This window comes from Bufo gargarizans, chromosome 2, assembly GCF_014858855.1.
Source record: "Bufo gargarizans isolate SCDJY-AF-19 chromosome 2, ASM1485885v1, whole genome shotgun sequence".
In the NCBI taxonomy this organism is placed as follows: Eukaryota; Metazoa; Chordata; class Amphibia; order Anura; family Bufonidae; genus Bufo; species Bufo gargarizans.
Window position 1 is genome coordinate 29,777,542 of NC_058081.1, and position 132,750 is coordinate 29,910,291.

Below are 132,750 nucleotides of genomic sequence, written 5' to 3' on the forward strand. Positions count from 1 at the left end.
AGCTATGGTGCCATAAATGGCAATATTACTTGTTCATTTTTTCAGGCACATGCACATGAATGTTTGCATTTTAGCACACAATACAGTGTGCAAAACAGAACGGTATTGTGCACTGCACTATATCAAATAGTTTCTCATTAAGCAGCTCATTGTAAGGGCTCATTCACATGAACGTATTTTATTTCCGTGTCCGTTCTGTTTTTATTGCCGACCATATGCGGAATAATGACTTAAGGAGGTAAGATCTTTCCAGACCCCTATACCACTGTTATCCCCTATCCCAATAAAACACATAGTCCGTAATTCTTGGTGGAAAAGGCCATAGCAGCCGTTTATTAAACAGCACTAATAATCAAACATCATTTACAAACCATACATTAATAAATATCAATCAATAAATACAAAACATATCAATACAATGCACTAACATTTTACTTCTGCGGAAGGATCCTAGAAGGCAACCCTAGCAAGCTGCGATCTTCACTCCACCCATCTTTCCTTTACCCTCGGCCGCACTCGCCGACCCAAGGGCACCAAATCCTCCAAAACCATATATTCCTCTACCCCTGTAGGCCTTTTTAGCCCAACAGGAGCCCCCAGCTTTCAGCTTACCGAACCACATGGATGCATGCTCCAACGTGTCATGCACCTACTAAACATAGTATTGCCTTCCAGGACCCCCCGTTAACCTGCCCCTGCTATGACAAATTGAAAACAAGACAACCTAAAACAAGGGCGGGAGGGTGGGCAACTCTCCAAAAGGAATAATGACCTCCGGTGCCGCCCCTCCCCCTCAACCCTGCATATAAACGGCCCGCGAAAATGACACGACACCCCCTACTCCTCCCCCCGGCCCAACTCCACCCCATCCATAAAATTAACCCTATCCTGGTCTGTTACTTACCCCTCAGTCAACTGTCACTGCGCTACGCCTGCGCCTCGCTCCGTTGTCCTGATGACTTAAGGAGGTAAGATCTTTCCAGACCCCTATACCACTGTTATCCCCTATCCCAATAAAACACATAGTCCGTAATTCTTGGTGGAAAAGGCCATAGCAGCCGTTTATTAAACAGCACTAATAATCAAACATCATTTACAAACCATACATTAATAAATATCAATCAATAAATACAAAACATATCAATACAATGCACTAACATTTTACTTCTGCGGAAGGATCCTAGAAGGCAACCCTAGCAAGCTGCGATCTTCACTCTACCCATCTTTCCTTTACCCTCGGCCGCACTCGCCGACCCAAGGGCACCAAATCCTCCAAAACCATATATTCCTCTACCCCTGTAGGCCTTTTTAGCCCAACAGGAGCCCCCAGCTTTCAGCTTACCGAACCACATGGATGCATGCTCCAACGTGTCATGCACCTACTAAACATAGTATTGCCTTCCAGGACCCCCCGTTAACCTGCCATCGACGCACATAGGAGACACCTCACCTATGGACGTCCCGCCACACCCGGTACGCTGACTCCAAACCATCCTGAAGCCCCAGTGCCCACAAATCCATGCCGATCTCATTAAGATGCACCCCATCCGACCTAAGGAATTGAGGCGAAGCCACCTCCAACTCCCTGTGCCGAACCACAAAAGCACCCTGCCGCCGAACGAAGCGCCCCACCTCCTTATTCAATTTTGCCCGAGCCTTGTTGATCCGGTCCACCGACCGCGCAAAACGCCACGCACTCCTCGCTACCACCTCCGACCACACCACCAACAAATCCGGGAACTCCTCCATCAAACGCAGCAGGTCCAATTTGATGTCCCTAATGACATCCCTCGAGCGGCGAACACCTAAGTCATTCCCACCCACATGCAACACAACAATGTCCGGGCACCTGTCCAAGGAGGCAAAAGCATGAAATTCAGGCAACACGCGCCCCCACAACATACCCCGCAAACCTATCCACCGGACCAGCAACTCGCCCGGCTGGAAACCCAACTGCCGACCGCTCCTCCGCACATCAGCTCTCAACGCACCCCAGTAAACATAGGAATGACCGAAAATCCACGCCAAACAAGAACGCGAACCTGTAAACAAACAAAAGAAACAAACAGTGACCCACCAAGCTAATAACGATTCACCGACACACAAATCTCCCCCCCAACACACCAACATCACAACATATGCGGGCGAATATAAGAACGAAAACACGCAGACTCCCACCGGCCAATACGCATAATGACATCTTCACCCAAACCCCATCTGGCGGCCTCCGTTGCTGCGCCAATACGAAAAGAATGTGACGCAAACTCACTCGCCACATAACCCGCCGCTGTCAAACACTTCCGGAAGACCGCCACAAACTGATAACGCGACAATGCCGAGCCATCCGCATGCACCAGCAACACATCCCCCCCACTCGGCCGAAGCAACAGAAAATCCTCCAAACAACGCACAGGACACACCACAGAACCCGGCAGAGGCCGCAACACAATGCACACACCCCTACCCAACTGGTCCGTTTTGGACTTTCGCAAAACACACCGCAAACCCCCATCATAAACACTCACATCCTCCCGTAACAAGCCACCCCGCCGCACACGACTAGCAGCCACCAGCTCCGAAACCCGAAATGCCCCAAAGAAGGCCAAGGAAAAAGCTGCTCTAAACAAACACACCTCATACCAAGACTTACCCACGCTCCCCGCCCGATCCCACAACAACTGCAAAATCCGAAAAGAAACCGGACGACGAGAATCCTTCCTCACTACACTGCGACGATACCCCTTCAACGCCTGCCGCACCAAAAAACTCCGGGATACATCCGCCAAACCCCTCATGCGCAACCAAAAAGCTACCGCCGCCACCCTCTTAGCCGCCACTGAAAAAGATAGACCATCGCTAAACGACCTTCCCACAAAATAAACCAGCAACGAGTGAAAATCCTCCACCCCTCTGCAACCCCCCACCTGCTCCATCAAACGTTCCCACTGCGACCACACCAAAGAATAAGCCGACCACGTACTGCTACTCACGGACCGCTGCACCAGGTCTAACGAGACCCCAAGGCCACGCTCCAGAGCCACTGAGGACACCGCAGACCCGCCACCTCCGCGCCCGGAACCAAGCTGCGAAAACGATCCCACTGGAAACGAGAAAGAGCATCAGCGATGGAATTATCAACCCCCGGTACATGCACAGCTACAAAACATGCATTCAACTTCAGACCGTTCAAAACCAAATGACGAAGTAATCGCACCACCGGGGGCGAATTTGCCGACTGACGATTCACCGCCTGCACCACCCCCAAATTGTCACAACAAAAACGCACCCGCTTATTCCTCAACAAATCCCCCCACAACTCGGTAGCCAAAACAATAGGGAACAACTCCAACAAAGCCAAGTTCCCAAGGAAACCAGCAACCCTCCATTCCTCCGGCCAAGCACCCGCACTCCACTGCCCCTGACAAAAAGCCCCATAACCGCACGAACCAGACGCGTCCGTAAACAACTCCAAGTCCACATTAAGAACGGGCGACTCCATCCACACCGAACGGCCGTTAAACTCACTCAAGAAACTCTCCCATACCTCCAAATCAGCACGCACCTCCGCCGACAACCGCACAAAATGAAACGGGGCCTTCACCCCCGCGGTGGCCATAGACAAGCGCCTACAAAAAACGCGACCCATAGGCAAAATCCTACAGACAAAATTCAACTTACCCAATACGGACTGCACCCGTCTAAGCTGCGCCTTCCTGGCATTCCGCAACCAACCCACTTCACAACGTAAGTCCTCCACCTTATCCAAAGGCAAACGACACTCCATAGCCACGCTGTCAATCTCAATACCCAAGAACTTCACCAATGTAGCCGGACCCTCCGTTTTCTCACGTGCCAACGGCACCCCAAAACTCGCAGCCACTCGCTCCATGGTATGCAACAAAACCGAACACACCCTGGACCCCGCCGGCCCCAAAAACAAAAAATCATCAAGGTAATGGAGCACAGAACTCCACCCCGCCTCCTGCCGCACCACCCATTCCAAAAAGGAACTAAACGTTTCAAACAACGAACACGAGATCGCACAACCCATAGGCAAACAACAATCCACAAAATACCGCCCCTCCCATTTAAAACCCAGCCAACGAAAACTATCCGGGTGAATAGGTAGCAAGCGAAACGCCGCCTCGATATCAGTCTTTGCTAACAATGCACCCTGCCCAAAACGACGCACCCACCGAACCGCCTCATCAAATGACCTATAAGACACAGAGCACAACTCATCGTCAATCCCATCATTCACAGAACACCCCGCCGGGTAAGACAAATTATGAATAAGCCGAAATTTGCCCGGCTCCTTCTTCGGGACCAACCCCAAAGGCGAAACCCACAAATCCGGCAACGGACAATCAAGAAAAGGACCGACAACCCTCCCGGCTGACACCTCCTTCGCAATTTTTTCTGAAACCACCTCCGGCCGTTGCAATGCCGAGGACAGATTACGCACCGCAACCCCCACTCCCACTGCCGAACACGGAATCCTAAAGCCATCCCGAAACCCCACCAACAATAAAGCAGCCGCCTCCCTATTTGGATACGTCTCTAGAAAGGGCCCCATCACGTTCACCCTCACCGGGGTCACCCCTCTTCTGCACAGCCTCAAATCCCTTCCCCCTACCACGCTTGAAACACCGCGCAAAACTGTGGGCACCGCCACAACCGGAGCACTCATGCTTAAACCGACATTCCGACAGGTACTTGCAGTGACCCTCATTAAACTGCCAACAACAACCTCTCTTGACCCCTCCCGCTGTCTCTGACGCCGAGGAACCCCCGGCTGCCCCACGAAAGGGCTGGCTCACCCCTCTCGGCGCCGTCATCAAACGCATCCACAGACCAATGTCCTTATGGTCCCACCGAATGCTAGGCCTGACCGCCTTCCTCTGACGAAACTGCTCATCATACCTGAGCCACGCCACACCCCCATACGTCCGATACGCCTCCCCTATAGCGTCCATGTAGCAAAAAAGAGCCGAACAACACTCCGGCGCCTTTTCACCCACCACACTAGCCAGAATAGCAAAGGCTTGTAACCAATTCAAAAAGGTACGTGGAATCAGCCTATATCTCCGCTTCTCCTCCTCCTCCTTCTTACTCTCATCCGGTTTCACCCTATCCAATTGAAACTTGTCCAACGGAAGCAACGAAAATAACTCCACGTACTCGCCCTTCCAAATCTTCTCCCTGACCTCAGCCTTCAAGTGAGCCCCCAACGGCCCCTCAAAGCACACATAAACTTCACCCTTAGCAGCATCCGCCAGCCTGACATCCTCCCCCGCACCCTGACTACCTCCACTCCCGACGACCGCCGCCGCCGTCGTCCCACCCCCGACTGCAGGAGAGCCCCCCACACCAGCCGCATCTAAACGCTCGCCGTCCACAACCACAGGCGCAGCAGCCCACACCGCAGCCGGAGACGACACAGCCCCAGATTTCCAACGAGACAACAAAGTCCACATACCCGCCAATAGCTCCTGCGCTAACCCGTCCTCACCAGTCTGCACCCCCCCCACCCCCACTCCAGAATCTCGCCCAGACGTCCTCTCACCTGGCTGTCCCTGGGGCGTACTCCCAGCAGCCGCCGACCGCACCGTAGCACCTCTCCGCGACGAGTCCACCGACAATCCAGACGTAGAGGGACATGCGCCAACTGCATCATCCGTCGGACCCTCGGTCTCCCAAGCCTCCTGGCTGACTTCTCCGTCCTCCAGCGCCCGATCCTCCACTAAACCCCCGCCATAATCCACATGGCGTGGCTGCGACACGATCACCTCCCCGCAGGCAGGCCCACCGCCCGGCGGCCGCAGACTCTGGTCGTCCTCCCCTTCAACATCACTAAATCCAGGCTCCACGGATGTCCCACCATGAGCCGCAAACGCACGCCCCTCAGAAACACTGTCCAACCGCTGCACTGAGGCTGAAGCAAGGCCCAGGCCCCCAGCCAGCGCGTTCCTCCGTACATTGCTGCCTGGCACACCAGATGCACCAGCAGGTGGCGACAATCCCGAACCAACACTCCGCTGCTGCGCAGTAGACCCAGGCCTCCGGCCAGCAGACCGAGACCGTGACGCTGCCGGCAACCTTCTGGATGATTCCACCGCCGCTGGGCCCATGCGAGCCGAACGCACAGCCGCAACATCCACACTACCCACAGCCACACCACCGCTACCTGCCAGCACCAGCCGCGATGCCTCCCGCCGCGACCGGATAGAAGAAATCGCCGCCCGGCCCTCACCTGGGGTAAGTGAAGCCGCATCCTCCCGCCTGTCCCTCACACCACCGCCAGACACCAGGGCACCGCTCCTACGCCGGGCCGCACACGCCGGGCCCCGACCATCAGCCCCGCCGACTCCGCTCACTGGCACCCTCACCGGCGACCGCGACCTACCACCGCTGCGCAAATCGCATGCGACCGCACTACGCTGCGAAAGAATCCTCCCGCTGCGGCGGCCGGCTGAAGCGCTTGCCGCCGCCGGAGCCAGCGGAGGGTTCCTAGCAGGGCTCCTAAGCCGACGCCGCGCTCGAGGGGTCACCTCCGGGCTCAAACGCTCCGGAGGTACCGACCGCCGGGCCCTAACTCTCCCACCCGCAACTGCCGGGGACACAGCAGGTGCCCCCCCAGCCGCTTCTAAACTACTGACCAGCCACTCGGAACCGTGCCGCTCCGCCGCTGCCCGCACCGCCACCAGCAAGTCCTCTAAAGACGCCATGCCCGCCATACCCAAAACGCTCGCCTGCACGCAACTCTCCAAAAGGAATAATGACCTCCGGTGCCGCCCCTCCCCCTCTACCCTGCATATAAACGGCCCGCGAAAATGACACGACACCCCCTACTCCTCCCCCCGGCCCAACTCCACCCCTTCCATAAAATTAACCCTATCCTGGTCTGTTACTTACCCCTCAGTCAACTGTCACTGCGCTACGCCTGCGCCTCGCTCCGTTGTCCTGATTCCCTCCGTGTGCATTCCATTTCCGTATAACTGTGCTTCCATTCCGCAAATAAATAGAACATGTCCTATTATTGTCCACATTACGGACAAGGATAGTGCTGATCTATTAGGAGCCTGCTGTTCCGTTTCGCAAAATATAGAATGCACACGGACGTCATCCGTATTTTTTGTGGATCTGTTTTTTGTGGACCGCAAAAAAAATTGCATTAGCATATTCGAACTTTTTTTATTTCTATCTACAGACCTTGAGAGGGCTTATTATTTTTATTCAGGGTGAGATGTAGTTGGTATCATTTGGGTAACATGCAACTTTTTGTTCATTTATTTATTCATTTTTGGGGAGAGGTAAGGTGAACAAAAATTAATTCTAGAACTGTTTTTTATTTTTATGTTGTTCTCTGTGCAGTATAAATCCATGCTAAGGGTCTGTCCACATATGTGTGGGAGGCTCCCTTAGGGGTCTCTGTTGTAGATTCCATCAAAACTAGTGGACATTTATGCAGGATTTATTTTTTCCTCCTAAAAGAGTGGGCTGTTTTAGGTCTTAAGGACATACTGGGGATATATATCTAAACTGGTGTAAAGGAAAACTGCCAATAGCAACCAATCAGATTCCATCTTTCATTTTCCAAAGGAGCTCTGAAAGATAAAATGTGGAATCTGATTGGTTTCTAAAAGCAACTTAAAGTGGTTATCCCATGAATAATGTAAAAAACAAAAATCATACACTATATAGTACATAGCAGTACCTTTACCTAATAAAGCTAGAACCAGCCCTGTATCTCACATGGATACAGATATCGCCCCATACATTGCTCTGCTAGATTTATATCAAGCTAAGCTGGCAGCTCAAGGGGAGTGTCTTTTCCACTGCAGCTAAGGGGGCGTGTCCGTGATCTTCCTATCACAGCTCAGGAGGCAGTTGAAAGATGAAACTGAGCATGTGCGGCTGTGATGGAACACACCTGCCGCTGGGCTGTCTAATGGCGCCGCCCACTCACGCTCTGGCCAATAAATAGGAGTCAGGGGCTGTACAGGGTGTTCCACTAATGGAGTGCGCACCCTGTCAGCTCCATTTGCACAAGAGGACAGAATCGTTGATGCGGGTCTGGAACCCTGCAGCTCAGGGAGGACTCACCACCATCTGCTACGGACTTCCACACTGCTGCCTTCCTCTTGGAGGATTCACCACCACCTGCTACGGCTCCCCCACTGCTGGTTCCCTCTCGGAGGACTCCTAAACCGCAAGTACATGCCTGCTAACAGGCTCCGCTGGTTATGTGGAAGTTAATCTGAAGAATTGCTGCCACACGGTGGTGAGAGTTGATATTGCAGTTATATATATTCCTGAGGAATTGCTATAAAAATACCTCCTGACCTTCGCAACTAAGAGGAGATCTTCCTCCCCATTAATTAATCTGTTTATGTGTATTGCGGTACATGATTTTGGTAACCCCAACCTCTCCGCCTAAGACTGATAGAGCCGCCTGGGGTTCAAATTGAGCAGCCGCAAAACACACAGCCAGCACTTAGGCAGTGTGGTAAATAGTTGATGTCCATTGACTCTGCAGTTGAGATCCTAACTAATCAACTTGGTGCGTTACAGCAGCCATCTCAGTGAGCAGGACAAAGAAATAAGTGGCGCTATACAGATACATTTTATTGAATAACTTAGTGGCTATATAACATTTTTAATTACATGCAATTACGAAAGTAATCAGATCCAGGTGCTGTTTTGAAAACTGTAGAATATTTTTTGTGGGACATCCCCTTTAAGCAAGTTATCCTTTACGCCAATGTTTTTAAGAACCAATAACCTGTTATATTCAATGTCAGCAGATGTAGATATAATAGTTTTTTCCATAAGCACCATTACGGAAATACAAGTTATTTATTGATTAACCATTTGCTCAAAGATTTTAAATATCCAGACAGTCAGCATTACCTCTGCAAAGACGTTTCTGAACAGCCTTGAAGGAAGTGTAAATGTACGTTAATTGTGCAGTTGCTAAAGCGGGGATCTCACTGTCAGGAGAATGCAGGGATGTGATTTTTATTTTTTTACCTTTTACATCTCTGAATGTGTGCAATAATGTGATAAATTATAAGTAAGTCCAGGAGTCTGCACAAACGGCCACAATGCCAAGCTGCAGCCAAAAACCAGTCTACAAATAAATTAACTTGTTACATTAAAAAAACTTTTTCAAAAGAAAAAGTGTTTTTTTTGACCCCTTAAGGACTGAGCGATTTTTTTAATTTTTACCTTTTCCGTTCTCATAGTCGTATGAGAGCTTGTTTATTTTTCTTATTTTTTTATTTTTTTTTGCAGGACCAGTTGTACCATGTAGTGGGAATCTGGAAAAAAAATTCCAAAGGGGGTGGTGTGATGGACCACCTGGCACCCCGACTGGGTACCGCTGTCAGAAAACAGCTTCCCCTCCGCTGGAACCCGAATTCCAGTGTCCTCAGCCCAAACCTGCCAAATAATTGGACAGAGCCAACATGAGGACACTAAACTCCTCAATCATCAGGCAACACCAATGTTGAAGAATAAATTGACTTTATTGAAGTTCAACTCAGTATATATACAGTTCAAGAAGTCTAACAACATAACTCAATCAAACATGAACAGCAAGAAAACAGACCCCCCCCCCCCTCCCCCAGTGTCTTAAAGAAAGAATAGGGAGAGAGAAGACACATGTGATGGGATTATCTCCTGAGTGTATTATAGGGTGAATTACTCCTCTACACCGGAGTCGGCTACCTCTAGAGTCAGCTATCTTAATCCCATCACTAACACAATAGAACAAAGGGACAAATAAAGTCTCAATGCAGAGTTAACCCCTTTTGTGTTGCGGGATTCACACCCTGCACCTTTAATGGGCAATAGGAAAGATGTGGCATATAACTCCACACATAAATCAGGGTTAATAGTTCCTTGTAACCCCAAGAGGTCTGGGGGGGTCTCCATAGTTCTGGCTCCATAGTCCGTAGGATAGAGGCTAGCCCCCAGGATTCTCCAGCAGCCCCAGTGACGGTTCAGTCCATCACATTTCTCCCCTCCCAACAGTAGACTAACCAGGTACCATACCCCCAACTGGTCTGGACCTGTGTTAGTCAGACAAGATAGATCCAAAATCTCTTCCAACTAGTCTGCTTGACTCTGCTGCAAGAGAGTGATGCCACCCACCTCATCTCCTGGGTAAACATACTGCCACTGGGGAGAGAAGTCGGCTACTTCTTCTCCCTGGGTCTCCATCTGCCGCTGGGGAGAGAGGTCGGCTACCTCTCCTCCCTGGAAGGCCCTCTGCCGCTGGGGAGAGAGGTCAGCGACCTATTTGCCCTGGGTCTCCATCTGCCGCTGGGGAGAGAGGTCGTCTACCTCTTCTCCAGGGCCGGTGCAAGGATTTATGTCAACACAAGCGAATCTACATTTTGGCACCCCCCCCCCCCCCCATCATTTCACATTTCTGCCCCTCATGATTCATATCCATTTCTTGCCCCCCCATCATTTCACATTTCTGCCCCTCATGATTCATATCCATTTATTGCCCCCCCCATCATTTCGCATTTCTGCCCCTCATGATTCATGTCCATTTTTTGCCCCCATGTGCCAATATCATAGTGCCATCCTCTCTCCCTGCCCCCTAATGTGCCAGTATCAAGTGCCTCCCCCCTCCATGTGCCAGTATCATGGCGCCAATAACCCACCTCCCCCCTCCCCCGTGGCAGTAAAGTAACAGTCCGGTATTTAAAAAAATAAATACAATTTTTATACTTACCTCCATGTCAGCCTCTTCCTCTTCCTGTGTTCCCAGCAGCCTCTAGTGTTGAAGATTTGGTGCTCGTGTTCTTATTTACCCTGTCTTTCAGAAAATTTTATGATGGGATTTGAACCCATGACCCTCTGTATCAGAGGCAAAGCACTTACCCACACAGCTATGAGAGCTGTATAAACAGTTACAAAAAAAATATATAAGACTTCTACTGTAGATAACTTTGATACCTAGTGTACAACCATACACATGACAGTTGCCACAACACACCCAGCTCTGCTACACCCATACACAGTGGGCTGAAGCAGCTGTCATGTCTATGTACACTAGGTATCAAAGTTATCTACAGTAGAAGTCTTATTTTTTATTTTTATTTTTTAAGTAACTGGCTATACAGCTCTCATAGCTGTGTGGGTAAATGCCTTGGCTCTGATGTGAAAGGTCACAAGTTTGAATCCCAGGAGAAACTTTTCTGAAAGACATGCTAAATGAGATTTAAATACACCAGGGTCTCATAGCTCAGAGTGTGTGTTGCTGCGACAGCCTGCTCTGTGACTGAGAGAGGGCGGGGGGCGACCAGGCTGCTTGGCAAATGTAAGTTAGCAAGTTAATTGTTTTCCGCCCTGTTCTCTGCGGCCTCAAGCAGCCGCTTGGGCTGCCTTATGATAGAGCCAGCCCTGCTCTTCCTGGAACACCCTCTGCTGCTGGGGAGAGAGGTTGGCTACCTCTTCTCCCTGGGTCTCCATCTGCCGCTGGGGAGAGAGGTCGTCTACCTCTTCCCCCTGGAACGTCCTCTGCCGCTGGGGAGAGAGGTCAGCTATCCTCTCTCCCAGGAACTCCATTTGCCATTGGTGAGAGCAGTCGGCTACCTCTTCTCCCTGGAACTCACCAGGCTTCTGGGCAGAGAGGCCGTCTGCCTCCTCATCCTGGAACCCCAGGGCTGTACCAGGTGCTGGGCAGAGGCTTGTGGCACCCTGCCCTGTGGTCAGCGCCTCACCTGGGGACTCAACGAGCTTTACAACTTCCACAAAGAAGTCAATTAAATCCACACTCTCTGAGCATATGTCTTCCACTGGGTCTGAGACACTCTGCTGGATGGGTTCTAGCAGCTCCTTGTATGCCTTTCCCAGTAGCCATTCTTGTTTTACCACATACTCCAAATCAGCTCTCAGCACTGGGAAAAAATGCTATTCCATCATAGTTTTATGGGTTTTGTGTTTACAGCATTCCCTATGAGATAAAACTGACCTGGTCTCTTCATTCTCCGAGTCAGACGATTACAGCGATACCACATTTATATAGTTTTATGGGTTTTGTTTTTACGGCGTTCCCTATGAGATTAAAACTGACCTGTTCTCTTCATTCTCTGGATCATGAAAATTGCAGTGATACCAGATCTGTATGGTTTTTCTTGCCTTTTAATATATAAAAAAATTTTTATAAAAACTTTCCATCACTGTATTTTTTTGCATTTATGTCTATGAAGCTGTATGGGGGCTAATTTTTTGAGGGGTGATCTGTCCTTTATATTGATATCATGTTGGAGTGTGTATGACTGGTTTAGCACTGTTTATTCCATTTTTAGTAGCAGCAATTGATGGCCCACATCATAATTGTGTCATTAAATTACAGCATGTTGCAGTATGGAAAACTACAACTCCCAGCAGGTCCTGAAGGTTTGCATCTGACAGGTGATGCTAGGAGTTGTAATTTCCAGAGGGGAAGGCAGTAAAATGTGAAAATAATTGTATTTTTTTTAAACAGTAAATACCTTTATGGGAGTAATCTGGTCTTGGGGACTAGCCTGCCTGAGAAACTTTTCTTAGCCTGTGACATCCACCTTCTCTGTCTTCCTCACAGGCAGCTTCTGGTTGATGGGGCACCTGCAGCATCGTCGGCCGCACTACTTGGGGTTTCCTAAAGTGCATATTTGTCGTGACGCCAGTTGCAGTGAAGCAACAAGGGCACAGGACCCCTTTTAGTGATATGGTAGTTGTTGGTACCCAGGTGTAGGAATGCCAGAGTGGTGTAGGGTAGCCTAAATGTCCCTTAATGGTGTTACACGTGTCACGGTGCTCCAACTGGATACTCTGGACCCCAGGCCTTCCGAAAGCAGAAAAAAGGGTAGTTGAATTAGGGGATGAAGAATAAACTTGAGTTCAGACCTTGCGTTGAAGTTGAGAATAGCCTTACTTGAATAAACGTTCATCAGAAACAGTCTTAAAACTTTGTCTTGGTTCCAGCAGGCTTTGGCATTAACTGTGGCAGGCAAACTCCTCTCTGCTGCATCTGCTGCTCTCTGGCTCTGCTGTGCTGACAGGCTGGCTATAGAACTCAGCTTCTGCTGTATGCTGCAACTTAACTTTGTAGTCTGGTCTGTCTCAACGACTTCAGGACTGCCCTAGTTCTGCTCTAGGCTATCCCATGCATCACTGCGTCCTGCTGCTGAATTATCAATGTGGACAGATCTGAGTCTCTTGACATGTTCCGTTGACTGGGGGTTGAGCCATCTGACCAGAAGGTCTAGCTCTTCAGCAGCTTAAATGACAAAGTCACCAATTGCCATTCTGAAGGCACATTTTCAGGCCTGTAGTTCTCAGACTCATCGCCAATCCTTGGGAGGCCAGTTTTACTAAGGCGGACCATATTCTTTGCAATCTCTGACATGTCTGTTTTTTCTGATTTTGGACAGGAAATTGCTCTCTGAGTGGTGCTGATATGGGACTAGCATAGGCATTCCACCAAAGAGTTGGTTTAAGTCCATAGGTCTAGACACACATGGAATTGGAGCTGTGAGGCAGCCAGGGGTTTGGTGACTTGTTTGCATATTGATTTACACCCGGGCTATTTGTATTATGTGTGTAGGTACGGGGCTATGGTGCACTGTGGTGTGTGATGAAGGGTCAGGATTAGAGATGAACAAATTAATTTGTCTCATTGGCAAGGGTTCTTCACCCTTGAGGGGCTGTCCCCCTAGGTGAAGAAGTGCTTAGTGCAGCGGCGCAGGCATGAGATTGTCAGGGCCAGGTGAGATGACCGGCCTGGTCAATCAACAGGCAGGTGGGACAGCCCCTCAAAGGTGAAGAACTATTGTTAATGAAGGTAGTCTGTATCTTGTAATCTCTGCTTCTGTATGTGCCCTTATAAGCTGCTCACAGAGCATCATATATATTTTTAAGATCATGAGATGATCTTTTAACCCCTTTCCGACCGCCCTTCGTAAATTTGTTCCAGGAGTAGGGTCATAGAAACATAGAATGTGTCGGCAGATAAGAACCATTTGGCCAATCTAGTCTGCCCAATAAAAACCAAGCATTCCCATACCAGGAGTCGAACCCGGGCCACCTGGGTGAAAACCAGGAATCCTAACGGCTTGACCATATGGGAAACATAGGTCTTTAAAGATAGCGCCCGCTTATGAGCACAGTGGACGCCATAGGCGCAGGGTAGCTGGTGTTTTAAACAGCAGACACATAGGGCTAATGTAAGCAATTAATAATAACGTCAATCACACACATTTAACTCCTCAGATGCCGTGGTCTGGGACCATTTGGGAGCTCCCGGACGTTCTAAAATTTCTAATCACTGCCCTTTTCCCCAAAATTAAAATAAATGTAAATAAATTAAAATAAATTCAAGAAATAAACATCAAAGGCATCACTGCGTGCAAAAATATCTGTACCATTAAAATCTAAAAATATTTATCCCATATGATGAATGGCGTTAATGGGAAAAAACACATCAAAATTAGTGATGAGCGGCAGGAGCAATATTCGAATTCGCGATATTTCGCGAATATTTTGTAGAATATTCGTCATATATTCGCGAATTCGAGAACTCGAGATTATATTCTTGATTGCGAAAATCTGTAATCGGTAATATTCGCGTAATGCGTGCTAAATACAGGCATGGGTCACTTATGCTACATTTTTCAAGCTGGTATAAGTTTCCTGAGACTGGAGAAAATGGCAGAACATTAGAATAGCTTTATATGCAGATGGAGTGCTCCAATAGGGGTTGGCAACTTTTATATTGGTTGCTAGAGATGTTGTTGAGCTGTGACAAAGCCTTTTCATTGGCCCACAAGCTAGAAGAAGGGAAGGATGATCACCTGATGTGTACTGTGTAAAAAAAAAAAAAAAAAAAAATATTAGATTTTACGAATATTTAGCGCTATATTCTAAATATTCGCAAATTCTCAAAGTGCCGATATTCGCAATTAAAATTTACTATTTGAATATTCACGCTCAACACTAATCAAAATCACAATTTTTTTTGTCACTCCACTTCCCCAAAAATGTAATAAAAAGTTATCAAAAAGTCATACACCCTTCCAAATTGTATGAATAAAACTACAGATCGTCCTTCAAAAAAATGACCCCTCACACAGCTACATACACGCAAAAAAAAAAAAAGTTATGGGGCTCTTACTATGGCGATGGAAAGAAAAATATATTTTCCAAAGTTTTTATTTTTTTTTCAGTATTGAAACCCAGAGAATGAAGGTAACAGGTCAGTTTTACCACATATAAACTCTAAAACCTATAAAGCATTTTTTTTTTTTTTTTAGAATTCCACTCCATTTGAAATTTCCAGCTTCCCACTACATTGTACTGTATGTAACATTAAATGGAAAGCACTATAGAAGAGGAAGAAGGGAGGGCTTGATGATATCTAAAAAGGCAACAGGGAGATCGCAGGGCCAAACTGCACAGTCAAGTCACATTATTATGACCACCTCCTACTTTCGTCATCGGCAGCGCGTAGCTCGTGAAGGAAGCCCCGTGTGGTGAGCTGGCTCGGTGGGTGTATAAAGTGTGTGATAGGCTGTTTGCACACATATACCACGTTGCTGCCATGGGTAAAAAGGACAAGTTATCACAGTTGCAAACAGGGACAATTATTGGCTTTTGGGTCGACGGTGTCAAGATTTCTGAAACTGCGCAGTTTGTGAACTGTTCTCGTGCTGCTCAGGTGAAAGTGTATTGTGAGTGGTCAAATGACACCATTGTGAATAAGCAATATGGAAACTACAAAGGACCACGTGCCATTGATGTGAGAGGTGAATGTCAACTACGTAGGTGCCTGAGAGCAGATCGACAAACTTCAGTGGAGCAGCTCACCTCCAAACTGAACCAGGAACAGACGGATGCACCGGCAGAAAAGGATTCAATTTTAATGGAAGTGTCAGAATTAGACCTCTGCTGATTGGCTTATCTGCTGATTGGTTGTCTTATCTAGCGAGTCAAGTTTTCTGCTTCATCGAACGTTGGCGTGTCAGGCAAGAAACATCAGAGAGAAAACACCCTGCAACCATGGCTAGAAGAAGACAAGTTGGTGGTGGCAACAGTATGGTTTAGGCCTAAGGAATGTTTTAGTTTTTGAGTATGATTTGTTGTAGAAATATTAATATTAGAAATCCGCTCTCATCAGATTTTGTATAAGGACAGGCAAATCTCTCAACCGCAGTCAGACACAGGTGTTACCATCTTGAGTTCTTCTGAGCAACTGCCCCTCCTCTACAGTCTGCTCACCTTTTATTTAGTCATAGTAACAATAGAAAAGGGGCTGGCCAGTCACCCGACCACTTACTTCATGTAACAAGGATACAGGAAGTGATGACACAGGAAGATGAGAAAGTTCAGGTACATGTCAAAGGACAGGGGATTGCATCAACATGGCTGAACAGTGCAATGCACACACCTCATCCCTGTATAAGGAAGTATGAGTCATGTCACTTGTCTGATCAGCCAGGTGGCCGCCTATCCCCCATCACTTGTAGATGTCCAAAAAATAAAAAAATGGAGACAGCACGTCCAAAAAGGTGAGGTTTAATTCCAGATGCAACGTTTCGGCTTGAGCCGAAACGTTGCATCTGGAATTAAACCTCACCTTTTTGGACGTGCTGTCTCCATTTTTTTATTTTTTGGACATCTACAAGTTGATAATATTGGGGGGCCTTTTACCACCTCCCTTGGAGATGAGCACCCGCAGCATTTTTTCTTAGGAGTGCTGTCCACCCGTGTTTTTTCTATCCCCCATCACTGTCAGCATGGACCCCATTCAATACTGCTCCAAGTGACCAGTATCTAGTGAAGATCATTCTACTGGTTCTTATAGGTTTGAGATCTGCGAGACATTGCTACGGCTATTGTCAGTATACGGTACGAGTATACCGACAAGGCAGATATGCATGTCTTAAAAGCAGATATGTATCCAGAAAGGGATAGCGAAGCCGCAGCAGAGGTATAATATGTATCTCTCGTTATGCAGACTTCACTTCTCTAATGTGTATAGACATTTGAAGGGAAGAAGCCCAGTACATTGCACTTAGTGCTCACAAACCGGCAAACGCCCCCCTACACACTGAGAACACGTCTCCAAGCCCATGAGAAGGTTTTCACACTGACGGTTTTACCACTGGTCCCAATTCAACCCAAGTACCCTCTGCTAGAGAGTTCTTCGGTAAATCCGACACACACATCCTAAGATAAAATGTCTGACTAATAAAATTTCCACAACAGAATCCATCCTTGCAGATCATGTACACCCATACATGCCGATTGTCTTCCTTGGGAAGGATGAGATCTTCCAGCATGACAATGCAACATGTCACACAGCTAGAAATGTCTGGATGTAGTAGAGTTAACACTCATGATTTATGAGACGTGTTATCTAACCTAAATGACACGGCCGTTGCGGAAACATGTGCGGGTGCGTTGCGGGAACACCCGCGATTTTTCCGCGCGAGTGCAAAACATTGTCATGCGTTTTGCACTCGCGTGATAAAAATTGCGCATGTTTGGTAGCCCAGACCTGAACTTCTTCACAGAAGTTCAGGCTTGGCATCGTTATTCTGTAGATTGTATTATTTTCCCTTATAACATGGTTATAAGGGAAAATAATAGCATTCTGAATACAGAATGCATAGTAAAATAGCGCTGGAGGGGTTAAAAAAAATAAAAATAAAATTTAACTCACCTTAGTGCACTTGCTCGCGTAGCCGGCATCTCCTTCTGTCTTCATCTTAGCTTTGTGTAGCAACAAGGACCTTTGGTGACGTCACAGTCATCACATGATCCATCACCATGGTAAAAGATCATGTGATGGATCATGTGATGACTGTGATGTCACCAAAGGTCCTTGTTGCTACACAGAGCTAAGATGAAGACAGAAGGAGATGCCGGCTACGCGAACAAGTGGACTAAGGTGAGTTAAATTATTTTTATTTATTTTTTAACCCCTCCAGCACTATTTTACTATGCATTCTGTATTCTGTATGCCCTCAGCCTGAGACTAAGCCAGCCGTCCCTCATTCAGTTCTGTGCCCAGCCGCGCCCCAACTGTAGTCCTCCTAGTGACGCCCAGCTCATTAGTATTCACTGCCCCGGGGCGGCTTTTTTTTTTCTCCCGACGCGGCGAAATCCCGCGCATGCCCAGTACTATCTTCCTGGCATCAGCCTCAGCTTGTCGCTCCGTGCCTGCGCCGGATAAGGTCCCCGGCACCCTCCAGCTCCAGTAGAAGATAGTACTGGGCATGTGCGGGATTTCACCGCGTCGGGAGAAAAAAAAAGCCGCCCAGTGCAGTGACTACTAATGAGCTGGGCGGCACTAGAAGACGGCAGTTGGGGCGCGGCTGGGCACAGAACTGAATGAGGGACGGCCCTTGGGCACAAAGTAAGGTTATGTGCATATTGATAAATACACTTTTTATAAGTAACGGAAAGGCAGCGAGGGGTGATCATGGTATAGTTTGATTAAGCATATTTAGACCAATAGAAGAATATATGTCACTTTATATGCTCTAACGGCCTGTCAGTGTCCCTGGGGAGGAGGGCGGGCGCACTGCCCACCAATGTTTTTAATACTGGGAGGGGCACACTGCCCCCCAATGTAAACATTGTAGAAGGCACCTGACCTCTGACAGGGAGCTGCCATACGCACAATTTACCCCTCGGGTGCCACAGATGGAAGCGCCCTGTCAGAGGTGCGTCCCCATCACCTCGGGTTTAGACTATACCATCGGATCAGAGTTTTATCCAATCCGATGGTATATTCTAACTTCAAGCCCTGGCTGCACAGGATCTGAAGGGAGCGCGCACGCAATGCCTGCTTGTACGTCCTCCGTCTTCTCTGAGGAAACAGGGAGACGGAGGACACATAGCAACAGGATTTTCAGCGCAGGTATTAATAGCCAGGAGAGGGAACAAAAATGCAGAAATTGAGAGTTATTGAATGCACAGTTCAAAGTTTAAACAGGGGCACCGAGGTGACATTAATCAGCCACATCCGATGCTACAAAAATATATATATTTTTTTACAGTTATCCTTTAAGAAATTTGAGTTAAGAGCTTGAGTGCTAACCCTGCTACATCTGTAGGTTAGAAGAGCAAGACCAAATAGTAGTCCCATAAAAAAAGAAAACCAAAAATAAAAAATATATATTTACTGTCATTTTCTAATAGTACATTCTATCCAAAGCTTTCAATTTTAGAGATTTCTATTGAGTGAATGAAAATCTTGAAGTCTTAGACATGAAACAGGGCACACATAATGCACACAGCAATACTTTCCCCATATCTGACAGTCCCCTGTGAGTGCAAATTCTGCTCATTAAATTGCACATGGGTTTACACCTAATGTGATCAGTGCAGGGTAACGTCTTCTGTCACCACACATTTGGTGTCCTTTTGTCACCACCGTTTAGCCCTGGGCTCTGACGGACCAAATATCTCACCCTGGACGTGCAGTCTAATCAACTGTCCATCTTGATTTCATCCATTCTCCTCTGAAGTCTCCACAACCAATTTCACAGGCTTCAAAATTAAAAAACAGCTGCTTATTTTCCTGGTTTTACAAGATTAAAATACGTATGACCTATTACAGTGCATACTAGGGGGGTGGGGTAGGGGTGGGGTTCCCTCCTGGGTGGGGTAGGGGTGGGGTTCCCTCCCGGGTGGGGTAGGGGTGGGGTTCCCTCCTGGGTGGGGTTGCCTCCTTGGTGGGGTTGCCTCCCGGGTGGGGTTGCCTCCCTCCACCCTATCATAGCACAGGCACAGCAATGGAGAGCATGTAGTGCTTGGCTCGCCTGCTCCCTTTTGTGAGCTTGCAGCCCACCTCCTAAGCCATAGATTGTAATGGAGCCTCACCCGCTGACCGGTTGGTGTAGTGATGTAGTGTATCAGTGTCAGGCCTCCTGCACACGACCGTTTTCTCCCCCCTTTTACAGGCCGCTTTTTGCGTTCCGTATAGGGTACCATTCATTTCAATGGTTCCGCAAAAAAAAACGGAATGTACTCTGTATGCATTCCGTTTCCGTATTTCCGTTTTGTTTAAAGATAGAACATGTCCTATTATTGCCCGCAAATCACGTTCCGTGGCTCCATTCAAGTCAATAAGTCCGCAAAAAAACGGAACACATACGGAAATGCATCCGTATCCGTTCCGTTTTTGCGGAACCATCTACTGAAAATGTTATGCCCAGCCCAATTTTTTCTATGTAATTACTGTATACTGTATATGCCATACGGAAAAACAGAACGGAAACGGAAACACAACGGAAACAAAAAAAACGGAACAACGGATCCGTGAAAAACGGACCGCAAAACACTGAAATAGGCATACGGCCGTGTGAAAGAGGCCTTACACTAGGTACTATAGGATAGGGTAACCTGATATAGGCCCCTGATCTGCTCCTCTGCAAGAGCTCAGATGTATTCTTAGGGCTCATGCACACAACGTTCAGTATACTGGCCGTTTTTTTAGTTCAGTATGCGGTACATATACTGAACCATTCATTTCAATGGTTCAGCAAAAAAAAACTGAAGTGTCTCCGTGTGCATTCCATTTCAGCATTTCCGTACCGTGAAAAGATATTGTCCTATTCTTGTCCGCAAATCACGGTGCTTGGCTCCATTCAAGTCAATAGGTCCGCAAAAAAACGGAACACATACAGAAATGCATCCGTATATCTTCCGTATCCGTTCCATTTTTGCGGAACCATCTAATGAAAATGTTATGCCCAGCCGAATTTTTTCTATGTAATTACTGTATACTGTATATGGCATACGGAAAAACGGAAAGGAAACAGGAACACAACGGAAACAAAAAAACGGAACAACGGATCCTTAAAAAAACTGACCGCAAAACACTGAAAAGGCCATACGGTCGTGTGCATGAGCCCTTAGGGGTGTATCTGTCACACACTGTTGTCTACTGCCTCTAATGACGATTGGCTGAATTGTGATTTCAGCTCTGGATGACAATTCAGGATCAGTATAATAAGTAATGCAAATGTATATATAAAGTTACTCAATGTTGACTAAATTGTCAACTGTGCCCTAAGGTGACATGCCCAGAATCTCAATGTGTCATGCATGCTTGGATGATAACGCTGGGAGGGTATGGGTTGTCGGAGCATTTTGTGATGCCGGGCAGCCTGCCAGATCTAATATTAGGACATCACTAATAGGCCTTCTGCACTACTACAGTTTAGTGTACTGTCAACACAGTTGGGAGCCTGCCTTTTCTTAGGGGGCTCTGTGAGTTAAAAGGAATCTGTCAGCAGGAAAATGACTGATAAAACCAGGCACCATGCCTTGTAGTTCTGGCTCCGCTAATATGAAACATTTCACTTAGCGATCTGTTGCTTTATTTTGGAGAAAAATAATCCATGTGTAAAGGAGCAGTTAAGTGCACCGAGGGCGGGCCCATCTCACTCTGTGCAGTCATGCTGCTCCCTCTCCTTCCAGATTGACAGAACCATGTGAAATGGCTATGTGGGAACCTGGTCCTGTCTGTCAAGATGGAGAGGGAGGGGCTGCCAGAGGAAGCAGGAGGAGCAAGGGTGGTTTGGGTCCGCCCTCAGTGCACTTAACGGCTTATCTCCATATGGATTAAAGATACTTTTTCTCCAGAATGAAGCAATCAATCACTAAGTGAAGGGTTTCATTACATGCAGTTGTGCCTTGTGCCTGATTTATCAGTGAATTTACTACCCTTTAAAGGGGTTGTCCCATGAAAAATATTCTACAGTTTTCAAACCAGCACCTGAATCTGAATACTTTTGTAAGTGGATGTAATAAAAAATTTAGCATAGCCACTCAGTTATTCAATAAAATGTACCGGTATAGCACCACCTGCTGCTTGTTCTTTTCCTTATTTCTTTGTCCTGCTCACTGAGATGGCCGCACATGCTCAGTTCCATCCTTCAACTGCCTCCTGAGCTGTGATAGGGAGAGCTGAGACACGCCCCCTAAGCTGTGATAGGGAGAGCTGAGACACGCCCCCTTAGCTAGAGCAGAAAAGACACTCCCCTTGAGCTGTGAGCTTGGTATAAATCTTGCAGAGCAATGAATGGGGGAGATCTCTGGATCCATGTGAGGTACAGGGCTGGTTCTAGCTTTGTTAGAAAGAGGTTGTCAAGTCCTATCAATGGCTGATTTTCACTGTTTACATTAGTGATGGGATAACCCCCTGTAAGGCTACTTTCACACTCGCGTTTGGTGCGGATCCGTCATGGATCTGCACAAACCCTTCCGTTCAGATAATACAACCGCGTGCATCCATTGAGAACGGATCCGTTTGTTTTATCTGTAACATAGCCAAAATGAATCTGTCTTGAACCCCATTGAAAGTCAATGGGGGACGGATACGTTTTCTATTGTGCCGTATTCTGCAAGCGGAATGGAGGTGGAACGGAGGCAAACTGATACATCCTTATCCATTCAGAATGCATTAGGGCAAAACTGATCCGTTTTGGACCGCTTGTGAGAGCCCTGAACGGATATCACAAACGGAAACCAAAACGCCAGTGTGAAAGTAGCCTAAGCTGACCGTACACATTTGAAATATGTTGGGTGCACCTGCCAATTTTGGTGGGACCAGCCGACCGTCTAATGTGGAAGATGCCTCCCAACTTTCCTCTCTCCCATTCACAACACAGCCAAGTGTGCATATGTATGGCGGGATTGGGAGAGACCAAAAGTTCTCTCATGTGTATGGCAGCTGGGTTTTGGACAGGTGTAGGGGTATATACCCCTGCTCATAGCTGCCGGGGTGGGGGGCAACAATCCACTCTACCTTGACACAGAAGAGCACAAAGTAGGGTCAAGAAAAGCCTCCATTAGCCACTGCTCCGTTTCTTTTAAGCTATCACCCTACATTTCTAGCGTATAACTTCAGCTTCTTCGCTTTCGCGCCCGACAAGCCGACCACATATGATTATACTAAAATGCATCCTCATAAGTAACGGTGGTATCTGCCAATCAGTGTCGGATGACTTGTTCCCTTTTCTCCAGAATCTCCAGGAGCCTTTGATTTTTCTTTTTGCATCGAACTCTCCATCCATTAAACATATAATTATGATCAGATCCAGCCGATCCCGGGGGTACGTACACTCTTAGCGTTATCAGATACGAGCTGTGTCAGTAACCGTGTTATGTGGCGTCTAAACATTGCCAGAAATAGCCGTGTTCCTGGCCGTTAGCAGTGACATGGCGGCTGGGCGCGCACAATGGGGGACAGCAGGAGCATCGCTCCGCAGATCAGATGTCAGCAGTTCCCAGCAGTGGAGAGGAGCAGACAGCCGATCAGTGCTAACGTAGTTACATGGGGGGGGATCCAATGACTAGTAGAAGGTGAAGGGTTTAATTATAGAGGACAGAGAGGTGATTGCACAGGTATGGCGGTATTTCTCCAAGTGTGTGCGTGCAGAAAAGCCTTGTGCCCCATAGACCATTTTTAACGTTATTTTATTTATTATTTCTTGTGGCTTTATCTCATTTGGGGCATACAGTATGAGCTCCCTCCAATGCAGAGATGACACCTAGGACTTCATGTTGCTGGTCACAGCTGCAATTACAGGGACGGGGGCAGCGGACTTGACAAAACATCTTCTTTATTGCAGGTTTCACATTAAAAAACCACACAAAACCACACATCATCGATGACGCATTTCAACCATACAACAGTCTTAATTATAAATCTACTGTATGGCTGAAACGCGTCAAGGCTGCTCCGATGATGTGCGTTTTTTAATGTGACTACTGCAATAAAGATAATAATTGGGGTCATTTATCAAACTGGTGTGAAGTAGAATTGGCTTAGTTGCCCATAGCAGTCAATCAGATTCCTCCTTTCATTTTGGACAGCTCCTTTGGAAAATAAAAGGTGGAATCTGGTTGCTATGGGTAACTAAGCCAGTTCTACTTTACACGAGTTTAATAAATGAGCCCAAATGTTTTATCAAGTTGTTTTAGACTTGGACCGGCTGAGGATCCTTGATGGAACCTACTGATTTACTCCACGTTTGGGTGCTGGATTTTCCCTGTCTTCATTTCCGGTACTTAAGGACACAGGGCATACAGGTACGTCCTGTGTATTCCTGCTGAAATCATTCAGCAGGCACTCGGGGACAATGCCGAGGGAGGTCCTGTGACCCCCCCCCCCCCCTTCCCGTATCGGCGAATGCAGCAAAACTGCGGTTTGCTGCGTTTCCGGGTTATTCAGGTCTTTGGTGACCCGGAATAGGATGGTGATCAGTAGTGTGATAATACACCACCAATCACCATCCTGCGATCCTGAGAGCTGATGGTAACATCACTTGCTATTGGCTGCAGGACGGGCGGGGGCGGTTGACCTATCAGACACCATCTGATTATTCAGGTTGTTTCCGACGTCTCTATACATGAGCTCTGCTACATCGGCCCACCAACTCTGCTACATTGCCCCACCAACTCTGCTACATCGGATATCTAGCTCTGCTACAATGGCCGTCAAGCTCTGCTACATAAGCCCTCCAGCTGTACTACATCGGCCCTTCAATTCTGCTATACCAGTCATCTGGCTCTGCTACACCTGTAAGATAAGCCCTGCTATATCCGAGTCTACAGTCTGGTTACTCTAGCAGTGCCAACAGCTCTACTACGCCAGCGGCGATTAACCTCCCTGCTCCACTACTCCAGCGCTGCCTATCCATGCTACTACCGGATAAACAGAGTTTTATAGAAAGTATTTCTTGCTTTGCTGGTAGGTTTATCACAATTGCTCGCCAATTAGATGAAGAGGAAATGAAAATTAGATCCTACAATATTATCGGGCAGATTATGCAGGAGCAGATGCTGGAGGAATGATGTTATATTACTCAATTAATAGCTGATGATTCAATGAATTATCGCACCCTCTAGAGCTAGATCATTCATAATTGGAGAAACAAAACCACAATAATTAGCTGAACTCACACAATCAAAATCTAACGACAGCCAAGATTATAATACAGCTAAATATAGAGATCCCACGGGAAGTGGTAATTTCAGTAGTAAATTCAGTGAAAAAACACAGCTTGGCATATGTAACAGAGACAAGATGTTCTCCTGTCCACCTCTCTGCGCCTGTCCATCAAAGGACATTACTTGCTGTTTCAGCAACCACATAATCCCATCTGTTAACTGTCTTAAGTTTGGTGGTCACAAGCAATACCATATTTTTCAGGACTATAAGACACAGCGAACCATAAGATGCACCTAGGACACAGAGGAGGAAAAAAAAAAAAATATATCAGATCAGACCTTCAGCAGACCTCCAAGCTCCATCAGATCTCAGATCCACCTGAGTTTATTCTGAGACCTCAGATCAGACCCCTATTCCTCCTCAGATCAGACCCCCAAGCTCAATCAGACCTCAGATCAGACCGATAGCAGACCTCTGTATCAGACACCATTCCTCCTCAGACCTAAGATCAGACACCTATCAAACCCCCAAGCTCCATCAGACCCCCAACCTCCATTAGACCTCAGATCAGACCCTCATAAAACCTCTGTATCAGACCCCCATTCTTCCTCAGATCAGACCTGTAAACTCCATCAGACCTCAAATCAGAACCCTGTTAGATCTCTGTCTCAGACCCCTATTCCTCCTCATATCAAACCTTGAAACTCTATCACACCTCAGATCAGATCCCCAAGCTCCATCAGACCTCAGATCACATCTCTGTATCAGACCCCCACTTCTCCTCAGCAGGGCCGGTTCTAGGTGAAATGGGGCCCTGGGACGAAAAAAAATAAGGCCCCTCCCCCATGACACTTGATGACTTTTACAGAAGAAACTGTATATTGTGGGGCACGGTGTATGCTATATGTGTATAACATAAACATATTTCATATGAAAACTTACAATTACTTGGCTTGGCCCTTGGGGATCTCGAACACCACTTCAACACTTGGCCGGGGGCTTGGCGGAGCTGATGTTGTGCTTTATCCTAATGAGAAAGATTTCATAATAAGGATTTGGAGAATGGGCAGAGGGATAGCAGAGCAGGGAGAGGCTGGTGCTGCTACTAGGGGGTCATACCATGGGGGAGTAATAAAGCCCATCATAATGCCCCCTCCAATAGAAATAATTCTCCTTATAATGTAACAGTGCAAAAAATACCCCTTGTAATGCCCCCAGTTGAGCTAATGTCCCCATAGTGCCCCCATAATGTGCCAGTATAAAATACCCCTATATAGTGACCCCTGTAAATGCCCCCAGAGTGCTCCTCTCCCTCCTCCCTCCTAGTCCCCCCCATAATGTAGCAGTATAAAATGCCCTATATATAGTGCCCTAGCAGATGCCCTCACTGTCCCCCATAATTTGTAAGTATAAAATACACCTTCTCAGTGCCCTTGTAGATTACCCCATAGTACTCCTCTCCCACCTTCCCCATAGTACCCACCATAATGTGTCCCAGTATAAAATGCCCCAATACAGAGCCCCCATATAAAATAACCGTTCTTTGTGGCCTCAGTAGATGACCCTATAGTGCCCACCAATAATGTGCCAGTAAGAAGTGCCCACCAATAATGTGCCAGTAAGAAGTGCCCCAATTATGCCAGTAATAAGTGCCCCCATAGATGTCCCCCAATAATGTGCCAGTAAAATGTGCCCTCATAGATGCCTCCCAATCATGTGCCAGTAATAAGAGCCCCCCCACCATCATGTCAGTAACAAGAGCCCCCCCATATCATGTGCCAGTAGCCAGAGGACCCCCCCATCATGTGCCAGTAGCCAGAGCCCCCCCATATCATGTGCCAGTAGCCAGAGCCCCCTATATCATGTGCCAGTAGCCAGAGACCCCCCTATATCATGTGCCAGTAGCCAGAGCCCCCTATATCATGTGCCAGTAGCCAGAGCCCCCCATATCATGTGCTAGCACCCTTATATCATGTGCCAGTAGCCAGAGCCCCCCTATATCATGTGCCAGTAGCCAGAGCCCCCTATATCATGTGCCAGTAGCCAGAGCCCCCCTATATCATGTGCCAGTAGCCTGAGCCCCCCATCAACATGTGCCAGTAGCCATAGGCCCCCCCATCATGTGCCAGTAGCCATAGGGCCCCTCCTATAATGTGCCAGTAGCCATAGGGCCCCCCTATAATGTACCAGTAGCCATAGGGCCCCCCATCATGTCCCAGTAGCCATAGGCCCCCCCGATCATGTGCCAGTAGCCAGAGCCCCCCATCATGTGCCAGTAGCCACCAGTATTGTACACACACAAAAAAAAAACTCTTATACTTACCTCCTTGGCAGCGATGCGATGCAGGCCTCTTCCGGCCTGTGTCCCGCGCTGTACGGTTCAGGGCTCAGGCGGCACAATGACGTCATCGCGCCGCCTGCGCCGGCCTCTGATAGGCTGCAGGCCTAGTGCCTGCAGCCTATCAGAGGAAGGGACACACCTCTCCCTCCCCTGCCCTGCTGCACAGCCATCTGTATCGCTGTCCTGAGGACGGCGATACAGATGACTGGAGATGAACGCTTCCACAATGGAAGTGCTCATCTCCATGTGACACTGACTGTCCTGCCGATAGTTAGTTGCGGGCCGGCGTGGGGGGCCCTTAAGGACTCGGGGGCCCGGGGGCAATTGCCCCCCTTGCCTCTATGGAAGCGCCGACCCTGCTCCTCAGACCTCACATCAGACTCCCCCAAGCTCCATTAGACAAAAAAATAATATATAAATGAACTTACCTTTCCTGCTCTGGACTGCGCACTTGCATTCATTGCTCCCTAGTCTTCTTCCGGGCCCGTGCTGCACTGTGACGTCATGTCACACAGTGTCAGGTCATAGTGCATGCCTACATGCCCTACGTCCTGACAATGTACGCAGTCAGGATACAGTGCAGTGTGGGACTTGGAAGAAGACCAGCCAGTGGTGAGTACAGCCGTGTTTCCTGTTTCGCAGCTCTGGGCGCCTCCTGCATACTAATGACCACTTCCATAATGGAAACAGTGATTAGCATTAGCACTTTAAGATGCACTGCCATTTTATCTTATTGGAAAATATATGGTAATTCATCATATAGGGACCTGAAAGAAAAGAGGGCATGGTGCTCCTACCTGGATATCCAGAACCCCAAGCGTTGTAGTCTGGAGCAGTGCAAATAGGGTGGTGGAAGAAGTGGGTGAAGAAAGGAATTGAGTCCAGACTTGTATTGAAGTAATTAAACGCAGCTTTACTTGGCAAACTTTCATCAAGGAACAATCTTCCAACTTTTATCTTGGTTACCAGCAGGGCTTAAAGGACTTCTGTCACCCCACTAAAGTCTTTTTTTTTTTTTGGGCTAGTTAAATTCCTTATACTGCGATATATGAAAATATAATGGTGTAAGGGCTCTTTCACACCTGCGTTATTGTCTTCCGGCATAGAGTTCCGTCGTCGGGGCTCTATGCCGGAAGAATCCTCATCAGGATTATCCCAATGCATTCTGAATGGAGTGAAATCCGTTCAGGATGCATCAGGATGTCTTCAGTTCAGGACCGGAACGTTTTTTGGCCGGAGAAAATACCACAGCATGCTGCGCTTTTTGCTCCGGCCAAAAATCCTGAAGACTTGCCGCAAGGCCGGATCCGGAATGAATGCCCATTGAAAGGCATTAATCTGGATCCGGCCTTAAGCTAAATGTTGTTTCGGCGCATTGCCGGATCTGACGTTTAGCTTTTTTAGAGTGGTTACCATGGCTGCCGGGACTGCTAAAGTCCTGGCAGCCATGGTAAAGTGTAGTGGGGAGCGGGGGAGCAGCATACTTACCGTCCGTGCGGGTCCCGGGGCGCTCCAGAGTGACGTCAGGGCGCCCCACGCGCATGGATGACCTGATCGCATGGCATGTCATCCATGCGCATGGGGCGCTCTGACGTCATTCTGGAGCGCCCCGGGAGCCGCACGGACTGTAAGTATACCGCTCCCCGCTCCTACTACGGCAACCAGGACTTTAATAGCGTCCTGGCTGCCATAGTAACACTGAAAGCATTTTGAAGACGGATCCGTCTTCAAATGCTTTCAGTTCACTTGCGTTTTTCCGGATCCGGCGTGTAGTTCCGGCAAGTGGAGTACACGCCGGATCCGACAACGCAAGTGTGAAAGAGGCCTTACTTACTTTCCTTCAGCAGTTTCTTATAAAAAACTAACTTTTATAATATGTAAATTAGGTCTCTACCAGCAAGTAGGGCGTCTACTTGCTGGTAGCCGCCGCAAAAAACCGCCCCCTCGTCGTGTTGATTGACAGGGCCAGCCGCGATCTCCTCCTCCGCCAATGACGTCTTCTCTTTCGGTGATGTCATCGGCGCAGGCGCACTGAGGGAGTTCTGAGGAGGCGAGCCTCCTCATCTCAGAGCGCCTGCGCCGAATGAACACAGGCGCGCGATTTTTGAAATGCTGACAGGGCCGGTCGGAGGAGGAGATCGCGGCTGGCCCTGTCAATCAACACGAGGAGGGGGCGGTTTTTTGCAGCGGCTACCAGAAAGTAGACGCCCTACTTGCTGGTATAGACCTAATTTACATATTATAAAAGTTTGTTTTTATAAGAAACTGCTGAAGGAAAGTAAGCAACACCATTATATTTTCATATATCACAGTATAAGGAATTTAACTAGCCCCCAAAAAAATATGACTTTAGTGGGGTGACAGAAGCCCTTTAGGTTCTGGCAGGCGCACACTCTCAGCTCTGCTACATCTGAACTCTTTCGGCTCTACTATGTTAGCTAACTTAGATAGGTACTTTTCCTTCTGCTTCTGCTGCAACTTCTTTCTTTCTATCTGACTCTATCTTTCTCTTTGTCTTGTCTTGTCCAGGGAAACTTTCCTCCTGGCTTCAGAAGCTTGTAGCTGAGGGCTCTGGGCCCAGCAGAGCAGACAGTGCTCTGCTGGCCGACACACAGTCTACCCCTTACAGGGGCTGCACTCAACACAACCTGTCCCCAAGGAGGGGAAGGCTAGACTGCCTTCACTAGCACTGATCTGAACTGCTCCCTCTCTAGAGAGGGGCTAGAATGGAAGAAGGGCTCCACTCTAGGTAACTCAGCTCTGCCAGAAGTGCCGCCATCTGCTGGTGAACCAGGCAGATTACATGTTAAACCATTGCAGAATTATAAATATATTTACACACTGTGCAGGACATAGCATTATTTGCATGAGATGACACAGGATCAACCATTACAGGAATAGTGATGAGCGGCAGGGGCAATATTCAAATTCTCGAAGTTTCGCAAATATATTCGCCATATATATGCTAATTCGAGATTATATTCTTGATTGCGGAAATCGGCAATGTATTATTTGCGTAATGTGTGTGAAATACCAGCGTGGGTCACTTATGCTACATTTTTCAGGCTGGTATAAGTTTCCTGAGACTGGAGAAAATGGTTGGCACTGCAGAATAGCTTTATATGCAGATAGAGTGCTCCAATATATTTGCGCTTGTGAATTTTTGGCAATTAATGATGCGCATATTTGTTCGCAAAACGAGCAACTTGTGACATCACAGCACTATGTCTGTAGCATGTATGTATGGACAGCAGTACCTATTACACTGCCTAACACCCTGCCCTGGAACCTATAGATCAATCTAACCTACACTGACTATCTCCCCCTGACTATCTGTAATATATATATATATAAGGTAACTGTCTAATGTAATACCACAAAGCACAGAGCACAGCAATGACACTGATGCTGTCTCTTTCATAACTGCAATAAACTTTAGAAAATAGCTGCTGGGGAGGTTCTTATATAGTGAAGGGGTAGGCAACTTTCCTATTGGTTGCTAGGGATGTTGCTAAGCTGTGACAAAGCCTTCTCATTGGCCCACAAGCTAGAAGGGAGGGATGATCACCTGATGTGTACAGTGTTAAAAAAAAAAAAAGAATATTCGTCTTTACAAATATATAGCACTATATTCAAAATATTCGCGAATTCTCGAAGTGCCGATATTCGCGATAAAAATTTGGATTTACGAATATTCGCGCTCAACAATATACAGGATGTGAGGGTCCAAAAAGAGGTGGTAATGCCATTTGGGGGCGCTACACATAGCCTAAGCTTTGCCCCATTGAAAGGCTAATCTTCTGTGTTGTCCATATAGAGGTCCTCTCCATAAGATGGCCGCTGATGGGACCAGACACATCACGCAGTCTCCTCCATTCTAATGCACTTCACCTGTACCGTACAGAGGGCAGGTGCAGTGTATTTGAATGTGTTGATAAGATGAGTGATGGAGGAGACATCACTTGGAGGTAATTTTCCTGGTCACATGACCCTGAATCTTTTGCCTGGTCACATGACCCTCAAGCCATTTTATGGACAGGGCATCAGTCCAGACAGCACAAAAGACTTTGCACCTCATAAAATACAGAAAAATGGGCTCATGCACATGACCGTATTTATTTTGTGGTTCGCAAAAAATGCGGATGACGTCCGTGTGCATTCCGTATTTTGCAGAACGGAACAGCCGGCCCCTAATACAACAGCCCCTATTCTTGTCCGTTATACGGATAATAATAGGACATGTTCTATTTTTTTTTAGGAACAGACATGCAGACATATGGAAATGGAATGCACACGGAGTAACTTCGGTTTTTTTAAATGAATGGTTCCGCATGCGGTACGCAAAAAAAAAACTGAACAGAAACGGAAAGAAAATACCTTCGTGTTCATGAGCCCAAAGGCACAGAATTTCAGCAAAGGCTATATTAGAAAGAGCCATATAATCATCTCACAAACACATTGGTCAACAGTAACCAGAAAGTAACCAGAAAGTACCCTTTAATGACCTTTCCTGAGGATAGGGCATCAATACCAGGAGCTTGGAAAACCCCTTTAACACTGATACTGATCGTTCCATAAAATATTCAGCTACTCCCTCTGGATCTTCTGTAGACTATGTATGGTATTAAGTTGGCTTGGCTCACACCTGAGCAATCTGTAGCTCTTTATTACTTGTCTGTTTTTGTAATTATTGTCAAGGGCTTGGTTAGCTACCACTGAGAGCAGTATCTGACTGTATCGTTGAAAATTAATTGAATCATGCAGCATTTTAAATGAAACATCTGTGCATAACGTGATCTATTATCTGTGTAGGCCATCTTCTGGCATTTCTCCCAGATGTAAGTGGACCAGGTCCAGGAGAGATTCCATAAGGGTGGCTGAAGGGGACGAAGATTGGCTAATCCCCAAGGATCAAGAAATAGACTTTGAGGGATAAGTAGCTCTGGGTTTCTGGGTTCCTGCCAAAGTTCCTCCAAGACAAAACACATGGCCTATGTGGAGATGGTCTGCTCTTCTTCAGCCCGGTATTCCTAATGAAACTTATCCTCTTCTGCTTCATACAGAGCTTTTTGACTTGTATACAATGAAAAATACACAGCGCAGTCAATCTCGCAAAAGGTGGGTTCTCCAAATATATCTCTTCAGTCAAAATAGGACGCAGGGTCTGCATGAATGTAGAATGTAGACTTTACTGGCCACAGTAGAAACAGTAAATTAAACATCCTCATAAATTTAACAGAACAAACAAAAGTTAGATCCAGGAAAGTCCTTTATATGGAAATAGGAAACTGCTCCGAAGATTTATTAATGTACACCCCCCCTTCTCCCTCAACTAAAAGTTCAGAGGGTCTACATTAACTAATCTTTTACTTATTTACCTATTTGTAGAGGTCTGTCCACCATACAGTAACCGTGCTTTTCAGCGTCTGGAGTTTGTGGACATTTGCCCCTATTGCTGCTATGCAAATCCATCAACTTTACGAGGAGCAATGGAGCCAAAACTCAGCTGCGGGGACCAGGCAAGTATGAACCCCATTACGGGTCAGCCACTTATTGTGGTTTGTTTAACTCTTGGGTAACCCCTTTAATGCACAGCCAGTTAATATTGAGAGACTTACAGAGAGAAGCTATTAATTTTCCATTGCTGTCATAAGGGACTATGAACAGTCATACACAGCGAAGTTTTGACCGTCTGGTATCTCTCTCAGACATTTTTTTACGTCTGGAAACTGGTTAGTCACAATACAAGTCTATGGCAGCCGTGAACTGCAACATTGTTTCAGTTAGGCCGGATGTACATTAGCACTATTTTTTTCCGTTGTTCTGCTCCATTAGAGGCTGTCCTGAACGGAGTTCTACACACTCCATTGACTACAATGGAGTCCGTTCAGTTTCCATTTGGAATACTTTATTTTACAGGATGAAAAAGTCTGCATTCTGGACTTTTTTATCCAGTCTTTTAAATGGAATCTGCAACGGAGGACTCGAGCAGCACTTCCAACACGCATGTGAACTCGCCCTTAGGCTCTGCTTTTCCAGGTTCACCCCTCCCACTAGAAGGCTGTAAATCAGTTAGAAAGCCTCTAGTTGTCTGCAGATAGGGAACAGTGTTCAGTAGGATGGACTCTGCCAGACTACACAAGTAACCAGAAGAAGATGTTGAGATGGGAATACTCTGCCATAGACCCTGGTGTGACGAATCCCCAGTACTCAGGAAGAGTATGTCCGCCTCTGTATTCTTCCTTACTCAGGAGATATTGCAAACCTCTGGTCTTTTGCTCCCAGTTTTCCCCGTCACTGGTCGAGACTCAGTGTAGGTGAAATAAAGTCTGCTTTATTGAGCAACTGCACAAACTTATATACAGAAAGTGATCAGATGAAACTGTAATCCCATCACATCCTCCTTCCCCTCCCCAGACATTCTGTCCACCACAGGGGTCCACCTGCTAAAATAGCTCCAGACAGCCCTAGCAGGAGCCTGGCCAAAATGTCATTGTGCTGAGCTCTTTCAGAGTACAATGGGAGATAATGAAGGCTGGATGCTGACAGTCTTTTGATAACAAGTTACACAGTATAACATAATTACACATATCCAACACCAATACACATTTAACTCAAACTGATGACCATGTCGTCACATAGCTCCCACAAGTAAAAGGATGGCAGACCCGGTGACACCCTCTACGGGACCACTTGGGGATGTCCATGTTAGTCACCCTTTCAGTTCTGTTTGGCGAGATAGTCCATCAGCATTCGCATTGTGTTTCCCATTCCGGAATTTAGATTGTGCCCCGGACACCCGGTTCAACCAAACAAGGGGGATCTCCAAAATCCTAGGTCGTTAGTTGCTAGGAAGGAGGCTGGCTCTCAGGCTTTTCCAGCATCCCCAGTGACGGTTCAGTCCGTCACATTTCTCCCCTCCTAACAGTAGACTAACCAGGTACCAGACCCCCAACTGGTCTGGACCTGTGCTAGTCAGACAAGATAAATCTAATACCTCTTCCAACTGTTCCGCTTGACTCTGCTGTAGGAGAGTGATGTCACCACATCATCTCCTGGGTAAACACACTGCCGCTGGGGAGAGAGGTCGGCTACCTCTTCTCCCTGGGTCTCCATCTGCCGCTGAGGGGAGAGGTCGCTACCTCTTCTCCCTGGAACACCCTCTCCTGCTGGGGAGATTGTATTGGCCGCCTTCTGTCAATTTGGACCCACCTACAACATGGGGCCACTTTTAGTTTTTTTTCCAGGACCATTTTAAGTTTCCAGTCCGCCCATTATTGCAAGACTCTCCTTTCCAGAGAAGTTACATTTAGAGGTCTAGGGGTCACTGAGCCCTTCTTTTCTACAAAACAAGTAGGGGTCAAACATCTACATAGCTCTTCAGTTGCAGATGATACAGCATAGTGGGGTGACCCAGTACAAGTAGGGGACCTCGTGTACCAGGTTGGGGGTGTCATGGTGTATAAACCCGCACTAGAAGCAGGTTCTTCTTGTATCTGATGCGGTATTACTTGGGCGTTGAATAGCACTATTATGTGTTCAATATATGGTACTTTTAATGTGTTGTATTTGAAGTTTGAAATGTTGTTTTCTGTGAGCAATTTACTTTACTACGCTATACTGGTTTCCAGTACTAGAGAATTTACATATTTATGCACTTTGCAGTTTAAGACAGAAGTTTCCTTTCAGGCATAGAAACATTTGCAGACCACCCTGCAGCTGATGAGTACCCCCACAGTGATCATTGGCCCCCCAGCTGCCCTAGTGCCACTGTACATAGATACTAGCCTAGGGAATGGCGAGGGCAGACCAAAACTGCTTGCTGTTAACTCCTTCATGCCCAGGCTGACCGTATCCGGTATATGCTATCCACAGATATTTTCCATTTCTTCCATGTCTTGTTCCTGTGACCTAATAATGCACTGGAAACCCAATTATAATGACTAATGACTGAAAGCCTGATAAGAATCCACGGTTAATTAAGATAAGATTAAAATAGAAGAGGATGGAATCGGAGCAAGTTAATTCTGAGCTAATTGCTTCTTTTCTCCAAAATTGCAGATGTAGCAGAGCTGAGTTTCTTAAGGGCCCTTTACACAGGCCAAGAATCCCAAAGATATTCGCTAACGAGTATTCATAATAATGCTCGTTAGCGATTATCTGGTGGTGTAAATATACCTCCGATTATCAGATCGGTGGGGGTGCCGGGTGTCAGACCAGACACAGTGCATGAAATACAATACATAATAGTTTCATAGCAATATTCTTAAAGGGGTTGTCTGGGCTTTTACTGCTGATGACCTATCCTCAGGAAAGGTCACCAATATCCGATCGCAATGCGGACACATATGAACATAGGACCAACACAGATGTCTTCAGCAAGAGCGCATGTAACAGGTCAGTCAATTTCATAGCTACAAATCCGCTGACAGATGCCCTTTAAGTAATTAGATTTTTTGTGAAAAAGGGCTTATGCTCTGATAGTTAGGACTAGCGGATGCAGTGTAGAGGCAAAGTACACAGTTCTTGAATCAAACAGCGGTATTTATTCACACATGAGCTCCACTGTCAGAGGGAGGTAAAGCCACCACACCTGGCAGTGCTGGCTGGTTTTTATGCCTGGCAAAATCTGGCCTGGAACATGGGGAGTAGTCACCCACCCAGCACTTTGACTACTCCCATAAGAGCCTTCCCGGATCAGCTATGACAGCCATGCTAACTCTCAAGGTGTCAATTAGCAATAGCTCCAGGAACCTCGGTGACACATACATTCCATCCACAATGATTCCAGGTACCTTCTTACATACCTTCCCCCTTTGTTCAACTTTGAGGGGGTGAACACCTGCCATACAGTATACTCGGGACAGGGCATCCGCGTTTCCCTGCAATTGGCCTGCCCTGTGCAGGGCCGGCCTTAGGTGTTCAGGCGCCCTGTGCGAGCTAACCTTGTATAACAAACATATTTCACATGAAAACTTAGTTACTTGGCTTGGCCCTTGGGGATCTCGGACGCCACTTCCACACTTTGGCCGGGGGCTCGGCGGAGCTGATGAGGTGTTTTATCCTAATGAGAAAGATTTCATAATAAGTATTTGGAGAAGGGGCAGAGGGATAGCAGAGCAGGGAGAGGCTGGTGCTGCTACTAGGGGGGTCATACCATGGGGGAGTAATAAAGCCCACCATAATGCCCCCCCCCCCCCCAGTAGTAATAATTCTCCTTATAATGTGACAGTGCAAAAAATACCCCCTTGTAATGCCCCCATTTGAGCTAATGTCCTCATAGTGCCCCCATAATGTGCCAGTATAAAATACCCCTATATAGTGCCCCTAGTAAATGACCCCATAGTGCTCCACACCCTCCTTTCTCCTAGTGCCCCCCATAATGTACCAGTATAAAATGCTCCAGTAGATGCCCTCAGTGTCCCCCATAATTTGCAAGTATAAAATACCCCTTCTTAGTGCCCCCCGTAGATGACCCCATAGTACTCCTCTCCCCCCTTCCCCATAGTACCCACCATGTGTCCCAGTATAAAATTGTACTGTACAGAGAGCCCATATAAAATACCCCTTCTTTGTGGCCTCAGTAGATGCCCCTATAGTGCCCCCAATCATGTGCCAGTATTAACAGCCCCCCCCTGTGCCAGTAATAATAGCCCCCTATGCCAGTAATAGCAGCCCCCCTGTGCCAGTAATAGCAGCCCCCAGTAATAACAGCCCCCCTGTGCCAGTAATAACAGCCCCCAGTAATAACAGCCCCTCTGTGCCAGAAATAACAGCCCCCAGTAATAAGAGCCCCTCTGTGCCAGTAATAACAGCCCCCAGTAATAACAGCCCCTCTGTGCCAGTAATAACAGCCCCCAGTAATAACAGCCCCTCTGTGCCAGTAATAACAGCCCCCAGTAATAAGAGCCCCTCTGTGCCAGTAATAGCCCCTAGTAATAAGAGCCCCTCTGTGTCAGTAATAACAGCCCCCAGTAATAACAGCCCCCAGTAATAACAGCCCCTCTGTGCCAGTAATAACAGCCCCCAGTAATAAGAGCCCCTCTGTGCCAGTAATAACAGCCCCCAGTAATAAGAGCCCCTCTGTGTCAGTAATAACAGCCCCCAGTAATAACAGCCCCTCTGTGCCAGTAATAACAGCCCCCAGTAATAACAGCCCCTCTGTGCCAGTAATAACAGCCCCCCTTTGCCAGTAATAACAGCCCCCCCTTTGCCAGTAATAACAGCCCCCCCTTTGCCAGTAATAACAGCCCCCCTTTGCCAGTAATAACAGCCCTCCCTTTGCCAGTAATAACAAACAGCCCCCCCTTTGCCAGTAATAACAGCCCCCGCCAGTAAAAGTATTGTACATAATAAAAATAATTAAAAAAAACACATACTTACCTCCATGTCAGTGATGCGATGCAGGCCTCTTCTGGCCTGTGTCCCACGCTGTATGGCTCAGGTGGCGCGATGACGTCATCGCGCCGCCTGCGCCGGCCTATGATAGGCTGCAGGCACTAGGCCGGCAGCCTATCAGAGGAAGGGAAAGGGACACGCCTCTCCCTCCCCTACCGCAGCACAGGCAGGCATCTGTATCGCTGTCCTGAGGACGGCGATACAGATGACTGGAGATGAGCGCTTCCACAATGGAAGCGCTCATCTCCCTGTGCCGAGCCGCCGCCGCCATTACACTGCGAGCTGTCGGCCGCCCGGCGCCCCTGTTGCTATGGCGCCCTGTGCGGCCGCACAGCCCGCACACCCCAAAGGCTGGCCCTGGCCCTGTGTTCCATGGAGAACTTAAAGTTCTGTAAGGACAGGAACCACCTAGTGACTCGGGCATTTCTCTCCTTGGCCTGGCTCATCCACTTGAGAGGGGAGTGGTCGGTCACCAGGCGGAACTTTCTCCCCAACAAATAGTAGCGGAGAGGCTGCAGTGCCCACTTGATAACCAGGCTCTCTCTCTCCACTATACTATACCTGGTTTCGGCTGAGGTGATCTTGCGGCTTAGGGTACTTTCACACTAGCGTTTTTCTTTTCCGGCATAGACTTCCGTCACAGGGGCTCTATACCGGAAAAGAACTGATCAGTTTTATCCCCATGCATTCTGAATGGAGAGTGATCCGTTCAGGATGCATCAGGATGTCTTCAGTTCAGTCGTTTTGACTGATCAGGCAAAAGAGAAAACCGCAGCATGCTACGGTTTTATCTCCGGCGAAAAAAACTGAAGACTTGCCTGAACGCCGGATCCGGCATTTTTTCCCATAGGGATGTATTAGTGCCGGATCCGGCGTTCAGAATACCAGAATGCCGGATCCGGCGTTCCGTTATGCGCATGCGCAGACTGAAAAAAAGGTGAAAAAAATAAATGCCGGATCCATTTTGCCGGATGACACCGGAACGACTGATCCGGCATTTCAATGCATTTTTTCGACTGATCAGGCATTTATGACTGATCAGGATCCTGATCAGTCTTACTAATGCCATCAGTTAGCATACATTTTGCCTGATCCGGCAGGCAGTTCCGGCGACGGAACTGCTTGCCGAATCTCTCTGCCGCAAGTGTGAAAGTAGCCTTAAAAAGACAACGGCATGCTCCTACCCGTGGACTTCCTGAGAGAGTACAGCACCGAGGCCTACTTCGAAGGCACCTGTCTGTACCACGAACTCTCTATTGAAGTCAGGCGTCACCAAAACCGGTGACCCGCACAGGGCCGACTTCAAAGTGGAAAAAGCCTCTTCCGCCCGCTCATCCCAGAAAACCATCACTGATTTTCGTCCCTTCAAGAGCTCTGTCAAGGGCGTGGCTATTGTGGCAAAGTGGGGAACAAATCTCATGTAATAGCCTATCATTCCTAGGAACGACTTTACTTATTTAGTGGTGACAGGTTGGGGCCAGTTTTTTATCGCCTCTATTTTGTTTATTTGGGGTTTGATCACTCCACGCCCCATGACATACCCCAGGTATTTTGTCTCCTCTAACCCTATTGCGCATTTTCTTGGGTTAGTGGTAAGTCCAGCTTTTCTACCACAGCCTGCACTTTGGGCAGGTGACTTTCCCAGTCTGTACTGTGGATGACAATATCATCCAGGTAACCTGAAGCCTACCGATGATGTGGTCGCAGCACAATGTCCATTAGCCTTTGAAAAGTGGCGGGGGCGCAATGCAGACCAAAGGGTAACACCTTATACTGGTACAGCCCCTCCGGTGTGATGAAGCCCATTTTCTCTTTGGCAGCCTCCGTTAAGGATACCTGCCAGTATCCTTTCGTGAGGTCCAAAACAGAAAAATACCGGGCTTGTCCTAACCTCTCAATTAGCTCCTCTACCCGGGGCATGGGATACGTGTCGAACTTAGATACCTCGTTTAATTTTCAAAAATCGTTACAAAACCGCAACGTCCCATTTGGCTTGGGTATCAGTACTATAGGGCTGGCCCACTCACTTCCAAACTCCTCGATGACGTCTAGTTGCAGCATTAGTTGTACTTCCTTAGAGATGGCCTGTCGCCGGTACCCAGTATGGTTTCAACCAGATTTTGGCCTGAGGCTCAGTGACAATGTCATGCTGGATTATGGATTATAGAAGTGCGTCCAGGAAGGTCTGAGTCTGTTCAGAGGAGAGGTTGTCAGCAATCTTCACTGTGGCAACCGCTTCCCTTACATCAGACTTAGGGGCCGGAACCTCTCCCCCTAGAAAAATTGGCCACAGGCTATCGTCAGTACTGGTCTACCTATCCTTCCACGGTTTGAGTAAATTCACATAGTACACCTGCTCCGGCTTCCACTGCCCTGGCTGGTGTACCTTGTAGTTTACTTCTCCAACCTTTTCGAGTACCTCGTAGGGTCCCTGCCACCTAGCCAGTAACTTACTGTCCACTGTCGGTACCAGAACCAAAACCTGATCTCCCGGGTTAAAGATCCGGACCCGAGCCTGCCGATTATACACCCAACTTTGAGCTCACTCCTTTAGCTGTTCCTTTACCATATGTTTCTGCATCTGGGTGACGTATTCAACAACACTTTTATATGGTGTGGGTTGTTGCTCCCACGCCTCTTTGGCTATGTCCAAAAGACCACGTGTCTGCCATATAGTAGTTCAAAGGGCGAGAACCCAGTAGAGGCCTGGGGCATTTCTCCACTGTGAACATAAGATAGAGCAGAAGAAGGTCCTAGTCCTTTCCATCCTTAGCTACTACTCGTTTTAACATAGTTTTTAACATTTGATTAAACCTTTCTACTAGACCGTCAGTTTACGGGTGATAGACGGATGTCTGTATCTGTTTGATATTCAGCAACTTACAGAGCTCCCGCATGACCTTGGACATAAAAGGAGTCCCCTGGTCAGTCAGAACCTCTTTGGGTATCCCCACTCGGGAAAACATCGCCATTAACTCTTTTGCTATGAGTTTGTCCGATGTTTGTTGCAGTGGCACCGCCTCCAGGTACCGAGTGGCGTAGTCCAGGACGACCAAGATGTGTTGGTGCCGCCTGGCGGACTTCGGTACTGGACCATAGCGATTCTCTGAAATTGTACCTCAATAATCGGGAGGGGTACTAAGGGAATGCGGAACAGGTGCTGGGGGCTAGTGGTTTGGCAGGTCGGGCAAGAGTCACAAAAGTCATCCACTTCTCTAAAGACACTGGGCCAGTAAAACCGTTGTAGTATCCGGTCTGTGTCTTCTGCAGTCCCAGATGACCCCCAAGAACATGTTGGTGGGCTAACTCTAACACGAGTTTTCGATAGGCCCCGGGCTCCATCAACTGTTCAACAGGTTCACCCCGCAGCTGGTTTATAGCATATTCTGGTGGACCACAAATGGGGAAACATCAACTCAACTTTATTTTTTATTTAGTTATGCTTTATTCTCACACAACTATATTTGATTCCCTGCGGGGGATCTTTTTAATGTGCTATATATTGGGGTAGCTACCAGATTCCACCTTTAATTTTTTACAGCTTCTTTGGAGGTGGGCAGTGAAGTGTCAGGATGCGAGCGGCAGGGGATTGTGGGGTGAGTATTCCCTGTTTGTTATTTTACACCATCCAGAGACAAAGCCCTCGTAACCCCTTTACTGCCCTAGATCACCAGGGATGCCAACACTAACACCTGTACTGCAATAGACCACAAGGCATACAGACACTAAAGGGATAGGTCATTAAAGGGGTTATCCGTGGCTGGAAATGCCCCCCCCCCCATATGCCAGGCCCCTCACACACAATATCCTTACCTTGCTCCCCGCTCCCTGCTCCACACCTGGTCCCCGCACGGCCGCCATTACTTCTCTCTGTGTTCGGGGGGAAGAGCCAATGGCAGGCGGTGATGGGGATGAGCCACCCTAGCATCGCGGGTGACGATAGGGAGGCCCATCCCCTTCACCACCTGCATTGGCTGCTGCTCCCCCCCCAACAACTGATGTTTTCATCCGCACACCAGGGAGAAGCAGCAGCGGCGGTGCTGGGACCAGGAGCGGTGCAGGGAGCGGGGAGTCAGGTAAGTAAAATCAGTGTGAGGGGCCCGGGCGTATGGCTGGGGCATTTCCAGCCTCAGATAACCCCTTTAATATCTGCTGTATTCTTGGTGTCAGACCCCCACCAATCAGCTGTTTGGGGGGCATTGGGTGCTAGCAGTGTACGTAGCAGAGGCCCACACGCGGTGTAGGTTCTCAATGATATGTATGTCCATGTTGATGACTACAGGCTTTTAATTACATCTGAGGATGGATGTCTCTCGGCAGTCTCTTTCTCTCCCCTTGGCAATGTCTAACCGTTTCTTTCTAGTTCAATAATAAAATGAATGAGACATTGGGTCAATACATTTTAATTCCTTAAATTAAGAAAAATGCAGAATTGCAGAAGGAGTATAAAGATATACTGTACACGGATCCTCTTCGTATTCTCCTCCTTTATGTCCCATTTATTCCTTCTGTCTGGCTTTGGTCAGCACAAGTCACTACGATTGTAATATTTCTTCAGGTGACAGAAAATCCGCTCCGTGATAGTCTTCTTCGATGGATTCGTCCCAACAGGAATTTGCAGAGTGTCGCTCCACTACGGTCCTGCAGATCATTTCTCCTTTATCTCGCCATATTCATTTTTATTCTATTTATACATATATTTAAAGAGGAGCTGCCGTCTCTCCTGACGCTTCTCCCTTCTAGTAAATACTTGTATTCTACATAATATAATAATAACGGAACAGCTTTTCTTAGAGCTCTGGGAAGAGCTGTTTCTCTCTTATTCCTCCTAGAAATTTATGAATAAAATGATAAATAACTGGGTGTTACCATTCCACTTGTCAAAGAGGTATATATCTACATAGACAGACACTGGATGCACTGATTAGACAGTGTCTGACTATGTACGGACACCCCCCTCCAGGGACCACCCCACGCGAACTTGAAATACCCAGGAAAGTCAGACTGATCAGGGACATGCCCCGAACTGGTAACACCAAGCAATAACAGAGGAGACACTGGAAGCACTGACTGGTTTCAAACTGTGCAGAGAATTCCCCCACCCCAACTATCCAACTGGTAACACCCAGGAATAATAAGAAATACAACTGGACTGTGTGAGACTAGTCAGGGACACGCCCTCAACTGGTAACACCCAGTATTAACAGAGAAGAAACTGGATGCGCTGATTGGACCATGTCAGACTGGGCAGAGACACGCCCCCAACTGGTAACACCCAGTATTAACACATGAGATTCTGGCAGCACTGATTGAATAGTGTCAGACTGTGTAGGGACACCCTCACCCCCCCCCCCCCCCCCCCCAACTGTTAACACCGAAAAATAACAGAGGGGACAATTAGACTCTGTCAGACTGGTAAGGAACATCCAAGTATAACACAGGAGACGCTGGACAGTGGCACACCCTCAACTGGTAAAACCTAGGAATATTAGAGGAGACAACTAGACTGTGTCAGACTGGTCAAGGTCACCCCTCCAACTGGTAACACCCAGGAAACCCTGGCAGCACTGATTGGACACACCCCCAACTGGTAACACCCAGGAAACCCTGGCAGCACTGATTGGACACACCCCCAACTGGTAACACCCAGGAATATCAGCGGTGTGGCACAATACAGAGGTCTAAGAAAAGATGCTTCAGCATTGCTATTACATGGGCAGTACAAGTATTTACTAAAACAGACAAGTTAGGAGAGGTCCCCGATCCTTTTTACATCCCATAGTTGTATCTAACCCACCAATAACTTATGTATCTAGAGGCAGCCGTAATGTCCAAGCACCTGGCGGGTATCAGTTCAGCACCGCTCTTCTTTCTGCGTGTCACAAGCTTTCTGGTTTGAACCTCTTTATGGAAGGTTTGGTTGGGTCTTTATCTACAGGTTTTCAGTCCATGTCAGAGCCTCTCAGAAGAGAGCGGTGAAGTATAGCGCCACGAGGGTGGACAGCACGCTGGCATGGTGCCGAGATATCCCCGAGCGCCCTTCATCTATCCTTAGGTCCGGTACAAGCTCCGCGTTGAGCTGTGACTGCAAAATAGAGCACATGGATAATATAAGTGTGACCGTCCCCATATGAGGTGCACAGCAGAGCAGGATCAACCCACTTCAGCATCTAGAGCTGTATGGTGACACAACAACTCATCGCACATAGTCGTCCTGATATAAACAATGTGACAGAACTGCAGCAATTGAAGTGTGAATGGAATCTGGAAACGACAAGGACGCTGGCAAGTGACAGCGTGTTCAGCATCCAGAAGATTGCTGTGTATGGATGTGGGCACAGCACAGAGGAATATGGTGAAGAAAAGAGAGGTGGTGGTCTTGCACCCCACCCTATAGGTATAAATTCATGAAAGTAGTCTAGGTCCTATAGCTAGGCCAGATGTTGTACCATGGCCAGCTAGCCCTTTATATTACCCATTAATGGGTTTTTATTTTTATTCCTTGGAAATGTTATTTTCTTGGTTTGGTATCTATCATGTAAATCACAACTGACAAAAAAAATTGTGGCCAATGGGCTGAAAAGCATCAACCCCGTTTTCATATATTAATGACCTATCCTTAGGACAGGTCATCAATATCAGTTTGGGGGTCTGATATGGGAGTCTGATTTGAGGTTCTGATATGGGGGTTTGATTGGAGGATCTGATATGGGGTCTGATCTGAGATCTGATATGGGGGTCTGATCTGAGGTTCTGAAATGGGGTGTCTGAACTGAGGATCTGATATGGGGTCTGATCTGAGGGTCTGATCTGAGGATATGAATTGGGGGTTTGATCTGAGGATCTGATATGAGGGTCTGATATGGGGTATGATCTGAGGTCTGATATGGGGGTCTGATTTTAGGTCTGATATAGGGGTTTGATCTGAGGATCTGATCTGATCTGATCCAAAAGGTAAGGGGGTAATTAAGTTTTATTTTTACTGATACACATTATAAGGAGAATTATTACTACTTGGGGCTACGGGGAACATAATTACTAGTATGAGCACAATGGGGGCATTATTACTATCGGGGGCACAGTTAACACTATGCACTCTGGCAGATAATTATGTCTATTGGTGGGACTTTAAGGAGTACTATTACTGTGGTGGGCAGCATGGCACATTATCAGCTTAGCACAATTATTTTTGGGGGACATTATGTTTATACTATTAGTGTTAGGGACACTATTTGCTGAGCACAGTAATTTTTAGGACACTGTGTGCCAATAATTATTAAACGGGGCACTCTCTGCGTGGTACTGTCACCACCAGACATCTGAGAAGCTCTGACAGATGCCTTTCAGAACCTCCTCCTTGAGCTTCCTTTGTTTTGCTTTCAGTTCCTCATCTCGTTAGCCTCTCTCAGCTGTCATGTAGTTGTACTGATTGCATCCCTTTAAATTCCTCCCCATAGTGCATCAGTGTGCGGTTTATATTACTTCCTGGAGTGTGTGTGCATGCTGATCCTACTTCTCAGTCTTCTACAAGATAAGTGTTGTGCATTCATTTGTGTTTTTCTGTTTGCTGGATCCCAGGTGACCCTGACTCCCTCCGTATCTAGTGTAGGGAGCCGGTGGTCGTGTCCCCTCACTATTGTAGGGTGTTCAGGTGTTATACAGTCGAGGTACGAGGATATGCGATCATCTACCATTAGGATTTTCGCATCGGCTGAGCAGTAAGGGAGAGCGCCAGGTCTTATGCAGGGGTCTCCCTTTTTGTTCCTTAGTTTTGGATCCAGTGAGTCGTATATTCATTTTGTGTTGTCATGTATCCTGTACACATTCCGTGACAGGTACTAGTATTTTCAGGGTGATTATCTGTTTGTGCAGCATAAAATTGGGAGCACAGCAGGCACAGTTTTGGGGGTGGCAGGGTGGGGTGTTGAGAAGGAGAATAATGTAAAAGTAGGACGTCACTGGGTGTAAGTAGGGTTGTCACGATACCAAAATTTTGATTCGATTTCAATACCATAAAAAAGTATTGCAATACTCGATATCATTCGATACCATGCAAAAAAAATTAAAACACAAAAGAAAATCTTATGCATTACGCATTTTATGAAATGTCCAGCCCATAATAGAACAGTCCTACCCTATTTTTGGTGGGGGACAAGGCGACCCAAAAAATTGTAAATTGCGTGTTTTTTTTTTCAGTTACGGTGTTCACCGCATAGGAGATATTTTTAAATATTTTAATAATTCTGACTTTTTTGGACATGGCGATATGTAATATATAATTTTTGTTATTGTGTTTATATTTTTATATGTAAAACTAGGAAAGGGGGCGATTTAAATTTTTTATATTTTGGGGAAGGTTAAACTTTTTTTTTTTTACTTTTTATTTACTAACTATTAGCTCCCTTAGGGGGTAGATCCCTTGTCCTATTCACCCATGTAGAGCTCTATTAGGGTGAATAGGACTTTACACTCTCCCTGCTGTCCTGTGCATAGTACACACAGCAGCAGGGAGCTTACCATGGCAGTTAGGGCTTCAGCAGCGTCCTGGCTGCCATGGTAACCGACCAGAAGCCACTGCACCACCAATGGATGAGGAGGGGGGGACCCTGGAGCAACTGCCACCAATGACTATAATACTGGTGGGACGCACTGCGGCACCTGAGGGGTTTATTGCCGTGGTTCGGTGGATCGCAGAACACAGTCATAGAGGTCGGGTGCTGGGTATGGGATATGGCCGACACCTGCAGCCTACGTTTGTATTCAGGCATAAATTATATGCATTGGTGGCGCAGTGGCCACAGTCCCTCCCCTCCTACTCCTTTCTGTTCTCATTGGTGGCAGCGGCAGTCGCATACAGTGGGGAGAGAGGGAGGGACTCCATCCTTCTCCACTGTGCCGGCTCAGGATAACATGGTGCGCGCAGAGAGCAGTGCGTGCCATGGTCTTTTAGTGATACTAGGCTGCGCAGCAGCGCAACTTAGTATCAGTAAATAGCAAATCCCGGTATCAAATCGATCCGGGTGCAAAAGTATCAATTGGGTATCGAGAATTCGATACCCGGTGCAACCCTAGATGTAAAAGGTATGTAGTGCTGTATTACTCTGTATGTTTTGTAACACTGTATGTAATGTTTTCCAAGTATCTCTTTAATTAACAGTAGGGCTGGAGGGAAGGGGTTAGGTTGAGAATTTGGCATGGGGGGTTTAAAGTTTTGCCCCTGGCTACAAAGCACTGAGGGAAGGGGGTCCAAGCTGACCTCTTGCACCAGGGCCCATGAGCCTTTAGCTACGCCCCTGTGGAATACTATAGTATACTATGCTATTCTACGCCTTCTTTTGTGGTATACCAAAGTACAGCGGCCTGATGAAGGCCAAAAGAGCACTATTTTGACTTCCATCAGGCAAATAACCTCCTAAGGACATTCTTAGTATGATCTGAACAGTTTAAACGAAAATAATAAAGTCCATGGAATGGTGGATAAGGAAATAAAACTGAGATACTGTAAGTTTAAAGAAAAGTACATAAATATATAGAAAATGATGGGATTTTAAGGCTCATCAAAATGAATAAACCATTTCATTTGTAAGATGTCATACGAGTCCCTAGCATAGTGGTTGTCTCATTCTATGCTCAAGATCTCCTAACAGAATGTGGCTTCCACATTACAAAGGCCGCGCCCAGCTGCAGTAGATAGTAGCTTGTGCAAGAGAACATCACTAAAGATCTCAGTTACAAGTCCTTGAAGAACATGCATAATTGGTAGATCTTGAGGACCAGCTTTGGCCACTACTGACCTAAAGTTAGGAGAACAGCACATTTTCTGAAACAGATTTGGATGATTGTGTAAAACATTTGAAAGACACTGGATGAGATAGGGTTGGACTGGCCTACCAGAGTACCAAAGGATCCTACGATAAACCCAGGCACTGATGTAATGGTGGACACCAAAGATCCAGTAGAAAAAAAAAAACATTTGGAGCTATGTCTACAGATAATCATTTGCCTCTAATGTCTATTTCTTTGATTCAAAACCTATTAGACTTTATTGATGATATACGGGCTGGGCCCTGAGAATAATTTCCTTTAAGTGGTCCAAAGAACCCCAGTCTGACACTGAATGAGACTATAGAACATTAGATGAGTGATAATGGAGTTCATGTCAATACATACAAAGTGAAACGTCTCCAAAAGGCCACCTCTTTGGGAAGGCCAGCCCCTTATCCAGACCACCATGCATTACATACAATAGCCATGAATAACCCATGCACCTAGAATGAAATTTAAATGAAACTTTGGGTGGTCATCTCAAAGAGGTGCCAGGGAAGAGGCCCACTATATTCTACATATATATACTGGATATATTCTGGATTAGAACATGGTAAAGAGGAAGGCATAATACCTCGGAGACACAGATCCTGAGGTGGGGTGAGCTGTCATTCTTCTTGTTCTGTAATAAGAAATCGCACGTCACCTGCAGGTCAAGCACTCCCATCATTTACTAAATAAATAGCGATCTCACAGGCCGCCCAACTACTGTCTATGTCATCAGAGCGGCCGATCAACCACATAAATTACAGGTTTTGGTTCTTACTGGGATGGAATCACAGATGTCAGGGTTCATCTCATACAGTGTGTTACTGTCACTCTGGTTGTCTGGGAGGACGTGTCTTTTCTCACTCCCTGAAGAGATGGTGGTGAGCGGAGGTCGAGGGATGTTCTGCTTGTGGACAATATCTGTACCATTCCCAAAAGCATAAATGGCATTTCCTGAAGGCATAAGACAACATTTTAGAATCTGTCTCATCTATCTATCTATCTAATATCTATCTATCTATCTATCTATCTAATATCTATCTATATATATCTGTCTCATATCGATCTCATATCTGTCTATCTAATATCTATCTATCTATCTATCTATCTAATATCTATCTATCTATCTAATATCTATCTATCTAATATCTATCTATCTAATATCTATCTATCTATCTAATATCTATCTATCTATCTGTCACAACCAGACAGCTGAGAAGCTCTGACAGAGGCCTTTCAGAACCTCCTCCTTGAATTTCTGTGTTGTGGTATTCAGCTCCTCCTCTCGTCAGCCTCTCTCAGCTGTCATGTCTTAATTGCTTCCCTTTAAATGCCTCCTCAGAATGCTTTTCTGGGCGGCTTATATTTCCTCCTGGAGTGTGTGTGCACGCTGATCTGTCCTCCTGTTTGCTTCAAAGCTAAGTGTACTTTTATATGTTATATCTGTTTGCTGGATCCCAGATGACCCTGACTCCCTCCGTGTCTTGTGTAGGGAGCCGGTGGTCGTGTCCCCTCACTATAGTAGGGTGCTCAGGGCTTTATAGTCAAGGTTCGTGGATATGCAAACCTCCACCATTAGGATCTTTGCATAGGCTGAGCAGCCAGGGAAAGTGCCAGGTCTTCTGCAGGGGTCTCCCTTGGTTCCTTAGTTTTTGGATCCAGCGAGTCGTTTATACATGTTGCTTTGCCTTGTTACCTGTACACATTCCGTGACATTATAAGCCGCCAAAACCGTCTTAAGCATGGATCCGGTTTCACTTTTGGCTGAACGCTTCCAGGGTCTTTCATTGGAGGTAGCTGACCTCCGTAAGACTTTGTCTCAGCTTCAAGTGACCGGTTCAGCTTGCGTTCATGGAGCTTGTTCTGAGCCTAAGATCTCGCTCCCGGATACGTTCTCCGGGGGTAGTGAGAATTTTGTGCGTTTTAGAGAGGCTTGCAAACTCCATTTTCGCCTTCTTCCCCATTGTTCTGGTGATGAGGAACGGAGGGTGGGGATCATTATATCGCTGCTCAGGGGTAACGCTCAGTCCTGGGCCTTTTCGCTGCCGGAGGGGGCACGGCCCCTCCGTTCAGTGGATGAATTCTTTTTAGCCCTGGGTCAGATATATGATGATCCGGATCGTATTGCTCTGGCGGAGTCTAGACTACGTCTCCTATGCCAGGGTAAACAATCCGCAGAAATATACTGCTCAGAATTTCGGAGTTGGGCAGCTGATACTGGTTGGAATGATGCTGCACTCCGAAGTCAATTTTGCCATGGTCTTTCAGAGGGATTGAAAGATGCATTTGCCTTTCATGAAAGGCCTATTTCTTTGGACTCTGCTATGTCTCAGGCCGTTCGTATTGACAGGCGTCTTAGAGAGAGAGGAGAGATCTCTCTTTCCTGTCATACTCGGTCCCAGGACTGTGCAGCGGTCCCATTCTCTGCGCAGGGGTCTCAGTCGCTGTCAGCCCCTTCTGAGCAGGAGCCCATGCAGCTGGGGTTGATTGCTTCTGACAATAGAAGATTCAGCCCGCATGAGAGGGTTTGTTTTTGTTGTGGAGGTATTAATCATTTGGCAAATATTTGTCCCTCTAGGAGATTCAGGCAGTTCTCTGGGTATAATAAAGAAACAAAGAGGAAAAAATCTTTGAAAAATGTTCCGTCTGTTACTATTGGCAGGATTGAGGCGGAAATTGAAGATTTTCCGTTTGCTTGTAGTTCCCGTTTTGTCCTGCCGGCTAGGGTGGCGCTAGAGAGCAAGAACATTTTTTGTGAGATTTTTGTGGATAGTGGAGCAGCGGTCAATCTCATTGATAATCACTTTGCGATAACTCATGGTTTCCAGGTGTGCGCTTTGAGAAAGGATATTCCTGTGTTTTCTATCGATTCCGCTCCACTTTCTCAGAAGTCATTAAAGGGCATAGTTCACAATATCCGTTTAATTGTGAGTGATGCTCATGTTGAGGATGTGTCATGTTTCGTCCTTAGCGGTTTGCCGACTCCTCTAGTGTTGGGGCTACCCTGGCTCACTAAACATAACCCCACCATTGATTGGCAAGCAAGGCAAATAAATGGTTGGAGTGACTTTTGCAGAGAGAATTGCCTCACGACATCTGTTTCTGAGGTTGCTACTAAGACTGTACCATCTTTTCTCTCTGAATTTTCGGATGTCTTCTCTGAGAGTGGAGTTCAGGATTTGCCCCCGCACAGGGAGTACGATTGCCCTATTAATCTCATCCCAGACGCCAAGCTGCCTAAATCTCGTTTATACAATCTTTCCCAACCTGAGAGGATCGCTATGCGTACTTATATCTCTGAGAGTCTGAGAAAGGGACACATACGACCCTCAAAGTCACCTGTTGCCGCTGGTTTTTTCTTTGTTAAGAAAAAAGATGGTTCTTTAAGACCTTGTCTGGATTTCAGGGAGCTGAACAATATCACAATTCGTGACCCTTATCCGCTTCCTCTGATCCCGGACCTGTTTAACCAGGTTGTTGGGGCTAAAGTCTTTTCCAAATTAGATTTAAGAGGGGCATACAACCTGGTCAGGGTCAGAGAAGGTGACGAATGGAAGACGGCCTTCAATACCCCTGAGGGCCATTTTGAGAATTTGGTTATGCCTTTTGGGTTGATGAATGCCCCAGCCGTTTTTCAGCATTTCGTGAACAGCATTTTTTATCATTTGATGGGAAAATTTGTATTGGTGTATTTGGATGACATTTTGATTTTTTCTCCCGATTTCAAAACTCATAAGGAACATTTACGTCAGGTCTTGCTCATCCTGCGGGAGAATAAACTATATGCGAAACTGGAAAAATGTGCGTTTGAGGTTCCAGAAATTCAATTTCTGGGGTTTCTTCTCTCCGCTTCTGGTTTTCGCATGGACCCCGAGAAGGTCCGCGCTGTGCTTGAGTGGGAGCTTCCTGAGAATCAAAAGGCGCTGATGCGTTTTTTGGGCTTTGCCAATTATTACAGGAAGTTCATTTTGAATTATTCTTCTATTGTTAAACCACTCACTGATATGACCAGAAAGGGGGTAGATTTTTCTTCTTGGTCAGTAGAGGCGCGTAAGGCCTTTTCTGATATCAAGGAGAGTTTTGCTTCCGCTCCCATCTTGGTGCAACCTGATGTTTCATTACCCTTCATAGTTGAGGTTGATGCTTCTGAGGTGGGTGTGGGGGCGGTCTTGTCTCAGGGTTCCTCTCCTGCCAATTGGCGACCGTGTGCCTTTTTCTCAAGAAAACTCTCCTCCGCAGAGAGAAATTACGATGTGGGAGATAGGGAATTGTTGGCCATCAAGTTGGCTTTTGAGGAATGGCGCCATTGGCTAGAGGGGGCCAGACACCCTATTACCGTATTTACTGACCATAAAAATCTGGCCTACTTGGAGTCAGCCAAGCGTCTGAACCCGAGACAGGCCAGATGGTCGTTGTTCTTTTCTAGGTTTAATTTTGTTGTCACGTTCCGCCCTGGAGTTAAGAATGTGAAGGCAGATGCCCTGTCACGTTGTTTTCCGGGAGGCGGGAATTTTGAAGACCCGGGTCCCATTTTGGCTGAAGGTGTGGTGGTCTCTGCTCTTTTTCCTGAATTGGAGGCAGAGGTGCAGGCAGCCCAGTCAGAGGCTCCTGATCTTTGTCCTCCTGGGAGGTTGTTTGTGCCTCTCGCTTTAAGACACAAGATTTTTAAAGAACACCACGATACGGTCCTTGCTGGGCACCCGGGGGTAAGAGCCACACTGGATCTCATCGCTCGGAGATTCTGGTGGCCTGCGCTTCGTAAGTCGGTTGAGGGTTTTGTGGCAGCCTGCGAGACTTGCGCTCGTGCCAAGGTCCCTCATTCACGGCCATCAGGTCCTCTCCTTCCCTTACCCATTCCTTCCCGTCCTTGGACACATCTGTCCATGGACTTTATCACGGACCTGCCTCGTTCCTCGGGGAAGACTGTGATTCTGGTGGTGGTGGACCGTTTTAGCAAAATGGTGCATTTCATCCCTTTTCCTGGTTTGCCCAATGCTAAGACGCTGGCGCAGGCATTTGTTGATCACATTGTCAAGTTGCACGGTATTCCTTCAGACATAGTCTCTGATAGGGGCACGCAGTTTGTTTCCAGATTCTGGAAGGCTTTCTGTTCTCGCTTGGGGGTTCGGTTGTCATTCTCTTCTGCTTTCCACCCGCAGTCGAATGGCCAGACAGAGCGCGTCAATCAGAATCTGGAGACATATCTGCGTTGTTTTGTGGCGGAGAATCAAGAGGATTGGTGTTCTTTTTTGTCCCTTGCTGAGTTTGCTTTAAATAACCGTCGTCAGGAGTCCTCTGATAAGTCACCATTTTTTGGTGCATATGGGTTTCATCCACAGTTTGGGACTTTCTCGGGAGAGGGGTCTTCTGGTTTACCTGATGAGGACAGATTCTCCTCGTCTTTGTCATCTATTTGGCAAAAGATTCAAGATAATCTAAAGAGCATGAGTGAGAGATATAAGCGCGTGGCTGATAAGAGACGTGTGCTTGGTCCGGACCTGAATGTTGGTGATCTGGTGTGGTTGTCTACCAAGAATATCAAATTGAAGGTTCCCTCCTGGAAGTTGGGTACTAGGTTTATTGGGCCTTACAAAATCCTGTCTGTCATCAATCCTGTTGCATACCGTCTTGATCTTCCTCAGACTTGGAAGATCCATAATGTTTTTCATAAGTCCTTATTGAAACCTTATGTTCAACCCATTGTACCCTCGCCTTTGCCTCCTCCTCCGATTATGGTTGATGGGAATCTTGAATTCCAGGTCTCTAGGATTGTGGATTCTCGTCTTGTCCGCGGTTCTCTTCAGTACCTTGTTCAGTGGGAGGGGTATGGTCCTGAGGAGAGGATGTGGGTCCCAGTGACGGACATTAAGGCCTCTCGTCTCATCAGGGCATTCCATAGGTCCCATCCTGAGAAGGTGGGCTCTGAGTGTCCGGAGTCCACTCGTAGAGGGAGGGGTACTGTCACAACCAGACAGCTGAGAAGCTCTGACAGAGGCCTTTCAGAACCTCCTCCTTGAATTTCTGTGTTGTGGTATTCAGCTCCTCCTCTCGTCAGCCTCTCTCAGCTGTCATGTCTTAATTGCTTCCCTTTAAATGCCTCCTCAGAATGCTTTTCTGGGCGGCTTATATTTCCTCCTGGAGTGTGTGTGCACGCTGATCTGTCCTCCTGTTTGCTTCAAAGCTAAGTGTACTTTTATATGTTTATATCTGTTTGCTGGATCCCAGATGACCCTGACTCCCTCCGTGTCTTGTGTAGGGAGCCGGTGGTCGTGTCCCCTCACTATAGTAGGGTGCTCAGGGCTTTATAGTCAAGGTTCGTGGATATGCAAACCTCCACCATTAGGATCTTTGCATAGGCTGAGCAGCCAGGGAAAGTGCCAGGTCTTCTGCAGGGGTCTCCCTTGGTTCCTTAGTTTTTGGATCCAGCGAGTCGTTTATACATGTTGCTTTGCCTTGTTACCTGTACACATTCCGTGACACTATCTATCTATCTATCTAATATCTATCTATCTAATATCTATCTATCTATCTAATATCTATCTATCTATCTAATTATTTATCTATCCATCTCCTATCTATCTAATATCTATCAAATCAAATCAAATCAGCTTTATTGGCAGGACTAAATACATTTTAGCATTGCCAAAGCAAGTGGTAAATAATTGGGTAGGGTTGTAATTATTTATCTATCCATCTCCTATCTATCTAATATCTATCTATCTATCTAATATATATCTATCTATCTCATTATTTATCTACCCATCTCCTATCTATCTAATATCTATCTATCATTTATCTATCTATCTATCTATCTATCTATCTATCTATCTAATATCTATCTATCTATCATTTATCTATCTAATATCTATCTATCATTTATCTATCTATCTATCTATCTATCTATCTATCTAATATCTATCTATCTATCATTTATCTATCTATCTATCTATCTAATATCTATCTATCATTTATCTATCTATCTATCTATCTATCTAATATCTATCTATCATTTATCTATCTAATATCTATCTATCATTTATCTATCTATCTATCTATCTATCTATCTATCTAATATCTATCTATCATTTATCTATCTATCTATCTATCTATCTATCTAATATCTATCTATCATTTATCTATCTATCTATCTATCTATCTATCTATCTAATATCTATCTATCTATCATTTATCTATCTAGCCACACTGAGTTTCCCCCACCATTATCCACCTGATATGCCTCTTTGTAACATCAATACATCTTTTTTCCTTTAGTAAATTAATCATCTGAATATAGGCTACATGCACACGACTGTATGTGTTTTGCAGTCCGCAAATTGCGGATCCTCAAAAAAAAAAACGGATGACATCCATATGCAATCAGTTTTTTTTTTGTTGCCAATCCATTGTAACAGTGCTTAAAACGGACAAGAATAGGACATTGAGGAAGAAACCGGCACTCCAATTTGCTGAAGGATGTTTTCTTTATTGGTCATGCATGCAGCAGTGACGCGCGTTTTGGCGCATACATGCGCCTTTGTCAAAGCGAGTGTACAGCTGATTGCAATTGGAGTGCCGGTTTCTTCCTCATTGTTTTACCTGAGATGACACCCGCTGACCGAGCACCCATCTAAACACAGTGCCGCCCGATATTCTTGTACAAGAATAGGACATGTTCTATTTTTTTTGCCGGGCTACGGAACGGACATACGGATGCAGATAGCACACTGTGTCCTGTCCGCATTTTTTGCGGACCCATTGAAATGAATGGGTCCGCATCCCATCCGCAAAAAAAAACCTGAACGGACACGGAAACAAAATACGTTCGTGTGCATGAGGCCTTAAAGCAAATCTAGAGAGAGCGCGTTCCCAAACACATTTTATCGGACTGCGATCTTTCATGCATTTCTAATTCTGCTGCGTGGAAAGATTGACTTATCAGGAGGCTCAATGTCACAGAGATCAGTCTGGATGCATCTGAGACATACAGTTCACGTTTGTGTATTCAAGTTTACTGTGTAGAGCGGCGGGCGAAATAAACAGCTGCGTAGACTGCGCTCACTGCTGTAATCTGCGATAAATAGATCGTCTGCATTTAAAGGGGAAATCACCAAGTACTGATGATGGGAGATCTCCCCTCTATATGTGACAAATAGGAAACCTTTCACTGGGTTTCCCCTTTAAAGCAGTTTACATCGGTATAAGAAAAAGGAGATATTTTATACAGAAACAGCGTCGCGTCTCTCCATGGGCCTCATTCATGTGAAAGCAGTGGAGCTTCAATACCACGTACAGCCTGTACACATGTTTTGTGCTGTTTCTGTAGATCCTAATCCGAGATAACCCCTTTAAAGGGAATCTGTTCCCCCAATTTTGGACCATTATCTACACTAATACATGAGTAGTCCCAGCCCCCCTTCCCCGCACGCTGTCAGCGCTCAGAGCTGCAGTGAAATACACAGTCCGGACTGCTGTGGTACTCTGACATAATGGAGAGGACTCCTAGGCCCATGCGCAGCAGTCCTGACAATGTATTTCAATGCAGCTCTGAGCGCTGACAGCGGGGGTACGGGGGGCAGTAGGAAAATAAAAAATAGTAATCCGCCCTCCTTACCTGCAGTACTACTCATGTATTACTGTAGATAATGGTCCAAAATCGGATTGACAGATTACCTTTAAGGGGTTTTCAGAGACTTTTATACTGATGACCTATCTTCTGGTCATACAGTATCTGATTGGTGGGGGTCCAACACCCGGGACCCCCGCCAATTAGCTGTTTGAGAAAGAACCAGCGCTCTTCAATGGGGTTGAAGTGTGCCAAGGCCATGTGACCGATGAACGTGACATCACATTGTCTAGGCTAAGCTGCGAGAAGGCCAGAGCACTATAGCAAGCATCGGTACCTTCTCAAACAGCTGATCGGCGGGGTTCCCGGGTGTTAGACCCCTACTGATTAGATACTGATGACCTATCTTCTGGTCATACAGTATCTGATTGGTGGGAGTCCAACACCCAGGACCACCGCCAATTAGCTGTTTGAGAAAGAACCAGCGCTCTTCAATGGGGTTGAAGTGTGCCAAGACCATGTGACCGATGAATGTGACCTCACACTGTCTAGGCTAAGCTGCGAGAAGGCCAGAGCACTATAGCAAGCATCGGTACCTTCTCAAACAGCTGATCGGCGGGGTTCCCGGGTGTTGAACCCCACTGATTAGATACTGATGACCTATCCAGAGAATACATCATCAGTATAATGCCTCATTCACACGTCAGTGTTTGGTCAGTGATTGGGAGCCAAAACCAGGTGCGGCTCTAAACACAGAACAGGAGCAGATCTTTACCTTATGTCTGTAGAAGCTCCAATCCTGGTTTTGGCTCACAATCACTGATGGAAATTACTGACCAAAACACTGATGTGTGAATAAGGCTTAAAAATCCTAGAAAATCCCTTTTAAATTAAAAATTAAATGCAGTGCGGATGTTCTAGGCTATGCCGTAATGTTCTTGTTCTAGGCCTTAATTTCAATGGTGAGTAACCCATTAAAATGTGAATTAAACGCATGCCACACTGGTATAAATAGTTTTGAAAAATAAGGCTGTAGGCCATCAGGAGCTCCATCAGCATGCACGGCTAATCTTGCCATAAAAACTATGGAAAATTCGACACTATCATGATGGATCTCATTAGAGGTCAACAAGATCTGTCCACTTCTTGGATCCATCATTTTGAGTATCCTGCCATCCATTATCAACAAAAGCCATGATGCCAGTGTAAACACAGCCTAAATAACCAAGACAATACAGAATATTGTGGTCCATATCTCAATCTCCATAGGTTCACGGTGTAGCCATATCCCCCTCACTCACGTAAGCAGCGGTTCTGTGTAAATTCCTTCAAGTACAGGTCACACATAGATTCCTGGTCACCACTTCCGCTACAAGAGCAAAAGGGTCCTATGGAAAGTGAATGAGGATCCGAGTCCAGGAAGTTCAGAGCCACATCATATCCTAAGGGAAAGAGAACAATGACGGATGATAAAAAATTCTTAAGTGACCACTGGAGAAGAAGCAGGAAGAAGCCAGATACTTACCGATCAGCCCAGCGTACGCCCCCAGACAGGCCACATAGTTATCGCGCACACAGCCGCTCACAGACTGAGGGGAACTCTGGCAGTTAGTCACAAAATCCGCCAACCTGGACCTACACATCACGAAAAATCAGAATCGATAATGGATGTGAGATATATCCTATGAAGGGTATTGAGATGTAAAACATCAAGCCTACTTTCTCATCACTGCTAGGAGCCATGTACTAGACAACATATGCAACTCAATGGCCAGAGTGCTCACTGTATGGTGGTTATGCCAAAGAGGAGCAAAGAGGTTGTCTACTTTAGAAAACATATTCATAGGTTACAAAGAGCGTCTCACTCTCTGGAGGACCATTCCTGTCCTACATTACCCAGACAACCCAGTGATTCTAAAGGACACTTTGTAATGCTTCATTTGGTGCTGAAGAGAAAGTGAGCACTTACTACTGGGTTTCCCACAGATTACAGCTGATCACTGGAGATCCCAGCAAGAGGACACGTTGTGATCAGATGATTGTCAAGGGTTTGCCCAAAGTGGAGAACCCCTTGAAGAGTTACGGTAATCTAATGTTTGAATTATGGGGAACAGCCGTTTCTCTACCAGGTCTTACACATTTAAGATGTTAGAATTTAGTGATCATTTATGCCAGAAAACTGTTGTAAGTGATGATAAATCTGCCGGGGCAGGTAGCCCCTAGTGTACCAAACCCTCATTTCGGAAGGTGGTGAGGGTGGAGTGAAAAGGTCACAAGTCTGAGGTTTGTGACTTTTTTACAACAGTTTTGTGGCATATCACCTTCATAAATGACTCCATTGTGCTTGTAAGCAATCCCACTGCATGCACTCTGTATGGATGGATTGGTACTTGAATGTGCAGGCTAAATAATACAGCTGAATCCCCATTCTAACACTAGGCATCAGAGAAAGGAGGCATCCTCTGTCACACTATCGCCCTGCACAAAACAGTTGAGGGGTGCCACCATGCCAATGGCTTGCTATAGGAGCCTGGAGCCTAGCAATGACCTCCAGGTCTCCCATTTACAGTAACCTAATAGCCATGCCAGAGACAGTGCATAATAGACTGCCTATCAATTTTACACTGACAGGCATAATACACTGAAATACCTAAGTATTGCAGTGTATTATATCAGCGATCTGGATAAGTTCGGATCCCCTGGTTGTACTAAACTAAAAAGGAAAAAAATAACGCTCAAAAAAAGGTTTTAGAAAAATGGGGAGGGGGATGAAGTGAAAAAAAAAAAGAAAAACTGTCCTGTAAAAAGTCACCACATCAGACAACCCTTTAAGGTAGGGACATCACAAATTCATGGTCCTCCAGCTACTGCAAAACTACATCTTCCATCATTCCCAGACAGCCTACAGCTACCAGGGCATGCTGGAAGTTGTGGTGTTGAAACAGCTAGAGGGCCACGCATTTGAGATCCCTGCTTTAAGGAGCTAATGATTGACAGGAAGTATACAAAAATTCCTATTCCTTTGATTATTTCTTCATACCCAGTCCCACACACCAGTGACATTTACACATGCATGTGAGTAATGTCAGACCCCTTGTGTACAGCATGCCACCTTACCTGCATACTGGGTCCTGTCTACAGGTGGACCACACCTCCAAGCAGTTAGGAACATCAGGAAGATTGAAGGAGCAGCTCGGCACTATAGTTTGGCGGCGTCTCTCAGCACAAGGCTTGTCCGCACAGGGACAAAACAGAAGGGGGTAGCTCAGGCTTGAAGGGATACGCTCCATGAAGGTACGTAGGCTCTTGTGGCACTTGCGACGTAAACATGGCGCATTGTCTCCTGTGTTGCATACCGCGATGAAGGTGGAACGTAATCTCTTACAGGTATCATTCACATTACAGAATTTAGCGGCATCCAAGCAGGCATTTTGCTTCATGTTAGATGCTTCTGTGCCTGTGGGGTATAATACAAGAGAGAGTCTTCATAATAAAGAAGATAATTCCTCCATATCTACATAACATTAAGACCTTCCCTTAACTTCATCATAATCTTTGTTGTTATCACTATGCACACACCTTCAAATGTGGTTGTCTTCAGTTGGCCCTGATTCTTGTGTCAGAACCTGGGTCCACCAGAGGATGCTTAGCTACTCTGATGGACCAGTACAACCTTGCCCTCAGGCTACAGAAGCCCCATTTTGCCATTCACAAACTGGAGCTCAGGTATTTACTGTGGTGCAATAGCAAGCCCTTGTTGCAATGCCACTACTAAGGTCTCTCTTAATATGAGTTTTATCTTCTAGAAGTACTGAATACTGTAAGGAACCAGGCATTTGAAAAAGTGCAGAACTTTTCATTCAGGCTACTTTCACACTAACGTTTTTCTTTTCCGCTATTGCGTTCCGTCCCAGGGGCTCAATACCGGAAAAAAACTGATCAGTTTTATCCTAATGCATTCTGAATGGAGGACAATCTGTTCAGTATGCATCAGGATGTCATCAGTTCATTCACTGTACGGTTTTTGGACGGGGAAAATACCGCAGCATGCTGCGGCATTTTCTCCGTCCAAAATTCCGGAACACTTGCCGGAATGTTGGATCCGGCATTATTTTACATTAAAGTGCATTTATGCCGGATCTGACCCTAAGTGTTCCGGAAAAACGGATCCGGTTTTGCGTTCTGTGCATGAGCAGACCTTTAAAAATGTGAAAAAGATAAATACCGGATCTGTTTTTCTGGATGACAACCGGAGAGACGGATCCGGTATTGCGATGCATTTGTGAGCACGGATCGGTCTACAAATGGTAGCCATTTGCATACAGATTGCCGGATCCGGCAGGCAGTTCCGGCGCCGGAACTGCCTGCCGGAATCCAGCGACGCTAGTGTGAAAGTACCCTTAGATACTCTTTTTTTTTAAACTGGAGTTTAAAGTGTACCTCCGATTATAAACAACGGTCCATAAATCAATGGTAGTAGTGAAGATAAGAAACTTTATAATTAATGTTATTAGAGAAATGTGCCTCTTTCTCCACTAATGAGGCTCCTTTCCTCCCCTACCTCCTTAACTGTTAACTCATTCTGATTTCACTGATTTTCATAGAGGAGACTGCCTTTCAGAGATTAGATGACATGTTGCCCACAGAAGAGTAAGAAGAGGCAAGGGAGAGGATGACGCAGCTGCAGGGAGAGACACACAGAAAAAGCTGCTGATTATGCTACTAAGTTTTCTATCTCACCCAGTGCTGGATTCCCATCTACACTGCTCAGTTCTGCTGTAGAATGTCCTCCTGAAAGACAGGGGATCAGGATCTCCTCTTTTCTTTGTGCCTTGTATCTAAGACATCATAGCAACTAGTGTCTTGGTCCTACTCCCTCCTTCTGCCTCTGCTCTCCATAGATTTCTATGGGCAACTGTAATCTGATCAGCCATCTCCTCTTTGGTTTCTTATCTATGCTTGTTTTGAGGTACACTTTAAATAATCTATTACATGGTTCACACACCATGTTTTTTAAGAACATTGCTTCACATTTCTGTGGTTCAGAGATACACAATCCACATGTTCCTTTACGGTCATTGCTCTTCACTGTTTTCCAATCCATTAGTTGATACATGTGTGATTCTTGCATCAGTCATGATTATCAGATTTGAAAGCTTCGGAGCAATGTGATGTTGAATTAGATGCTTTAGTAATTTTTATACGAGGGGCCCCTTTACTGTCACTCACCAGAGTTGATCGATGCCAGGCGAAAGATGTCTGATAAACGGGAGGTCATTGGTTCATATGGCGACGTTTCATAAAATTCATCTCCTGGGAAGACAAGTTACAATTATTTTGGCTTTTTACAATAGTCAGATGATGAATGTACAATATGTGGTGACCTCTTCTCTCCTCTGCAAATCTCCCTACATTTCCAAACATTTCCCTTTCCTGTCCCTCTAGAAATCATCATCTTGTTTATCCTTGACTTTCTGGTTTCTACAGGCCTATGGATATTTCTTCCATGACTATGAATAATATACAGAGAAGTGAAAGAACTAAATCATTCTACACTGAGACCTCCTCATTGTGACATTTAAAGCATATCTTAGGGATATGCCTAAAACCGCTATTTTTATTCCAGCCGAAAACATTTCTCATCTATCCACTAGATATCACAGGTGATATGTGTTAGATTTGGGAGTGGACTGATGAGGTACACAGCCCCATTCCCTGCAGTAGCCCAGAACATAGTTAATGAAAAGGGTTAATTGCGCCTATAATATGACATTGCTAAGTTAAATGTTGTGATTTGCTATGTTTGTATATCTAATGGCATTGTATGGACAATTAAAAGTTAAATTCTTGGCTGACTGTGTTGGGTTGCCAGGATATTAACCTAGGTCTGCCCCCTTGATTGGTGATCTCTAGTTCTGCATAAGGAAAAGTGAAGACATGTGCAGTCTCCTCAGAGCTAGGGCTGAGCTCAGTGAATGATCATCTTTAAGACTTATACAGCCAAGGAAGCACCTTTACCACAAAAGTGTTCCTGAGAGAAGGAAGTTAGAAGGTCTAGAACCCGCAAGGCAGTGCATTGGAGTCAGACAGCAAGGTATTATGCATGTTTATGGCAAAGAGACCTTACTGTTGAGAGAGGGAACATTTCAAACGCACCCCTCCGCACTCTGAGATGGTTTGGCCCACCATATCTCAAATCTGCACCCCTCAGACGGGAATTGCTGAAGTTTACAACCCTCATTAATACAACCCTCATTATTTCTATTTATTACCTGCCCTGCACCCAGGCAAACAAACAATGCCAAAGGCACCCTAACTACTACCAAGCAGGAGCCCCAACTCCCTGAGGGAAGAAAGGGTGCACCCTCTAGTCACTGCAAGGTCCCAGGGGACACCAGTATGGAGATGGCCACGGTGAACTGTAACTACCACTGCCAGCTCATAGCAACTACCACTCCCATCTTCCACGCATTTCCTGATGGGTCGCTGCACCCTCACAAATTGCACAACCACAGTAAGAGAGAGCTTGAATGGAGCAGTTGAATATGTTCTGCAAACGCTCTATTCAAGAGGACACTGCGGATGCCACCATTGGGGGCCCAGCAGTTGGACCCCCATCTAGTTAACATTTATCTACGATCCAATGGATAGGTGAAACATGTTTTGGATAGAATACCACTTTTAGGAGTGCTGTAACTGACTCAGGGGCTACAGACCTCTATTGGCCATAGGCACTGCCCTAATGCTTAAATGGCCACCCAATCCCTGTGGGCCATACAGAACATTTCTCTCATGGTTTTTGCATGGTTCATCATAATGGCATAAACAGGATCAAATCAAAACAATTTTCATCATTTTTAGGGGTTGACGACTTCTTCTCACCATCTGTCAGGCCAGCATGGATCCCCCAGTAAACTTGAAGACATTGAAGCTCCTTCTTCATTCCCCTTTGACAGCGACACATATAAAGGGCACTCTCCTGAAGCACCTCCAGAGCAGTCTTGCATTCCTGGCTGGATAGGAGGACATCACGGTCCCTCCCCCCTAGACACTGCCTCAATGTACGGAGTCGAGAGCTGCAGGACTGGTCGCTAATGCATTGCTCATTCGCTTGGATGCAGTCTGTGTGAGGCCAGGAGGCCGACGGAGACCCAGATAGAGTGAGGCTGGTCTGAGCTGGGAGGAGATAAGACATTAGTATTGGTGAACTGTAAGATATCAGATCCTCAACAGAACAAGTGAAAAGCCTTTAGACCTTTCCTAATAACATATATGGTGAGTTTTGTGGACATAACACCCAATGGGTAAAAGTTTTATTCTATTCTGCATGAACAGCATAATATTATTTTTAAAGAGATTGGTCAGGAGCTCCAAAAGTGATATGTGAGTCAGTTCCTAGAGAGGGTGGTCAATGCTATCTATTTTCCTCAGACCTTTTTGTTTTGCTGCTTTTTGGCTCATCCCTATTAGAGCTATGATGTGTGACTACAGTTTAGTTTCAGTGTTTTCAGGGAGTAGGAGGTAGTCTGAGACACGCCTCCTGTCTCTTCATTGGTTCAGGCTGCTGCTCTCTTCCTCCCCCTGCAACTCTGCCTCCTCTGATTGGCTGCAGTGTATAAACGCAAGTCCAGCACATGCCCATGAGGAAGTCAGTGCATGGAGACATGATTTACAGTAAGGGCAGCATAATCATAAAGTACTTATTACCAAACCACATATGAGATAAAGATAGCCTTAGTTCAAGGGATCCCGGAGGGTTGGTGTAGTACAACATAAAGGGGTATTCCAGTTTTAATGATAACATTATTTTACATAGAAAATAGGATGTTGAACAATTTTCGAATATACAGCATCCACTGAAAATTTCGCTCACAGACCTTTAATATTTTATCCACGTAGAAGCCTCTCCCTAAAGGAAAAAATAATGTTACGGATAGGACTAAACATGGCGTCAGTCATGTGACCCTCACAAGTATCAGGTGACCTGGCTTGGGGCTTGTCCGATTTCCGATATTGATTACCTATCCTCAGATAGTTGGGGTCCGACTTCCGGCCCAGACAATTGGCCTGAGCACTACAGGAGGAATTATAACACAGGGGGCACTACAGGGGGTCATTAATACAGACCAGAGCACTATAGGGGTCATTATAACACAGGAGGCACTACACAGGGTTATAATAATACAGGGGGCACTACAAGGGGTCATTAATATAGGCCAGACCACTATAGGGGTCATTATAACACAGGAGGCACTACACAGGGTTATAATAATACAGGGGGCAGCACTACAAGGGGTCATTAATATAGGCCAGAGCACTAAAGGGGGCATTATAACACAGGAGGCACTACATGGGGATATAATAATACAGGGGGCACTACAGGGGGGTTATAACTCCAAGAGGGCATTAGAACTTCAGGGAGCACTGTTGGGTGGCTTTATAAATATTGGAGCCACTATAGGGGGCATAACAAATACTGGGGGTACTACTGTAACTACTAGGGACAGGGGGCTTTATTACTTATTTGGGCTCTGTAGGGGTGTCTAAGAGAAGGACCTCATTACTGCTGGGGGCACTATGGCATCACTATTACTACTGGGGTCCTGTGGGGCATTATTATTAGGCACAATATGAAAGGCTATAATCGCTATTGGGGGTACTGTAGGTGGCACTATAGTATTAGGGGACCTTGGGGAGCACAGCAGGCACAGTTTTGGGGGTAGCAGCAGGATGACAATGTTGGACGGGGAGGATGATGTAAAAGTGAGGAATCTAAGATGTCTGTGTCAAACTCTGCAGAGACGAGTCACGGCAGAAAGAAGTTGTCATGGTGGTCTTGTCCAAATGGAGAAGATGAGGAAAGAGAACATCTACATCATAGGAGATGGCACTGGGTGTAATAGGTATGTGGTTCTATATTCTATTAACAATATTAATATATAATGTCTGAAATTAACGTGGCCCTTCAACACCAAACTGTTTCTGTGTGTGGCCCATTTATCTAGCCGAGTTTGGGACCCCTGGTCTAGACCCTAAGTTCTGATATGTGTGCTCCAGCGGTTACGTGCCATGTCTCTGGGGGTAACTGTACTATCTTTAGGCGGTGCTTTTAGTAAGTGTAGCACAGGGTATGCTCATAGGGGTAATTTATTTGAGTAGATGGTAGTTGGCATAAGAACTTTAAGAAAAAATGGCGTGAACTATAATACAAGGAGGATTTTTTTTTCTTTGAACTAAACTTTCATGCAATAGAAAGCTGTCCGGTTCTATCGTAGTAAATTGTTTTTCCGCAGTATAATGTCTACTGCAGCCTTCAGTAGGCATCATATCATGACTACACTGGGTTATACACATTGCGTAATTCAGTGCATTCATATGGCAGTATAGCCCAAGGCCAATGATGAAATGCCATCTTTATAGCTGCCCTATTAGTTAACATGAATACGTTAACAAGCAGCTCAGTAAAAAAAAAAAATCCCATGACTTCTATCGTCTTCTGGAGAGAACCTTATAACCATATATTCTGAAGCCATCATTGCTGGCCATTCTTCTTACCGTATTTATCAGGATTCAACACAGCTGACGACACTCATTTGCTAATCACCAGTAGTGGAAGAGAAGATCTGGGATATTTTGTATAGTTCTCAGTAACTGGAGTCAAGTATTGAAGTAATTGACAGCACCGTGTTTCATGACCAAGACACTTCCACCCGAAAGGTGCCCATACACACTTAGAACCTGATATGACCAACAAATTTCCACTCTGGACTAGACCTAGGGTTATTATCTTAGTGGTCCCCTGGTATTCATCATTTAAACCTATACTGGGATCTAGACTTTGCTGCAGGGAAGCCACCAGGGCATTACCTCCTGGAATAGTGTGGTAGGCTGCTGACCCACGAAGATCAGAGGCACCAGTTTGTGGAACCGAGGGAACAGGCAATACACATTGACAGAAAACAAGCAGAGGTCAGGGCTGGCAAACTTCCTGGGAATCTGTGAAACAATCCAAACCTCAGGGCAGGCAGCACTGGATCGGTACGGCGAACAGGCACAGGTCAGGAGACAGACAGACAAACGGATAATAGCTCTTTTACAGGCTCTAGCTAGGACCTAGCAAGATGTGTGGAGACCAATGACACAGGCAAGGACTGAAGGAAACCGCCAGGTATATGTAGAAGCAGCTGATTAGTAACTGGAAACAGCAATGCAGCAGCTCACAGAGCAGGAGAGGATTAACCCTAGCATTTCTGCATACAGCGGTACAATGAATACAAGCCCTAATTCACACACAAGAAGCCGATGCCTGCGCACACAGGACAGCAGCAGCCATGAACAGCCATTGTCACAGAATCTACTGGCCCCAGCCAATGTGTAAGGGGGTGTAATCAAGCAGAAGGTTGGTGTGGTTGGATCAGGCATGTTGGATCTCTACATGCTCGATCCAGGAGATAATCCACTGTCAGGGGAATTTACAATGTTTACGAGGGAGTCAGGTGTAATAGCTGTCGACTGAACATCCATGATAAATATGAATAAATGAAAATAATATACTATATAGTACATGACGATCACTTTCTAAAAAACGTTAGAACCAGCCCTGTACCTCACATGGATCCAGATATCTACCCATTGATTGCTTCAATTGCTCTGCCACGTTTATTTCAGTGGGCATGCCCTTTCTGCTGCAGAGTGGGGGGGAGTCTTTTCTCAGTGGGTGTGTCCTTTCTGCTGCAGAGTGGGGGGGTCTATTCTCAGTGGGTGTGTCCTTTCTGCTGCAGCTCTCTCTTTCTCTGTAACTGTCACCTCTATAAGAAATTAGGGTAGGTGGCAGTTGAAGTACGGAGTGAGCATGTGTGTCCACCTCAGTGAGCTGGACGGGGAAATAAGGAAAAGAACAAACAGCAGGTGGCGCTATATAGGGAAATTTCATTGAATAGCTCATTGGCTGTACAAATATTTTAATTACATGCAGTTACAAAAGTATTCAGATACAGGTGCTGGTGTGAAAACTATAGAATATTTTTTGTATTTAAATGTATGTGCCGCTTAACCTGCTATGACCTGCATTTGATATGTAAGCCAGACCTAGTCTCTTAATGTCTCATGTCAGTCCCCCAGGACTAATTAAACTAGGAGGAATCTCATCTAGTGCCATCTAACTAGCATTGCGCTGTCATTGAGTGGATCCCTATGGACTGTTGGGAGACTGTAGACATACATGAAGATGGCCAGGCAGATCCATTATAATATAACAATTATCTATCACACAGCCAAGACATGATGGGTTGCTCAAAACATACACTTAAAAAAAAAAAAAAAAAATGAAAAAACAAGTACAGTATCATAAAAACGAGTAAACGGGGGCAAGCACAGAAGACCTGGATAATAGATGTGATTTATGAGCTACACTGGAGACTATTATTTTCCACACACGATCCACTTCATTCTACGCTTTCCTCAGAAATGGATGCATCTCCTAATATTAATATTAATGGATATTTGCTAGCATTACATTCCTGTGCAAAATGTCCATTGCAATACAACACAAGTTATATATAGGAGCGGGGTCCCTTATTCAGGACCCCCATCTATTGACCAGAACAGAGAGCGGCTACAAAGGGTGTCATTGTCCTGGGGCATTATTATTATAGGTGAGAACATTCATGGACCCTGGAGATTGAGGGGGTCTAAGAGGATATCAGTAATATAAATGACCACTGCCATTTGTGGTGATACAGTATAAGTGCTGGGAGGCGAGTATATCCCACACAGATACCTCAGCTGGGTGAGATAATTAAAATCCAGAAAGCTGCAGTGGTTTCAGCAAAATGTCGTTTGCTGAGACAGTTTTGTCTAGATGTTGTTCTGGGCTGTTTTTTTATGTGGACTGGGGGTTAGGTTTGGTAGTGGGATCTGCCAGTCCACACCCTTCCACTACGTGTATTGTCTTTTGCCGGAGGTCATCGCAGGTGAGAGACTGCTGGACCGTATATGGCTGAGGAAGCCAGATCTAATCTTGTGTGTGAACGGCGGTCTATAGGTGAGGTAGAGACAACACGTGTATTAGGTAGAGCCCGGACGAGCAGGTGTTTATTTTCGATGTTTATGTGTGTGATGAAGTGCCCAAATAAAGCACCTTTTGGACTTGAACCCCGTTTTCAGAGGAGAAGTCTGTGATTGCGACCCCCTGAGAGCGAGAGCGATCCCTTACACATTTTTAGGAACTTGTTACAGCCTGATACTGCCTCTGTCTCTGGAGGACCCGGCACGTCTGTCCCTTACATAGACAGCTCATTGATTTTAGCAGGAACTGTGTAATACTTAATTTCCCCTGTGGTGGCACTGCAGGGAAATTGATCGCTGAGGGTTCTAGCAGGAGGATGCGCTCTTGTCCAAAGTAGACAACCATTTTAAAGAACCATTGGGGGTTATTTATTAAACTAGTGTAAAGTAGAACTGGCTCAGTTGCCCATATCAACCAATCAGATTCCACCTTTCATTCTCTAAAGGAGCTGTCTAAAATTAAAGGAGGAATCTGATTGGTTGCTATGGGCAGCTAAGCCAGTTCTACTTTACACCAGTTTGATAAATGACCCCACATATTTTCAGATGAAGGGAGTGATTTTCCATGGGCACAATTGTTTCTATTGTCGTACAGTATGATGATTCTTCTTATCTTGATAGATTTTGGTTATTTTTTTAACCATTTATACACAGTTAGGCCTTATTTATCAAAACTATCTGCCAGGAAAACTGGCCTTGTTGCCCCTAGCAGCCAGTCACAATGCCACTTTCATTTTAGGTAAAATGAAAGCTGTGTTGTGGTTCCTTACTATGGGCAACAAGGCCAGTTTTCCTGGCAGATAGTTTTGATAAATGAGGCCCAGTGTATTTGTTCTTTTTAGGACTATTGGACTATAAGCATGAAACAAATAGTAAAAAAATCAAATATATATAAAATGTATCATAAATCATATAGAAAACACTACGAACAGAATTTATATTTCTGTCCAGTTCTTTAAAGTTCATTTTCATATATAGGTGGTCATTAATGGAGATTAGCTTTTTCTTGATATCCCCCCCCCCCCTCCCAAACACCACTGGAGGATACGCCCAATTTGCACCTCGTCATAAATTACCGTATTTTTTGCTTTATAAGACACCTGATTATAAGAGACACCTAGGTTTTAGAGGAGGAAAATCTGAAAAAAATATATTTTTCATCTGACATAATCTTCATCAGACCCCCAATCTTTATCAGACCTCACATCATACCCCCCAATCTTTATCAGACCTCAGATTAAACCCCATTCTTTATCAGACCTCACATCATACCCCCCAATCTTTATCAGACCTCACATCAGACTCCAATCTTTATCAGACCTCACATCATACCCCCCAATCTTTATCAGACTTCCGATTAGACCCCACAATCAGACCTCCAATGTGTATCAAACCTCACATCATACCCCCCAATCTTTTTCAGACCTCAGATTAGACCCCCATTCTTTATCAGACCTCACATCAGACTCCAATCTTTATCAGACCTCACATCAGACCCCAATCTTTATCAGACCTCAGATTAGACCCCCATTCTTTATCAAACCTCACATCAGACTCCAATCTTTATCAGACCTCACATCAGACCCCAATCTTTACCAGACCTCAGATTAGACCCCCATTCTTTATCAGACCTCAGATTAAACCCCATTCTTTATCAGACCTCACATCATACCCCCAATCTTTATCAGACCTCAGATTAGACCCCCATTCTTTGTCAGACCTCACATCAGACTCCAATCTTTATCAGACCTCACATCTGACCCCAATCTTTATCAGACTTCAGATTAGACCCCACAAACAGACCTTTAATTTGTATCAGACCTCAGATCAGATCCAAAATCCTCATCAGACCTCAGATCAGACCCAAAATCCTCATCAGACCTCAGATCAGATATAAAATAAATAAATGAATTTACCTCTCCTGCTCTGGATGGCACACTCTTCCCCCGCCTACATGTACTGCGTCTTGAAGCTATGTGCAGTCAGGCCTCAGATGACCAGGGAGGGATGAGTACAGCCAGCGCTAGCAGCGCTACAGTCATTAGCTAACAAAGTGCAAAACAGTGATAATAATGTGACATCAATGACAAAAATCCTGGACTACCTCAGATATAACGCGTAGATCTGGAACATAAAAGCATTAACTATAAGTGAACCATGCCATGATGAAGACCCCCAAAAAATGGAAAGCCTCACATGTGCGCTATGGAATGATCCCCACGCGTATTGCTGATATCACAGCTTCATCGGGGTAAATAAGCAATGGAAGATGTCCCATATCTATACCAATAAGAGCCAGACACCTACAACATGTGCTACGTGGCTAGTGTTATTTCATTATAGCTTTTTTTTGTTTGTTTTCTACTTTTGCTTCACTTTATATGTTTTTTCCTGAGACGGGGACTGTTACAGCAGCCTCAGTTCAACAGGAAAAGAGCCCGGATAATGCAAGCAACAGTCGTGCCGGATCTGCCGCTATTATAGGCAACACTGATCACTGCCTATTCAAAGATCGAGAGGGCAGAATCAGTAACAACGTTCATCCTCGGCGTCCTCTACTGGGAGCCTGGCGGCCTCTGCACCTGGACGACTCTTCGGGAAGCCGCTATTCTGAATCACTGTTTTTACGTCACTCTGCAGAATAAACCATAATGGTGGTTGTTAAGGGGTTAATTAGCAGCGACATTTCGAAGTTGGTTGGATTCTTGTTCGTACCGAAGGAAAAAAATGATTTGTGCCATGGACATAATGACTATCATTAACGATTCCAGTTCACGGTTGGGCTGTTGATGATTCCAGTTCCGTCTATGACCAGATACAAGATAATTGTTGCCCCTTCCAGTACGGATCACAACCCCCATCGTCCCTGGTGTCCCTGTCCTATTTTCCTCTTTTTGCTATTTCATGGTTTTTCTCCATTCCCTTTCTCCTCCGTTGCTTTTTTTTCCCTCTCTAGTCAAATGCCTGTGGCTTTCCGCCTCTCACCGCATTCCCTCGGTGGATGTGGCTTTTGCTATTTAGTCACCGAGGGGACAAAATTCAATTTGATAACTTTGCTAATCCAGCATTTAAGAAACTGCTTTATCAGTTACCCAGGGAGGAGGGGAAGGAGGCCATCGGGGGAGAGCTGTGCAGCATCAGATAGGAGGAGGGGGATGCGAGGGAACGCGTTGGAGGAACGGCTCATGTTGGGAAACATCACAGTCCATCAAACACATCAGGCTGAGATTTTGATTTTCACATCAGAGGCAAGCTGGTTAAGGCCTTATTGATCTAAGGAATTGTGAACTGCAGGACTCTAAGGGCAATAACCTAGAACCAGGGGGTACAAAGTAATGACAACTATAGCTTTGAGCAGGAAATGTGCCTGAAGGGGTTGTCACTTCTCTTCCTTCACACAGTGGTGTCACGGCTGATCGGGGTCCTCCAAACCTAGAGCAGTATTTTAGGGTTATGAAAAAGGGACAACTTCTTTTGGTGTCTGAGGCAGGGGATCCAGAATGGATCCCACCCCCGTGGACTATCAGTGAGCCACCGTGTGCACGTTTCGCCCTGCTGAGCATGCAAGTCATATTTAATGGGATTATAGATAGATAGGTAACAAATGTCGGCTCACTGGGCATCTGACGCTGGGACCTCCAGTGATCCTGAAAATGGTGGCCCTTGAGTCTCTTCTCTGAATGGTACTGCACATGATGGTCCACTGCTCCATTACCTTCTATGGGGCATATGAATGAGCACTATTCCTTCTTTCTGACCCATGACTTGGGGAGTCTGGGGATCAGCAGTGGTCACTGGAGGTCCTATGCTGTGAACAGGTGATATATACTTTTCTTGGTGTAACCCCTTTAAAGGTAATTGCTCCTCCTTTCATGACGCCCTAAGCAGCTGCCTCATCCACCTGGCCCTTACGTGTCAGTAATTGCTACACCTATGGGACCATAATGAGGAGGTGCTGGTTTTGCAGGGTATATTCCCTAATCACCAATGTATAAAAAGGAAAAATTGGGACATTTAAGCCCTTCCTCTTTGGACCACCCCAAAAATACCAGAACACCCAGTACACCCAACTCCCTTTGGTGGGACAGTTCAAGGGATTGTTCTACCAAAATTGGGTGGGGCAAGTAAGAAGTGGAGCAGTTGCCCATACCGACCAATCAGATTGCTTCTTTTATTTTCAAACGCATCTCCAGAAGATGAGAGCTGGAGTCTGATTGGTTGCTATGAGCAACTGCTTCATTTTTCTTTGCACAAGTTTATATAATTTTCTCTCATTAAAATTGGACATGAAGAGATTAGTGAACCACAATACATTTGTGTAAAATCCATACTACTAAACTTGTCATAGACCTTCGATGGAAACCAGTACTGGGTGGACAGGGGCGGCGTACAGAGCTACCGCAAAACCAATGCAAAATCTCTAACAGGGCTCCCAACCTACCATGTATGATTTATAATACTGCCATCTTTTTTTGGGCCCCCTAAGGGCCCAAGTGTGACTGCTATCTCTGCACCCCCTACAGTTGTGCCCCTGGTGGACCACACTTTTGGTCATTACCATTACAACCATATAAAAACATACCCAGAATAACTGTTGTCAATAAGAGGAGGTGTATTGCAGCTAGAGCAACCACCATGGGGGAGGGGGGTGATCTGATTGGTGGGGGTCCGGCACCGAGGACCCCCACCGGTCAGCAACTTGAAAAGGCACTGGCTCTCCTGTGAGTGCTCATCAAGCACAGCGCCTTAAATTGTATAACAGTTGGGCTTGGTATCGCAGCTCAGGCCCATTGAAGTGAATAAGGCTGACGTCTGTGCCGTCCCGTTCTATTAATATCAGATTGTTGGGGGTCCAAGACCTTCCAGTGGCGTAGGGATCGCCATAGCAGCCACAGCAATGGCTATGAGGCCCTACGCCACTGGGGGCCCGGGCCGCCGGCTGAGGATTTTTTTTTAAATCATGTGGCGGTGCGATAGGGAGCAGCCTCTTCCTCCAACCAACCTTCCCCCCATCATTGGTGGCAGCGGCAGTTCCAATCAGAGTCCCAGCAACTCACAGGTCTGTGCGGAGCATTGCTTATGCTTACAGCAATGCGCCGCACAGACCTGTGACGAGTTACAAGAAGGAGGAGCGCTGGGCGGCCACAGCGCATGTAAGTGTGCTGCTGCAGAGTAACTGGCCATGGCAGACAGGACTTCAGTAGCGTCCTGGCTGTCATGGTAACCGATCGGAGCCCCAGCATTACACTGCTGGGACTCCGATCGGAACTGCCGCTGCCACCAATAATGGGGGGGGGGGGAGAGGGCCCACTGCCCACCCACCAATGGTTTTAATACTGGGGGGGGGAGGCTCACTGCCCACCAATGATTTTAATACCGGGGGGGGGGGGCAGGGCGCACTGCCCACCAATGATTTTAATACTTATGAGGGGAAGGGGCAGGGCGCACTGCCCACCAATGATTTTAATACTTGGGAGGGGAAGGGGGAGGTCTCACTGCCCACCAATGATTTTAATACTGGGTAGGGGGGGGGGGCGATACACTGCCCACCAATGATTTTAATATGGGGGGGTGCACTGCCCACCAATGATTTTAATACTGGGGGGAGGGCGCACTGCCCACCAATGATTTTAATACCGGGGAGGGGGATGCACTGCCCACCAATGATTTTAATAACGGGGAGGGGGGGAGGGAGCCCTGGGGGCTGATGGAGAGGCACTGGGGCTGATGGAGAGGCACTGGGGGCTGGTGAGAGGCACTGGGGGCTGGTATGAGGCTACTGGGGGCTGCTATGAGGCATGGGGCTCTTATCTGAGGTCTGATTGAGGGTCATTCATATTGGGGTCTGAGCTGAGATGTGATCTGAGGTCTTATTAACATTGGGGATCTTATTGGGGCTTTTAGCTGAGGTCTGATTAACATTGGGGGTCTGATTGGTGGTCTGACCTGAGGTGTAATGAAAAATATTTTTTTTCCGGAGCAGCTTGGAGAAAAAAGGCCTAACAGTCTCCCACACTCCTTCTGTCCAGCCAAGCGAGCCAGCACCCCTGAGGCTAAGGCTACTTTCACACTAGCATTCGGGGTTCTGCTTTTGAGTTCCATTTGAAGGCTCTCACAAGCGGCCCCGAACGCATCCGTCCAGCCCTAATGCATTCTGAGTGGATGCGGATCCGCTCAGAATGCATCAGTCTGGCACCGTCTGTCCTCTGCTCAGCAGGCGGACACCCGAACGCAGCTTGCAGTGTTCGGGTGTCCGCCTGGCCGTGCGGAGCCAAAGGGATCCGTCCAGAGTTACAATGGAAGTCAATGGGGGTGGATCCATTCGAAGGTGACACAATATGGTGCATTTTTCAAACGGATCCGCCCCCCATTGACTTTCAATGTAAAGTCTGGACGGATCCGTCTGAATGCAAATTGTACTTAGACTTTTTTACTAAAATATAATGCAGACGGTTCCGTCTGAACGGATACCATCGTTTGCATTATAGGAGCGGATCCGTCTGTACAAATACCAAGTGTAAAAGTAGCCTAAGCCTGTCAGCACTCCTGAGGCCAGGCGAGCCAGCACCCCTGAGGCCAGGCGAGCCAGCACCCCTGAGTCTTCAGAACTGTAAGTAAATTATATATAAGGGGAGCTTATAATATGAAAGAGACGATTGCGTCTGAACAGACATATATAGCGCAAATTCCAGTTTTTGTTAACATTTTATGTTGCACTGAATTTTCTGCGAAATATATATACATGTGTATCAGCATCAGATATATACCCCTTACTCTCCCTAATACCCAAACTACACAAGATACATATCCCTACCTTCTGTCTAATACACATACACACCCAACGATATGTACTTTCACCTTCTTGTGTTACAGACCCCTGTACAATTTAACAAACTTCTTTAATACACAGACATTTACAGGGAGTGCAGAATTATTAGGCAAGTTGTATTTTTGAGGATTAATTTTATTATTGAACAACTACCATGTTCTCAATGAACCCAAAAAACTCATTAATATCAAAGCTGAATATTTTTGGAAGTAGTTTTTAGTTTGTTTTTAGTTTTAGCTATTTTAGGGGGATATCTGTGTGTGCAGGTGACTATTACTGTGCATAATTATTAGGCAACTTAACAAAAAACAAATATATACCGATTCTAATTATTTATTTTTACCAGTGAAACCAATATAACATCTCAACATTCACAAATATACATTTCTGACATTCAAAAACAAAACAAAAACAAATCAGTGACCAATATAGCCACCTTTCTTTGCAAGGACACTCAAAAGCCTGCCATCCATGGATTCTGTCAGTGTTTTGATCTGTTCACCATCAACATTGCGTGCAGCAGCAACCACAGCCTCCCAGACACTGTTCAGAGAGGTGTACTGTTTTCCCTCCTTGTAAATCTCACATTTGATGATGGACCACAGGTTCTCAATGGGGTTCAGATCAGGTGAACAAGGAGGCCATGTCATTAGATTTTCTTCTTTTATACCCTTTCTTGCCAGCCATGCTGTGGAGTACTTGGACGCGTGTGATGGAGCATTGTCCTGCATGAAAATCATGTTTTTCTTGAAGGATGCAGACTTCTTCCTGTACCACTGCTTGAAGAAGGTGTCTTCCAGAAACTGGCAGTAGGACTGGGAGTTGAGCTTGACTCCATCCTCAAACCGAAAAGGCCCCACAAGCTCATCTTTGATGATACCAGCCCAAACCAGTACTCCACCTCCACCTTGCTGGCGTCTGAGTCGGACTGGAGCTCTCTGCCCTTTACCAATCCAGCCACGGGCCCATCCATCTGGCCTATCAAGACTCACTCTCATTTCATCAGTCCATAAAACCTTAGAAAAATCAGTCTTGAGATATTTCTTGGCCCAGTCTTGACGTTTCAGCTTGTGTGTCTTGTTCAGTGGTGGTCGTCTTTCAGCCTTTCTTACCTTGGCCATGTCTCTGAGTATTGCACACCTTGTGCTTTTGGGCACTCCAGTGATGTTGCAGCTCTGAAATATGGCCAAACTGGTGGCAAGTGGCATCTTGGCAGCTGCACGCTTGACTTTTCTCAGTTCATGGGCAGTTATTTTGCGCCTTGGTTTTTCCACACGCTTCTTGCGACCCTGTTGACTATTGTGAATGAAACGCTTGATTGTTCGATGATCACGCTTCAGAAGCTTTGCAATTTTAAGAGTGCTGCATCCCTCTGCAAGATATCTCACTATTTTTGACTTTTCTGAGCCTGTCAAGTCCTTCTTTTGACCCATTTTGCCAAAGGAAAGGAAGTTGCCTAATAATTATGCACACCTGATATAGGGTGTTGATGTCATTAGACCACACCCCTTCTCATTACAGAGATGCACATCACCTAATATGCTTAATTGGTAGTAGGCTTTCGAGCCTATACAGCTTGGAGTAAGACAACATGCATAAAGAGGATGATGTGGTCAAAATACTCATTTGCCTAATAATTCTGCACTCCCTGTAGATTCATCCATTTCCTACACTGGCACAAATGCGTTGCCAGTGACCAACTGTCTGTGCTCAGTCCTAAGCGTAACCATCGCAAGTGTATGAGGAGCTGCGGATGTGGCGGCGAGGTCCGAGAGGTATGTGGGGGTTGGAGATCCGGGAAGGGGGGGCCCCATAATTTTTTTTTGCTATGGGGCCCAGTCATTTCTAGCTACGCCCCTGAGACCTTCCCCCATCTCCTCGCCCCGATCAGCTCTTTCAGGCTGACAAAGCAGTGTTCGGAGCTGGAGGAAGAAGCGGCTGAGCTTCAATGTGACATTGTCAGTGTACAGGGGCTTCTGCTTCTGCTCCATAAACTGTTAGTGCCCGAAACAGCTGATCGGGGCGTGTTCTGGGTGTTGGACCCCCACCGATCTGATACTGATGACCTATCTGGAGGATAGTTCCTCCATATCTGTAGCCTGGATATCTGGACCCCTTTAAATTAGCAAACCATTGATCTAAATGGGAATCCACACTGTAATTCATGCGGCCAGGATTTTTCTGCACACAGATATGGAATTTGTACCATGGAAAAAAAAATCCAATTATTGCTGTGGTTTCCATGCACAAACCGTGGTATGTGGTCACCTGCAGATCAACCCCATTGAATGGTATTAGATACAACTGCAAATCTACGGCCTTGGACCTCCCCCGCGGGTTCCGTGGTGCAGTTTTTCAACGGAAGAGTCCGCAGTGTGAACCTGCCTTTATAATGCAGGAACTGTGCTGTATGGCAATATAATCTGTATATAAAAGTAGTCGTGTGGTTGTCAGGTCAGTTGTAGGGGCCCGCCCCTGATCAAGTTATGGGACACGGTCTACGACAAGCGAGGACTCTGGGAGAGAGGTTGTTAAATTCTAAACTCGAGAACCGTCTACGTCCACCCTTCACTGGTCTGCAGACTCTTGCTCTTCAGATGCATTGTTCTGTCTCTTCGCAGAACATGTGCAGTGTCCTGAAACACACTGCTTAAGGCTACATGCACACAAACGTATTTTGTTTCCGTGTCCGTCCCGTTTATTTTGCGGATAGGATGCGGACCCATTCATTTCAATGGGTCAGCAAAAAATGCGGATGGCATACGGACGTCATCCGTTTTTTTTTGCGGACCACAAAACCCTGCTCTCTGAGAGGAAGAGAAGAAGGAGGAGGGGAGTGTGAAAAGCTGCACCTCAGCAGCCATTTTGGAGAGTTATCTAAACTCCAGAGTTAGTTCCATGTGTAACACCCCCGAGTGGTGTTGCCATTCCTATACCCTGCTACTGTCCTTACTGGTCTAACATAAAGTCATCTATGCATTATGTTCCATGTCCTCTCCATAATGTGCATCTATAATAATGTTTGCAACTGTTTCGAACATGTAATATGCCTGGTTCACCAGCAGGTGGTAGCAAGCCTGGCAGAGCTGTAATACTGTAGAATGGAGCTAACCATTCCATTCTAACCCCCCTCTGGAGAGAAGTGGGCGAGTCCTATTTCCTGCAGGAAGGGTGGGGACCAGTTAGAACTGGTTCTAGTTCTAGTCGTTGTGTGTGTGCTGGTAGGGACTCCATGTTAGAGCTCACCGAATTCTACCACATCCCTTGGCTGAACATAAGCCCGACCAAAGAGTGAAGCACAGCATCACGAAGAAAGCAAAGACAGTAATTAAGCTTGTTAGGAAAGCAGAGTAAGATATAGCAGAGTTAAGTTTGCCTGCCCTTTTAATGCTAAAGCCTGCTGGAACCAAGATAAAGCCTGAAATCTGTTTCGGAAAAAACGTTTACTCAAGTAAAGCTGCCATTGAACTTCATCTCAAGGTCTGGACTCAATTTCTTCCTTAATCCCTCAATTGTTCCCTTTATTTATTGCTTCAGAGCCAAAGCCTGGGGTCCAGCGGTATCCAGGTAGGAGCACCGTGACATACATACAGAGGATACAGAAGTATATGACTATACAGTACAGCAGCCTCCCGGCAGAGCGTGCAATTCTCTCATTAATGCTATGCAGAGCGTGGCCCCCGTGCTTGGCGCTGGCTACTAATGAAGTCCTGTGGGGACTCCCTAGCTCTGATAGAGAGAATGGGGGCAGTGTCTGGACAGATGTGGGACAGTCAATGGGATCGGGATGAGGAAAAAGATGACTTTAGAGGTGACTTTCACTAACTATTGCTAGAACCGAAATCTCGCCTGTCACATGCAGACGACTACTCAGGATCTATTGTTCGTGTTAACATGGAGAGCGGCACAGCTCAAGGACAAATTCAGCTCTGCTTCATCTATACATAGACATATATTTGTATTTACTCTTGGAACAACTTCTTTTTCCAATTACAGCTACAATATCCTGTGGTTCTCTCTATGGTATATTATTTATATTCTGCTTTCTCCATCTGTTTTAGGTAAAGCTTGGTGCCAAACAATATGGCCGCCATTACAGCTCCTATGGCAGTTCAGCAATGAGAGAATGATCAGCACATATTACCAAACATTTAGTAGTCAGGAAGGCTGAGTGAGGGCAGAGCTAGGCACCAGAGGCATGTGCCCCATCAGCACCCCCGAATGGCACCTATGCTGAGTAGAACACAGAAGAATTGACATAAAGGGGCGATTCAAATATTTACTGCAGATTGGACGGAGTCTGAATATGATCTAACGAAAATATCACTTGAGGGGGCATTGAGGATAAGCATCTGATCGTAGGGGGCACGACCACCATCAAACATGTGTGACCACTCCATTCATACCCCCAGGAACTGGTATGTATCCATAATATAGTACTCCAAGTGCCTAGAAACTCCTCTCTGACCCATTAATTAGAAAAGCAACAAGTTGAATCATAATTGTGTCACCACCAGGGGGAGCTCACTGCATGATGATTTATCATTGAATTCCATTTCAGCTGTATACATTATTATGAAGTAAGCTCCCCCTAGTGGCAGCTGCAGACAGAGGGATTTTTTATTTTATTTGGAGTTCTGTACCCCTATAAAGAATTGAGATAGAATGAAAAATATACAGGTACAAGTCCTGCCTTTCCCACCACCATTAACCCCACCACTGTCATAAAACAACTGGAATATTGGATATTAAACATTATAGATTTTATATTATTTATATGAATCCATAGCTAGCAACGTTACTCCTTCAATGTTAACCCTTCATTATCCTAGGGCCTAGACCCCCATAGATATTAGGAGGGATCCAGGTGCTAGGGAGCAGGACACCGGGCATTCTGGGAGCATTATAGGGATTGGATAACCCCTTTATTCTATAGCTAGCAATGTTACTTCTTCAATATTACCCCTTAGTTACCCTAGACCACCATAGATATTTGGAGTGAAGCGGGTGCTGGGAAGCAGGTAAGTATAATCTATATGAGGGGCCTGGGCATTCTGGGGGTCATTATAGGAATTGGATAACCCCTTTAATCCATAGCTAGCAACGTTACTCTTTCAATATTACCACTTCATTACCCTAGACCACCATAGATGTTAGGTGTTAACTGCTAAACCACTCTAGACCACTGGAAATAGTATAAGAAAACTATCCCCAAAACCACCTATTATAAAAATGTGTGATATAATACATTTAGAAAGTTGGCAGACTGAGTATAATCAGGGGCATTTTGCCATCTCCTTTGTGAGCACCACCATATCTGGAAGACTTTTAATAATCTGAATTTTCTACAAACAGCGCCACACCTACCTACAGGTTGAGTCTTGTAAAGCAGCTTAGCTCCATTAAATAGAAGGTCCAATAAATACGGACATGGCCGTGCGCATGAAGCCTAAAGGGGTTCTCCAGAACCCAGTGGGAGCCATTTACCTGCCTTAATAAATCCTGTAGAAGAAAGTTTCCAACATACTTACCGTTTACAAGTTGCATGGATTGTCACATAGCTGGGTTCTGCACATAATTTCCACAGCCTAGGTTGCAGAAGGTGCTGCGGACATGGCCAGAACCATTTGTGTTCCTGGCGCATGCGCAAAGTCCTCAATCCACCTTATCTGCTCACGCACCAGGGAGACAAATAGTCTGGCCCCATCCATAGAATCTCCCCCAACCTGTAGAAGTGCTGTGCTTGTCCATAAACTAGACTAAATCTGGTGAGACTGAAGGACGTGAGGTCAGCAGATGTAGGATTTCCAGAGAGGTTCACCACATGACCGGGTTCCAAAGTGGAAAGTTACCTCAGGCAAGATATGATAAAGGGTTTGTCTCACCTCATACATTGGTGGCATACTACTAGGATATGCCACCAATGTCAGACAGGAGCGAGGCCCACCTCTGTGAGCCACACTTGTCTCTAGAACGGAGCCCTCAAAGTGACTGAGAGTGGGCCACGCATGCGTGGCCACCCTGTGGGAGTTCCGACAATAGGCGGGCGCAGGCTCAGCTTTTTCTGGCAGTCCCCTAGAAGTGAATGCAGCGGTGGGCGCGCTTGCTCAATACAATCTCCATTGATTTCTATGGGAATTCGAAAAAAGCTGAGCGTGCTCACTTGGCTAATTTTGGATCTCCCACAAAAGTGAGTGGAGAGCATGCCACACATGTGTGCCGCGCTCTTGTTCACTTTGGGGGCCCCCTTCTAGAGATACAGTAGACCTCTGGTACCTGCACCGATCTGATATTGGTGGCTTATCCTAGCAATATGCCACTGAGTGGTGAGGTGACACAGCCCCTTTAATTAAGACGGGCTTATGAGTCCTGCGGGGTTCCAAAAAAATGCTTTAAAAGGGTTAAGCTGCAATACCAGACACGACCTGTGGACTGGTGTGGTGCTATTTCTAGAAAAAAAATTCCCATGTTTTTCTAATCTTGGATAAACACTTTAAAGGGGTATTCCAGCTATTAAAAAGACACCAGTATTAGGAGTGGTACCTGGCAGGTAGTATCCTATTACAAATTTTGCATTGGGTCTAGAAGGGGTTGTACATTATTATACAAACAGGGTTTTTTTTGTTCCAGAAACAGCGACATACAGTACCTGACCATGGTTGTGTCTGGTATTGTAGTTCAGCTCCACTGAAGTGAACGAGGCTGAGTTGTAATACCACAAACAACCTGTGGACTGGCCTGGCGCTGTTTCTCAAAAAGGTTTTGTTTTGTGTTATTTCGATACAAAATTATTTTTAATATTGTATAATTTTTATTTTATAATTTTGACGTCTCCAAACATAAATACGGTTCCATCTAAAAATTCTTTGTGTCTTTTTATGTTTTGTTTTTTTACAGGGTGTCACATAAAGCTCCTGAGCCCCGCCAAAGAAAAAACAAGGCCCCTAAACAGTTAATTGCTATTCATAGCCCTTCTTTTATGTTGTGCTAGGGCCCTTGGGCTCCTCCAGGCACCAGGGCTCAGTAACAAATGAAACCTCTGCACCACTCGTAGCTACGCCATAGTCAGGGACAAATCTTTCCGGGGGCAAAAATAGGAATCTGGGGCTGTCGCTATGAACAGAACGACTTAGAAAATTCAATAATTGCCAAAATTCCAATAACGCTAAATAAATGTGGCATTATGAATACCATTATTAGTCATTTCCTGTGAAGATGCTAATTACATAGAATTCCATGGTATGACTAGATAAGTACTCGTGGCTTTAGGGCCCCTGCATGTGGCTCTACAGATGCAGATACTATTGTGAGAGTGATGCTATAGCTATACTCGCTCTGGGTGCCTGGCTAAGGGCCAGATAACTTGAAATGGACTCCAGGCATATCTCTAGCAAGAGAACCATCAGTCCATTGACTAAAGTAGGTCTCATCATCTTGGCAGCAAGAAGAGCACCACCACTCTTGCCAAATGTTATGGAAGCCATGATAGAACCCCAAAACTGCAGCATGAACATAAACTATCCTACACAAGTGTCTTACAGAGGCAAGAGGTGGTGACAGGGGCGTAGCTTAAGGCTCATGGGCCCTGGTGCAAGAGTTAGACTTGGGGCCCCCCTTCCCTCAGTGCTTTGTGTGTCTTCTTATGCAGCACAAGGGTATTTGGGCCCCCTCAGGCTCCTGGGCCCGGTAGCGACTGCTACCTCTGCACCCCCTATAGCTACACCCCTGGGTGGTGACCCTGGAGAGTCAAGGAGATGGTGAAGCTGGAGAGTCAAGGAGGTGGTGATTCTGGAGAGTCAAGTCAAGCTTTCAGCATCCCAATCTTGCCCCATCTGGCTAGATTGAAGTCCTTGAGTAGAGGGAACGTCATGAAAAGTCTGACTGAAATCCTGTGCATGCAGTGTTCTCTTCTACTTTCTGTGCATGCACAGGGATACTGGGTGTTCTTGACCCAGAAGCACTTCAAAAGCCAAGGCTAGTATGCACGGCTTCTCTGCACATGAAGTTGAAGACAATGGTGAACCGGCAGGACTTTGGTTGGGCTTGAGATGATATTTCCTGTCCTCAAGGACATCAGTCAAGCCACACTGGATGGGATTAGGGTGACTCCATAGAGTCTCCACCTCCTTGATCTCAAATAGGTTATTTATAGATAACAGTTGTGGACATCAAATGTGCTTTTTACCAAAATGAGGCATCTTCTTGGGCTACTAAGCATGGCATGGTTGGAAAGTGGTGACTGTTTGGGGGCCAAAAGCTTCTGACAGGTTCCCTTTAAGCAGGTTGACCATTTTTTAAAATCCCCTGAAAATAACATGATTACATGGATGTCCTGCTGCTGCGACCACCAGCAATCTATTGTAAAGTACAGGTGACCATTGCAGCAAGTACTCAATTTATCCTGAAGCGCCTTCACAGGGGAAATGAAGTATTACATCATGTTGTCATATCTTATTTCTTTCGCATACAACAATAACTTTTTCCCAGTGTTTAAATTTTATTTACGTTGTGGGTCTTGTTATTTTCATGACCATACTAAAGAAGTGAATCCACACCCTTCAGTCAGTAAAGAGTTGCCGAACTGAAAACTTTCATGGGGCTGCTTTTTCCAAAGGTGTGTTGAGCACCGATGGTGTTGACATGGCTAAGGGATGGGGGTGACAAGTTATATCATAAGGATGAAGGGGCTAGAGAGGTATTCTAGGATATTACTTTTCATCCTTCAGTGATTCGCGTCCCCACCTATCTCTTGGTTGAACTTGATGGACTTATGTCTTTTTTCAACCGTATTAACTATGTAACTACTATTGATGACCTATCATCAAGATAGGCCATCAATATTTAATCACCGAGGTCTGACACCTTTCACCCCCGAAGTAGCTCTGGCACTGGAAGTTAACGCCGGAACTACACAGCTCTGGCCATTATGTAGTGAACTAAGCTGGTGACTACAGCGTTCCTCCCATTTACTACCCCTCGTGTTCATCTAGATTTCTCAAATTGAGACTGAAGCAAATACAAGTGTCTTTACTGTAGTCAGTCCCATGCTGAATTTCTAGGACAGATAAGACAATAAAAAAGACTGCAAAGCCCTTCATCTAGATAGCAAAAAAAAATATAAAAAAAAATTGAAAAGTGACGTCAATAATAGGACAGAGAGGCAGGAACTTCCAGAAGTTTTTGGCATTATAGTAAAAGCACAATATATTTAGCTATTTCAGGAACAGTTATTTTTCCTGGTAGATTGTATTCTCTTGGTCCCTGCTCAATATCTTCTTCTTCCTGGCAAATAGAAGGATCTTGGTACCTGTTCACCATCTTCTTCTGCCTGGCTGATGGCACCAACTTAGACCCCTTTCATTATCATCCACTCTCTGGTAGATGAGAACATCTTGATCCTTGGTCACCATCGTCCTCTTCTTGGTAGAAGGAAATATCTTGATGCGATGATCTTGGTCCTTTATTAAAGGGATTCTCCGGGAATTAAGAAACTAAAAATACTTAAATATTACTTTATTATAAATATATTCCCAAATACACTTCATTAGTTATAATAACTCGTTTTGTCTAGGGAGGAATAAATAGGAGAAATAAAATGGCCACCGTACTATTAGTACACACACAGAAGGACAAGTTACACCAGGACACTGAGGTAAAGAGCTGCCTCATCCTCCGCTCTGCTCCATTTGTCAGGGATTATGATCCTGAACACAGCTGAGAAGATTTTCAGCAGAATCTCTGTAAGAACAGAGTTCATGAGGAGACATGAAGTACAGAGAGGTTGGGCAGGACAGACTGTGGTAATGGAGACTGCATACAAGTGCTGCTGCTCATCAGCCACAACCACACCTCCTCTCTGTACTTCATGTCACCTCATGAACAACATTCCTACAGAGATTCTGCTGAAGATCATATTAAACTGTATTCAGGATTATAATCCCTGACAAGCAGAGCAGAGAGGAGAATGAGGCAGCGCTTTAGCTCAGTGTTGTAAAGTAACTTGTCCTCCTGTGTGATTAGGACAGGTTTTGCACTAATAGGATGGCGGCCATTTTATTTCTCCTGATGATTGCTCCCTAGACAAAACAAGCCATTATAGCTAATGAAAGGTATTTGAGAATATATTTATAATAAATAAATATTTAAGTATTTTCAGTTTCTCAATTTCCGGAGAACCCCTTTAACATCTTTACACTTCTTGGCATGTGCCAGGAACATTGTCCCTGCTTTCTATCTTACTTTCTCTGGCAGATGGGAACATCTTGGTTCCTTGCTTGGTTTTCACCACCACTCCTCACCACACTTCTCACTCTCTGGTCTGTCTTAGGCTTCTTTACACGTCACCACTCCCTGCCTTACAAGGATTCACTCAAAGAAGAGCTTAGAGATGTGAACAACACTTCAGGATTCAATAACATTAGTGCATGTCCTAACTAGTTAGAAGATTTAGGTTATTGATAATTAGTACTTTATGCTAATATCTTATTCTCATTCCTAATGATGGGAGTGGTGGTGGATGGTGGGTGATCTTCTCAATACTTAAGACACTATGAATAATGTACTATCTACACAAAGCTCACAGTTTAAATTAGCCATTACAATTAAACATTAAAAGGGGTGTCCTTTAGACAAGGCTCAATGAGAGGGTTCCTACAATTACCTTCAGCTATGGAGGAGATGTTTCACTCCTTGATTCTAATGGTCAAATTAAAGGAAAACTGATTCTCTGTGTTATGCACAATGTGTGGCATGAGGGGGTGGAGCATGGCATGGCATTCTTTGAGTCGCTTTGTCATGCCCCACCCTCTCACATCCTGCATTGGATAGAGCATTAGGTATAGGTTTTGTCTTGAGTGTTCTCTTAAAGGCATTTTCCGGAACTTAGATATTGATGATCGGGCTGGAGTTGGCATTTCTGGGGCCCCAAGCAAAGTTATGTCTCGAGGCATCACACTACTGAACTCTGCCCCTTCACCCTCCAGGCTCCTTACCCATCATCCTTCTAAGTTCCACCTCCGACAGCCCACTAAGCCTCAGCTTAGCAGTGCAACTTGGGCACCTCTGATACTTTTTTTCAGCCAACCAGTTGAAGCCAACAGGGGGTCCCCTGATCTCCGGGACCCCAAGCATTTGCTTGGTTTGCATGGTGGTAAAGTCTGCCATTGTTGATGATCTAACCTCAGGATAGGTCATCAATAGTAGATCGGTGGGGGTCCAACATCTGCCGCCACCACCGATCAGCTGTATAAGACAATGCTATAGGCAGAAGGCTCCGTTCACTGTTTTCACTTGAACAGAGACCTGGTGGACCAGGAAGAGTCAGAATGTGGAAGTGGTGGATCTGTACGGTGAATATTACTTTTTTTTAAATTAATTCATTGTATTATAAGTTGTTTTTTTTAACGTAGCTAGCTGTACAACCCTTTTAAGTATATTCTCACCATACAAAGTAAAGTACTGGAAGGGAACTGTTCCATCTCTGTCTCTTTGTTGGGAATTACAAAAGCTTGTCCAAGGCTTAATTCAATATTAACAGACACAAAAATAACAATTTAAAACTGGATCATGAAGAATTCTTCCTGTGTGTGGATATTGCTGTTACATGCTTGTTATGGCGCCCCCTACTATTGTATTGGGTGGTCTGCAATGTTCCCTCTCCGGGTGCTGCTCCCGTTAAAGGGCTTCTGTCAGCAGAAATAACAGTATTAACCTGGCTGACATTGGCGATGTGCTAAAGTCAGCTGAACCTAAATAGCCTAGTCCTGTTTTAATACATGCCCCCATTAATGCAGAAAACAACTTTTATTATATGTAAATTAGCCTTGCTCCTGCTCCTAGAGGCTCTGATCTCCCACCTCTGTCCACGCCCTCCTAGACGTCATTGACAGGGCCAGGCAGCGGTGAAATCTCACGCTTGCGCCGTGCCGTTTAGTATTTCGCGCAGGCGTAGTGAAGGAAGGAAGCTCGCCGGCTGCCGACTTCCTTACTGGGCCGAATATGCCAAAATACACCCGGAAAAAGACACTCTCTGCAGAGCGATGCTGGCTGCCGATTTCCTTACTGCGTCTGCGCCGAATATGTCACAGTACACCCAGAAGAAGACACTCTCTGCAGAGCGATGCCGGCTAGTGTCTTCTTTCGGGTGTACTGTGACACATTCGGCGTAGGCACAGTAAGGAAGTCAGCAGCCGGCGAGCATCCTTCCTTCAGTGCGCCAGCACGGCGCAAGCGTAAGATTTCACCTGCACTCAGGACCAGGCAGGAGGACGTGAACGCTGCTTGGCCCTGTCAATCAAGTCTAGGAGGGTGTGAACAAAGTTGGGAGAACGGAGCCTATAGGAGCAAAGCCCCCCCCCCCCCCTTCCTGCTCCTAGAGGCTAATTTGCATATTATAGTTCTTTAATGAGGCATGTATTAAAACCAGACTAGGCTATTTAGGTCCAGCTGATATCAGCCAGGTTCGTTCTGGTATTTCTGCTGACAGAAGCCCTTTAAGGTCTTGTTTATATATTTCCCTGACATAAATGAGGCTCTTCCCGTAATTTCAGAGTCAGATTTGCTGCAAAGGTGCCGCAAGTGTGTGTGCGCAAGGACTAGCCCAATATTAGCTATTCAATGGGTCTAATCCTTGGGCATCCGATCTGAAATAAGTGACATCCACTTATATCAGTGTGGATTATTCTCCTCCGCACAGCCAGAAATCCGCACAGAGTCGTTTCCTGGAATTACGGAAAACCCCATTCACATGTATGCGGTGCAGAATGTGGTTGGATCTGGTGCCTTTCAGCGCAAATCCAGCGTAAGCGTCCATTCAAATGATAGTGTACAGTGCCCTAATAATTAGCTATGAAGCCGCCAGATATGCCGGGCCACACAGCATCCAGGCAAGTGATATTATCCAGGTCTGAAAGCAGTCAAAGCTGTTGAATACATTCCTAGTGGTCCAAGTGAGTGAGGGTATTATATATATATAACCCAGAGGGGTCTACAGCTTTGAAGGGGTTAATGTCTGTATTTCTGGTGCTCTAAGGCAGTAAAGGGATTAATGTCTTTATGCTTGGTGGTCTACAAAAGTAAATCAGCATCGCTGGTGAACAAGAGCAGTGGAAAGGTTAATATCAGTTTCTCTGGTGGTCTTAAGTAGTGAAGGGGTTCATGCAAGGATAACAGTGGGGAAGTGGCAGTATATGAAGGGGGTTAATGTAAGGATTCCTGGTGGTCTAGCAGTGGAAGGGTTAAAGCGGCATGCCTGGGGCCCCGTGGTTATTCTCCATGGCTCCAGCATTGTCCAGGCTGTAGCACAAGCTGAACGCCAATGGTTTCCTCCCTGCACTAGAGATAAGGGCAGCAGTGAAGGGGCACAGAGAACCATACCGCTACGCAGTTCTCTGTATGACTGGGCTGATCATTGAGGAGCAGAGCAGTACACTTTCCCCAAGCAGGGTTAGCTTCTAAGCTAATCTCCATTAAAAAAAATTATGTTTTGTTCCATGCGGACCAAGAAATGTCATATTTAAAGGGGTTTTCCAGGGAGTACAACACTGATGATGTATCTTCGGGATAGGTCATTAATATCTGATTGGTGGGGATCCAACCGCCACCAGCACCAATCAGCTGATTGAAGAGGCCAGAGTGGTATGGTGAGCATTGTGGCTTCCACACAGTATACAAAGCATAGTGCCATACATTGTATAGTGGCCATGCTTGGTAATGCACCTCAGGCCCATTGAAAACCCTGCACCTGTAGAAAACCTGCAGGCAGGGGCCTAACTACCATAGCGGCAGACCATGCAACTGCTATGGGGCCCAGGGCAGGAGGGGGGCCAGTTGGGATTGTCCCCTCCTCTACTGGGGGTGAAAACTTGGTCAGGACTCTATCCTCTAAAGCAGGCATCCTCAAACTGCGGCCCTCCAGCTGTTGCAAAACTACAACTCCCAGCATGCCTGAACGGCCTACAGGTATCAGCCTACAGCAGGGCATTGTGGGAGTTGTAGTTTTACAACAGCTGGAGGGCCGCAGTTTGAGGATGCCTGGTCTAAAGGAACAATTTTTAGCGAATCAGGCAGTGAAAAAAATTGCCCAAGGAAAGGGGTTTAGGTGGAAACCCTTCTGTCCTGGTTTGATCCTTGCTATGGGGCCCTTACTTCTCTATGTACGCCACTGCCCGCAGGGCATCTGATCTCTAGTAATGGATACAGATCAGGGCTAGGAACTCACTAGTCACAAGGACAGATCAATATAATGCAAGGGCCTTGCAAACAGCTCCTCATATCTCAACATCCAGGAAGCCAGCAGTGTGCCATGAAGATGGAGCTGGGCTTTAATGCATGTGATAATATAGAACTGTTCAGAGGTGTATTCCATATCTATATACTTACAGCAGCTGCTCAGTCTCATCACCCCCTACACAACATACGTTGCCCCCAAATAGCCCCTAATATGTAAGTGCAGGGGTCCGTTACTAGCAGGGCTCACATTATCAGGTCTGCACCCTACAGACGGCTCTCCTCTATGGCCGCACTCTTCAGCGTCTGTCTACATTAGACTTATTATCAGCTTCACATAGGAAAATCTTGGGTCAGGGTGTCATAGCCATTAGTAAGGTTACAGCCACGGCAGCTCTTTCATAGCCTATATACAATCTATAGACTGCAATTACTATTGTATATTAGGGAATATGACCACATATGGCAGCTATCTATTATGGTAGTCACCCACTATGGGGGTGGGGGCTATCTGATAATGGAGCATGGAAGCTACAGGGGAAATAAATTCCCCACAGATTCTGTTAGTTGACGCAGTCTACCGCCCTGCAGCAGAATTTCGGACAGTAGAAAAGATAGAATATGTCCTATTCTTCTCCATTTTGCGGACAAGGATAGGCATTTTTACAATGAATCCGCAAAAACAAACGGATGCAGTACGAATGTCACACGAACGTCATCCATATTTTTTGCAGATCTGTGTTTTGGGGTCGTATGCATGAGCCCTTATTTTGAGGTTAGTCCATCAATATAAAAATCTCAGACAACCCCTTTAATCCTGCTTTACATCAGAAACGTGCAATGCTTTATTTCACCTATGGTGGCGCTGCAAGGAAGTTGTACATTTGGTTCCAGGTTCCCTGTTTACAGTTGATCACTGTGGGTTCTAGCAGCAGGACATTCTTTATCCAGCTAATCTCTGGAAGAATCTTCAAACAAAACTGATTGTGCAAAGTGGACCATTCCTTTAAAGTAAATATCCAGCCTTAAACAACTTTATGTTTTTCTAGATTCATAATTCTGTGCTATCCTTATAGCAGAGCTTGGTTAGTCTGATCCGGCACTCCAAAACCACTGCACAGACAAAGATTTAAAAGAAAGTATGCTGACTGCCTGCAGCCACCACTAGGGGGAGCTTAGGAGTTTACTGCATACTTAGTTATTATAACAGTATGCTCCACTGCTCCCTCTAGTGGTGCCTGCAGGTAGTCAGAATATCATGTTATAATTCTATTCTATGTCCATGCAGTGGATTTGGAGCTTCTTATCAGAAAAATAGAATTAATTAGCACAGAAATATGGACCCAAAACTTAAATGTTGATACAAGATGGTGATTCACTTTTTATTTGTACTTATAATAAGTGATAGAGCAGCATTATCAAAGAAGATGAGCTTCATGGTGAAGAATAATAAAAGCAGCAAGAGACTCCATAAGGAGCAGACATTACAGACACCGCAGATCCACAGAAAGGATATTACAGTCATATATACAGTGAACTGCTCATAAAAAAGACGTATAGCGAGCGAGGGGATGAATAATTTATCCCTGGCCTCTAGTGGGGATGAATACTTTATTCCTATGACCGATGGACAACACCATGGGAAATGCAACATTACATCAGAAAGCAGAAATTCTAAATTCAGCAAAGGATACATCACTTTTCTGGACTCGTTTATGGTGCACCATGATGGGTTAACACACCCCTAACTAGCCAGGACTGGAGGACTTGGTGCTTGTTTGCCCCATGTCAATTTGATGATCCCTGGGTTGATCCTTTACACTCTTCCTGATTATTTTTCAGGTTCTCAGGTGCATAGGTACTCACTATTCATTAAAATACAAGAGTCCCTACAAAAAGTCGCATTAGGCTTAAGTATTATTACAATATACAAGCCATAAGAATTTGGTTCGGTTTTTATGGTCATTACATTTTTCTCTGCCCCTTGCTGTTTGTCCTTCTGGTCCACCTTCTCCTGCATTCAGATGTGGACTAACATGCTCAGTGGCTTCCCTGTTCCCTTCCTATCAGTGCTGGCATAGTGATTTCATAAAGAAGAGGTAAAATGGCCAAAACACCTTTCATTCATTTATCCATACTTCTAAGTTCATAGCGGTATGTAGCTATATCTCTATCTAGACAGCTGTCTCATGTCCCTTATATTAAACAATGGTAAGCAGTGGGTTCTAGTGGTGATATATAATCAGTTCCCACCTCTCCTGTGTTCTTTCATGTTTTCATACTATAAACAGTGATAAGAAGTGTTCTAGTGGTGATAGGTAATATATTCTCCCCTCTCCAGTGTTCTCTTCCGTCCTTATACTACAATCAGTGATAAAAAGGGTGTTCTAGTGGTGCTATATAATCAGGTCTTACCTCTCATGTGTTCTCTCCTGTCCCTTATACTATAATCAGTGATAAGCAGGGTGTTCTAGTGATGATAGATAATCAGTTCTCACCTCTCCTGTGTTGTTCCCTGTATCTTATACTATAATCAGTGATAAGCAGGGTGTTCTAGTGGTGATAGATAATCAATCCTTATCTCTCCTGTGTTCTCCCCTGTCCTTATACTATAATCAGTGATAATCAGGGTGTTCTAGTGGTGATAGATAATCAATCCTTATCTCTCCTGTGTTCTCCCCTGTCCTTATACTATAATCAGTGATAATCAGGGTGTTCTAGTGGTGATAGATAATCAGTTCTCACCTCTCATGTTCTTTCCTATTCTCATACTATAAACAGTGATAAGCAGGGTGTTCTAGTGGTGATAGATAATCAGTTCTCACCTCTCCTGTTCTTTCCTATTCTCATACTATAAACAGTGATAAGCAGGGTGTTCTAGTGGTGATAGATAATCAGTTCTCACCTCTCCTGTGTTCTCCCCTGTCCTTATTCTATAATAAGTGATAAGCAAGGTGCTCTAGTGGTTATAGATAATCAGTGCTCACCTCTCCTGTGTTCTCTCCTGACCTTATACTATAATCAGTGATAAGCAGGGTGTTCTAGTGGTGATATAAAATCAGTTCTCACCTCTCCTGTGTTCTCTCCTGTCCCTTATACTATAATCAGTGAGAAGCAGGTTGTTCTAGTGGTGATAAATAATCAGTCCTCACCTCTTAGCTGCTCTTCCCTGTCCTTATACCATAATCAGTAATAAGCAGGTTATCCTAGTGGTGATAGATTATCAGTTCTCACCTCTCCTGTGTTCTCCCTTGTCCTTATACTATAAACGGTGATAAGCAGGGTGTTCTAGTGGTGATAGAGAATCAATTCACATCTCTCCTGTGTTCTCTCTTGTCCCTTATACTATATTTAGTGATAAGCAGGGTGTTCTAGTGGTGATAGATAATCAGTTCTCACCTCTCCTATGTTCTCTCCTGTCCCTTATACTATAATCAGGGATAAACAGGGTGTTATAGTGGTGATAAATAATCAGTCCTCACCTCTCAGGTGCTCTTCCCTGTCCTTATACCATAATCAGTAATAAGCAGGGTATCCTAGTGGTAATAGATAATCAGTTCTCACCTCTCCTGTCTTCTCCTATGTTCTTATACTATAATTAGTGATGAGCAGTGTGTTCTAGTGGTGATATAGAATCAGTTCTCACCTCTCCTGTCCCTTATACTATAATCAGTGATAAGCAGGGTGTTCTAGTGGTGATAGATAATCAGTTCTCACCTCTCCTGTGTTCTCCCCTGTCCTTATACTACAAATAGTGATAAGCAGGGTGTTCTAGTGTGGACAGATAATCAGTTCGCACCTCTCCTGTTTTCTCTCCTGCCCCTTATACTATATTCAGTGATAAGCAGGGTGTTCTAGTGGTAATAGATAATCAGTTCTCACCTCTCCTGTGTTCTCTCCTGTCCCTTATACTATAATCAGTGATAAGCAGGGTGTTCTAGTGGTGATAAATAATCAGTCCTCACCTCTCAGATGCTCTTCCCTGTCTTTATACCATAATCAGTAGCAAGCAGGGTATCCTAGTGGTGATACATAATCTGTTCTCACCTCTCCTATGTTCTCCCCTGTCCCTTATACTATAATCAGTGATAAGCAGGGTGCTCTAGTGGTGATAGATAATCAGTTCTCACATCCCATGTGTTCTCCCCTGTTCTTATACTATAATCAGTGATAAGCAGGGTGTTCTAGTGGTGATAGATAATCAGTTCTCACCTCTCCTGTATTCTCCCCTGTCCATATACTATAAACAGTGATAAGCAGGGTGTTCTAGTGGTGATAGATAATCAGTAAAATCTGTGATACTCAGGGTGTTCTAGTGGTGATCAATAATCAGTTCTTACCTCTTCTTTGTTCTCTCCCATCCTTATACTATAAACAGTGATAAGCAGGGTGTTCTAGTGGTGGTAGAGATTCAGTTCTCACCTCTCCTGTGTTCTCCCCTGTCCTTATACTGTAATCAGTGATAAGCAGTGTGTTCTAGAGGTGATAGATAATCAGTTCTCACCTCTCCTGTGTTCTCCCTCGTCCCTCATACTATAATCAGTGATAAGCAGGATGTTCTAGTCTTAAAAGATAATCAGTTCTCACCTCTCCTTTGGTCTCTTTTGTCCCTTATACAAGGTATCTGCATGCTGCTCCAGGGCCCTTAGTTACAATGCCTGAAACTGTTCTGCACATGCTCATCAGTTAAGACCAGAGGGGGAAGGTCACTACTGGGCATGCCTGCTGTCATCTCAGAACTGCTAGACAGAACAGGAAGATAAAGTAAAAAAGTTGCGATTTCCAGCTCACCATAGACAAGGATGCACGGAACAAGACCGGCCAGCCTTCTATGTAACATACGGAAGAAATGAGTCCCAGCATCCAGAGCTTCAAATGGTTGTTTCGTCTTTATTCGGATTCATAAAAAGGAATACATCCAGTACACACCTCACCCACCACCGTAGTTGGTTAACATGTTTCGAACTATTCAGTTCTTAATCATAACCTTAGATTATGATTAAGAACCGAATAGTTTGAAACATGTTAACCAACTACGGTGGTGGGTGAGGTGTGTACTGGATGTATTCCTTTTTATGAATCCGAATAAAGACGAAGCAACCTTTTGAAGCTCTGGATGCTGGGACTCATTTCTTCCGTATAGAACAGGAAGATACCATTAAAGAGGTTGTCTGGGAATAAGTAACTTTTCACAAGAGCCCGTAACCTGCCTCCACTATGTAAAGAATCATACTTATCTTCTCCCCACCTCTATTGTCCTGTGTGCCAGGTCATGTCTTTATGTCCATCTTCCAGTCCATGGTGTGTTTATTTAATCCCCTGTACAGGCATGATCATCTGTTCTGCTTGTGGAAATGTTTTGTGTTGGGACTCTGGGGCCACAGACAGAGCTCTGATTACTTACTTTTTGTAAGGCTGAAGGGTCTCTCATAGCTTGAGACTCTCTTAATCTTTTAGGGATTCACCTACATTATTGCCTGCTCTGAGGTCTGTCTACTGGTTACATTGAAAGAGCTTCCTCCCCTGGCTGAGCTCAGTGGACATTGTGACACTGCCGCATGTTAGCTGTGGGCCACCTTCCATGTTTTCTGCTAAAAGTCTGTGAGCTAATGCGTACTCTTAAATCCGCTGTATGGGTCTGCAAAACCAGCTTAGTGCACTCATCTGCCAGTGTTAAATCTTTGGTGAACATTATGTGGCACATTTATTAAGACCGGCTTTTTATGGTCTTAGTTTTCCCCTTGCGCTCCCGTTAGATTTGTCTAATTTATGACGAAGTGTGCGACTCACTATAAATTAGCCTAATCTGTGGCAGTCCTTGCGCCTGATGTAAAAATGACGCCAGCCATAGTTTTTCGCTAAAGTTTTCGCCCTTTCCCTCCCTATTACACCCAACTGGCAGACACGGCGTTAAAAACAATATTTCCTTGCATGGCCGGTTAAAAAGGGGGACTTTTACGCCTAAAATAGTGTGCTCCTATGAGTCGAAAGAAGGATGGCCCATTCATAGCTGCAGCAGGACATGCATAGCAGCTTGGCCCACCACAGAGATGGACAAGGCGTGGTGCACATCACCTGCAATGCTTCAGGGGCAAGCCACCGTTCTCGTGTTAACCCCTTATATAGGGCTATACTCGTGATGGAATACACAATACACATCATCACAAACATGATACATGAAGTGAAGGATGTGACAACTGTTCAGCACAAAGCCACCCGTCTATTTCATCAGAAAATTAAGGTACCACAGGCTACAGCTGAGGATGCAGAGGGCTTTGATCCGGCTTGTTCTGTCGCCACTATCCTTATCCTCGTGCTTTGTTATAAAGAGGGCACGCAGAATCCCCAAAAAGTCCCGGAGCACCCCCTTATTATGACAGTCCTGAACTATAGGGACAGAGATGAATTCCAGTGGTCTTTCTACCCGATTTTAACGCTGAAGTGCAACGTAGATGGAGGCAGTTTATTCAAGTGTATACTCGACCACAAGACAAAGGCATCAAGTATGCACTGCTAAATCCAACAAGACTGAGGGTTCTGGCTGGAGATAGGACACGATTCTTCACTACTCCGTAGGGGGCTCTGGTTGGGTCAACAGGAGCAGACCAAACAGTCCACGCATTATCCTTGCTTTGGGCTGTGCAACCACTCAGTACCCTTGGGGCCTATTCCCGATGGCTGTTTTCTAATTTAGCAAAGTTGTTCTTGATGTGTTCTATTCCCTTTTATCTATGTTTCCTTATGCAGGTTTAGACTTTTGCTCTCTACATGTGCAGATGGTCCTGAAATTGATGGAGTTCCCGAGAGATGCCTTAGGGTACTTTCACACTTGCGTACTTTCACACTTTTCCGGTATTGAGTTCCGTCCTAGGGGCTCAATACCGGAAAAAAAAACGGATCAGTTTTATCCTAATGCATTCTGAATGGAGAGCAATCCGTTTAGGATGCATCGGGATGTCTTCAGTTCAGTCACGGTACGGTTTTTGGACGGAGAAAATACCGCAGCATGCTGCAGTATTTTTTCCATCCAAAATTCCGGAACACTTGCATTATTTTCCATTGAAATGCATTAATGCCCCAAGTGTTCCAGAAAAACTGATTCGGTTTTGCGGTCTGCGCATGCGTAGACCTTTAAAAATGTGAAAAAGATAAATACCGGATCAGTTTTTCCGGATGACAACCGTAGAGACGGATCTGGTATTGCAATGCATTTGTGAGACAGATCCGCATCCGGATCCGTCTACAAATGGTATCCGTTTGCAGACAAAACTGCCTGCCGGAATCCAACAATGCAAGTGTGAAAGTGCCCTAAGCCTTGATTTCATGAAACAAGCTGAACTTTGGGCAACTGTTGCAACGTACCTGTTTTTGTGATAACGAGAACTGTTCAGTTCTTAGTTTGGGATGCTATGCTCAAACAAGTTGGGATGATTTGGGCACGGTGGGGGGAGTTTTAGGTTTCAACCAATTACGTGTGTCTGTGTGCGAGAATGCTGTGCCTACACCGTCAGGATAGTCCACCCTCTTGATTACTTGCTGAGCAATGCTACCTGTAAAGTCATTTGGTGGACTATCTGGGACCTCAACAACAAAATCAAGGGGTCCCTAGTGTCTAACTATCTAAAGGGCTATGCCCCTAATATTATTATTCTCCAGGGAACTCACTTGTGAAGTGAGAGAGTAAAGTCACTTAAGAAGCCGTGGGTGGGTTATGCATATCAAGCTGTGGACTCTAACTGTCCCTCCCATACTAGCTGGGCTCTATACATATAGATGGTGCGGGTAGATTTATTCTTCTACATGCATGTATTCGGGGTCAAGATTTTTTAATAGGTGGGTTATACGTCCCTCCACTCTTTCACCAGGGGTTCATGATGAAATTTAAATTTTCCCCTTCTGCACCACTTCTCGTGTCAGGTGACTTTATTGCCATGCTGGACCATATTTGGGGTCATTTACATCCTCCATTAACTCATAATATAAATCCTTAGGGTACTAGGTGAAGTCTAATAATCTAGTGGAGGTGTAGGGACGACTACATCCAGATTTGCAGCGATTTTCTTGTCAATCGGCATCAACTGACTCCTTCTCAAAGAATTCTCGAGAAATATTAAACTTATGTCACTGCGGTCAACCACCTCCCAAGAGGTATCACGGAACATACACTCTTAAGGCACATTTGCAGGAGTCGATGAGCAGCCAAATGTCGGGCATGCTTCCCGACAGTAGGCTGCTCATTTAGTGGTGGTGAAGCTCTGTATTGACATGCAACGATCACCTCCACCATACGCTATTGCGATCGCCTGTCCCAGCTGCATTGTTTCTGGGCAGCAGATCGCTGCTTAGATGGCACAATCTGCTGCCCAGAAATTATAATTTAGCTGCCTCCATGAACGACAGGATCATCCAATGAACAAGCGTTTCGCTTGTTCCTCAAGTGACTGGCTGCACTTTTAGACGGGCAGATTGTCAGAAACTAGCGTTTGCAGGAACGTTTGATCTGCCCGTCTAAATCCACCTTTACTAGTATTGGCGACGCAGCCAATTGACTCTCCCAGTAGGCAGTGACAGCTGCACATCCTGCCTGTTGTTAGTAAATGCGGACAGAATATGGACGACTATTGGCGGGACAATTTGTGAATTTAAAATCCGCTTACCAAATAGGATGCGGTTATGTGAGTGGCTCTGATTAATGCAATTAATGGAGTGCTGGGAGACACATTTACTTGCAAAAAAAATCTTTTGGCTCAGAAACAGGTAGTGTTTTCAGAGAGAGACAAATATGGTAGGGCCCTCTCATTTCTGGCCAAAATGGAGTCTCCTCAAACTTTTGTGGCCAGTATTATGACCGATCAAGGTACTTCAGCAATTCGCGTCCTATTACTTATAGTTATACGCCTCTAAGTTCTCCCTCTAACAGAGGCAAATGGACTCATATCTATCTGGTTTGTCCCCCCACCCTCTAACCTTGTCAAGAGAAGATCTTCTATAAAAGTCCTAGAGATTCAAAATGCTATCACCTCCTTGTCTTCACGTAAGACCCCTGATGTGCTGACCAGAGGGGCTCTCTGTTGCGCAAGATATGGTCCTTTCCCACAACAATACAGGTGGGACATTCCCAACTTTCCGAACACAAAATTGGGGTTTCCTGGGGCCTGTTCTATGGTTAGTCTACTAGACCAGGTCTCCGATCTCGTTCCGACTAAACATGAGAGGAAACTGCAACGACTTTTGTTTTAAACCAGAAAGGTGATACTTCTATGGATAGAATTGATAAAAGAAGATTTAGGCTGAGTTCACACTTCACTTTTTCGGTCAGTTATCTCCATCAGTTATTGTGAGCCAAAACCAGGCTTGGGTCAAAAATACCGAACAGGAGCAGATCTTTCCATAATATCTTATCTCTGTGGAGGCTTCACTACGGGTTTTGGTTCACAATAACTGATCAAATAACTGAAGTGTGAACTCAGCCTATGCTTCTAGGGAGGTCCTGGATCCGTTTCTTCTGAACCAAGCGGAAAAGTCCACTGTAAAGATTAGTAGACAGCGGCTGTAGTGTACAGTATGTGTGTTAGAGGGACACGTCCATTCTCATAGGAAGCTGAAGGTCATATCATTGTACGCTTCTTTTCAAAAGGGTGTTCATTTTTGCTATGGAGGGATGCAACGTTCTGAGACTTTTTTGAAGTGTATTCTTTTTCTTATACATTTTTCTTGTAATTCTTAACATTTCAATGAAAAGAAACTGTTCAGCCACACGGTCACGTTTCCTGATGCAGATTTGGCCAAAACCAGGAGTAAATTCAAAAAAGAGAAGTCGTATCTGTCCTTTATACTTTCTCTCCTTTTATGATCCACTCCTGATTTTGGCTTCCAAAACTGCATCAAGAAACCTGACCGTGTGGCCGTACCCTTAAAAAAAAACTAACCACATAACAATATAACAATTAACCCTTTGCTGTTACCCTGTTTTGTGAAAAGTTATTTATTCCCAGACAACTACAGCTACACTTTTTATGTTTCTTATATTCCCATATACTCTCTGCTTATCCAGGACATACGTTTAGAGCTTTTCTAACTTTTTCTAAGGACAAATCCATAGATTTCTTACAATCATCCATAGATTTCTTACAATCATCCATAGATTTCTTACAATTATTAAGTGTATAACGCTGTTTTAGTGCATTACATATTTTCTTCCCGGAATTTAGAAAATATCAGGAATTTCTAAATTGTATTCCAAGGTCTCCCTGAGTCTCCTGATTACTTACAGTACATGGTCGGCAGAAGTTACGAAGGAGTCGGAGCTGGAGTCGGATTGTGATAAAAGGCAGGATTTGGAGTCAGAACTTTGGCTTAACGACCCCACAGCCCTGCTAGAAGTTAATTGTGAAGGCATTAACTAGAATATGCTATATGTGATTAACTATTTCCTAAGCAGGGGCGTACGGGGTTAAAAAGAGCTAAATGCAATGCATCCTGGGCGATACAGGTCCTTGATGAGCTGCTGTCCCCCACCCCACACACACAGAAAGGGAAGCAAGTCTGCCAGATATGCGAGTAACAAAAAAAAAACACCTTAAATGCAGCCATTTAGGTCTTTTTTATGGGGCTATGCATGTCCTTGAGCCTGATTTCAGAGGTCAAAATAAACCAGTTTAAGGATGTCAGGTGCATTTCAGAGTCCATGTCCCACCGCAATAGTCAATCCTCCCATGACACTAAAAGCCGGACTGACCACCATAAGTACAACAAAGGGAGCGCCGACTATTATCATCATCCAAAAGTGGCCTATGGCTCTGTTCACACTTGGGCCATGGTTTCTTCAGGACAGTTGTGACAGATCTGTTTTCTTGACTTACATTGGGTTCATTAGATGTCGGTCTGGGTCCGGGAATTTTCAACACCAATTCTTGGCATCAAACTTGTGGAAAGCCCTGATCACAGCGACAAACCCGATCACAGCCGCTGTCTCGTTGGTTGGTAAGGGCAATGGCTTCACACTATGTGTCAGGTTTATAGATACCTCACTATTTGTAGGATCTCATGATTTATTGGCCATCTCTTTTTTACATTATTGACCAATATATATCTATTTCGGACATGTATACGTGACCGACAAAACCAACATGTTATATGTGAGAAAATGTGTGTTTCTGAGAGTGGTAGATGGATGGATGGATAGAGAGATAGAGAGATAGAGAGATAGATAGATAGATAGATAGATAGATAGATAGATAGATAGATAATAGAAATATGTGATGATATATAATATAGATAGATAGATATGAGATAGATGGATGGATAGATACATAGATAGATTGATTGATAAATAGATAGATATTAGATAGATTAATTGACAAATAGATAGATAGATATTAGATATGAGATAGATAATAGATAGATAGAGTAGATAGATAGATAGATAATAGATAGATATTAGATAGATAGATAGATAGATAGATATTAGAAGATATGAGATAGATAATAGATTAGATAGATAGATAATAGATAGATAATAGATATAATAGATATTAGATAGATAGATAGATAGATAATAGTATTAGATAGATATTAGATAGATATTAGATAGATAGATAGATAGATAGATAATAGATATTATATAGATAGATAGATATAGATAGATAATAGATAGATATTAGATAGATAGATAGATAGATAGATAGATATTAGATAGATATGAGATAGATAATAGATATTAGATAGATAGATAATAGATAGATAATAGATAGATAATAGATATTAGATAGATAGATAGATAATAGATATGAGATAGATATTAGATAGATATTAGATAGATAGATAGATAGATAGATAGATAATAGATATATAATAGATAGATAGATAGATATAGATAGATAATAGATAGATATTAGATAGATATTAGATAGATATTAGATAGATAGATAGATAGATAGATAGATAATAGATATTAGATAGATAGATAGATAGATAGATAGATAGATAGATAATAGATAGATAGATAGATGATAGATAGATAGATAGATAGATAATAGATAGATATTAGATAGATATGAGATAGATAGATAGATAGATAGATAATAGATAGATAGATAGATGATAGATAGATAGATAGATAGATAGATAATAGATAGATATTAGATAGATATTAGATAGATAGATAGATAATAGATAGATAGATATGAGATATTAGATAGATACATTTCAGCTGAATCACATTACTGACTATACACATATAGGTACCCAGGTTCCTAGCCTGCCCTGTATGCTGTATAATTACATACACAATAGGTTCAGTGAATACACGATGTAGTCGTCTGCTATTCTAGTCACATGTGAAGCTGGATTTGCTAATCACTAGAATCCAGATTACTTTGCCCCAAAATGAAATCTAGATACCAGGAGCATAAACCCGCACATTCCCTCAGCCCCTCACCCACACTAGTCACATACATCCACCCTTGGGCTAAATACAGAAATTGTTGGCATTCAAGCTATGATTACAGTTATGCAAAGGTCACACTATGGAATCTAATATTATACAGCGTGGATAACGTTCTAGTGAATGTCAGAAAGAGAGAAACAGTGAATGGAGGGATGTGCGGATAGATAGAGAGGAATCAGGTGCAGACACAGGAACAGAGAAAGATTCAAAGAAATACTAGGATATTCAATAGTATATAATCCATGGATAGAGTTATATACATACTGTATACAGAGGTTTAAATAAACTGAAATATGGCTAGATAGCTAAAAAAGAGAGAAAACTGTAGTTTGATATAAGAAAGAAACAAAGAAAGAAAGAAAGATGAATTTTAGATAGATAGATAGATAGATAGATATATGAGAGAGATGGATATGAGATAGATAGTAGATGATAGATAGATAAATAGATAAATAGATAGATAAATAGATAGATATATATTAGATGAAAGATAGATAGATAGATAACAAATAGATAGATATATATTAGATGAAAGATAGATAGATAGATAACAAATAGATAGATGATAGAAATATGTGATGATAGATAGATATAATAGATAGATAGATAGATAGATAGATACTAGATTAGATAGATATATAGACAGATGATAGAAATATGTGATGATAGATAGATAGATAGATGATAGATAGACTATAAGTTCTGTATAGCGCCCACAGTAACTTGGACTCACCCAGGAGCAGCAGGCTGTACTGGAGGGGAGCCCTCAGCAGCATCTTCATGTCTCCCATGGACCAGATCCTACTGACAGGAGCCCTGCTATCCCAAATCCTGATGCTTCTGCAGCCCCTCCGCAGTGTCCCCTCTATGTGCGGGATCCTATTTCAGACATCCTGAAAAGAGCTGATGGCAGGGAATCCAGGAGAGCAGAGATGCTGAGTGCAGGGTTTATCTCCTGAAAGAAGAGGCAGAGGAACAGGGGAAGAGTTAGTGTGTGATGGGGAGGAAGTCCAAGAGGTGCTGCTGACTGGAGAGGAGGGGAGAGGGGTGGCAGAGAGGAGACCAGGCACACAGGGCTCTGCATGTAGCTGCGATGAGTTTGTCATGTGCTATCTATGGGTCTATGTAGGACTGCAGGTGAGCTGTCCTGAGGGTGAAACTGACCATAGATCTGTCTGTAAAGAATAAATCAAGGCAACTGGACTTACTGTAGATTTCTTGAAAACGTTTCACTCGTTCTTCCAACGAGCTTTCTCAATTCTGAGTGACTGTACAAAAATTCTGGGAATAAATATGTAACTGAATCCACATCTGGTAATTATACCCAGCATTGGGTCAAAGGTGTTGATCCCATTATCCTAATTGGAGTCAGTAGGTGATAAAGACTTCCCAGAAAAAGGTGTCAAGACAGCATTGTATGTGGCAGACAATAGATGTCTAACACCCCCCCCCCCCCCCCACCTCTGACCATAGATCTGTCAATTTGCCCCCTACAGGACTAGCATTCCTATACCCTGATGTGTTGGGGTGCTGGTCACAGCACACTGCAAAAGATGAAAGAACCATCAACAACTAATGAGACATATATGGGTAACTCTGAATGACAAACTCAGCTCTGCTATATGTAGAGAGCACATGTCAGATGTAGCAGTGGTGAGGTTACACTGTCTATACATATATTAAAGGTGGAATCATATTTTTCCTCTCTGTTCATTACCAGGTTGGAAAGGTATATGGGATATGTAGATATTAGAATGTTTCTGTGTATCTGTTGAATTCTTGATTTTTATTAATCTAATAACATTGTATTACATGGTTATTATAATGAACAGATCAGCACAAAAGGATTCACAAACAAATTCAACTCTGCTGGAAGATAATGAAGGATATAAGTGTAATAGGAGAGTGTATATGGCGGTACAGAAAGAATAGGAGGTTAGCAGGGTGACTGAAGATTACTAACAGGATAGGTTATGAACCTTATTCACATGCAACAAAGACTTTCTGGCTGGATACTGGGTGCCGCTGCAGAAAAGAAGAAGATCCACCATGGATATACGGATATCCTTCCTTACCTTTCCTCTTGAGATTTGCTGCACAAGATGACAGTTTATAATAAAATGAAAAAAAAACAAAAACATGATTTTGTGATATTCTGTCACTAGATGTCTATCCTATTGCACTTCAGTCTGTGTGGCCACCTAGTGGTTGTGATATGAATTGCAGCTGTGTAGATTTTTCTCTGTTTATGAGTGTAAGCACACATCCACAGCAGAAACTCAAGTCTCTCTTTTATAGAAATATCTCATATTTTTAGCCTCATCCACACGACCTTATGTATTTGGCGGTCCGCAAATTGCAGATACCGTCCGCGTTGCAGCTATATTTTTTGGTGAACCATGAACTTCAAGTATGGGACGTATCTTTTTGCGGAACAGACACACGGATCATCCTTGTACTTTCTGAATCCGTATGTCCATTCCACAAATAGATGAAATATGTCTGCAAAATGCGAACCACACAAACACATTGAAGTCAGCGGTTGTGGCCGGCACACGGACTGCATCTGTATTTTGTGGATACCGCTAAACGGATACTGTTGTGCATGAGGCCTGTCAGCAGATTTGTACTTATGACACCGGCTGACCTGTTACATGTGCACTTGGCAGCTGGAGACATCTGTGTTGGTCCCATCTTCATATGTGTCTGCGCTGCTGAGAAATATGATGTTTTACCATATGCAAATGAGCCTCTAAGAGCAACGGGGGCGTTACCGTTACACCTAGAGGCTCTGCTCTCTCTGCAACTGCTGCGTCCGCTGCACTTTGATTGACAGGACCAGGCAGTGTAAACATCATCACTCCTGGTCCTGTCAATCAAAGGACAATAAAGGACAGACCATCCATTTTCCAAGCATGGGAAACCACTTTAATTTGAGAGTCGTAGGCCAACCATGCACATTAGATAGGTGATCACTCGTTTTGCTGACTGTTATGTCTCCTGACTCCCCCCATACACATGCAGTAGGGAGAGGGAAGTAAGCTGCGGCCAGACTTCTCAGGTGGTGGCTTATCTCCCTGAGAAAAAAAAGGATTGGGCATGTTGAAGTCCAACTGCCTGATCCTTATCTCCTCTAACATCTGATGTCAGGGGAAGAGTTGGAACATCATTCATATAAGATGTTTGGCCGTCCTGATGACATTTGTGTTATAGCTGGAATTCATTTAAAGGGGTTATCCCATTAATGATGTAAAAAATGAATATCATATATTACAATACAAATCGCTAGTCAGACCACACATGGAGTCTGTGTACAGTTCTGGGCTCCAGTGAACAAGGCAGACATAGCAGAGCTGGAGAGGGTTCAGAGGAGGGCAACTAAAGTAATAACTGGAATGGGGCAACTACAGTACCCTGAAAGATTATCAACATTAGGATTATTCACTTTAAAAAAAAAGACGACTGAGGTGAGATCTAATAACTATGTATAAATATATCAGGGGTCAGTACAGAGATCTCTCCCATCATCTATTTATCCCCAGGCCTGTGACTGTGACGAGGGGACATCCTCTGCGTCTGGAGGAAAGAAGGTTTGTACACAAACATAGAAAAGGATTCTTTATGGTAAGAGCAGTGAGACTATGGAACTCTCTGCCTGAGGAGGTGGTGATGGTGAGTACAATAAAGGAATTCAAGAGGGGCCTGGATGTATTTCTGGAGTGTAATAATATTACAGGCTATAGCTACTAGAGAGGGGTCGTTGATCCAGGGAGTTATTCTGATTGCCTGATTGGAGTCAGGAAGGAATTATTTTTCCCCTAAAGTGAGGAAAATTGGCTTCTACCTCACAGGGTTTTGTTTTTTTTCCTCTGGATCAACTTGCAGGATAATAAGCCAAACTGGATGGACAGAGGGATCTTTTTCAGCCTTATATACTATGTTACACAATCTAGTACATGACAACCTCTTTCTAACAAAGCTAGAACCAGCCCTGTACCTCACATGGATCCAGAGATCTCCCCATTCATTGCTCCAATTGTTCTACTATAGTAATATAGTTTATACGGCTGAAAAAAACAAACTCTGTCCATCCAGTTCGGCCTGTTATCCTGCAAGTTGATCCAGAGGAAGGCAAAAAAAAACTAGGAGGTAGAAGCCAATTTTCCTCACTTAAGGAGAAAAAACTTCCTTCCCGACTCCAATCAGGCAATCAGAATAACTACCTGGATCAACGACCCCTCTCTAGTAGCTATAGCCTGTAATATTATTACACTCCAGAAATACATCCAGGCCCCTCTTGAATTCCTTTATTGTCCTCACCATCACCACCTCCTCAGGCAGAGAGTTCCATAGTCTCACTGCTCTTACCGTAAAGAATCCTCTTCTATGTTTGTGTACAAACCTTCTTTCCTCCAGACGCAGAGGATGTCCCCTCGTCAGGGCCGGTGCTACCATAAGGCAGACCAAGCGGCCGCCTTAGGGCGCACCCTGGGGGAGGGCGGAAAAATGTGACATGGAGGGGGAGAAATGTGACATGGGGGTCTGATGGCTGACATTGGGGGATGATGTCTGACATGGGGTTCTGATCTGAGGTCTGATTTAACATTGGGGGTCTGATTGCTGGTCTGACCTGAGGTGTAATGGAAAATATTTTTTTCTTATTATCCTCCTCTAAAACCTAGGTGTGTCTTAGAGGGCGAAAAATATGGTCCTTAAACCAGCCATTGTCTTAAGCAGAGAGAAGATACCAGGACCACAGAGAGGAGAAGCGTGAGGGGAGGGGGGCGCCAAAATGTTGCTTCGCTTGTGTTGGCAAAAATCCTTGCACCGGCCCTGCCCCTCGTCACAGTCCTGGGGATAAATAGATGATGGGAGAGATCTCTGTACTGACCCCTGATATATTTATACATAGTTATTAGATCTCCCCTCAGTCGTCTTTTTTCTAAAGTAAATAACCCTAATTTTGATAATCTTTCAGGGTACTGTAGTTGCCCCATTCCAGTTATTACTTTAGTTGCCCTCCTCTGAACCCTCTCCAGCTCTGCTATGTCTGCCTTGTTCACAGGAGCCCAGGACTGTACACAGTACTCCATGTGTGGTCTGACTAGTGATTTGTAAAGTGGTCGGACTATGTTCTCATCACCGGCATCTATGCCCCTTTTGATGCAACCCATTATCTTATTGACCTTGGCAGCAGCTGCCTGACACTGGTTTCTACAGCTTAGTTTGCTGTTCACTAAAATTCCTAAATTTTCCATGTCAGTGTTACCTAGTGTTTTACAATTTAGTATGTACGGGTGACTTGCATTATTCCTTCCCAAGTGCATAACCTTACATTTGTCAGTGTTAAATCTCAGCTCTTTTCCTGTGACTGCCACAGCTTTGAACAGAAAATATGGCTGGTTGCAGTTTAAGTTGTAAACAGAGCACGTGCGACCACCCAATGGGTTGGACAAGAAAAAAGAACAAGCAGCAGTTGGCGCTAGAGAAATACACTTTATTGAATAGCTAAGTGACTACTGTATACTACGTTGATTATATGCAATCACAGAAGTATTCAGGTCCAGCTGCTAACAAGGAGCAAACAGCGGCATGTTTGCGCGGAGCGAAGCCTTTGTTTACAGTACTCTGCATAATGACCCACGCCATCTATAGTGTCCCGAGCGTTACGCTTCCAGTGACATGCAATATGTCTCCTACTCCCTGTCGTTATTCACTCTGCATTGTTTATGGAGAGACCCAGGAATATACAGAGGATTTGGTTTTAGCCCAATGTCGAAATAGTTTCATTAGAAAAACACTTCAGTGTCATAAACAGGAATCATTATATTAAATGCGGCAAAAAAAAACAACAAATGGCCGACATTTACTAATCTGGTCCAATCTGTAGACTGAGTAAACGTGCCAAACTCATCATAGTGGATGATGCAAGATGATACATCTGGTGCATCTCTAGGCGGTCTAGTTTCTACCACCGATCCGCTGGCTTATCTCACACTGGAAATCTGCCCCTACATACCAAAATGTTGTCTCAGAGTAAAAAAATCGGTAACAATGGGCCAGAATCTGCCCCAACCGACCATAATTTTATTGCCAAGCTAAACATTTCTCCAAATGCGCCTAAATTCTGTCTCCCACACAAAAAAATCTGTCCCAGTGTGCCGAAACGTGGTCTACAAGCCCAAAATATACCCCAATTGGCCAACATTTTGTCCCCAAGCCAAAAATGTTTCCCAAATAATAGGGTTCACTGGGTTCTGACCAGGTGTCCCTTATTTGAAAAGGAGAAGTAGGCCTGAGGCATCACAGATGTGAACAGAGCCTGAATGAGGGTATAGGGAAGGGGAGAGAGTAGACAGATAGATAGATATGAAATAGACAGAAGATAGATAGATAGATAGATAGATAGATAGATAGATAGATAGATAGATAGTTAGATAGATAGATAGATAGATAGATAGATAGATAGATAGGAGGATAGTTGAGCTTAAACGGAACCTGTCCAGTGGTATGCCAGGGGGGCGTTGGGGGGAGGGCATAGCAGCAATCTAGCCGTGCATGTCCGCAACTCTATAGGGTAAAAAGAGGTGACAGAATCCCTTTAAGTATCACTATTAAAGTAGGAATCCAACAGATCAGTTGGGACATATCTGGGTCGTGGGTCTGTATTGTGCTTGAAAGAATCTCACATGATGCCGGGGGAAGGGATAGCAGGATGGCCGCCTCTGTGGGGACACAAGTGACACAAAGGGCTCATTGACGTCCCCTAGTGAATCACAGCGAGCTCCATGCTACTTTGTGGTTTGACTGATCTGCATCTTCCTGTGAGATGGAAGGAGGAGGAGGAGGAGTGATCTGGAGGCAAACACGGCTTCTTCTGTCTTGGTAAGACCTGTGTCACCGCTCTGTGTCTGAGCCTGACCTTTTGTCACCATACCAGTGTCAACCACTGACTGATTCTCCATAACTAAGTTAGATGTGGAACATGTCGGAGGACAGTGACATTGTCACCTGCTCTTCTGGCCGTGATGTGACAAGCATTGGACTGTGTTTGATGGAAATAGTTCTTTGCTCTCACATTTCATTTCAAACACTTCAAACAAGATGCAGATGGACCAAACCATTAGGGGACCACCACTTCACCATATAACTGAACCTGGGGTCAGATTTCCCTTTTTCTGTATGCTGAGTTCTGAAACATTGAGGAACATTTATCAAACTGGTGTAAAGTAGAATTGGCTTAATTGCCTACAGCAACCAATCAGATTCCTCCTTTCATTTCTCACAGCTCCTCTGGAAAATGAAAAGTGGAATCTGATTGGTTGCTGTGGCAACTAAGCCAATTCTACTTTACACCAGTTTGATAAATCTCTCCCATGCATACTTGTGAGGAAATGTCCCCACAGCTTTAGACGCTCTCTCTGCCGGCAGATTAACATGGCCGCACACCTCGCATGGCCTCAAAACTCTTGTGCATTCGCCATTACTGCGAGTATCAGCGCATGGGTGGATGAGTGATGCATCAGCAAATTCGCATTAACAGCACGTGCACAATCTCATATTTGTTGTTGTAGGCATACTGTGTAACACCCCAGAGTGGTGTTACCACTTCTGCACCTTGCTACTGTCTTCATTGGTCATGTCATCTTGTGTATTTATTCTAGGTTCTCCACAATGTGCATTCCTATTTTGTTATGTAACTGTTATGTTCATGTAATGTGCCTGGTTCACCAGCAGGTGGCAGCAAATAACGGCAGAGCTGTATGTAGATAGAATGGAACCCCCCTCTGTAGAGATGTGGGCACATAAAGCGACATTTTAGTCCGCACTATACCACTCGGCATTCCTACACCTGGGTCTCGCGTTATAGTAGGGCCCTGGGGGGAGGCGCCCGTTGCAAATTTTGGCGTCACGAAACAAGATCTACTTATGCGCCTAGAAGGCCCCCTCTATCTGTGAATTTCCCTACAAGATATAGCATCTACTTACTGCTGGAGCGTGTGATTCTACATCAGTTGCAGCACTGTAGCAAAACAGGGTTTAATTGGCCATCTTGGATTTGGACATCAGCTCTTGAGAAGGAAGACACTCACCCAGCAAAGGGGAGGGAACCAAACAGCCCGCCTCCACAGAGGAACCATTCTTACATCAGAAGGAACTAAAGTGTTTAGTGCAAGTTCCCAGGAGGACAAAGAAATCGACTGCACCCCTACAGGAAGTGGAAGCAGCGGCCATTTTAGAAAAGGGAGAATACAGTTCCTTCTTCCCTGGGTCCTGTGAAGCAACAGATTGGCGCAGCAATAGCCAGTGTGACCAGCAAGGTCATTATCAGAGTTTTCCACCAGAGGTCAGTGGAGCTCCACCACAGTAGCCAGCCTGGCTTACAAGAGGCAGCAGCGCCCTCTGATGTCTTTTAGCAGCAAAGAGGACTTCAGGTACCTCCTCTAAGGAGCCCCTCCATTGGATCCTGAAGAGAAAGCATGGAGTAATAGGAGCCACATCTTGGACTACTCTTGATGGGTGAGGACGTGTTGGCTATTTGGTTTGTTTGTTGCCCATGGTTTGGTCCTCATCCAGATGGACATGTTTGTCAGGACTCCCCCCATCTGCAGAAACATTCCAAGTTGCGCACATATGTGCCCAATTCCTTTGCCCCCCCCCCCCTTCTCAGGTTAAGCTAGAGCCACCTTTGCCCAAAGGGTTCTTATTACCATTGCTGCTATTTTCCCTTATATCCTTGTGGATTACAAATAATGACATTATTACCTCATGTGGATTACAAAGGACTTTTGCACTACTTGTTCCAGTTTGGTGCATTTGATCTGCCAGCACTAAAGGAAAAGAGTCCAATGTGAATTTAATTGCACTATACATCATGTGTTTTTGCACTAAAGTTTTTGAGGTTTCAGCAACGTTCAAGTATTTAGCTTATTGTATGTACTTTCCTACAGGTACCGCAATCTGACCAAGTATGCACCTTTAAATGGACCTTGGACTTTATGTAAGTAGCCAGATAGCTAGCGTCCTTACTTTATTGCTCATTTGGAATGCCTCTGAGGATGTCAATATACGCCACAAGCAGGTCTAACACCGTCAAGGATAACCCCACGGCCAATATGTGTGTGTAGAGAGATTAACCCTCGTGGGAGTTCTGTGAGAGAACTCGGCTCCTCCTCCTACTTTGGTGTGTCCTAAGGCTTAGTGCGCAGCCTTATGGATATGTATGTTTAGCTACCTGTTCAGTCATCAAGATGACAAAGCGTAAAACATTATAAGGCCTTGATGCTAGGAAGGGAATACAGGATGAAGCCACCCTTCTAATAGCGGTTGTCTCAGAGTATCGTGGAGGGATTACAGTATGTGACACCCCCACGCTCCATATATGACTATGGACCAGTCCTGTGTGGAGTATTTGAGCGCATAGTGCAGTATTTTGTGGTTCACTGGTTATACCAAGAGGGCAAAGGGCAGGAACCTAGTGGTAGCTGTCTCTATGTCAGTCAATGTATGTTCTTATGCAGCACTTTAACCTTCCTTGGGTACTTTAGAGAACAACCTAAGCACAAGCTGCGGACGGCTTGGTTTTAAGTAAGGGGGAATGTAACACCCCAGAGTGGTGTTGACACTTCTGCACCTTGCTACTGTCTTTATTGGTCTAACCTAATGTCATCTTGTCTATTTATTCAAGGGTCTCCACAATGTGCATTCCTATTTTGTTATGTAACTGTTATGTTCATGTAATGTGCCTGGTTCACCAGCAGGTGGCAGCAAATATGGAAGAGCCGTATATAGATAGAATGGAACCTTCCATTCCATTCTAACCCCCCTCTGTGGAGAAGTGGGCTAGTACCACTTCCTGCAGGAAGGGTAGGGACAAGTTCTAGTCAGTCTAGCTTACCCCCTGGCCCACGCCAGCCAGAGCACCTTAAGCTCTGCTGGCCATCAAGGCCAAAGCTTGAAGCCTCAGGAGCCAGGAGGAAAGTTCCCTGACATCACCTAGAGTAAGACTACGAGAGGAAGTCCAGAGGAAACCAAGTTACCTATTCAGCTTATCAGTGCAGAGAGAGAGAGAAAGCAAGCAGAATTATTGAAGAAGCCTGCCAGTTTAATGCTAAAGCCTGCTGCAACCAAGACAGAGCTAGAAGATTGTTTTGAGAACGTTTATGCAAAGTAAAGCTGCTGCTGAACTACATACACGGTCTGGACTCAAGTTATTCTATTATTCCCTCAATTATTCCCTCTATTTGTTGCTTCGGAGCCAAAGCCTGCGGTCCAGCGGTATCCAGGTAGGAGCACCGTGACACACACAAAGAGACATTTTAGGCTGCACTATACCACTTGGCATTCCTACACCTGGGTCGCGAGTTAAAGTAGGGCCCTGGGGGGAGGCACCCGTTGCACATGTGCTGATAATCACAGATACTCACACAACTGCGCAAGATTTGCGGCCATGTGAATCTGCCGGCACAGTGGGGAATTGTCGTAGAGGGAAAGTCACTCACAGGCCAAGAATTCATTCAGATAAACGAATCAATTCGTACAAATCAATTTGCGTATCTCTAAAGTGTATACATCTGTATATGCAGGGAGCTCCCCCTAGTGGCAGCTACAAAAAGACTGAATTTTGACATTTTAAATTGACTAAACACAACACATGTATAATCAACCTACCTTGTGCTTCCCATTCCTTCCTCATTGGCTCTATTTCTCTGTTCTGGTCCCCCCCATCAGATTATTTTTAAGATGGCTGCCACCATCTTGTACTTTCCCATGCAGAACACGCTAGGAAAGTGTAAGACACGCCCCCTCAGATGGACCAGTAACAGTGGCGCAAAAGCTGTGTCCATAAGATGGACTGAAGGGGGCGTGTCTTACGTTACCATGGAAACACTTAGGTGAGCATATATTTTCATGAAAACTATTTGAAAAGCTGCTTCATTTTTCATGTTAGATTGAAGCCACAAAAACTGAAGCCACGAGGATAGGCCATCAAGGTCAGATAGGTCAGGGTCCCTCAGGCAGACCCTTTAATGTTAAAGGGATATTCCTATCTCTGACATTTATTGCATATTTTTAGAATATACCATCAACGTCAGATAGTTGCGGGTCTGAGCTTAGGGACCCAATCCAATCTCAAGAACAGGCCCCCTAAAGTGAAGGAGGGCACACCGTGCAAGCGCGGCCACTGCCCCATTTACCGCTATGAGAGTGCTGAATGTAGTCGACCAAACACACCTGCCACCCTACATTTACCGCCATGGGAGCTCAGAAAACAGACGAGCACTGTCTTGGCTATTTCCAAGTGTGCTTGCTCAGCTATTTTCAGAACCCCCGTAGCAGTGAAAGAAAGTGGGAGCGCTTGCACAGTGTGATCTCCTTAAACTTTGCGGGGGCCAGTTCTTGAGATAAAAGAGGTTCTCAGAGGTGGGGCCAACCTATCTGATATTGATGGCATAGCCTAGAAATATGCCATCAATGTCTGAATTGGGAATACCCCTTTAACATTAAAGAGTCTGCCTAGAGACAGGTATTTAAATCTAAGGCCCCTTGCAGACAAGCGTTCCTCCCGCAGCGAGTCCGCATCGCAGCACCCGGTCTGACCTCCCAGCACTGACGGGATTCACATAGCATTATATTGATTTATGATGCTATATAACCCTTAGAGGTCTGGAATGTATTGGATAACACTGGAAGCATTATGCCAGTGTTATCCAATACATTCCAGAACTGTAAGGGTTACACATAGCATCATAAATCAATATAATGCTATGGGAGGTCAGGCCGGCAGCTGCGGGTGGAACGCTCATCTGCAAGGGGCCTAACTGTGTGTTTCATATAGGAACCTTCTGTATTCATTTTAGAGCTCATGCAACATATTTTCTTTCTGTGTCAGTCCCGTTTTTTTTTAGGACCGTATGCGGAACCATTCATTTTAATGGTTTCGTAAAAAAAAAAAAACGCAAGTTACTCCGCGTGCATTCTGTTTCCATATGTCCATTCTGCAAAAAAATATAACATGTCCAATTATTGTCTGCATTAAGGATAAGGATAGGGCTGTTCTATTAGGGGCCAGCTGTTCCGTTCCGCAAAATCCCTCGAAAGGTGATTGAATGTTTCTTTTCTTTCCATACATGAAATTGACCTCCATGTGTCTTACTGTGACTCACATCGTGACATTTAATTAATAGAAATATTAGCTGTTGACCAAATATAGCGGATTTATTTATTGACTGTAGATTTCTGTAAACCTGTCTGTGACTTTAATGAACGCGAAAAAGCAATTACTTATATAAAACGGCCATTTCATCATAAGTCCATCCTGTACACTAACGTCATCTGGTTCACTCCTTTTATCATAGCCGCTTACTGCCTTGGATTTAAAGGGACATTCCCATTTCGTTAACATTTTGTTAACATCAAACTTTGACCATGTCCGTATTTCGGCCTGCAAACCACGGATGCGCAAAATAAGGACACCTTCTACGCGCACTGTGACTATTCAAAGAGGGTATGTTCTATAATAAGTGAAAAGACCACACAGATCCACAAACAAATATGCACTTGCGCATGGCCCCATAGAAATGATCTGATCCACTTTATTAACAAAGAAGTCGGATAAAGAAGGTAGACCAGGTATGACTTTTCATGACATTTTTTTATTTAAAAATGTAAATTCTTTCTTTGGAAATTTGGGGCGTTGCAATTTGCATTCAGCATCGCCTGGGAGTGATTGACACTCACGTACTCAGAATCCGTATTTCCACTTTAAGGCTATCCACATGCACCCAATTACACCCTAAATTCTGACCTTTACCCTGACACTTTGGTTTATGAGGCACTTGGCTTTGCCTACAGGTTTCTTTTCTATTATTCTGTCAAAAGCCAAGAAGTTCATTTGGTCTTTTAATATCAGAGTTAACAAGATCTAGTTACTCAAGGAACAAACCGGGTGACAGCTCGTTGTGGCATTAATCTTAGCTCAACGTCAACCACAATCTCTACCCCTTTCGATTTATCAGAGTACCATGGAAATCTGCCAAATGGAGAATGCAAGGCCGGGAATTTTTGTGGGTATAATTTCACAGAATTGCTCTTGTTAGGTTTACAGAGACTTCCTCTCATCTCCAGATTATGTGGGGTCACTAACTGGCCACAATGGTATTAGTGGTGGGAGAAGCTTAGCCTTAGACTAAGTTCATAGGCCCCCACATGTGATAGAACATGCTCCATGTACCTCTGATTTCATGAGTCACATGTCAAGATGGTGGCATGTTCCTTTGTGTGATATAGTCCCAAGATATTTTCCTCTGGAAGCAACACAACAGTACAGTGCGTCATGTAGGCACCAAATGGCAACACATGGAGTGCTTACTCAGGTGACAGCTGTAGTCCACCACATGAGTGCAATGGTTGAAAATGTATCCATGGTTTTGAGGCAGTTTTTGTCTTTAAAAACTCTGATTTGGCAAAAAGAAAAGGTTGCAAAAGTTGTAAATTTTGCTAAATTTTCACGTCACACTTTGATCGCCTCAAGAAATTGGGCATACCAGGAGTGGGTATGGCCTACAACTTTTAGACAGAATTCTTAAAACTAGAATATGGAGCAAATCTTGATGCAAATCGACATCTGCTCACAACAGCCATAGGCCCACATGAAAGATTAGTGCCTCATATGCACGTCTTAATAAAAAATTGTCGCAGTGAATTGCATCAAATTTATTAAATGGTACACGATTCTTTTTGGACTATCCTAAAGTCAGAAAATACAATGTATGCCTGCTATGAACAGATGTAGCTTTGCGCCAATTATACTCCATTTCTGGCTGTAGTATTAATAAATAAAAGTGTAAACCACGCCTCTTCCCTGACAAGCCACACCCGTTTTTCCATCTTTTATCAAACAAGGCATAAAAAGTGAAAATTTTGGGCAGTTTATGACTTTTTGTAAATGTTTGCTCAATTTTCCACCTCTTAAAGCTTGAAAACCGCTGCAATGCTGTTTATAGATTCTCATGTTCCAAGGACAGTCCAAAATGCGCAAAATTTATTCAATTTAATACATTTGGTGCTAATCACTCCAGCGATATTTTATATGAAACAGCAAGTTGGTCAATGGGAGTGGGAGCAGTGCTGCAGCAACCAGTGGACTGCGCTGTAGTTCCGGTGCTGACTTTCAGAACGGCTGATCGGCAGGGGCACAGGTTGTCGGACCCCACTGATCAGATATTGATGGCATATCTTATGGATATATAAAAGTACTGGGCAACCCCTTTAATGCGGCAGATCAGGGCTATGGAGCTGTACTCTTCTTTTATGTATCGCTTAACATGGACTTAAAATATATAAATAATAGACACTTCTAAGAGGGGAATTTTCCCTGTACGGTTAGTAAGCTCATGCACTTTTGCTTTTTAGCCAAGCGTTCCTCTTGGCAGTCATCCAGAAACACATATTAACTTAAAACACAAAGCCACAAACACCACAGAGCACTAAATCTAACCATACTGCATAGTGCTGGGATAGGAGATGAATATAGGAACCAGACAGACACCTCTGGGAGTCTAGGAAAAAATGTATGGAGAATGATCTGTAGGGTGCCAACAAGGGTGGGTACTGAGCTCTCAATTTCTGGACTAAAGATGGCACTCTCAGCAATTTGATTGCTTCAAATCTAAATTAAACATTGTCTTGTGTCCATAGCTACAATGTAGATCTATGCGTCTTCATGGTAACAGACAACAAACCATGTGTAGTCAGATCCTGCAGTCATATTCTCTTTTATCTGTTCACTAATTCTTGCCAAAACGACCAAATGTAGGCAAGGAAGAAGCAGGAGATAGACAGAAAGGAATATGACCGTAAAATCAGACTTCACAGAGGTTGTTGTCTGTTACCATGGAGACAAATACGTCTTGGCTATCTTCACTATCGTGGCTATCTTCGGAAATTTCATAGGAATGAATGGAAAGCACACCAAGCAATAGCAGCCACCACTCCTTTCCCTTCTATGGATCTGACGGAAATAGCCAAGCCAGCGCTCAGCTATTTATATCACTCCCAAAAAAAGGGAATGAAGGGCAGTCGCGAATGTGGGGTATACTCTAGTTCACTTTGGCAGCTCTGTTCTAGAGGTTGGTGTGGGTCCCAAAGGTAGGAACTGCACCAATCTGACACTAGCGATATGCCACCGATGTCTCAAGTGAGACAAACCCTTTAAATACTGGTAACTCTTGCTTCAGTCATGGAGGTAAAATATTGGTTGCTTTTGGATAACTGCAGCCATTTGGTGTAATTAAACTGCCTTAGGAGATGTGTTAGAACAGCATTGTAAGTGGCAGACAATAGTTGTCAGACCCTTCCAATCCTATTCAAGCTTGGTTTCTCAAATTTAACATAAATAGCTTCTTTCACACCTCTTTTGAACCACTGCTCCTCTTTGTCTAAGCTGTAAACCTCACTGTCATTTGTACCTTCATCTTCAAGGGGTTCTCCGGTAATTAAGAAAATAAAATTAAAGAAAATGCTTAAATATTACTTTATTATAAATATATTCCCCAAAACCTTTAATTTGTTATAATGAGGTGTTTTGTCTGGGGAGCAGTCATCAGAGGAAATAAAATGGCCACCGTCCTATTAGTACAATGTGATTGTCCTAATCACACAGGAGGACAAGTTACTTCACAACACTGAGCTAAAGAGCTGCCTCATCCTCCTCTCTACTGTGCTTGTTAGGGATTATGATCCTAAAAACAGCTGGTAAGAACTTCAGCTAAATCTCTGTAGAAATGGAGATCTTGAGGAGACATTAAGTACAGAGAGGAGCTGGGGATGTGGCTAATGAGCAGCAGTACTTATATTCAGTCTCCTCTACCTCAGCCCCACAATACCAAAATCAGTCCTGTCCATCCTCTGTACTTCTCCTACAGAGATTCAGGTGAAGATCAGCTATATTGAGGATCATAATCCCTGACAAGTAGAGCAGAGAGGAGGAGGATGCAACTCTTTACCTCAGTGTGGTGAAGTAACTTGTCCTCCTGTGTGATTAGGACAGGTTTTGTGTGTACTAATAGGACAGCGGACAATTTATTTCTCCTAATGATTGCTCCCCAGACAAAACGAGCCATTATAACTAATGAAAGGTTTTGGGAATATATGCATAATAAAGTAATATTTGAGCATTTTCTTTTTCTTGATTCCCAGAGAACCCCTTTAAGGACAAAGGACACTTTATTTTTTCTATTTTGCAGACTGGTCATCCGGGCAAAAGAAAAAAACAATGTTTAATTAGTGATACACTAAATAGGGTCTGGAATAAGATTAAGAATATACTGGGAGTAAAAAGCCCTTCTCACTTTACTCCACTTTTGGCACAATCATAATTTCGCAGAATTCATGTTAATTGTAGATCACAAATATTAGAATTCACGCAGTATTAACCGCTTAACTCACATAACATCACATGGTAATATTATCCCCTTGGATGTATTGGTAAAGGGTACACCTGTAACCTTTCTGGATAGATATAGATACGCACAAATAAGTCACGCATATAGGAACACTGAGGATAAAAGTCTTTTGACCGTTAGGGCAAACTCCTTTTTGGATTATTGTTTTAGATTTAAGGATACACAACTCACACTCTCTCAAATATATCATAGACTCCGGGACTGTTTAGGGGAAATAACAACATTTAAAAGCGAGGGCGGCTGGGAAGCCGAACTGGGCAATGGGAGCATCTTGGAATGGGATATAATGTATCAAAATATTTAAAAAAGTATCGATTTGTCAAATATAGACTTACTCAGTTCAAGATTGTACATCGCCTATACTAGTCCCCCGCCTTCCTCGCCAAAATATATAAGAAAAAAAGGGACCTGTGCTGGAAATACTCAACAGAAAATACTGACCTAGGTCACTTATTCTGGAACTGTTCAGAAGTGGGAGGTTTTGGACCAATATCTATGAGGAATTATTTAGAAGATATAAGATTAAACTGAACCGATGTTTTATGCAGGCAATATTGTGCAATTTCTCTCCTTCTGACTTGACGCCCTACCAGATACGAGTATGTCTGGAGGGCTTCGTGGTAGCGAAGGCCCTGATTGTTAAATATTGGGGTACAAAAAATAGCCCTAGTTTTATTGAATGGAGGGCTCGGATTGACAATATTGATGCCTATAGAAGGATGGCAGGGAAATTAGAGCAATGCTAGAGAGGGTAGGTTTCTCGCTCCAAAAAGCCCGGCCGTAGGTGGCTCCGGAAACGGAAACCGCTGGAGAAATCAAGATATGAGTGGGTCTCGCAGCAGTGGAATAAGGGGGGGGTAAACAGGATCAATTACGTTAAGTTGTCTTTAACTACTTTTGTATAGCTGAATGGTATGTTATTGAATATTATATATTTGGTTTAGAAAATAATAAAGGAATTTTTTATTTTTTTTAAAAGGACAAAGGACACTTTTGATGACAGAGAGGCTTGCATCTTAGACCTAGAGGAGAAGCAGTTCAAAAGAAGTGTGAAAGAATTATTTGTTAAATTGGAGAAAACGATCTTGAATAGAGGTGGAGGAGGGCAACATCTATTGTTCACCACTTACCATGCTGTTCTAACACCTCTCCCGGGGCAATTTAATCACACCTAAGAGTTCCAGTCATGCATATGCATTCAATATCTTACTTCCATGACTGAAGCACGAGCCACCAGTATTCAATTTCTGAGAATTCTCATACAAGCCATTCTGATTGAGAAAGACAGTCGGATGACAAGAGAAACATCTTCAAGAAAAAATACTTATTACTACTGATAATGCTATTATATAGTATCCTTTCAACAGAGGCATCCACATGGTCTCATCACACTGACTGGCTGCTTTAGCTGTCTGCACAATGGGTGTAACTATAATTCCCTTCATCCTAGGAACATCCTTCTTCAGTAACATAATTTCAGAAAACACATTGAGCTTTTCTTCATATGTGTTAGATGAGGCAACAGTCCAACTGCAACAAACCAAAAAGTTCCTTTATCAGCTCACCTCACTGTGCATGATCAACCAAGTCTCCAAAAACAGCAAAGTGTGAATGAAGTCCAGCACAATCCTCTTCATAAAACCACTGTTTTTAAAAACGTCATCCAAGCAATATTGGAGTATAGCAGAAGCATGTGAAGCCGGAGGGATCCCCCATCAACATGTTTCGGACAATTCTAATCCTTAATCCTAATCTGGATGCTATATCTTTTCACCCACATTAATATGCACAAGGCAGCAAACACACCCTGAAGTATTGGAATGCAACAATTTACACCTGGGGAGAGTCACCGCCCAGCCCACACATGTACAGTGATAAACAGATAAAATCAATTTATCCCAAAAACATTAAAAAAAGCAATTCAAACAGGGAAAAAAGACATGACAGAGGGCGAATCAGACATATAGTAATAATAAATCAGACCTGTGATTTCAACCGCATCCAAAACACCTCCTAATTCCGAAGCACTCGTCTCCAATCTCCTCTCATCACAGGTCTATTAACCCATTCTATACTCTCCAAATTACTAGAATGCACATTCAGAAAATGTTCACACACATGTGATGAATTCAATGTTTCAGAATCTGAGTCCCTTAAATGCTATGGTACATCGAATATAGTATTACAATTAATGGATTGTTTTATATTGTACAAACCTGATTCCCAAAAAGTTGGGACACTATACAAATCGTGAATAAAAACTGAATGCAATGATGTGGAGGTGCCAACTTCTAATATTTTATTCAGAATAGAACATAAATCACAGAACAAAAGTTTAAACTGAGAAAATGTACCATTTTAAGGGAAAAATATGTTGAATCAGAATTTCATGGTGTCAACAAATCCCCAAAAAGTTGGGATTTTCACCACTGTGTGGCATCTCCCCTTCTTCTTACAACACTCAACAGACGTCTGGGGACCGAGGAGACCAGTTTCTCAAGTTTAGAAATAGGAATGCTCTCCCATTCTTGTCTAATACAGGCCTCTAACTGTTCAATCGTCTTGGGCCTTCTTTGTTGCACCTTCCTCTTTATGATGCGCCAAATGTTCTCTATAGGTGAAAGATCTGGACTGCAGACTGGCCATTTCAGTACCAGGATCCTTCTCCTACGCAGCCATGATGTTGTGATTGATGCAGAATGTGGTCTGGCATTATCTTGTTGAAAAATGCAGGGTCTTCCCTGAAAGAGATGACGTCTGGATGGGAGCATATGTTGTTCTAGAACCTGAATATATTTTTCTGCATTGATGGTGCCTTTCCAGACATGCAAGCTGCCCATGCCACACGCACTCATGCCACCCCATACCATCAGAGATGCAGGCTTCTGAACTGAGCATTGATAACAACTTGGGTTGTCCTTGTCCTCTTTGGTCCGGATGACATGGCGTCCCAGATTTCCAAAAAGAACTTCGAATCGTGACTCGTCTGACCACAGAACAGTCTTCCATTTTGCCACACTCCATTTTAAATGATCCCTGGCCCAGTGAAAACGCCTGAGCTTGTGGATCTTGCTTAGAAATGGCTTCTTCTTTGCACTGTAGAGTTTCAGCTGGCAATGGCGGATGGCACGGTGGATTGTGTTCACTGACAATGGTTTCTGGAAGTATTCCTGAGCCCATTCTGTGATTTCCTTTACAGTATCATTCCTGTTTGTGGTGCAGTGTCGTTTAAGGGCCCGGAGATCACGGGCATCCAGTATGGTTTTACGGCCTTGACCCTTACGCACAGAGATAGTTCCAGATTCTCTGAATCTTCGGATGATGTTATGCACAGTTGATGATGATAGATGCAAAGTCTTTGCAATTTTTCGCTGGGTAACACCTTTCTGATATTGCTCCACTATCTTTCTGCGCAACATTGTGGGAATTGGTGATCCTCTACCCATCTTGGCTTCTGAGAGACACTGCCACTCTGAGAAGCTCTTTTTATACCCAATCATGTTGCCAATTGACCTAATTAGTGTTAATTGGTCTTCCAGCTCTTCGTTATGCTCAAATTTACTTTTTCCAGCCTCTTATAGCTACTTGTCCCAACTTTTTTGGGATTTGTTGACACCGTGAAAATTTGAATCAACGTATTTTTCCTTTAAAATGATACATTACACTCGGATTAAACGTTTGATCTGTCATCTACGTTCTATTACAAATAAAATATTGACATTTGCCATCTCTACATCATTGCATTCAGTTTTTATTCACAATTTGTTTAGTGTCCCAACTTTTTGGGAATCCGGTTTGTAATATTACATTACCCTCTATTATGTCTTTTTGCTGTTTGGATTGCTTTCTTGATGTTTGGATTTTATGTGTTCATCACTGTGCATATGTGTGCTGGGCGGTGACCCTCCCCAGGTGTAGCCTGATGCATTCCAGCACTTCAGGGTGTGCTTGTACTTATAAATGTGTGTGAAAAGAAATAGCATGCAGGTCATGATTAAAGGTAGAGATGAGTGAATTTTTCAGAAATTTGATTCGCCGGTTCGCTGAATTTTTGGGGAAAAATTTGGTTAGTTAAATTCACGATGAATTACGTAAAAAACGGCTTTTTCCTGCCTGCTGAAAGCCTTTATAGTCGTGTAGAACACTGTGCCTTGCAGTAACACGCATAGGGAGTCTGCTTTGGTAGTTAAACAATACTGTGAGTCCGTATGACATGCAGATGACGGGCGTCGCTCTTAGAATCACTGCACACTTCACTTATTTGAGCAGTCACAGGGCCAAAACTGACCAAATAACTTACTTATGAACTCAGCCTTACAGGTCAATGTTAGCGCCAAGAAATAGTGCACTCCTTTTACACAGTCATCAGCTGATTCCACATAGATGTCTACAGACCCTGTTCTATTAAGCGCTTATGCAAGTAGAGCCCCCCGACAGAGTGGAGAGGGTGTCAGCAGTAAGTTTGTGTCAATGTCACAGATTATTTTGCCCTTCCTCTGATCCATCAGAACACTAACCCACAAAAAACGGATCCTGTCTGTGGAGCATCCGCCTTCACTCGGTCAGCATTTGGTCAGTAATCCATCAGTATTGCTAATATAAAAAAAAACAGGAGTGGATCCAAAACAGAGATGAGAAGTGAACTGAATATTTGCATGTCTTCTGTGTTTTGTTCCCACTCCTGCTTTTGGCTACCAAATCATAAGCCAATTCTGATGGGACCATACAGGCTTTACAGCTGCTACACAGACAGGATCCGTTGTGCGTCTCATTTTGCCTTCCTTCTGACAGATCAGAAGAAGGGTCAAATAAATGATTATGTCAGCCAGGCCAAAAAGGCTAAATAGTGGCCCAGTCATGAAGTGTGGAAGGTGGGAACAGCATGAGAAGTCCACAGAGTGGCCCTATGACATAGTGGTGAGGTGGAAGCAGCATGAGGAGACAACAGATTGGCACAATGACAGTGTGGAGGTGGCAGCAGCAGCATCAGGAGGCCACATAGGGTGGCCTCTGGCTTCACCCAAGAAAGCTGGACCTCATCGGCCACACCCCCAAAGTGATACACCACGCCCACCTCTGTGAAGCCACATCCCACCTCTGTGAAGCCAAGCCCCCACTGCCGTCCGGGGGGAGAGGGAATACATTTCTGTGGGGAATGTGAGCTGGGGGCAGCCAGAGTGCTTATCTCCCCCTCAGTCAGCCACACAGAGCCATATCTGCGGCTCTAGTGACTGACTGGGGTTGAGAGAAGCCTCTGTCAGTTGCTGCAGCTAACTCCCAGACAGTGCAGTGCTACTATATGAGCGTGAGCTACTGCAAGGGTGGACATCCCTGTGTCCGTCTAGGCCCTGCACCGGACGTAGGACAGGGAGCCATAAAACCGGACTATCTGGCCTAAAACCAGATGTCAGGCCACCCTAAGGCCACAGAGTGGCAAAATGACAGAGTGTGGAGGTGGCGGCAGCATGAGGAGACCACAGAGTGGCCCAATGACAAAGTCTGAAGGTGGTGGCAGCATCAGGAAGCCACAGAGTGGCCCAATGACAGAGTGTGGAGGTGGCAGCAGCTTCAGGAGGCCACAGAGTGGCACAATGACAGATTGTGGAGGTGGGGGCAGCATCAGGAGGCCACAGAGTGGCACAATGACAGAGTGTGGAGGTGGTGGCAGCATCAGAAAGCCATATAGTGGCCCAATGACAGAGTGTGGAGGTGGCAGCAGCATGAAGAGGCCACAGAGTAGCACAATGACAGAGTGTGGAGGTGGCGGCAGCATCAGGAGGCCACGGAGTAGCACAATGACAGAGTGTGGAGGTGGCGGCAGCATCAGGAGGCCACAGAGTGTCCCAATGAAAGAGTCTGGAAGTGGTGGCAGCATGAGGAGACCACAGAGTGGCCCAATGACAGAGTCTGAAGGTGGCGGCAGCATCAGGAGGCCACAGAGTGGCACAATGACAGAGTCTGGAGGTGGCGGCAGCATAAGGAGACCACAGAGTGACACAATGACAGAGTCCAGAGGTGGCGGTAGCATCAGGAGACTACAGAGTGGCAAGATGACATAGTCTAGAGGTGGCAGCAGCATCAGGAGGGCATAGAGTGGCCCAATGACAAAGTGTGGAGGTGGCAGCAGCATAAAGAGGCCACAGAGTGGCACAATGACAGAGTCTGGAGGTGGAAGCAGCATCAGCAGACCACAGAGTGGCAAGGTGACATAGTGTGGAGGTTGCAGCAGCATCAGGAGGCCACAGAGTGGCACAATAACAGAGTGTGGAGGTGGCGGCAGCATGAAGAGGCCACAGAGTGGCACAATGACAGAGTCTGGAGGTGGAAGCAGCATCAGCAGACCACAGAGTTGCAAGGTGACATAGTGTGGAGGTTGCAGCAGCATCAGGAGGCCACAGAGTGGCACAATAACAGAGTGTGGAGGTGGCAGCAGCATGAGGAGACCCCAGAGTGGCCCAATGGCAGAGTGTGGAGGTGGTAGAAGCATGAGGAGACCTCATAGTGGCCCAAAGACAGAGTCTGGAGGTGGCAGCAGCATGAGGAGACCCCAGAGTGGCCCAATGACAGAGTCTGGAGGTGGCGGCAGCATCAGGCGGCCACAGAGTAGCTCAATGACAGAGTGTGGAGGTGGCAGCAGGATCAGGAGGCCACAGAGTGGCACGGTGACATAGTGTGGAGGTGGGTGGCAATACCAGTACCCGATGAAGAAGGTGGGTGAAAGAAGGAGCACTTGGCATCAGATGTGTGGCTTCAGGTGGATGGCAGCATCAGAATAGTAGCTGAGGCAGGTAGCCAGAAGAAACCAGTCTCTTTTGTCAAAGTATTGGTGTGGCACCATGGATGATCTAGTCTCATGCATCAGGCATTGGTGGGTGGAAATCCTGGCTGATCCACGCCGGATTCATCTTGACAAAGGTCAGTCTCTGCACATTTTGGGTGGACAGGCGAGTTCTTCTTGTGGTAACTATGGCCCCCGCCACACTAAGCACCCGCTCTGATGCCACACTACTGGCCGGGCAGGACAGCTTTTCCAGGGCAAACTCTGCTAGTTGCTGCCACAAATACAGTTTGGCTGCCCAGTAGTCCAGTGGATCTTCAATGTGGGGTGGCAGGGTGCTGTCCAAGTATGCCACCACCTTGCTGGTTCAGGTGCTGCTCTATGTCTAGCTGCTGGTGAGTAGTTTCTTCACTATGTGGGTGAAGGAAGCTGCTCATCAGCGACTCTAGACTCAGGCTGCTGCTGATGGAGCTGGTACTGCTCCTGCCACCCCACCCCTCCCCAGCAGTCATGGCAGTGTGGAACCTGAGCGCAGAGAGCCCCCTTCCCCCCCCCCCCCCCCCCCCCGGTCAGACCTGCAAGAGTATGGACAATGGCACAGATAGGCAGCGGCCAACTCACTGCATATGATGTCTCTATAGTAGTTCAGTTTGTCAACCCTCTCAGTGGCTGCAAAAAAAGGCCCCCATTTTGGACCGGTAGCTAGGCTCCAACAGGGTGGAGAGCCAGAAGTCATCCCTCTGCTGAATGGTGACATTTTGGGTGTCACAACCTAAGCAAGTGAGCATGCAGCAGGCCATTTGTGCCTCGGAGGGACTCCCTGCCTCCATTTCCACTGCATGCTGCCACGGTGTGCCTGGGTCGTCTACCTCGTCATCTTCCTCTTGCTCCTCTGGCTGCTCCTGCTCCTCCTCTCCTGTCACCTGTGTCAAAAAAACACCCATTTCACTACACATTCCTTGTACTCCAATGTCCTCCTCCTCCAATTCAGCCCCCACAGGGCTGATGTGGCCGTGAGATCTAGACACCATGTCTCCAGTCCCCTGACCAGCCAGATTTACCAGCATCTGTTCCAGGACATGAAGCAGTGGAATGACGTTGTTTATCCCGTAGTCCTGGCAACTGACGAATAATGTGGCCTCCTCAAAGGGCCTGAGCAAACGGCAGGTTTTACGCATGAGCTGTCACTGGCTGACATCGAAGTTACACAGGGAGTACTCCTGTCCGCTTAGATCATAAGGAAATCATTTATGGCGGTCCAAGATATGGAGGGTGGAATTCCAATGGGTGGAAACATTGCATATCAGCCTATGTTGGTGGATGCCGTTCTGCCACTGCAGCTCAAGGAGGGTATGCTTTACGGTGAACGAGTGGCTGAAATGCATGCAAAGATTCCTGGCCATTATTATGATGTCTTGCAGATGGGTAGAAGACTTCATGAACATCTTGACAACCAGATTGAACACGTGTGCCATGCAGGGCGCATGGCTCAGCCCTCCTTGACGCAGCGCCGACACAATGTTCTTCCAGTTGTCGGTCACCATGGTTTTGATTTTCAGTTGTGGCAGAGAAATTTGATTTCTTGCTGAAGGACATGGAGCAATTACTCCCCTGTGTGACTCCCAAGCAAACGAGGTGCAGAACCGCGTGACTCTGCCGTGCCCTGCACATGTGGTATGCTGGAGGGGCACTGTGAATTGTCCCTGCAGTGGAGGCTGAGGACATGTCAGAGGATGAGGAGGCAGAGGCGGACATTGTCGCTGGACCAACGGTGTGGCAAAGTGGAGGCGGAAGCTGCGTCACCTGGCCAAGTTTCTGGTGTGGCTGTACAGGAACCACATTCACTGAATGGGCCGTAAAGGACATGTATTGTCCCTGACCGTAGTTACAGTTCCAAACGTCAGCGCTGCCGTGCACTTTGGCAGACACCGACAGGCTCAAGGACTGGCCCACCTTCTACATGTGTGTGCAGGCCTGGTACTGCCTTTTTGGCAAAGAAAATGATGGCTTGGGACTCTCCACCTCAGCTCTGCACAAGCTATCAGTTCTCTTAAAGGTGCAGAGTTCACCACTTGGAAAGGGAGGGACTGCAGTACCAGAAACTTGGACAGGAGCACATTCAGCTTCTACGCCGTTGGATGAGTGCACGCATACTGTTGTCTCTTGGCAATCACTTCAGTGATCAATTGCTGACGGAATGAGTGACGAGGAGTAGGAGGAGGAGGAGCAGGAGCATCGGTACCAGCATATGATGGGAATGACAGACAGCTCCCTTGGGCTGAGGTGGTGGAGCCTTGACTGTCTGAAACCGGGTGCATGCCACTGGGTGATGCAGCAGTTGCTGCTGCAGGCTGGACCACCATATCGGAGCCACGGTTCTCCCAGGCCACTGTGGGATACAAATAGCTGGGGGCACCTCCAACAATAGAAAAAGAGTGCCGGCTCACGGTATGAAATAGACGATGCAAAAGAGAAGAAAAAGAATACCGAAACGAGAGCCGCACATCTAAAATATAACAAATTTGTTGGAAAAGACAGACACAACACAAAATGATTAAAAATTGTCGTATACAACAAATCAAGGCTATGTAAACCATATATCAGTACATGCCATCCTGGCTCACCACAGACATATGGGCAAACCCCCACATCAATTAATAGATAACAATAAAGTGCATGTAATCCATCAACAGGAATGAAAAATTCAAAATACTTATCATAAAAAGTATATCATGATGGGGGGCCTGCGTGGCGGTCAGGAGAAGAGCCCAACGCGTATCGCCAGACTTGCTAGCTTCCTCAGGAGTGCCTAGTCTGGGTTCTCCCAGGCCACTGTATGGCGACGCTGCATATGTTGACGCAGGGCCATAGTGCCTCTGTGAACCCCTGCACCCCTACTTCCCGGGCACGTAGGCTCCTGTGAAGCGGTAGGTCTAGCCCAGGCACATTTAGCTCCCGACCTCCCACTGCTGCCATCCTGCTGACTCACGGCCATGCTAGCGACTTGCTGGCTCCGCTACTGGCTTATTGGCAAGCTGCCAGCCTCTTCTCCTGATGATGATCAAGCCCCTTCATCACCTGGCTCTCAAGTACGCTCAGCTACATCATCATCATCGAGTGGAGCTGAGCCCACAGCCAATGGCGGATCCAGAGCCTGGTCTCTTTTCAGAGTTCTGCAGCTATGGTTTACAATTGAACCTGTTGCAGTGGTGATACCACATAAGTTAAATTGTTATGTAGCCCTTGCTGCAAACATGCCACCATTATGTTTACATATGCTATTATGTCTTATGTAACTTGCGTTCATGTATGATATGCTGTGTTTAATGCCTTATGCAATACGCAATATTGTGTGCCTTATACTGTTGGGAGACACCAACGAGGCAACCACACTTTATGTACATCACTATAGATGTATGTATTGTGGCAATTGTGGGAAGGTATTGTTGTGATGTCCCAGGTAGCCTAATAGAGTGGTCCAACACCTCAGAATAGTCCTTGGACAGTGTGTTGAGGGGCCTGTGCAGAAAGTCTGCATTGAATGCTGGCACAGCACAAGGGTTCAAGTAGGAAACGCATGGGACATGATGTGTGTTGCACTGTAATCTGTGAACCATAGTTGGCAGTAATGATCTAACTGCCTGATATCATACCAGAGGCTGGGTTGTGAAAGCTACAGTATCATGTCCCTAGAGGAGATGTAAAGAAGTGCTGGCAGACCATGTGCAACAATGCAGTTGAAAGAAAGACACAGGAGAGAGGAAATGATGCACAGCAGTAGTGTGAGCTGGAAGATTCTGCAGATTCCTGCGTGTAGCCAGCTAGAAGTGGAGGTAAGTGTTACTTGTCAATTAGCACACCCCTTTAAGGCCTAAAAAGGGCAAACATGAGGCTGAGTACCACAGAGGAGTTGAAGCCAGAACTAGGAGTAGACAGAAGTCATCTAGTCCCAGCATCTTCAGAGCACCCGATACCTGGTTAACACTAAGCCTGTGATATCGACCAGACAAACAGTGAGCAATATTGTGAGATACTGTGTGCAATACTGTGTCGTGAGGTTAGAGATACCCCAATAATGTAGTGACAGTATGAAGTATGTGCAATGCTTGCAAGGACTCATATACCGCAATCTAGAAATGCCTGTTAGAGACTGTCCTGATAGACTGTGCCATGCGGACAGGATATAGTCACCACTGGCTAGAATGTTGATGCCAAATAAATGGGGGCTAAGCTACAGTATGCCAGTGAGGCTGCTACAGAGTGGACATAGCCTTCTGCTGTCAGCTACATCCACTGTATGGTTTTCAGCACTGGTGGGGGTGCTAGGTGTCTGCTGCCCACTGATCTCATATTGATGACCTATTTGGAGTATAGGTAATCAATATCTAAAAGCTATAATGTCCGTTTAACTGAATACTGTTCATACATTGAACTCAATGATAAGATAGTATGCAGTTTGCTCCCTCTAGTTGCTGATGTAGGTAGTCAGAAAGTTATCTTTTAAAACTATTAATGCAGGTGATTTGATGTATAAAAAAGCAGAGGTGAAACTACTATAAACCTTTACTGATAAATTAACTGTGGTCCAGGTAGATCTGTCACCAATGCACCTTTATAGTTATAGGTCTGCTGGATGGTCCACTAGAGTAATGTGCTGCAGAGATGAGGTCACTATTTGAAAGGTGAGGGATTATGGGAGAGGTTAATGCTAAATAATTTCTCCAGTATGGCAACCTGTTCTATCAACCTCCCACCGTACTGCTGCTGGGCATTGCCTTCATCTCTCCCCTCTCTGCCTCTCGGGAGGATAATGTACAATATTCATCTGTCTATTGAACTGTTTGTTTCTGAGTAATAAATCTTTTATGTCTACGTGTAACATCCGGATTTCTGCATACTCTGCTCTCACCCGTTCCCTCTCTACATATATATATAATGCATGTGCATCCACCTATACACAGACACACGCTATTACTTACAGTTAGGACATGACACATGATTCCTGCCGGATGACCCTGAACGTAGAACGCATGATGACATGGTTATATTACTACTTAAACAATACGGTTGTGTCTGTGCCATAAGCAATTCACAAGGCCTTGGAGGTTTAGGCCTCCTGGATATGGGCCAGATGGCGATTGTATGATCTGATCCGGCTTCCATAATTTCTACATTACAGTATACAACATGCCACCACCTTAAAAGTTACCACCAAGTTATATAGCTCTTGAAGTCCACAGAAACCAACAAAGTGAGGAGTGAAGGATTCGGCTTTGAAGAAAAGCTCTTTGACCCATGAATCACTTAAAAGGTTTGTCCAGGATTTTAATTTTGATGTCCTATCCCGACAACAACCAGGTGAACCCCTCTTCACTGTAACAGCACTGCGAGGGTGAAGGACACCACCACCGTGACTAACACCAACACCACTACCATTCCCATCCTCCCATCTCGTTCCCCCTCCAGTTTGTTACAACAGGTTGTCCATTTCTGTTTCTACAACTCCTATGCAGATCTAAGTGTCTACATGGTTACAGACTTCAAAAAACCATGTGTAGTCTGATCCATACCCCCATCTATAAAGTTCCTTTACTCCCTTACCTAATGTATGGTCCACATACTTTCACTTGATATTTTACCCCCGTTATTACATCCTTGACACTCTCGGATGTCAATATCTGACTTTCTCCCCATAGACCATGTTTGGTTTTCATTTGCAACATATTATCCCTGACAGCACAATTGCCCTATTTATTTCTTCCCACCCACAGACTTCGTTATAGTTTGCATTTGCGGGAAGTCCAATTTTTTGGCCAAATTTTGCTTTTATAAATAATAACAGTTCTGTTTATAGAATGTTCCCGAGCAAAGAAGAGATTTAATATGTCCCCGAACAGCGCCAAGATCAGTCCATCTACACGGAACCAGATAAAACAGGATGAAGGGCAAGTGGGTAGAGACATGCGAATGATTACTGTTTAAGTGGTTGGCTCTTAGTACCTCTCTAAGGGCTTATTATGCCATTGTGGCCATTGTAATGTAGATATAGATCTGAAATTATAGTGCCAAGACTGCGCCGAAGCTACAAAGGCAACTATAACAATGGAGTAATTGGAAACACATGTGGTTGTGTGAGCCGGTCGCTCCTAGTTTGTTACAATTGCACGTGCCTAATCTGTTTTGTTAGCAGAAGTACCGTATGTACCATAGAGGTAGTCAATGCTGCTGCTATGGGGAACCTGGGATGTGTGGCCCCAGCCAAGGTAAGCTGCATCCATTATTGTAACCTTTCAAAGGGTTTGTCCAAGGGGTAGATATTGTGGGAGTTGCAGAAAAAATAATGAATAAGGCATACTCAATTTCACCAATCCTCACATTTCAACAATTAGCAGGCATCTTCAGGCATTTCCTGTGTGTTGAGACAAGAAAGTAGAGACTAGCGAGGGCTGGTAAGCACTGGAACACAAGAGCAGGATGAGCAGGACCGTAACTTGAGTCATATTGAACCCAGGTCAAGTTTAGGACCAATCATTCATGCTGTCTTTTCTTCTCTATGAAGGCTTCTGCCATGAAGGCTTCTTCCAGCCATAACTTCTTAATCTCTGTAGGCTCTAACTTATTTGGCTTCTTGCTCTCAGTTCCCCCTCCTCCTTTTCCCCACCTTTACAATTGCCCTCCATAGTGCTCCAAATAGTAATAATGCCCCACCTTTGTGCCCCACGCAGTGACATCATAGCTCGCAACCTTCTACATTAGAGGCAAGGACTTTACCACTCAACTATAAAGCTGAAAGATAAACTGTGTCAGAAAAACCTCATAGTAGTTTGTCATGTAGTAAGTATTCCTATACAGCAGAAGTATAATTTCATAGCTGTATAGCGTAGTGGTTAAGGTGCTTGGCTCTACTTTAGAAGGTTGTGAGTTCAAATCCCAGCAGAAACTTTTCAGAAATAGAAGCTAAATTTGATTTAAATATATGTGTGTATATATATAGTGAAGAAAAATGGCGGCACTGGTACGGGTGCACGTCCCAGGGGGAATGGACTTATTACCCCAATTAATGGATCCAGAAAAAAGAGAGGCACTCCGGTAGGTAAAAGCAAGTGAACCCTTTATTCACCCAGGTGGTGCGATATGGTGTATATATATATATATGTTTTTAGCCATAATATATTTTCACATATTATTATATATTTAGAATATATAATATATTATAATATATGTAAATATATTATGGCTAAAAACATCAGTAGTAGTTTCCCACATATTATGCATTCATATATATCAGAAGTATGATTATAATTACACATTTATTTTGTGCCATACATTTTTTACAATTACAAAAAAATATAAATTTAATTTAAACTCTATTTCTGAAACGCTTCTGCCAGGATTTGAACTCACAAACTTTGACGTTAGAGCCAAGAATTTAAACCCCTATGCTATACAGCTACATGTTAACCTGAAATATGAAATGATACTTCTGCTGTATAGAAATACTTACTACATGTCAAACTACTATGAGGTTTTTCTGGCATAGTTTATCATTCAGCTTTATAGCTGAGTGGTTGCCTCTAATGTAGAATGTTGTGAGTTCAAATCCCAGCAGAAACTTTTCAGAAATAGAAGCTAAATTAGATTAAATACACTGACTCCATATATGGAGATAGCTATATATGGAGTCAGAGCATGGACTCACACTGGGGGATTCCCTCACTGTACAGCGATCTTCTGCATAGACCTCAGTGGGACCTGGTACCCTCCCCTCTTCAGAGCAGGGGGTGCCTGGTTTAATGCTTGGTTTCTCTCATTGACTTCCATTGTGCTCTGTAGAGCACCCAAACATCAC

At 45.1% G+C, this 132,750-nt stretch overlaps 1 protein-coding gene across 1 annotated transcript; it reads right to left on the reverse strand.

The window, feature by feature from the left end:
* Positions 1–42,099: 42,099 nt before the first annotated feature.
* Positions 42,100–119,856, reverse strand: LOC122929267 (GDNF family receptor alpha-2-like). The gene is made up of 10 exons (XM_044282784.1): positions 119,689–119,856; positions 102,391–102,612; positions 62,971–63,264; positions 61,318–61,401; positions 59,206–59,545; positions 57,614–57,723; positions 57,390–57,530; positions 48,304–48,479; positions 48,112–48,159; positions 42,100–43,797 (listed from the first exon to the last, which is right to left on the reverse strand). Exons 2-10 carry the CDS (start codon positions 102,446–102,448, stop codon positions 43,675–43,677), a joined length of 1,374 nt encoding a protein of 457 aa, XP_044138719.1. The 5' UTR covers positions 102,449–102,612; positions 119,689–119,856; the 3' UTR covers positions 42,100–43,674.
* Positions 119,857–132,750: the final 12,894 nt, after the last annotated feature.

Bases quoted from the DNA above. Each gene is read 5' to 3' on its own strand.
- LOC122929267 (XM_044282784.1), bottom strand. From the start codon at position 102,448: ATGGGAGACATGAAGATGCTGCTGAGGGCTCCCCTCCAGTACAGCCTG. The intron at 57,531-57,613 runs GTAAGTATCTGG...TCTTTCCCTTAG, and splicing joins GGCGTACGCTGGGCTGATCG to GATATGATGTGGCTCTGAAC. The intron at 48,160-48,303 runs GTAAGAACCAAA...TTCTTATTACAG, and splicing joins ACATCTGTGATTCCATCCCA to AACAAGAAGAATGACAGCTC.